Raw genomic sequence first — 144,179 nt, forward strand, 5'->3', positions numbered from 1 at the left:
CTCAGTCTGAACAGCCCCTCTGTCAGACTGAAACGTCCCCTCTCTCTCAGACTGAACCGAACCCTCTCTCAGATTGAACCGCCCACTCTCTCAGACTGAACTGTCCCCTCTCTCAGACTGAACCGTCCCCTCTCTCAGACTGAACCGCCCCCTCTCTCAGACCGAACCATCCCTCTCTCAGACTGAACCGCCCCCTCTCTCAGACAGAACCGTCCCCTCTCTCAGACTGAACCATCCCCTCTCTCAGACTGAACCATCCCCTCTCTCAGACTGAACCATCCCCTCTCTCAGACTGAACCGTCCCTCTCTCAGACTGAACCACCCCCTCTCTCAGACTGAACCGCCCCCTCTCTCAGACTGAACCGTCCCCTCTCTCAGACTGAACCGTCCCCTCTCTCAGACTGAACCATCCCCTCTCTCAGACTGAACCGTCCCCTCTCTCAGACTGAATTGCCCCCTCACTCAGACGGAACCGCCCCCTCTCTCAGACTGAACCATCCCCTCTCTCAGACTGAATTGCCCCCTCTCTCAGTCTGAACCGCCCCCTCTCTCAGACTGAACCATCCCCTCTCTCAGACTGAACCCCGCCTCTCTCAGACTGAACCGTCCCCTCTCTGTCAGACTGAACCGCCCCTCCCTCAGACTGAACCGCCCCTCTCTCAGACTGAACCACCCCTCTCTCAGACTGAACCGCCCGTCTCTCAGACTGAACCGTCCCCTCTCTCAAACTGAACCGCCCCCTCTCTCAGACTGAATCCCCCCTCAGACTGAACCGCCCCCTCTCTCAGACTGAACCGCCCCCTCTCTCAGGCTGAACAGCCCCTCTCTCAGACTGAACTGCCCTCTCTGTCAGACTGAACCCCCAATCACAGACTGAACCCCCCCTCTCTCTGACTGAAGCCCCAATCACAGACTGAACCCTCCAATCACAAACTGAACACCCCTCTCTCAGACTGAACCCCCCCTCTCTCAGACTGAACCCCCAATCACAGACTGAACCCCCCCTCTCTCAGACTGAACCGCCCCCTCTCTCAGACTGAACCGCCCCCTCTCTCAGACTGAACCATCCGCTCTCTCAGACTGAACTGTCCCCTCTCTCAGACTGAACCGCCCCCTCTCTCCAACTGAACCACCCCCTCTCTCAGACTGAACCGTCCCCTCTCTCAGACTGAACCGCCCCATCTCTCAGATTGAACCGTCCCCTCTCTCAGACTGAACCGTCCCCTGTCTCAGACTGAACCGCACCCTCTCTCAGACTGAACCGCCCCTCTCTCAGACTGAACCGTCCACTGTCTCAGACTGAACCGCCCCCTCTCTCAGACTGAACCGCCCCTCTCTCAGACTGAACCACCCCTCTCTCAGCCTGAACCGCCCCTCCCTCAGACTGAACACCCCCTCTCTCAGACTGAACCGCCCGTCTCTCAGACTGAACCGTCCCCTCTCTCAAACTGAACCGCCCCCTCTCTCAGACTGAATCCCCCCTCAGACTGAACCGCCCCCTCTCTCAGACTGAACCGCCCCCTCTCTCAGGCTGAACAGCCCCTCTCTCAGACTGAACTGCCCTCTCTGTCAGACTGAACCCCCAATCACAGACTGAACCCCCCCTCTCTCTGACTGAAGCCCCAATCACAGACTGAACCCTCCAATCACAAACTGAACACCCCTCTCTCAGACTGAACCCCCCCTCTCTCAGACTGAACCCCCAATCACAGACTGAACCCCCCCTCTCTCAGACTGAACCGCCCCCTCTCTCAGACTGAACCATCCGCTCTCTCAGACTGAACTGTCCCCTCTCTCAGACTGAACCGCCCCCTCTCTCCAACTGAACAGCCCCCTCTCTCAAACTGAACCACCCCCTCTCTCAGACTGAACCGTCCCCTCTCTCAGACTGAACCGTCCCCTGTCTCAGACTGAACCGCACCCTCTCTCAGACTGAACCGTCCCCTGTCTCAGACTGAACCGCACCCTCTCTCAGACTGAACCGCCCCTCTCTCAGACTGAACTGTCCCCTCTCTCAGACTGAACCATCCCCTCTCTCAGACTGAACCGCCACTCTCTCCAACTGAACCGCCCCCTCTCTCAGACAGAACAGCCCCCTCTCTCAGACTGAACCGTCCCCGCTCTCAGACTGAACCCCCCCCCTCAGACTGAACCGTCGCCTCTCTCGGACTGAACCGTCCCCTGTCTCAGGCTGAACCGACCCCTCTCTCAGACTGAACCCCCCCCTCTCGGACAGAACCGTCCCCTCTCTCAGACTGAACAGCCCCTCTGTCAGACTGAAACGTCCCCTCTCTCTCAGACTGAACCGACCCCTCTCTCAGATTGAACCGCCCACTCTCCCAGACTGAACTGTCCCCTCTCTCAGACTGAACCGTCCCCTCTCTCAGACTGAGCCGCCCCTCCCTCAGACTGAACCGCCCCCTCTCTCAGACTGAACTGTCCCCTCTCTCAGACTGAAACCCCCCTCCCTCAGACCGAACCATCCCTCTCTCAGACTGAACCACCCCCTCTCTCAGACTGAACCGCCCCCTCTCTCAGACTGAACAGCCCCTCTCTCAGACTGAACCATCCCCTCTCTCAGACTGAACCATCCCCTCTCTCAGACTGAACCGCGCCTCTCTCCAACTGAACCGCCCCCTCTCTCAGACAGAACAGCCCCCTCTCTCAGACTGAACCGCGCCTCTCTCCAACTGAACCGCCCCCTCTCTCAGACTGAACCGCCCCCTCTCTCAGACTGAACCGCCCCCTCTCTCAGACTGAACCGTCCCCTGTCTCAGACTGAACCGACCCCTCTCTCAGACTGAACCCCCCCCTCTCAGACTGAACCGTCCCCTCTCTCAGACTGAACCGTCCCCTGTCTCAGACTGAACCGACCCCTCTCTCAGACTGAACCCCCCCCTCTCAGACAGAACCGTCCCCTCTCTCAGACTGAACCGTCCCCTGTCTCAGACTGAACCGACCCCTCTCTCAGACTGAACCCCCCTCTCTCAGACAGAACCGTCCCCTCTCTCAGACTGAACCGTCCCCTGTCTCAGACTGAACCGACCCCTCTCTCAGACCGAACCGTCCCCTCTCTCAGACTGAAACGTCCCCTCTCTCTCAGACTGAACCGAACCCTCTCTCAGATTGAACCGCCCACTCTCTCAGACTGAACTGTCCCCTCTCTCAGACTGAACCGTCCCCTCTCTCAGACAGAGCCGCCCCTCCCTCAGACTGAACCGTCCCCTCTCTCAGACTGAACCGCCCCCTCTCTCAGACTGAACCGCCCCCTCTCTCAGACTGAACCGCCCCCTCTCTCAGACTGAATTGCCCCCTCTGTCAGACTGAACCGCCCCTCTCTCAGACTGAACCGTCCCCTCTCTCAGACTGAACCGCCCCCTCTCTCAGACTGAACCGCCCCCTCTCTCAGACTGAACTGCCCCCTCTCTCAGACTGAACCGTCCCCTCTCTCAGACTGAACCGCCCAATCACAGACTGAACCACCCCCTCTCTCAGACTGATCCCCCAATCACAGACTGAACCCCCCTCTCTCAGACTGAACCACCCCCTCTCTCAGACTGAACCGCCCCATCTCTCAGACTGAACCGTCCCCTCTCTCAGACTGAACTGTCCCCTCTCTCAGACTGAACCGTCCCCTGTCTCAGACTGAACCGCGCCTCTCTCCAACTGAACCGCCCCCTCTCTCAGACTGAACCGTCCCCTCTCTCAGACTGAACCGCCCCCTCTCTCAGACTGAACCGTCCCCTGTCTCAGACTGAACCGACCCCTCTCTCAGACTGAACCGTCCCCTCTCTCAGACTGAACCGTCCCCTGTCTCAGACTGAACCGACCCCTCTCTCAGACTGAACACCCCCCTCTCAGACCGAACCGTCCCCTCTCTCAGTCTGAACAGCCCCTCTGTCAGACTGAAACGTCCCCTCTCTCTCAGACTGAACCGAACCCTCTCTCAGATTGAACCGCCCACTCTCTCAGACTGAACTGTCCCCTCTCTCAGACTGAACCGTCCCCTCTCTCAGACTGAACTGTCCCCTCTCTCAGACTGAACCACCCCTCCCTCAGACTGAACACCCACTCTCTCAGACTGAACCGTCCTCTCTCTCAGACTGAATCCCCCCTCTCAAACTAAAACCCCCCCCTCAGACTGAACCGCCCCCTCTCTCAGACTGAACCGCCCCCTCTCTCAGGCTGAACAGCCCCTCTGTCAGACTGAACCGCCCCCTCTCTCAGACTGAACCGCCCCCTCTCTCAGACTGAAACCCCCTATCACAGACTGAACCCCCCTCTCTCAGACTGAACCCCCCCTCTCTCTGACTGAAGCCCCAATCACAGACTGAACCCCCCCTCTCTCAGACTGAACCACCCAATCACAGACTGAACCGCCCCCTCTCTCAGACTGAACTGCCCCCTCTCTCAGACTGAAACCCCCTATCACAGACTGAACCCCCCTCTCTCAGACTGAACCGCCCCCTCTCTCAGACTGAACCCCCCCTCTCTCAGACTGAACCCCCCCTCTCGAAGACTGATCCCCCAATCACAGACTGAACCGTCCCCTCACTCAGACTGAACCGCCTCTCTCTCAGACAGAACCGTCCCCTCTCTCCAACTGAACAGCCCCCTCTCTCAGACTGAACCGCCCCATCTCTCAGATTGAACTGCCCCCTCTCTCAGACTGAACCGCCCCCTCTCTCAGACTGAACCGCCCCCTCTCTCCAACTGAACCGCCCCCTCTCTCAGACAGAACCGCCCCCTCTCTCAGACTGAACCGTCCCCTCTCTCAGACTGAACCGTCCCCTCTCTCAGACTGAACCGTCCCCTCTCTCAGACTGAACCGTCCCCTCTCTCAGACTGAACCGTCCCCTCTCAGACTGAACCGTCCCCTCTCTCAGACTGAACCGTCCCCTCTCTCAGACTGAACCGTCCCCTCTCTCAGACTGAACCGTCCCCTCTCTCAGACTGAACCGTCCCCTCTCAGACTGAACCGACCCCTCTCTCAGACTGAACCGTCCCCTCTCTCAGACTGAACCGTCCCCTCTCTCAGACTGAACCGTCCCCTCTCTCAGACTGAACCGTCCCCTCTCTCAGACTGAACCGTCCCCTGTCTCAGACAGAACCGTCCCCTCTCTCAGACTGAACCGTCCCCTCTCTCAGACTGAACCGTCCCCTCTCTCAGACTGAACCCCCCCCTCTCAGACAGAACCGTCCCCTCTCTCAGACTGAACAGCCCCTCTGTCAGACTGAAACGTCCCCTCTCTCTCAGACTGAACCATCCCCTCTCTCAGATTGAACCGACCCCTCTCTCAGATTGAACCGCCCCCTCTCTCAGACTGAACCGCCCCCCTCTCAGACTGAACCGCCCCTCTCTCAGACTGAACTGTCCCCTCTCTCAGACTGAAACCCCCCTCCCTCAGACTGAACCGTCCCCTCTCTCAGACTGAACCGCATCCTCTCTCAGACTGAACCGTCCCCTCTCTCAGACTGAACTGTCCCCTCTCTCTCAGACTGAACCGACCCCTCTCTCAGACTGAACCGTCCCCTCTCTCAGACTGAACCACCCACTCTCTCAGACTGAACTGTCCCCTCTCTCTCAGACTGAACCGTCCCCTCTCTCAGACTGAACCACCCACTCTCTCAGACTGAACCGCCCCCTCTCTCAGACTGAACCACCCACTCTCTCAGACTGAACTGTCCCCTCTCTCTCAGACTGAACCGACCCCTCTCTCAGACTGAACCGTCCCCTCTCTCAGACTGAACTGTCCCCTCTCTCAGACTGAACCACCCCCTCTCTCAGACTGAACTGTCCCCTCTCTCAGACTGAACCGACCCCTCTCTCAGACTGAACCGTCCCCTCTCTCAGACTGAACCGACCCCTCTCTCAGACTGAACCGTCCCCTCTCTCAGACTGAACCGTCCCCTGTCTCAGACTGAACCGTCCCCACTCTCAGACTGAACCGTCCCCTCTCTCAGACTGAACCGCCCCCTCTCTCAGACTGAACCGACCCCTCTCTCAGACTGAACCGTCCCCTCTCTCAGACTGAACCGCCCCCTCTCTCAGACTGAACCGTCCCCTCTCTCAGACTGAACCGCCCCCTCTCTCAGACTGAACTGTCCCCTCTCTCTCAGACTGAACCGACCCCTCTCTCAGACTGAACCGTCCCCTCTCTCAGACTGAACTGTCCCCTCTCTCAGACTGAACCGTCCCCTCTCTCAGACTGAACCGTCCCCTCTCTCAGACTGAACCACCCCCTCTCTCAGACTGAACCGTCCCCTCTCTCAGACTGAACTGTCCCCTCTGTCAGACTGAAACGTCCCCTCTCTCTCAGACTGAACCGACCCCTCTCTCAGACTGAACCACCCCCTCTCTCAGACTGAACCACCCCCTCTCTCAGACTGAACCGTCCCCTCTCTCAGACTGAACCGTCCCCTCTGTCAGACTGAAACGTCCCCTCTCTCTCAGACTGAACCGACCCCTCTCTCAGACTGAACCGTCCCCTCTCTCAGACTGAACTGTCCCCTCTCTCAGACTGAACCACCCCCTCTCTCAGACTGAACCGCCCCCTCTCTCAGACTGAACCACCCCCTCTCTCAGACTGAACCACCCCCTCTCTCAGACTGAACCACCCCCTCTCTCAGACTGAACCGTCCCCTCTCTCAGACTGAACCGTCCCCTGTCTCAGACTGAACCGTCCCCTCTCTCAGACTGAACCGCCCCCTCTCTCAGACTGAACCATCCCCATCTCAGATGAACCGCCCCCTCTCTCAGACTGAACCGTCCCCTCTCTCAGACTGAACCGCCCCCACTCTCAGACTGAACCGCCCCTCTCTCAGACTGAACCGCCCCCACTCTCAGACTGAACCGCCCCTCTCTCAGACTGAACCGCCCCCACTCTCAGACTGAACCGTCCCCTCTCTCAGACTGAACCACCCCCTCTCTCAGACTGAACCGCCCCCTCTCTCAGACTGAACCGCCCCCACTCTCAGACTGAACCGTCCCCTCTCTCAGACTGAACCGTCCCCTCTCTCAGACTGAACCGCCCCTCTCTCAGACTGAACCGCCCCCACTCTCAGACTGAACCGTCCCCTCTCTCAGATGAACCGCCCCCTCTCTCAGACTGAACCGTCCCCTCTCTCAGACTGAACCGTCCCCTCTCTCAGACTGAACCGCCCCTCTCTCAGACTGAACCGCCCCCACTCTCAGACTGAACCGTCCCCTCTCTCAGACTGAACCGTCCCCACTCTCAGACTGAACCGCCCCTCTCTCAGACTGAACCGCCCTCTCTCTCAGACTGAACCGCCCCTCTCTCAGACTGAATCGTCGTCTCTCTCAGACTGAACCGCCCCCACTCTCAGACTGAACCGTCCCCTCTCTCAGACTGAACCGTCCCCTCTCTCAGACTGAACCGCCCCCTCTCTCAGACTGAACCGCCCCCACTCTCAGACTGAACCGCCCCCACTCTCAGACTGAACCGCCCCCACTCTCAGACTGAACCGCCCCCACTCTCAGATGAACCGCCCCCTCTCTCAGACTGAACAGCCCCTCTCTCAGACTGAACCGTCCCCTCTCTGTCAGACTGAAACGTCCAGTCTCAGACTGAACCGCCCCTCCCTCAGACTGAACCGCCCCTGTCTCAGACTGAACTGCCCCCTCTCTCGGACTGAACCACTCCCTCTCTCAGACTGAACGGCCCCACTCTCAGACTGAACCGCCCCCTCTCTCAAACTGAAAAGCCCCCTCTCTGAGACTGAACCTCCCCTCTCTCAGACTGAAGCGTCCCCTCTCTCAGACATGAATCCCCCTCTCTCAAACTGAGCCGTCCTCTCTCTCAGACTGAATCCCCCTTCTCAAACTGAAACCCCCCCCACAGACTGAACCGCCCCCTCTCTCAGACTAAACAGCCCCCTCTCCCAGATTGGACCATCCCCTCTCTCAGACTGAACTGCCCCCTCTCTCAGACTGAACTGCCCCCTCTCTCAGACTGAACCGCCCCTCTCTCAGACTGAACCGTGCCTCTCAGACTGAACCCCCCACTCTCAGACTGAACCGCCCCCTCTCTCAGACTGAACGGCCCCCTCTATCAGACTGAACTGCCCCCTCTCTCAAACTGAAACACTCCCTCTCTCAGACTGAACCACTCCCTCTCTCGGACTGAACCGCCCCTCCCTCAGACTGAACGCCCACTCTTTCACACTGAACCGCCACTCCCTCAGACTGAACCGCCGCTCCCTCAGACTGAACACCCCCTTTCTCAGACTGAACCCTCCCCTCTCTCATACTGAACCACCCCCTCCCTCAACTGAACCGCCCCCGCTCTTAAACTCAACCACCCCTCTCATTCAGACTGAGCCGCCCCTCTATCAGACTGAACCCTCCCCTCTCTCAGAATGAACCGCCCCTCTCTGGGACTGAACTCCCCCTATCTCAGACTGAAGACCCCCTCTCTCAGACTGAGCCGTCCCTTCTCTCAGACTGAACCACCCCCTCCCTCAACTGAACTGCCCCCTCCCTCAACTGAACCGCCCCCTCTCTCAGACTGGACCTCCCCTCTCTCAGACTGAACCGCCCCTCTCTCAGACTGAACCGCCCCTCTCTCAGACTGAACCACCCGTCTCTGGGACTGATCCGTCCCCTCTCTCAGACTGAACACCCCCTCTCTCAGACTGAACAGTCCCCTCTCTCGGACTGAACCCCCCTCTCTCAGACTGAACCATCCCCTCTCTCAGACTGAACCCCCCTCTCTCAGACGGAACCGTCCCCTCTCTCAGACTGAACCTCCTCTCTCAAACTGAATCGTCCCCTCTCTCAGACTGCACCGCCCCTCTCTCAGACTGAACCACCCCTCCCTCAGACTGAACCGCCCCTCTCTCAGACTGAAGCCCCCTCTCTCAGACTGAACTGTCCCTCTCTCAAACTGAACCATCCCTCTCTCAGACCAAACCGTCCCTCTCTCAGACTGAACCGTCCCTCTCTCAGACTGAACAGCTCCCCTCTCAGACTGAACCGTCCCCTCTCTCAGACTGAACCGTCCCCTCTCTCAGACTGAACCGTCCCCTCTCTCAGACTGAACCGTCCCCTCTCTCAGACTGAACCGTCCCCACTCTCAGACTGAACCCCCCTCTCTCAGACTGAGCTGCCTCTCTCTCAGACTGAACCGCCCCTCCCTCAGACTGAACCACCCCTCTCTCAGACTGAAGCCCCCTCTCTCAGACTGAACTGTCCCTCTCTCAGACTGAACCACCCCTCTCTCAGACCGAACCGCCCCCCTCTCAGACTGAACCGTCCCCTCTCTCAGACTGAACCGCCCCCTCTCTCAGACTGAACCCCCCTCTCTCAGACTGAACCGCCCCTCTCTCAGACTGAACCCCTATCTCTCAGACTGAACCGCCCCTGCTTCTTCATTGTCTCTGAACAACAACATGAATTTCTGCAGTTATTTAATGTAGTAAAACACCCCGAGTTCCTTTACAGTGCGTAATCTGAGAAAACATTGAGACCAAGTCACCTTAGGCGATATTAGAACAGGTGACCAAAAGTTTTTTCACAGAGGTAGGTTTTAAAGAATCTTAAAGCAGGACGCAGTGGGAATTCCTGAGCTTAGTTCCTGGGCAGCTGAAGGCCAATGGAGGGATGAAGGAAATCGGGATGTACAAGAGGCCAGAATTGGAGGAGCGAAGAGATCTCGGAGGGTTGTAGGGCTGCAGGAGGTTACAGAGATAGGGAGGAGCGAGGCCATGGATGAGAACTTTAAAATCGAGATGTTGCTGGACCGGGAGCCAATGTCAGTCAGTGAGCACAGGGGCGATGGGTGAACAGGGAGCGGCACTGAATACCATCCACACACATGAGAGAAGTGACCATGGAGACACCATTTCCTCCCCATTCAAGGACACCTTCACTCAGCAGTTAATTGGTTAATGTGTTGGCCCTGCGAGGCGGCTCGCCCTCCCCGCACTAAAACACCAGACACTGGCTCTGAGGTGTTGGTCTGAAAGTTCAAACATCAGGGAATCCGTGGAACGGTTCATAAAGTCCCAGATAGAGGCGTTACAATTCATTCCCAGAGCTGGGTCTTTTTTATTGGGATAATAATAATACTTCACAAAGAATTGTTTCTAACTAACTTTGTTCATCGTTAAACAAGTTGTCAAACCGGTTTGGTTAGTATTTTGAAACAGCAGCTTCCAGCCAGAGGGCGGAGATTGGCTCAAATCTCAAATAACAAGGATCAGCTCCAATTACCAAACTGTGATTGGCAGGAAGAAAACCAGGTAGAGCCGCCTGATTGGTGGCAATGAGTTTACAAAGACAGAACTGGCAGGCTGCACACGGAAATGGAGAATCTGTGGGCCCAGGTAAGGTTCATCTCTGCAGCTTCTGTCCAGTGTCTCACTTTAATCTCCCTGTTTAAAGCCGGTGTCTCCCGGTGAGATGATGTTCCACGGGCCCTCTCCCCGCGGCTCCAGCCATTCTCTCAGTGTGAGCCCGGACAGTGACCGAGGATGATCTGTTCAACACTGGGACCCTCGGCTGAACCTGCTCCCGTTCCCCACCATCCCTCTCATTGATAAGAGGGGTAGAGTGAGAGTGACCCGGAATATGGACTCCACAGTGTCCGCCAAACCTAGGCTGGTCAGACAAACAGTTTAATCAGAGAAAAATGACAACAAAGAAGGAAGCCATTCGACCCATCGTGTCCGTGCCGGTTGGAAAAGAGCTACCCAGCCTAATCCCACCTTCTAACACTTGGTCTGTAGCCCTGTAGGTTGCGGCTCTTCAACTGCACATCCAAGTACTTTTTAACTGTGATGGGTGTTTCTGCCTCTACCACCCTTTCGGCTGGTGAGTTCCTGACCCCCAGCACCCTCTAGGTGATTTTTTTCCCCTCATCTCCCCTCTAATCCTTCGACCAACTGCTTTAAATCTATGCCCCCTGGTTCTTGACCCCTTGGCTAAGGGAAATAGTTCCTTCCTATGCACTCTATCTAGGCCCCTCATAATTGTAGACATCTGAATTAAATCTCCCCTCAGCCTCCTCTGTTCCAAGGAAAACAACTCCAGCCTATCCAATTTTTCCTCATAGCTAAAGTTTTCCATTCCTGGCAACATCCTCATTACTCTCTGCAGCCTCTCTAGTGCAATCACATCCTTCCTGTAATGTGGTGTCCAGAACTGCATGCAGTACGCAAGCTGTGGCCTAACCAATGTTGTATACAGTTCTAGCATAACTTCCCTATGCCTTTTTAACTAGTTTATCGACCTGCCCTGCTACCTTTAAGGATCTGTGGACATTCACTCCAAGATTCCTCTGTTCCTCCACACCTCTCGGTATCCTCCCATTAATTGTGTATTCCCTTGTTGCCCCGCCCCAAATGCATTACCTCACATTCTTCCGGATTGAATTCCATTTGCCACTTTTCTGCCCGAAAGACTGTCAACCACACGGTCATTTTTTGTATAATCTGCAGATTTCTTTATTATGCCCTCTACATTTAATGTAACACAATGTGGGACGATACACTCTGGATTGAAGAGTTACAGACTGGAATACAGCGTGACTAGGGAATGACTGGGAGAGGGTCACACAGAGTTCGCTCCAGATACAGAAATCACTAAACCTTGGATTCAAGCTCTAAATAATATTCCAGGTCACTGCAGTTGTTAAGTGAGCTGGAACTCGGTGTGTTGAGCTTGGGACGCCTGTCCCAGGAAGGACAGATTGGCTCTGGAGGGAGTCCGGCTGTTATTGTTCAGGGTGAGAGCTGAGATGAAGGGACTGAGCTGTGATGAGAGACTCGGTTACTTTAGTGATATTTCCAGGGATAAGTCGGTGGTCTAATTTAATATCCCCCCCCTTGTTCTGATTTACCCAGAGTGACAATTCTTCCTCTGTAATATCCTACCAATTCCCTTCATTGTGATAAACGCGGGCTGGTAAATAATCTTCACTCTGTTCGGGCAAACCAGGAAAAGGGGACGGAAATTAAAATGCTGATAAACCCAGTTAAAAGCCGATGATAAGACTTTGTTCCTGTTATAAAGGATTGTGGAACTACAGCCCGCCCGGTGATACATGACGGATTAATTGTGGTGTTACAAAGCTGGAGTTGTTGGTCACGGAGTACAAGGGGAGGGAGAGAACAGTTCAGCAAAGACCATTGTAACTTTTAGTGACAATTGGATAAACATTTGAAGATACGGATCGATGGGAGAGCGTGTGACGGTGAGATTAGTTTAGCTTTGTTCTAGTAAAGAGCCGGATGCAGCTTTGTTCAAGTAAAGAGCTGGATGCAGCCACGGTGGCCTGATGCTTGCATTCTGTGCTGTAAACATCCATGTCAGTAAAGGGGAATTTATATATCGGGCACTGCTGGAATGGGCCCTCAACAGCAGGGGCTCTGTTGACCACTGGCAGTCTGATTTTCCTCACAGTGAAATCAGTGAAGGTAAAATCGCGGGTTGAGAGAACGCAGTTTCCGACAGGTGATCCCGGCCGGCACGAGGGGCTCTGAAGTGGAAAAAGCTCCAGCTAAATGTTAAAGTGCTGTCCTGGGTAATAAAATGCCAGAACAGGCTGTGTGGGATAAATCACTCGGGTCTGTTCCTATATTCCAGTGACAGTTTCTTGATAGCAAACTTAGTTAAAATCCAGAATTTCCTGTTCAGGAGATTGAAACTGTGATGGAGTGAAGCAGCCTCGAATGGTATAACAGAAACCTCCCCTGTCTCTGGGCGGTTCGGTTCCTACCCTGAAATTCGGTGCAGCGTTCTCAGCCTAGTTCTCAGAGCAACTTGGACAGAATTCCAGCGAGGTCCCCCGAACTCCCTCTTAGCTTCAGCGGGAGATCAGGGGAATCTTTCATTTTTGAAGTAGAGGGGACCAGGTTCATGAACATCAATTGTTTGATGTGCAATAAGAGGAGCCAGCTCAAGGATCCCAGAATGACTTATTATTGTGGATGATCATCGCCATCATGGCCTTGACGGGGGCCTGGCTGAGGGGTGATGACACCTTTCCCCTCAATGAAGCTTCCCCGCCTGGCGATACCTTCCACCATTCGGCCTGCTCAATCCGCTGGAGTGGTGGTTTAGCCCTTATCTCTAAATCTCACCATGGGCTGGTTGTCTACTCCTCTGGCAATTTCTCCTATGGACATCTGGCCCTCTTCCACCCCTCTTGCCTCTCATTCACGCCCAGCACCGTTACCCCTGGAATCACCAAGGATCTATCCTGGGCTCCCTCCTATTTCTCAGCTGCATGCTATAATATGTCAGGATCCACATGTACACTGACAACATCCAGCTCTACTGAACCACCACCCTCTCCCTCGACCCAGTGCCTCCGTGTTATCAGACTGCTTGTCGAACATTTAATCCTGGATGAGACACAATTTCCTCCAATTAAACATTGTCTTCACCCCATCCCCCACCCGCCACAAACTCCACACCCACGTCATGGATTCCAGCCCCTCCCTGGCCTCTGTCTCGTGCTGAATTAGACTGACCGCATCCTCGCCGTCCTACTTGACTCTGAGTTGAGCTTTCCACCCTACATCTCTGTGATATTGCCCGCCTCTGCCTCAGCTATTCTGCTGCTGATACCATCACCTCCCTGTTACCTCCGGTCCCAATATTCTCCTGGCCGGACTCCCATCTTCCACTTTCCATAAACAGAAGCTCATCCAAGACTCTGCCGGCTGTACCACAACCCGCACCAAGATTGGTCCACCTGCCCCACTGAGAGAAACACTCCATTAGCCTTTTTAACTGCTTTTTATCTGTGTACTGGCTTTTAATCATTTATATACTTGGACTCTCAAATCTCTTTGCTCCTTCGACAGTTTCTATTTTCTCACCATTTAGAAAATACTCCGATTTACCTTTCCTGGTTCCAAATCTGAGACTTGCCCACATTTAACTCCATTTGCCGCAGTGTTTCCACTCAATTACTCTATCTATGTCCCTTTACAGCCCCGTGCTCCAGTCCGCACTACTTGCTGTCCCCTGAACGGAGGGTCTTCTGTGAGTTTGGATATAAAACTCTCTTCCTTCATCGCAGACATTAATAAATATGTTGAAAAGTTGAGGCCCCAGAACGGAACCCCAGGGAACATCAGATGTCACTTCAATGGTAATACACATTGGGAGTGATGTAAAACAGGCTGCCGACTCACTATCACCTGTTTTACACAATCGCATGAAGCCAAAATCTACCCCCTTGTTAAATAATAGCAAATGAGCAACAAATACATCGCCCGGGGTGTAAAATCAGTGCCAATTCGCTACCTCCTGTTTTTCACCGGGTGCCTAAAGTTTTCCTACATTACAACAGTGACTACACTTCAAAAGTACTTCATTGGCTGTAAAGCGCTTTTCAATGCCCTGAGGTCATGAAAGATGCGATAGAAATGCAATTCTTTCTTTCTAAAATTACCCCCGTGTCTAACATTGATTTAAAAAAAAAAACACTGAGGACATTAACAATGTTTTCCATTTCACCAACACCATGTCCTGACTGTCCTGAGCCTATTTTTGCTGTAATCTTTCCTCAGAATCAGTGACCATTCAGTATCAATTCATGAATTGAACCGTCCACGACTATTTACAATTCTATCCACAGCTCCAAATGCCACAATCATTGATATACTCTGAAGGTGGGATGATGACCAGCTCTACAAAATGGTGAAATTCTCCCGGGACAGACTGGAACAGGTGATGAAGAAGGGTTGGCCACTGTCATGGTGGGGTTAATCTAAGAGGAAGAAGTCAGTGGATTAAAACATTGGGTAAGTGGCAGAAACAGAGTGAGTTTGTTTGGTTTCAGTAACACGCCAGCAGCAGGAAGCTGCAGCCCAGAAATTGCTGATAATTAAGTTAGAGGATAAACACATCGCACCTTACTATGAGATGCCTCTCGGTGCCATTTTAGCTCAAGGTTTATTCCCTTCGAATAAGAAAATTGCAGAGCAAGGTGATCCAAATGTGTGAAATGCTCATCCACGAATATCGCCAATGGCAATTGCTGCCTCGTGGTTTTCCTGTCACCTGCCATGAAATCGTTTAACTCTGATCAACTGTTAAACATGATGGGGTTAATTTTCGGCGGATGATTTCGAAAGTGTGATTCAGGTGTGCGGCTCGGTCAGCGAAGGCGTGGGGCTGGGTCGGCGGGGGTGTGGGGCTGTGTCGGTGGGTGTGTCGGGGCGGTGTCGGTGGGGGTGCCGGGGCTGTGTTGGTGGGGGTGCCAGAGCTGGGCCGATGGGTGTGCCAGAGCTGGGCCGGTGGGGCACGGGGGGCTGTGTTTGCGGGGTGCAATGGGGGGCTGTGTCGGCGGGGCGCAACGTGGTGTCAGCGGGTTGCGGGCCAGGGCCAGTGGTGTATGTAGCTTCAAAGCCCTGCTCACTCATCATCCCTATGCTTGAGAACCTACATTGTCTCCTGGTTTCCCGAGCGTCTCCAATTTAAAAGTCCCATCGTTGTTTCAGTCCCTTCCTGTTTCTAAACTTCTCCAACCCCACAATCCCCACCACCAAGATCTCTCTATTCCTGTGACTCTGTCCTCTTGTGGCATTTCACCTTCTCCTCCCCCCATCTATGTCGGCTGTGCCTTCGGCTGTCCCGGCTCAATGCTCATCAATTCCCCACCTAAACTTCTCCAGCTTCCTCCTCCTTTAGAACCCTCCATAACTCACTGCTGTGACCAACAATCTGACCATGCCTCCTTCTACCTCCTTTAGTCTGAGCCCATCTTTTGTCGTAATAACAACAGAAAATGCTGGAAAAACTCAGCAGGTCAGGCAACATCCGTGGAGAGAAATTTGAGTTGACGTTTCGGGATGAACCCTTCTACAAAACTGGAAAGAAAAGAAGATAGATCGGAGGCAGGGCTGCGATCGGACAAAAGAATAAAAGAAACAAAAGAAGTAAAAGAGACAATGAAAGTATTAGAAGCTAGACGAGATGGTAATAGGCTGAGATTAGGTGTAAAGTGTACTGGCAGGGCAAGAGGTAGCTGCCAGGTGTGAGTGAGAAACAAAAGGAAAGGGGGGGGGAAAGGAGTGGAAAAATTACAAGAAAAAATGAAATAGGGGCCGAGGTTATGATCTGAAATTGTTAAACTCGATATTGAGTCTGGAAGGCTGCAGAGTGCCTAATCGGAAGATGAGGTGCTGTTCCTCGAGTTTACGTTGAGCTTCCGTGGAACAAAACAAGAGGCCGAGGACGGTGAGGTCCGAGTGGGAATGGAGCCGTGAATTAAAATGACAGGCGACCGGAAGCTCGACTTACAGACTGAACAGAGGTGTTCCGCAAAGTGGTCACCCAATCTGCGTTTGGTCTCCCCAATGTAGAGGAGACCGCATCGTGAGCAGTGAATACAGTATACTAGATTGCGAGAAGTACAAGTAAATTGCTGTTTTACCTGGAAGGGGTGTTTGGGGCCCTGGACAGTGGGAAGGGGGGAGGTATAGGGGCAGGTGTTACATCTCCGCTTGCACGGGAAGGTGCCAGGCGAAGGGGAAGGGCTGTTTGGGGTGATGGAGGAGTGGACTAGGGTGTCTCAGAGTGAGCGGTCCCTGTGGAATGCTGAAAGGGGAGGGGAAGATACGTTTGATGTTGGGATCACTTTGGAGGTAGCGGAAATGCCGGAGGGTGACCCATAGAATGTGGAGTCTGGTCGGGTGAAAGGTGAGGACAAGGGGAACCCTATCGTGGTTCCGGGAGGGTGGGGCAGGGGTGAGGGCAGAAGTGCGGGAGTTGTCATCTTTGACAAAAGCCATCTTTTGTCATACTTGGCATCTGTAAAGCACCTTGCGATGTGTTTCAATGGAAATGCAAGTTGTTGTTGTGTGTTTATTATACCAGTGTCAGCGTGAGTGACACAGCAGATAATTGAATCTTACAAGATCTCAAACTTATTTATAATTTAATGCTGGAGAAAAACTTCAACTATAGTTTGCAGAAATTACTGATCCGAGACTGAATCACTTTTACATTTCCCCAGTGGGGAAAGGAATGAATGCTGACTGAGAGTTTGATTGGACGCACGTTCGAGGGCCCACACAGCGAGACACGCGCACAACTGGAGAATAATTACTAAAACAGCAGGCAAATCTACCACTTGTATATTTATGGCCATTCCTGAGATTGATAAAATCTGTGAAAATGTTCCACAAATCAATGCTTGCCATCACCTCACTATTTAAAGTTACATGATTCATAACATTCTATATTATTATTAGTGAAACAACAGTAAATATTCTCACCTACAGTGCTCATTAGTCAGGTTCTGACACCGTGAGATGTGGTCAATATATTCAAATAGAAACAACAACCAGGACACTTCTCCATGAACACACGGACAATGTCACTGCCCATCGAGACCAGAGGATCACACCCAGCTATATATTGTGTGTGGATAGAAATCATCATATACATAAAGTACCAGAATTTAATATCAAAACTCGAATCAAAATTATTAAATACAAATATGCGAATAAAAAATACAATAGCGCCAGACTGTGTAAAACCGAGTGAAGGATCATTTAATCCATCAATGATCGCCCCACTCCATATTTCCCTGCAGAATATTCTCAGGGCCCTCCCAGTGCGGAGTCTCGGCCGACGGGAGCCCGTCTGGAACTGGGTAGTGGAGATCAGCGGGATTCACTGGATTTCACTGGGCAGCTGTCTGTAACACTCGGGAAATGCTCGATCCCGGAGCTAACAGCTGGTGTACTGATGGGGGAGGAGGGACTTGATATCATGTTTAACAAGGCAACGCTCTCCTTCTCATTTTAATATTTCTATCTAACCATCCTATTAATATTATATTTATTACAGAGCATCAAAATCTAGGAACGCCTGTCACCACCATGGCTGAAGGTGCAACCAGAGGAGAAGATCCAACATCGTCAAGAATGAGAATGGATACAGGTAAGAACACAGAATATTATCTATCTATCTTCTATCTTCTATCTCTATCTATCTATCTATCTTCTATATATGTAAAAGGGTCTGTCTGTCTGTACACTCTAAAGTTATAGAGCGTACCTACACGTGCGTTACATCAAAAGAAAGCTTACAATTCCGGAACGGTCATAAGCGTATTAACGTTTTGGCGAGACAAAAATTGCACCCGCGGTATCCAAAAAACGTTCAAAATTCTGCTCATTATCCACTCATTAGCATCGAGTGACGTTGACGTCGACCAATCATACAGTCGAGCGATCCGACAGTCGAACAATCGCTGTGTCGTGGGGGCGGGTTTGTCGCGCGTACAGGTGGGCCCTCCTAGAGGCGAGTGACAGGACGATTGACCAATCCTACGCTGCGGTGACATGACGGCGTGTGTGGGCGGGCATTATCGTTCTGAACCGAGGTGAGTGGCCACCATCTTGATTCCAAACTGTTCGTTTCTTTTTCCCACTTTCTGCATGTTTCTTTTCAAATCTACATTTCCAGCAAAAAAAAAGTTGCTTTTAAAACACATTGGGCTAGATTTTCAGTAGCTTGCGCCAGCAGTTAGCGCCTTAAGAGAAGTGATTTCCGGGCGCTATGCGTGTAGCGCCCGGGCGCAGCGCAGTTTGCGCTCCGCCCCAAATTAAGTTGCCCGTTAGCGCCGGCGCAAAGTTTAGCGCCCGCCCGGATGCGCGCGCAGAAAATGACGTCACATCCTCGTGCAACGCCCTTTGGCCGCCCCGATTGCAAACTTCAGTCGGACCGCCCCATTGTGCGGCGGGCGGCCGGAGCGTTTGGAAAAAGGAACGCAACACAACCAGCGCGGGCCCCGGGGGCGCTAATTAAAGGGAACGTCCTCTCCAGTATAAAGGCCATCCTTTTTTCAGAAAACAGTCCTGTGCAACGCATTTCTGGAGACACAACAAGGAGGATAGCTAACTGGTTTCAAGCAGCAAGAGGCAGGTATTTTTGGACTCAGGCAATAGCGCTGCAAGTGGCCATTTGGAAATTAGACTGTTTGCCAGGATTTGATGGGGGCTGCATGGGGTGCCAACGCGCAGCTGCAGCGCCATATCCGTAGGGCTCGCAGACGCATTGTGAGAGGGGCAGCCCTGGCTAGAGGCAGAGGGGGCTAAAGGCGTCGGCCACGTAGGCCTTACCCAGTCAGGCTATACCGCCAGCAGCGCTCCTACCTAAACATGAGTGCCGCGCGATGTGTTAGAAGGCTCCGATTCCGAAAGGAGGTGATTGCAGAGATCTGCCACCTGCTTCGCCGAGATCTGCGGCCAAAGCTCAGGTGCAGGACGTCTCTGTCGGTGGAAGTGAAGGTGACGGTGGCATTGAACTTCTATGCCACCGGCTCCTTCCAATACGCTGCTGGGGACATAGCAAACATCTCCCAGTATGGCGCGCATCGCTGCATCCGCCACGTGACCGAAGCACTGTTCAGAAGGAGAAGCCAATTCATCTCCTTCCCCATGGCCCTCGAGAGCCAGCATCAGCGCGCATTGGGATTTGCCAGACTCGGGGAATTCCCCTTGGTGCAGGGCGCCATTGACTGTACGCATGTGGCTTTGCGGGCCCCTCTGGAGCATGGCGAGCAGTATCGCAACAGGAAGGGCTACCATTCTCTGAATGTGCAGCTGGTATGTGACCACAAGCAGCGCATCATGGCAGTCAATGTCAGCTTCCCAGGCAGCAGCCACGATGCCTTTATCCTGCGGCAGAGTACTGTGCATGACATGTTCCAGGCACAGCCTTCCCCAAGAGGATGGCTCATTGGGGACAAAGGCTATCCTTTGTGCACCTGGCTCATGACCCCGCTTCGCGCGCCCAGGACCGCTGCTGAAGAGGCCTACAATGAGAGCCATCAAACCACCCGCAACATCATCGAGCTAACTATTGGGGTCCTCAAGCAGCGGTTCCGCTGCCTTGATCGCTCCGGAGGAGCTCTCCAGTATTCGCCGGACCGGGTCTCCCAATTTGTGGTGGTTTGCTGCATGCTACACAACCTGGCTATCCGCAGGACTCAGGCACTGCCACCTGATGTTGGACCAGCACCTCAGGAGGAGGAGGAGCAGGAGGAGCATGAGGAGGAGGAGGAGGAGCAGGAGTACGTTCCCAGGAGGGAGCGACCAGGGCCAAGGGCCGCACGACGCCACCTTATTACACGGTACTTCTAAGCCCCCTGTCAGGGAATGGCCAGGGGCCATGAGGGAAGATGAATGCAGCCGCTCCGCAAGCCCTCAGCCGGCGAAGCCAACAAACACTAAGAACAACAACCATGGAGACTGCATGAATAAAGATAATTTTTTATTGCACAAAAATGAAAAGCCCTTCCCACATGAATCCCCAAAAACAATAAACGGGCCCCACAAAAAGCCCAACAAATGACTCACTCCCACAAACTGGGGAGGAGCCACTCCACCTTTATTGAAACCGGGCCTCAACGTCGGCCTAACGCAAAAAATAAGCCCTCCAAAAGCACAACCATGGGCAAAATAAAGATGGCCACCGCCATATTAAAGGAAAGCTGGCCACACCCTCTACTGAGTGGCCCGCGAGGGCGAGACCTTGGCCAGCATTTTGCCTCCCCTGCCCTGCCTGCTGCTCCTTCGCAAGCTCTGCCCAGTGGCTGCTGCGAGGCTGGGGGAAGGCGCCTGAGGCTCAGATGCCCTTCCGCCAGATGCCGCTGGGGGGCGGCCTACACGGCGTTTGGGCCTCGAGGGGTCGTCTGCTGAGTGGCGCACCTGAGCCTGGCCACCATCAGCTGCAGCCGCTTGCCGTCGACGCCCCAGAGGGGGAATGGCGGCGACGGATGCCGCAATGTGGGCCAGCGGGCGTCTGGGATGCGCTGGCTGGTGCTGTGGTGCGGTGGCACTCGGCCGGGCCCGCACTGCAGGATCCGCAGCAATCAGCCGACGGGCGGCTTGCTGGGATGGTCCAGCGCGGCGCCTGCCCTGGCGATGCCTGCCTGAGACAGCGCGTGTGGCAGCAGTGAGTGGCCCTGTGGTCCTGGTGTGCGCGCGCATCACATCCGCCAGGGTCTTGACGGCATCAGTCAGCATGCGCCCAGTCGCGGCAGTTGCTGCCCCGAACTCGCGCACACTGGTCGCCAGCGACTCGATGGCCTCAGGCATGCACCCCACCACGCTCATGAGCTCCGTGTGGCGCCGGTCCAAGTCGTCGGCCATCTGATCCAGCTTCCGCACCTCCTCCGAAGTGAAGGTGTCCGGACTGGAGTCGCGACTCTCCCGCTGGGGAGGAAGGGGCCGAACTAGGGGACCCTTGCCGCGTTGGTGACGGCGAGTGTGCCGAGCAGCAGCACTCCCCTCTGATCCTTCCCCCCTTTGGGGGGAAGGCCGCGGGCCACGCGCACGGCTGCTGGGTGGCTGGACGCCACTGGTCCCAGAAGCTGCATTGCCCTGCGACAGTTCCTCCAGGCACTCGTCCAGTGAGGAGGTGTCAAGCATTTCCTCCTCTCCTGCGGGACGTGACTGTTCCCCCGAAGGTCCGGCTTGCTCCTCCTCCTCCTTCTGGTCGGAGGTGCTGTCACTGGCAGCCTCAGGGTCCTGGTCGTCACCAGCTGAAAGCAGGAATGCACAAGAGTAGCTTCAGAGTGAGGAGACGGCGTCAGCGAGGGAGTTAGGACTGGTGGGATTCAGCGCATTGGTGGGACAGTGGCAAAGGAGGTAGCTCGGATGGGCCAGTGCGACGCGAGAGGGCCAAAAGGCGAGGTCCTTACCATTGCCGGGCAGTGGAGGGTCGGATACTCCGCACGCTGTGGGGACGATCACACGGGCTCCCATGAGCACACACACGCGCTCCTCCAGCCGAGTGAGCTTCTGCAGCTTGGCGCGGCCACCCCTGGCACGGGCCTGGCGATTAAACGCTACTTTAGCCTGCAAGAGAAAGGACGGGCTGTAAGTGCGCAGTGAAGCCCTGATGTAGTGTGCACTGCCTCCCATGGTGGAATAGCTTGGACAGAGTGAAGCCCTGATGTAGTGTGCACTGCCTCCCATGGTGGAATAGCTTGGACAGAGTGAAGCCCTGATGTACTGTGCACTGCCTCCCATGGTGGAATAGCTTGGACAGAGTGAAGCCCTGATGTACTGTGCACTGCCTCCCATGGTGGAATAGCTTGGACAGAGTGAAGCCCTGATGTACTGTGCACTGCCTCCCATGGTGGAATAGCTTGGACAGAGTGAAGCCCTGATGTAGTGTGCACTGCTTCCCATGGTGGAATAGCTTGGACAGAGTGAAGCCCTGATGTAGTGTGCACTGCCTCCCATGGTGGAATAGCTTGGACAGAGTGAAGCCCTGATGTACTGTCCACTGCCTCCCATGGTGGAATAGCTTGGCCAAAGTGTAGAGTGCCGAATGGCCATTTGATGCTCATGACTGTCCCAATGCTGCTGGCTGAGGGCTGGCCAATAGGACTTTCAGGTCCCTTTGCCCATCATGTCAGGTGTACATGCAAGAATGAGGAGGAGACTGGAAAGGCTACTCACCCTCACAATCCTGGTCAGATCGTTGTATTTCTTACGGCATTGTTTGTGGGTCCTGGGGGCCTCGCCGGTGAACGTCACCCTCTGGGCAATCTGCTTCCAGGCTTTGGTGTAGTCATGGTGGGTTGGATTCCTCCCACTCTCTGGAAACAAGATCTTGCGCCTCACCTCCAGAGCTGTGACCATTATGTCCAGATCACCCTCTGAGAAGCGCGGGGCACGCTGACGGGCCTTCTCTGGCGTTGCCATGACTCCCTGGGGCTGAGCAGTAGTGTTGAGGCCTCTTTGCAAGGCTGCAGTGTGCAGGGCGTGGCAGCAGACCAATTCGTCCCTACCCCCTTTAAGAGCTGGTCGGCACCACGGGGTCTGCTGTCAGTGCAAAAATGACCGCACCCGTGCTGCGCCCCACCTGGGCGCTATCCCTCTGGACCGCCGGCTTAGCGCCTAAAGGTAGGAGTGCAACGCCTCTTTTAGCGCTCCACCACTCTCTTAGGGCGAAGCCACTGAATTTCCGGCAACGGGGCGCTACTTTGGGGCGGGCGCTAACTTCGGGCGGGCGCTAAGGTTAGCGCCCCAAAACTGTCTATACTGAAAATCTAGCCCCACGTTTTTAAAAAAAAGTTAATTAATTTGTAAATCTTTTCCCTAACCTTTATAATTTTCCTACCTTTCACCGTTTTTCCAGGCCCGGGGCCTAGGCTTCTCCAACTGCCAGCAGCGCAATTCCAGTCCCAGGCTCCCGGCCTAGACAGGGACCAACACTGGCAGAGGGGAGAGGATGTGCTGCCTCCGCTCCATTCCCGGGGTCGATAGGTGGGGAGGCTTCATAAGCAACTGGGGTAGGTCGCAAGTCCCGAATAATAATCTGAAGATCCTGTGTTTGCAGCTGAGGGAATTTCTTCTGCTGATAGCCCCAGGTTAACGGCAGCCATCTTTGTCAAGGAGGGCAAAAAGTTTCAGTGCAACGCCATTTTGATTCAGTGTGTAACAGAGTGCATGCGCGGCCACCTTAGTACAGGAACATAGAGTGGGTGGGGCTTCAGTGCTCCCAATCGGGTCCTGGTGACCGGGACAGACAATCGACTGTGTGGGCGGGGCCTAATCTTTCCAACTGAAAAGCAAGCGGCGGCCATTGTTTGTGATACAACACACTGACAGGTGAGGACCCCTATTTTAATAAAAGGATTGGTGAGGTTGTAAAGTGTATGTTAGAAAGATTTACCAAAAATGTTTTATAAATACTTTAAGTTTCATGTTTCAAGGTATTAAAAGGTAGGCTGGGCCATGTCAGTGCAGGGGCCCGAGGCCGAGGCCTAGCCTTCTCCAATGGCCAGCAGCGCAACTCCAGTCCCAGGCTTCTTGCCCAGACATGGACCAACACTGGCAGAGGGGAGAGGGTCTGCTGGCTGCCGCCCTTTCCCCCACTCCTTCTCACCCCCTCCCTTTCCACCCCCTCAACCCCCTTAACCTTCCCCTTCCCCCCCACCTTCCTTCCCCTTCCCCCAACCTCTCCTCAACCCCCCGTTCCTCTCCCCCGCCACCCCTTCCACCTTCCACCTTCCCCTTCCACCCCCTTCCTTCCCCTTCCCCCCACCTTCCATCCCCTTACTTTCCCCTCCCTTTCCACCCCCTCAACTCCCTTCTACTTCTCCTTACACCCAGCCCCCTTGCGCCCCCTTCCAGCCCCCCCTCGTCCCCCAGGCGCCCCTCGCCCCCCAGCCCCCCCTTGACACCCAGCCCCCCCAGCCACCCCTCGCCACCCCAGCCCGCCCTTGCCCCTCCAGCACCGCCTCGCCCCCCTAGCACCACCTCGCCCCCCAGCCGCCCCTCGCCCCCAGCACCCCCTCGCCTCCCAGCCCCCCTCGCCCACCGTTGGCCCCCCCAGCCCCCCGTCGCCGCCACAGCCCCCCCTCGCCCTCCCAGCCCCCCTCGCCCCCACAGCCCCCCTCGCATCCCCCTCACCCCCCAGCCGCCCCTCGCCCCCCCAACACCCCCTCGCCCCCCAGCCCACCTTGGCCGCCCCGCCCCCCTTCCACCTTCCCCTTCCCCCCACCTTCCTTCCCCTTTCCACCCCCAGTTCCCCATCACCCCCCCTTCCACTCCTCCGCCCCCCCTTTCCCCGCCACCCCTTCCCCCTTCCACCTTCCCCTTCCGCCACCACCTTCCTTCCCCCACCCCCCCACCTTCCTTCCCCTTACCTTCCCCCTCCCTTTCCACCCCCTCAACTCCCTTCCACCTTCCCCTTACCTTCCCCCTCCCTTTCCACCCCCTCAACTCCCTTCCACCTTCCCCTACCCCCCAAACGTCCTTCCCCTTCCAACCCCCTCACCCCCCAGACGCCCCTCGCCCCCCAGACCCCCCTCCCGTCCCCCAGACCCCCCTCCCATCCCCCTTCGTGACTTTAAGGAGAACTTTGAAGCGAAGGTGTTCCCATGCACTTGGTGCCCTTGTCCTTCTAGGTGGTGGATATCATGGGTATGGGAGGCGCTGTCGAAGATGCATTGCTGACTTACTGGTGGGCATCCTGTAGACAGCAATCTGCAACCACAGTAAGCCAATGGTGGAGGGAGTCAATGTTTAACCCAATGGATGGGGTGCTGATCAAGCATAATGCTTTGTCCTGGATGGTGTTGAGCATCTTCAGTGTTGTTGCAACTGCACTCGTCCAGACAAATGGAAAGTGTTCCATCACTCTCCTGACGTGTGTTGTAGGTGGGGGGAGAATTTGGGGAGCCACGAGGTGAGCCACTCGCCACAGAATACCCAGCCTCTGACCTGCTCCAATAGACACTGGGATATGTGTGGCTGGTCCAGTTTGGTTGATGTGGGGGACATGTTGATGGTAATGTCATTGACGGTCATGGCATAAGACTATGGTATCTCTCATTGGAGATGGTCATTGCCTGGCATTGGGTACAGTAGCGTAGTGGTAATATCACCGGGCTAGTAATCCAGAGGCCTGGACTAATAATTCAGAGCCGTGGGTACAAATCCCACCACGGCAGCTGGGGACTTAAATAAATCTGGAATAAAAAGCTGGTATCAGTAATGGTAACCATGAAACTATCGGATTATCATTAAAAATCCATCTGGTTCACTAATGTCATTTTAGGGAAGGAAATCTGCCATCCTTATCTGCTCTGGCCTATATGTGACTCCAGACCCACAGCAATGTGGTTGACTCTTAACTGCCCTCTGAAATGGCCTAGCAAGTCACTCAGTTGCAGCTAACCGCTATGTAAAAAAATACCATCACCACATGGACTGCAGCGGTTCAAGAAGGTGGCTCACCACCACCTTCTCAAGGGAAACTAGGGATGGGTAATAAATGCTGGCCTTGCCAGCGACGCCCAGATCCCATAAAACAAATTAAAATAAAAACTTGTCTGGTTCGAATATTATTTGCGACATATCAGGCCAAAACCGGATGTTATCCACGTATTGTTGCAATCAGGCATGGATTACTTCATTATTGGAGGAATTGCCAATGGAGCCGAACAAACTGCAACCATCAGCGAGCAGCCCCACTTCTAACCTTATGATGGAGCGAAGGTCACTGATGAAGCAGCTGGGAATAGTTGAGTCTAGGACGCTGGCCTGGTTTGAGGGCTGTATTGAGGGAATTTAAAGTCAGGGTTTATGAAAAGTAAAGTAATAACTCAAGGTTCTATCACTGGAGATGAAGGGGGAATCCAGTTGTGGCGGATGATGTTTTGAGGAGGTATCAAATATTTCCAATAGTTTCTAAAAATGATGGTGTTAGTGCGAGAAGGTGGACTAGAGGAGGACGTGGGATCATAGTTGGAGTTGAATGCAGAGAAGGATTTGGAGCTGAAAAAATAGTCAAGATGGGTAAGTGACTGGGCCCAGAGATAACGCACGCCAGGCTGTTAAATCAAATCACAGAGGAGGGAGGACAGACTCTCCACAATTGTTCAATCAGTTTTAGGTACAAACAATACACTGGAGCACTGAAGGAGCCCAAGTAACATCTCTGTTCAACAGTGGAGGAGAGTGGATAAATCGGGTAACTAGACCAGTCTACGGCAGTTATGGGCAGAATGCTCGACTCCGGAATTTAAGGTTGAATTAGTCAATGTTGAGATACAGGGGGTGATAAGGGAAGGCTAGAATGGACTAGCTGTAGGCAAGATATGTCTGACAAATTTTCAAGCTTATTTTAATGAATGTACTCTATAGATCGATGGGATGCAGCATCTGCAGTGTATATGTGGTTTGAGAAGGTGTTTGATAATGCGGCTCACAGGAGGTTTCAGCTGTCTGGTATAAGAGGCAATGTTGCAGCTTGAATATAAAGTGGATAATGAGTTTAGTTTTCTCCATTTGAGTTCACAGATCCAAACTCTGCAATCACTGAGATCTTGACAAAGTGTGGCGATTACCAGCTGTTCCAGTTGACGAAATTCTACCGGGACAGACTGGAACAGGCGATTGAAGGAGGGGTGGACGGAGTCAGCTCCTTGTTAACATACGAGAGGCATTTTAGTGGACAAGAACATTGGGTGAGTGGGAGGGACACAGAATAAGTTTGGATTATTTAAACATCACAGAACTGATAGGATATCAGATCTTAGAATCATAGAATGTTACAGAAGAAAAACAGGCTGTATAGGAAAGAAAGGGTTAAAGCTGTTAATATTTTAAATCTGAAACAACAACACAAATGTGAAAATACCCACTGGATCCATCAGTCTATGTAGAAAGGAGAGGGTAACGGGTACGTTATTATAATTTGTGGGCTGAAGTCAAAGGGAACACAGAATTTTAGTCGGTTCTCACAAAGAGAGACAAGAGAAAAGTGGCTGGAGTTTGAGGAAAGTTATGAGTTGAATGTCCTACAAATATATAAAGTAAATTGAGGAACAGTGAGATGATCTTAAAAAATCAGCTGCGGGTTAAAGGAAAGATTTTTTACAAAATGCTAAACCAGTGAACAAGTATTGGACCCAAACAGCCCCAAAAAACCTATGGGGAGTGTCCGATCAACCGACTAGAATGATCCCAATTATATTGATTCAGACACCAGCGAAAAACCAACTTGTTGGTTCTATGAAAATCCTCAGGATGTTCAAGCAAATTATACAGCTGTAGTTAGTAGAATCACAGAAACTTACTGCGCAGAAGGAGGGCACATCGTGCCTACGGTGGCTCTTTGACAGAGCAGCCGAGCTCAGTCCCACATCCCCACTATTTGTTCGTAACCCTGTAAGTTCCTCATCCACAAGTGCCTGTCTAACTCCCTTTAAAACGAATTATGGCATCAGCTTAGAACACCTTTTCAGGTCGAGCGTTCCAGATCCTGACATCACGCTGAGTGAAAACAATTCTCCTCAACCTCCCTCTAGATCTTTTGCCATGATTTTAAATCTATGACCTCTGGTTATTGACCCACTCGCCAGACGGAATAGTTTTTTCTCTATCTGTATCAAAACTTCTTATCATCTTGAAAGCCTCTATTAGGTCACCTGTTAACCTTCTCTGTTCCAAAGAGAACAGTCCAACTTTTCCGATCTAGTAATAGTATATCCTTCAAGTCTGTGAATACTAACCAATCCTGGCATGTTCTCAGTGTGGGATACCAAAGAATTACTGAACGTGACCCTATTTATACACCTAGATCAGCGGTGTCAAACAGACTGTCCGCACAGCAGTTCCATCAGCCCATGTAACTAAAGTCCCTCATCCCTGGTACTATTTTAGTGAATCTCCTCTGCACCCTGACCAAGGCCTTGACCACGTATAACGTGTGGTGCCCAGAATTAGACACAATACTCCAGCTGAGGACTAACCACTGATTTATAAATGTTTAGCATAATGTCCTTTCTTTTGTACTCTATGTCTCTATTTATAAAACCAGGAATCCCGTCTGTGTTTTAACAGCCTTCTCAACTGATTCTGCCAACTTCAAATAATTCTCTGCATAAATCCTGAGGTCCCTGTTCCTTCAACCATTTTAAAATTGTACAGTTTAGTTTGTATTGCCTCCCCTCATTCTTTCTTCCAAACAGAGTCATAGAGTTATACAGCACAGAAAGAGGCCCTTCGGCCCATCGTGTCTGCGCCGGCCATCAAACCCTATGGCCTAGAAATTCAGTTGCGTTTGCGCCCACTTATTGGCTATAAAGTGGTTTGCGCCTGAAGTTTTTTATCGCCCGAAATTCAGATGGACCCTAACATCGGTATTAGCCGGTAGCGCCGCGCCGGCACCGATGACGTCATCGGTGTGCGCAGCGCCCCGGTTGCAATGCTATTCCGGCCTGATGGCCAAATTCAGTTGCAGCCGCCTCGCCCGTGGCAGCCGCAAACAGCGTTTGTGAAACGGGGTCTTGCAGCTCCGAAAGGCCGGCGCATAAAGGTGGAGCGGCGGCCGGCCACTTTCCCGGCGGCCGCCTGCCCGCACCTCCCTCCCCGGACTCCTGCACCACCCCCCCGCGGCATTGATGTCTGAGTCCCGCGAGCCCGGCACTTCTCCGTGGTGCCGGGCTCATTTGCCGGGGGAATCCACCGGCGATCTGACGGCTGCAGGCAGCTCCTCCTTAAGAGAAGGAGGAGGCCTGCAGTACCCCAGCCTGCCGCACCGCATCGGGTGCCGCAGCGGGAGCTGGACGCCTGAAAGTGACATTCATCGCCCCTAGCGAGGCGGCCAAAACCTGCAATAGCGCCCGCCGCCGTCTTGGCCCATCGCAACTGAATTTTAGGCGGGCGCTACGGGAATCCTGGCAAGCGCAAAATTTCGGGCGCAAAAGACCTGGCGGGGCCATACCGAATTTCTAGGCCTATCTATTCTAACCCCATTTTCCCGAACTTGGCCCAATGCTACAGCGTTTCAAGTGCTCATTTAAATGCTTCTTGAGTGTTGTGAGGGTTCCTGCCTCTACCACCCTTTCAGGCAGTGAGTTCCAGATTCCAACCACCCTCTTGGTGAAAAAGTTTTTCCTCGAATTCCCTATAAACCTCCTGCCCCTTACCTTGAAACTATGCCCCCTGGTTATTGACACCTCTACTAAGGGGAAAAGTTCCTTTCTATCTACCCTATCTATGCCCCTCATAATTTTGTACACCTCAGGTCCCTCCTCCGCCTTCTCTACTCTAAGGAAAACAACCCCAGCCTGTCCAGTCTATCTTCATAGCTGAAACGCTCCAGCCCAGGTAACATCCTGGTGAATCCCCTCTGCACCCTCTCTAATGCAATCACATCATTTCTATATTGTGGTGACCAGACCTGCACACAGTATTCCAGCTGTGGCCTAACTAGCGTTTTGTACAGCTGCATCATAACCTCCCTGCTCTTGCCTTCATTAGCCGAGGCATAGAATATAAGCATCCCATATGCCTTTTTAACCACCTTATCTACCTGTCCTGCTGCCTTCAGGGATCTATGTACATGCACACCAATTCCCTCTGATCCTCTGTCCTTCCTAGGGTCCTACCATTCATTGTGTATTCCCTTGCCTTGTTAGTCCTCCCAAAATGCATCACCTCACACTTTTAGAGTTCAATTCCATTTGCCACTGTTCTGCCCATCTAACCATCCCATCTGTATCGTCCTGTAGCCTGAGGCTTCCCTCCTCGCTATTTACCACTCCACCAATTTTCATGTCATCTGCGAACTTACTGATCATAGCTCCTACATTCATATCTAAATCATTAATGTATGCTGCAAATAGCAACAGACCCATCACCAATCCCTGTGGTACACCGCTGGACACAGGCTTCCAGTCACAAAAGGAACTTTCGACCATCACCCTCTGTCTTCTGCCACTAAGCCAATTTTGGATCCAATGTGCCAACTTGGCCTGAATCCCATGGGTTCTTACCTTCTTGACCAGTCTCCCATGTGAGACCTTGTCGAATGCCTTTCTGAAGTCCATGTAGACTACATCAACTGCACTACCCTCATCCACACACCTAGTCATCTCCTCGAAAAATTCAATCAAATTGTTTAGACATCATCTCCCCCTGACAAAGCCATGCTGACTATCCTTGATTAATCCTTGCCTCTCCAAGTGGAGACTAATTCTGTCCCTCAAAATTTTTTCCAATAATTTCGCTACCACTGATGTTAGGCTCACTGGCCTGCAATTCAGTGGTTCATCCCTACTATCCATCTTGAATAATGGTACTGCATTAACTGTCCTCTGGCACCTCCCCTCTGGCCAGAGAGGTTCTGAAAATTTGTGTCAGAGCCCCTGCAATCTCCTCCTTTGCCTCACACAGTAGCCTGGGATACATCTTGTCTGAACCTGGGGATTTATCCACTTTTATGTCCGCTAAAACCGCTAATACCTCCTCCCCCTCGATGCTAATTTGTTCAAGTATATCACAATCCCCCTGCCCGATTACTATGCCTACATCGTCCTTCTCCATAGTGAACGCAGACGCAAAATATTCATTTAAAACCTCACCTACATCTTCCGGCTCTACACACAGATTTCCACTTTGGTCCCTAATGGGCCCTACTCTTTCCCTGGTTTTCCTCTTGCCCTTAATATACTTATGAAACACCTTGGGATTTTACGTTATTTTGCCCGCTAGAGTTTTTTCATGCTCCTTCCTCGCTCTCCTAATTTCTTTTTTAAGTAACCCCCCTGCAATTTCTATACTCCTCTAGGGCTTCCACTGTTTTTAGTCCTTTGTATCTGCCAAAAGCCTCCCTTTTTTTCCTAATCCATTCATGAATATCCCTTGTCATCCAGGGTTGCCTGGACTTGTTCCCACCCTTGATCTTTATGGGAACATGTTGCCATTGTACTCTCTATTTCCTTTCTGAAAGACCCCCACTGGTCTGATATGGATTTTCCTACAAGTAGCTGATCCCAGTCCACTTTGGTCAGATCCTGCCTTATATTAAAATCGGCCTTCCCCCAATTTAGAACATTTATCTATCTTTGTCCTTTTCCATGACTACCTTAAATCTCACCGAATTATGGTCCCTGTCACCAAAATGCTCTCCTACTGACACTTCTACCACTTGCCCAGCTACATTCCCTAGAATTAGGTCCAGTACCGCCCCCTCTCTTGTAGGACTTTCTACATGCTGGCTCAAAAAGCTCTCCTGGATGCACTGTAAGAATTCTGCTCCCTCTAAGCCTTTCACACTCTGACTATCCCAGTTAATATTGGGGAAGTTGAAATCCCCTACTATTATTAGTATATCAATTCACACTTCTCTGCCATGTGTCTGCCCATTTCACAAGTCTGTCTCTGCCCTCCTGAAGTCTGCTATTACCTTCCTCATTATTTACTACCTTTCTGAGTTTCGCGCAATCTGCAATTTTTTAAATTATGCTCTGTATCCCCCAAGTGCAGGTCATTAACATATATCGAAAAGAGCCGTCGTCCTAATACTGAGCCCTGTGGGAAAACACTGCACTCTTACCACTAGTCTGAAAAACAGCCGTTCACTACTGCACTCTGTTTCCTTTCCCTTAGACAATGTTATATCAACGCTGCCACTGCCCATTTAATCCCATGGGCTTCTAATTTGCTAACATGTCTATTACGTGGTACTTGGTCAAACGCCTTTTGAAAGTCCACATACACAACATCAACCGCGCAATCCTTGTCAACTGTTAATTCATTAAACAACTCAATCAATTTATTCAACCCTGATATGCCTTTAATAAATCCATGCTGGCTGCAATTTATTAACCTATGTTTTTCCAAGTGAATATTATGTCCTGGATTATTGTCTAAAAGTTTCTCCACGGTCGATGTTAGGCTGACTGACCTGTAGTTTCTGGGTTCATACCTCTCCCCTTTATTGAACAGGGGTGTAACATTTGCACCTCTGCTGGCACCACTCGCAAGTCCAAGGAGCATTGGAAGAATTTGGCTCGAGCCGCCTCAGAGTAGCTGCAGTTCCTGAGAAGCAGTAAATGTTTTGTCTGTGAATATTAATATCTGGTTCTGCAAAACTTCTGCTGACCAGCATCATTCATCGGGAGGGAAGAACATAATTCACCCATTTCAAACAAACTAGCGAAGTTCGTGTCAAAAGGATAACCAACTGTTCACGAATATTCACTTAAAGTAAGTTAAATCCCCTGATCCTGCTGTTGAGCGGAATCGGCAGCATTGAATTCAATAAACTGGCCGAATATGGGCTGACATTGATCTTCGCCAGTATCGTGAAATGGGCTCATAGCGAATCAGCACCCAATTTACATCGTGTCCGATTTTCCCTCCTGTTGCAGAGTCAGTGTCAGACTGAACTCAGCAGCAACAAGCAAAGTGCCTGTGTTCAAATTGCTGAGGATGGTCGGTGATTCTACACATTGCTCTGAATTTAGTGACAGATATTTGAAATAAAGCAGCGCACCATTGTGCCAGAGACAGGTGTGGGAGGGGGAGTATTGAGAGTGCACGGGACCAAAAGCAGCTCTGTACCCGGTGGGAAACCAACACCGCCTTGTTTTCCTCCTCCTGCTCCACCCAGGCAGTCCTCTCGCCCAAGTCCTGTAAGAGGACAATCCGCCCCAGTTCACTTTCACTGCAGGCCCGTCACTCCACTCATCAATACATTCATTATTATTCTCTACAGAAAGTCACTGAGCTGGTGGAGCAGGGAAACCGGGCAGACAGTTCCAAACTTCTCCTTAATCTGGTGATGGAGAAAGGCTCTTGGGCCCGAAGGACAATGTGGGAATCCTTTGTGAAAATGCGCCATGGGGTACCAAAGTTGGACAAAATACTGAAAGAAATACAAGAACTTGGTACGGTAAAATCACACTGAATTCAATTTCACATCTAAAATTACATATTTTACTAAAGTAGTGCACAGATTTGCTTTCATGAAAACTAATTTATTTAAACAGGTTTCTTTCGATTTAATGACATGAAAGCCACAGAATGTTTATCCGAAGTTCCCAGTCAGCTGAAAGGTAGGTGATGGGGTGAAGATTTCAAACAGATTATTTCCGTTCTGATTATCAGAGGCTTTAACTTTGATCATTGGTTTCGAGATTTCTAAAATCTGGGGTGAAAAGGTCAAGAGCTGGGTAAACAGAATTCAACTTCATTTTCACTTGTCATTGATTCTGAAATGTGTCCTTGAAATGTGTGGGATGAAGTTACCATTAACACCAGGTGTGGGATTATCTGTAAATATCCATTGCAAACTGTCGGCGCGACATCGGCTGTCTCCATTTTCTCTGCTCCCCTCACTCTTTCCAACCTACCTCCCTCTGAACATGCAGCATTCCGTTCTCTCAGATCCAACCCTGACATTGTCATTAAACCTGCTGATAAGGGTGGTGCTGTTGTTGCTTGTTGAACTGACCTCTAACGTGCGGAAGCTGAATGCCAACTCTCCGACACCTCCTCCTGCCCCCGCCTGGACCATGACCCCACTACAAAACATCAAGCCATCGTTTTCAAGACTGTCGCTGACAGTAACTAGTGGTGTTCCGCAGGGGTCAGAGCTGGGTCCACAACTCTTTACAATCTATATTAACGATTTGGAGGAGGGGACCGAGTGTAACATATCAAAGTTTGCAGATGATACTAAGATGGGACATAAAAAACCTGCAAGGGGACATAGATAGGCTAAGTAAGTGGGCAGAGATTTGGCAGATGGAATACAATACTGGAAAGTGTGAGGTTATGCACTTTGGCAGGAAAAATCGTAGAGCAAGTTATTATCTTAATGGCAAGAAACTGGAAACTACTGAAGTACAAAGGGATATGGGGGTCCTTGTGCACGAAACTCAAAAGGTTAGTATGCAGGTGCAGCAAGTGATTAAGAAGGCCAATGGAATGTTGGCTTTTATTGCTAGGGGGATAGAATATAAAAATAGGGAGGTATTGCTTCAGTTGTACAAGATATTGGTGAGTTCGCACCTGGAATACTGCATACAGTTCTGGTGTCCATACTTAAGAAAAGACATACTTGCTCTCGAGTCAGTACAAAGAAGGTTCACTCGGTTAATCCCAGGGATGAGGGGATGGACATATGAGGAGAGATTGGGACTCTACTCATTGGAGTTCAGAAGAATGAGAGGCGATCTTATTGAAACATATAAGATTGTGAAGGGGTTGGATTGGGTGGTTGCGGGGCAGATGTTCCCGATGATGGGTGAAACTAGAATTAGGGGGTATAGTCTTAGAATAAGGGGCTGCTCTTTCCAAACTGAGATGAGGAGGAACTACTTCACTCAGAGGGTGGTAGGTCCATGGAATATGCTGCCCCAAAAACCTGTAGAAGCTGCATCATTACATAAATTTAAAACAGAAATAGACAGTTTCCTAGAAGTAAAGGGAATTAAGGGTTACGGGGAGCGGGCAGGAATTTGGACATGAGTCTAGGTTCGGATCGGTCATGGCCATGTGGGTAGCGGAGCGGGCCCAGGGGCCGTGTAGCCTGATCCTGTTCCTATTTTGTTTCTCTAATTCTGTTAGTTTCAGGAGATAGTTCTGTGATAGAGATTGGCGGTTAGGATCAGATCAGCCATGATCTTATTGAATGGCGAAGCAGGCTCAAGGGGCCGATTGGCCTACTCCTGCTCCTATTTCTTATGTTCTTATGTTCTTATCTCCTCTGGAGATCTTCCCTCCATGGCCGCCAACCTCATAGTTTCCCAACCCCGCACAACCCGCTTCTACCTCCTCCCCATGATCCACAAACCGGACTGCACTGGTAGACCCATCGTTTCAGCCTGAACTTGCCCCACGAAACTTATTTCTTCCTATCTCGACTCTAGTTTTCTCACCTTGTCCAGTCTCTTCCCACCTACATCCGCGACACTTCCAACGCCCTCCACCACTTTAACAGTTTCCTGGCCCCAACAGTCTCCTTTTCACTGGGCATCCAATCCCTCTGAACCTCCATCCCCCACCAGGATGGCCTGGGGGTGCTCTGCTTCTTCCTTGAACAAGGGCCCAACCAGTCCCCGTCCACCACCACCCTCGTTTGCCTGGCTGAACTTGTTCTCACATTGAACAACTTCTCCTTTGACTCCAATAACTTCTTCCAAATTAAAGGTGTTTCTTTGAGAACCCACATGGGTCCAAGCTTTGCCTGCCTTTTTGTGGGATATGTGGAACATTCTATGTTCCAGTCCTACTCAGGTCCCCTCCCTCACCTCTTTTTCCAGTACACTGATAACTGTATCGGTGCCATTTCCTGCTCTCGCCCTGAACTAGAAAATTTAATTCACTTTGCTTCCAATTTCCACAGTTCCCTCACCTTCACATGGTCCATCTTCGATTCTTACCTTCCCTTCCTCGACTTCTCTACTGCATCTCTGGGGATAGGCTATTGACAAACATTCACTTTATGCCCACTGACTCCCATAACTACCTGGACTGCACTTCCTGACAACCCGCTTCCTGTAAAGACTCTATTCCATTCTCCCAGTTTCTCTGTCTCCACCGCATCTGCTCTGACGATGCCTCCTTCCATACTAGTGCTCCTGACATGTCTTCCTTTTTCCTCAACCGAGGATTCCCCTCTACCGTGGTTGACACGGCCCTTGACCATGTCCGTTCCATCTCCCGCACTTCTGCCCTCACCCCTTCCCCTCCCTCCCGGAACCAAGATTGAGTTCCCCTTGTCCTCACCTTTCTCCCCACCAGCTTCTACATTCAACAGATAATTTTCCGCCACCTCCAGCATGATCCCAGCACCAAACGCATCTCCTCCTCACCTCCCCTTTCAGCATTCTGAAGGGACTGCTGCCTCCACGACACCCTGGTCCACTCCTCTCTCATCCCCAGCATACCTTCAGCTTCCCACGGCACCTTCCCATGCAAGCGCAGGAGATGCATCACCTGACCTTTTACCTCCACCCTTCCCACTGTGCAGGGCCCCAAACACTCCTACCAGGTGAAACAGCGATTCACTTGTTGGACTTGCAATCTAGTATACTGTATTCGCTGCTCATGATGTGGTCTCCTCTACGTTGTGGAGACCAAACGCAGAGTGGGTGACTGCTTTGCGGAACACCTCTGTTCAGCCCATACGGGTGACCCTGAGCTTCAGGATGCCTGTCATTTTAATTCTCCGCTCCAGTCCCACTCTGACCTCTTTGTCCTCAGCCTCTTATGCTGTTGCTATGAAGCTCAACGTAAGCTCGAGGAACAGCACCTCATCTTTCGATTGGGCACTATACAGCCTTCTGGACTCAACATCGAGTTCAACAATTTCAGCCATGGTGTGGGGATGCTGGTGTTGGACTGGGGCGGACAAATGTGAGAAGTCACACAACACCAGGTTATAGTCCAACAGTTTTATTTGAAATCACAAGCTTTTGGAGCGCTGCTACTTCGTCAGGTGAAGTGGAGAGATGCATAAAGACACAGCTTATATAGTCAGAGAATAATGCCAGATGTTTACAGGTAATCTTTCTATCTGCCATTTATCGCACCTCGGCAGAGAGATAATCACAGCAATCAAAGGTGTGAATGGTGTCCAAACAGGTTAGTCAGGAAAACATGACATCAAAGAACAATGAGGTGGGGTCACAAGGGGTTAAATGTTGCAGATGCTGGGGTCTGTATGAAAAACAAAAAAGGCAAAAAACACTTTCTTTTGCTGGAAATCACAGCAGGTCCGGTCGCACCTGTGCAGAGAGAACAAGCCAACGACAACTCAAGTCTGGATGACCCTACGTCAGGTGGGGTTACATGCAGCGTGACAGGAACCCATGATCCCGGTTGAGGCCGTCCTCATGAGTGCGGAACTTGGCTATCAGTTTCTGCTCTACAATTTTGCGTTGTCGTGTCTCGAATGCCGCCTTGGAGAATGCTTACCCAAAAATCGGAGGCTGAATGTCCTTGTCTGCTGAAGTGTTTCCCGACTGGGAGGGAACACTCCTGCCTGGCGCTTGTTGCACGGTATCCATACATCCGTTGTCGCAGTGTCTGCATGGTCTCGCCGATGTACCATGCTCCAGGGCATCCTTTCCTGCAATGTATGAGGTAGACAACATTGGCCGAGTCACATGAGTATGTACCATGTACCTGGTGGGTGGTGTCCTCACGTGTGATGATGGTATCTGTGTTGATGATCTGGCATGTCTTGCAGAGGTTGCCGTGGCAGGGTTGTGTGGTGTCATGGTCGCTGTTCTCCTGAAAGCTGGGTAATTTGCTGTGAATGATGGTCTGTTCGAGGTTAGGCGGCTGTTTGAAGGCGAGTAGTGGAGGCATGGGGATGGCCTTAGCAAGCTGTTAGTCATCATCGATGACATGTTGAAGGCTGCGAAGAACATGGCATAGTTTCTCTACTCCGGGGAAGTACTGGACGATGAAGGGTACTCTGTTGGTTGTGTCCTGTGTTTCTCTTCTGAGGAGGTCTATGCGATTTTTTGTTGTAGCTCGTTGGTACTGTCGATCGACGAGCCGAGCGTCATATCCCGTTCTTACGAGGGCGTCTTTCAGCGTCTGTAGGTGTCCATCGCGTTCCTCCTCATCTGAGAAGATCCTGTGTATTCGCAGGGCTTGTCCATAGGGGATGGCTTCTTTAACGTAGTTAGGGTGGAAGCTGGAGAAGTGGAGCATCCTGAGGTTGTCCGTGGGCTTGCGGTAGAGTGAAGTGCTGAGGTGTCCGTCTTTGATGGCGATTCATGTGTCCAAGAATGAAAACGGTTCTCAGGAGTAGTCCATGGTGAGTTTGATGGTGGGATGGTACTTGTTGATGTTATCATGTAGTCTTTTCAGTGATTCTTTGCCGTGGGTCCATAGGAAGAAAATGTCATCTATGTATCTGGTGTATAGCATTGGTTGGAGGTCCTGTGCAGCGAAGAAGTCTTACTTCAATTTGTGCATGAAGATGTTGGCGTATGAAGATGATGGAGCGGAGAAACTATGCCATGTTCTACGCAGCCTTCAACATGTCATCGATGACGATGAACACCTCACTAAGGCCATCCCCACACCTCCACTACTCGCCTTCAAACAGCCGCCTAAGCTCAAACAGACCATCGTTCGCAGTAAATTACCCAGCTTTCAGGAGAACAGCGATCATGACACCACACAACCCTGCCACGGCAACCTATGCAAGACATGCAAGATCATCAACACAGATACCATCATCACACGTGAGGACACCACCCACCAGGTAAATGGTACATACTCGTGTAACTCTGCCAACGTTGTCTACCTCATACGTTGCAGGAAAGGATGCCCCGGAGCATGGCACATCAGCGAGACCATGCAGACACTGCGACAACGGATGTACGGACACCGCGCAACAAGCGCCAGGCAGGAGTTTTCCCTCCCAATCGGGAAACACTTCAGCAGTCAATGACATTCAGCCTCCGATCTTCGGGTAAGCATTCTCCAAGGAGGCCTTCGAGACACGACAACGCAAAATCGTAGAGCAGAAGCTGATAGCCAAGTTCCGCACTCATGAGGACGGCATCAACCGGGATCATGGGTTCATGTCATGCTACATGTAACCCCACCTGACGTAGGGTCATCCAGACTTGAGCTGTCATTGGCTTGTTCTCTCTACACAGATGCGGCCGGACCTGCTGTGATTACCAGCAAAAAAAAATGTTTTTTTGCCTGTTTCTTTGTTTTTTATACAGACCCCAGCATCTGCAACATTTGACCCCTTGTGACCCCAACTCATTGTTCTTTGATGTCATGTTTTCCTGACTAACCTGTTTGGACACCATTCACACCTTTGATTGCTGTGATTATCTCTCTGCCGAATTGTGATAAATGGCAGTTAGAAAGATTACCTGTAATCATCTGGCGTTATTCTCTGACTATATAAGCTGTGTCTTTATGCATCTCTCCACTTCACCTGACGAAGGAGCAGCACTCCGAAAGCTTGTGATTTCAAATAAAACTGTTGGACCATAACCTGGTGTTGTGTGACTTCTTACATATTGTCCACCCCAGTCCAACACCGGCATCTCCACACCATGGCTACTATCGACACCACAAACTGCCGGCTCAAAGTGGAGAGGATCTCCGAGAAGATCGTGCTTATCGACATGGACATCAAGTTTCTACAGCGATGCAAGAAAGCAGACAAGATCCCAAAAGCGCTACAGATCACGAACCCACTCAAGTCGACCTACAACACAGACTACGCTGAGAGACTCTGCCGTCGTACCTCTCGCACACTCCTCAACCATCTCGTACACCAGCTCTACAGCAGACGCCACAACCTCAAAACCGAGATAGAGCCCATGTTCTCAGCCTGTGCTCAGGACACAGCAGATCAGCGACGAGACACCGCCAAACAGACGAGGCAACGGAACTACACTGCCTGCATGCACACCAAGAACAGGAAGCTTGAGAAACTCTGCATCACCACCAGCAGCAACCAAGCCTACCACAGGGAAGTCCATCGTCAACTTGTCCAACCACACCCTTCAACCAGATGAAATTGAAGTTCTTAGCCGAGGGCTCAATTTCTGCCCCACCACCCAAATGGACCCCATCGGTCTCACGGTAGACACAGAGGAATTCATCAGGAGAATGAGGCTCTGGGAATTCTTCCACAAATCCCAAGATGTCAGCAGCAAACCCAATGAGACAACAAATGATCCGGACCAGCAGACAGAGAGATCCGCAGTACAGCAACCGAAAAGAGTCAAATTGGACCCCTCCGGAGGGTCGCTGCCCTAAGCTTGACGTGTGCTCAAGCTGCCAGGAGATGCATCAATGCCAGATTCTTCAGCCGCACGCGAGACAGTCCAGAATGTCACCCGAGCACAACGCAACGCCATCCACGCTCTCCAGACCAACCGCAACATCGTCCTCAAACCAGCAGACAAAGGAGGAGCCATCATCTTACAGAAAAGAACGTACTATTGCAAAGAAGCATACCAAAAACTGGACAACCAGGAACAGTACAGACAGTTACCCGCAGATCCGACCAAAGAACACACCCGCCAACTCAACAGACTGATCAAGAGCTTCGATCCAGACCTTCAAAGCATCCTACGTGCTCTCATTCCACGTACTCCCCACATGGGAGACTTCTACTGCCTCCCAAAGATACACAAAGCCAACACACCCGGACGTCCTATCGTATCAGGCAAAGGAACCCTGTGTGAGAACCTCTCTGGATACGTTGAGGGCATCCTGAAACCCATCGTACGGGGAACCCCCAGCTTCTGTCGCGACACTACAGACTTCTTACAGAAACTCAGCACCCACGGACCAGTTGAACCAGGAACACTCCTTGCCACGATGGACGTCTCGGCACTCTACACCAGTATCCCCCACGATGACTGCATCGCTGCGACAGCCTCAGTACTGAACACCAACAACAGCCAATCTCCAGACGCCATCCTACAACTCATCCGCTTCATCCTTGACCACAATGTCTTCACCTTCGACAACCAGTTCTTTACCCAAACACACGGAACAGCCATGGGGACCAAATTCGCACACCCCAATACGCCAACATCTTCATGCACAAGTTCAAGCAAGACTTCTTCGCTGCACAGGACGTCCAACCAACGCTATACACCAGATACTTCGACGACATTTTCTTCCTATGGACCCACGGTGATGAATCACTGAAAATACTACACGATAACATCAACAAGTTCCATCCCACCATCAAACTCACCATGGACTACTCTTCAGAATCGGTTTCATTCTTGGACACACGAATCTCCATCAAAGACAGACACCTCAGCACTTCACTCTACCGCAAGCCCATGGACAACATCAGGAGGCTCCAATTCTCCAGCTTCCACCCTAACCTCGTTAAAGAAGCCATCCCCTATGGACAAGCCCTGTGAATACACAGGATCTGCTCAGATGAGGAGGAACGCAATGGACGCTGAAAGACGCCCTCGTAAGAACGGGATATGACGCTCGACTTTTCGATCGACAGTTCCGACGGGCCACAGCAAAAAAACACATAGACCTCCTCAGAAGACAAACACGGGACACAACCAACAAGGCACCCTTCATCGTCCAGTACTTCCCCGGAACGGAGAATCTATGCCATGTTCTTCGCAGCCTTCAACATGTCATCGATGACAACTAACACCTCATTAATGCCATCCCCACGCCTCCACTACTCGCCTTCAAACAGCCGCCTAACCTCAAACAGACCATCGTTCGCAGCAAATTACCCAGCTTTCAGGAGAACAGCGACCATGACACCACACAACCCTGCCACGGCAATCTCTGCAAGACATGCCAGATCATCAACACAGATACCATCATCACACGTGAGGACACCACCCACCTGGTACATACTCATGTGACTTGGCCAACGTTGTCTACCTCATACGTTGCAGGAAAGGATGCCCCGGAGCATGGTACATCTGCGAGACCATGCAGACACTGCGACAACGGATGAACGGACACTACACAACAATCGCCAGGCAGGAGTCTTGCTCCCAGTCCGGGAACACTTCAGCAGGCAAGGACCTCCAGAAGACCTCCGATCTTCGGGTAAGCAATCTCCAAGGCGGCCTTCGAGACACACGACGACGCAAAACCGTAGAGCAGAAACTGATAGCCAAGTTCCGCACTCATGAGGACGGCTTCAACCGGGATCTTGGGTTCATGTCACGCAACTTGTACCCCCACCTGACGTAGGGTCAACCAGACTCGAGTCATTGTTGGCTTGTTCTCTCTACATAGATGCGGCCGGACCTGCTGTGATTTCCAGCAAAAGAAAGTGCTTTTTGTCTTTTTTGCTTTTCATACAGACCCCAGCATCTGCAACATTTGACCCCTTGTGACCCCACCTCATTGTTCTTTGATGTAATGTTTTCCTGACTGACCTGTTTGGACAGCATTCACACCTTTTGATAGCTGTGATTATCTCTCTGCCGAGGTGAGATAAATGGCTGTTAGAAAGATTACCTGTAATCATCTGGCATTATCCTCTTACTATATAACCTGTGTCTTTATGCATCTCTCCACTTCACCTGATGAAGGAGCAGCACTCCGAAAGCTTGTGATTTCAAAGAAAACTGTTGGACTATAACCTGGTGTTGTGTGACTTCTTACAACAATTTCAGACCATAACCTCTGCCCCATCATTTTTTTCTCTCTTTAACATGACAGCGGTGGATGATTCTGCCATTGCCATTTACACTTCATCTAGCATCATCTTTGTTTCTTAACTTGTAACAATGCCATCTTTTTGCCTTGCACCATCATCCCTTTTGTCTGTTAATCTCTCCTGCCATCCATCCTATCACTGACCTTCCCTTTTGTTCTTTCCTCCCCTCCCCCCACTCCCTGCCTCTGCACTTGTTTAAAAACCTGTTACATCTCCAACTTTTTCCAGTTCTGACGAAGGGTCATTGACCTGAAACGTTAACTGTTTCTCTCTCCGCAGATTCTGTCTGACCCGCTGAGTATTTCCAGCCTTTTCTGTTTTTATTTTAAATATGCAGATGTTGACATTTCTCCAGTGGTTTATCCAGCTGGTCATGTGAGTGGCCTTTGCTGCCAGTGCACGTCACTGACCGGGATAAAACATCAAACACCCAGTGGTCAGTCTGTCTAACACACCGATTAATCAGCAGAGAAAATTACTTTATTGCAGCTTTACTGGCTGACTCAAATGGATGATGTACCAGTGAGTGCAGTGTTTAGCCATAGGCCTAGATATTCAATTGTGCACTGCCGGTTATTCAGCCACTTATCGAACTCCTGCAGCCAATATTGTGGGCAGGAAGCGCACTTGCATTTCCAGCCTGAATTGTGGATCAGGCATTGCTCTGCCGGCGGGAGTTCTCGCCAGTATAATTTAAGAGTGAAAATATTATGTAAATGAGGGTCCAGTGCTTCCTGCTGGACCCTTTCCCGCTTTGGGTATGCCGCACCATCTCATACCACGTGCTGAATCTGCCCAGCAACACCTGGCGCAAACCGACAGGAAGGAGCCCTGACCAGCACTGTTGAGAGGGATCATCGGGAACTTACAGTTTGGTAACTGACTTGTCGTTTCAGGCAGCTGCTTAACTTCTGGGCGTTTCTTGCTGTGTTCTATCATTCTGGAAATTTTGCTTTGTTTAAAAAGAGCAAGATGCTGCTGATCTTGCACTGATGTTGACTCTCACACATAGATAGTTTGAGTGCAGTCATGAATGGTGTCATAGGACTGCCTTTGGGACTGAAGGAGCGGGAGCAGCGGGGACTGGGGCAGGAGCAGTGGGGAAGGGAGCGGGCGCATAGAGTTTTACAGCACAGAAGGAGGCCCTTCGGCCCATGTCTGCGACGGCCATCAAGCCCTGTCTAATCTAATCCCATTTTCCAGCACTTGGCCCATAGCCTTGTATGCTATGGCATTTCAAGTGCTCATCCAAATGCTTCTTGAATGTTGTGAGGGTTCCTGCCTCTACCACCCTTTCAGGCAGTGAGTTCCAGATTCCAACAACCCTCTGGGTGAAAAAGTTCTTCCTCAAATCCCCTCTAAACTTCCTGCCCCTTACCTTGAACCTGTGCCCCTGTAGGAATGGCGGTTCCTAACGCAAAGTCTGAGTTCGACTCAGGCAATCAAAATAATGAACTTTAATGGAACAAAACAGGTTTTAACTGGAAACTGCTGGAATACATCGAATACAGGTCTGCTCTCTTTGGAGGCTCCACGAGGACTGCTCCTCTGGTATGAAAGCTGACGTCATGACGTCATCACGTTCTTCCCGCCATTGGGGGATCATGTGACAAACGGCATGAAGTCATCACATTGAAACCGCGCTTTAAATGTACCTAGACATAGTAAGTTAAACAGTGTAATTAAAGGTACAGACACAGGCTGTAACTACATTGCTGTTAAAGGAATTATGGACAACCACTCTGTGTCCTTTGGTGGCTCCGCCACTTGCACCCCCCAGAATTATCTTTAACAGAAAAAGTGAGACGAGGAGGAGGTCCGACAAGTCTGTCTGATCAACTTTGATAACCTGGGAGAAGAAGTTGATGACCGGTGGTCGAGCTGGCAGGCGATTGTGGTTGAGCTGGTGCGAGCGAGCATGGTCAAATAGGCGGGCGGATTTGGTTGATCTGGCATGGCGGCTGCGGGTGGTCAGCCACGTTTTGATGGTTGAGCGGCGATGATTGGGCGGTCCAGGTCCAGGTGAGCCAGCTTCAATCGGTCCTCCGAAATGTGATCCGGCTTTCCTCCGATGTCAACCGAAAAGGATTTGTCTCCTGGTTCGATGACGCGCGAAGGACTAGTGTAAGGGGGCTTGAGCGGATCCCGGTGAGCATCGTGGCGGATCAATACATACTCAGCATTCTTCAGTTCTGCTGGCATGTGGGAGTTCTGTAAGCCGTGATTTGATGTAGGCACCGGAGCGAAGCATCTGGCCGCTTCCTGGTGGCTAACAAGTTGCTGGGAGGCGGACCATGGCTCTGTGGGAGAAGGGAGGAAATCCCCTGGTACTCAGAGGCTGGCTGTAGACGAATTCAGCTGAGGACGATTGCAGGTCTTCTTTGGGCGCCGTACGAAGACCCAAAAGGTCCCATGGAAGTCTGTCCACCCATCCTGCACCTTGAAGACTGGATGGAAGGGCAGCTTTAAGCAACCTGTGGAATTGCTCGCAAAGGCCGTTTACCTGTGGATGATAGGCGGTGGTGCGATGAAGTTTGGGGCCGAGCCCCTGAGCTACAGCATTCCAAAGCTCCGAGGAAAATTGTGGCCCACGGTCGGAAGAGATGTCCGCCGGTACCCCGAAACTGGCAATCCAACATGAGATGAAAACTCTAGTGACATCTGCCGAAGTGGTGGAAACCAAAGGAATTGCCTCTGGCCACGTAGTGGTGTGGTCCACCATGGTGAGGAGATGCGTATAACCATGAGAAGGTGGAAGTGGGCCCATAAGATCAACATGCACGTGGTGGAAATGATGCTCCGGAACAGCGAACGTAGCCACTGGAGCTTTAACATGACGCTGGACCTTGGCCTTCTGGCAGACTATGCAGGTATTAGCCCAGTCACAGACATCGAGGTGCATACCTTTCCAGACGAACTTCGCCGACATAAGCCGTTGTGAAGCCTTCATCCCAGGGTGCGGCAACCCGTGTATGGCATCAAACACCTTCCGGCGCCATGCGACTGGCATGATAGGTCGGGGAACGCCCATGGAGACGTCGCAAATGAGCGTGGTGCCTGCGGCCTGGAAAGTGACGTCGGTCGCTTGGAAACTAGAGGGGCCAGTTCTGTATGAGTGGACCTCAGAGTCCGAGGCCTGATCTGCAGCCATGAGGGCGTAGTCAATCCCCAGGTGAACCGCGTGGACCGTCGCATGGAAGAGGCAATCCGCCACCAGGTTGTCCTTACCAGACACTTGTTGAATGTCTGTGGTAAATTCAAAAATAAACGTCAGGTGACGTTGTTGACGAGCGGACCACTGTTCGGCGGCCTTGACCATGGCGAACGTTAGAGGATTGTGGTCGACAAAAGCCGTGAAGGCACGTCCTTCCAATAAGAACTGGAAATGGCGAATGGCTCGGAAAAGGGCCAGTAACTCCCGATCGAAGGTGCCGTATTTTTTTTCATTTTTCCGTAGTTGACGGCTGAAAAACGCCAGCGGTTGCCACGTGCCATTGACCCGCTGCTCTTGCACTGTGCCGATGGTGTAGCCTGACGCGTCCATGGTAAGGCACGTGGTAGTGGGTGCGCCAGCATGCTTGCGTTGGCCAAGGCGCTCTTGGAGTTGACGAACGCCTGGTCCATCTCGGCTGTCCAGCTGATTGGATCCTTACTGGACTTGCCCTTGAGGGGTCCGTACAAGGGTTGCATAAGCTGAGCCGCCTTAGGGGCGAATTGGTGATAGAAGTTGACCATCCCCAGGAACTCTTGCAGGGCCTTGACGGTTGGCGAGCGCGGGAAAGAGATAACCGCTTCCACCTTCGTCATTAAGGGGACGGCGCTGTCCGATGTTATGCGGTGTCCCAAGAAATCGATCTGCTGCAGGCCGAACTGGCACTTGGCCGGGTTGATGATTAAACCGTGCTGGCTGAGGCGTGTAAAGAGGGTACGCAAATGGGAGATGTGCTCTTCCTTGCTAGCACTGGCGATGAGAATGTCATCAAGGTAGACGAAAATGAAGCTTGGGTCTCGGAGCACGGAGTCCATTAAGCGCTGGAAAGCCTGTGCCGTGTTCTTCAAGCCAAACGGCATCCACAGGCACTCAAAGGGGAGATGACTGCAGTTTTTGGGACATCTTGCGGGTGCACGGGAACCTGGTGATACCCCCGGATGAGGTCGACTTTAGAAAAGATAGAAATTCCCGTCAAATGGGCCGAGAAATCCTGAGTATGCAGAATCGGATACCGATCAGCAGTGGTGGCATTGTTCAGGCATCAGTAGTCACCACATGGCCGCTAGCCACCACCCGGTTTCAGAACAATGTGGAGAGGCGAAGACCAGGGACTATTGGATCGGTGAATGATTTCGAGCTGCTCCATCGTGTCGAACTCCACTTTCACAGCCGTGAGCTTGCCAGGTTCGAGCCTTTTAGCCCGCGCATAAACCGGGGAGCCAGTCATGGTGATATGATGTTCAACACCATGCTTCGTGGCCGAGGAGGAGAAGGTGGGCCTTGTCAGCTCCGGAAACACTCTGAGGAGCCGAGTGAAGTCATCCGGAGGAGGGAAAGCGCATGCAATAGAGCGCGCCACAGTGGTACCATGGTAGCATGGAATCGAGTGGAAGGTGGCAGCATTGATCAACCGGCGGTGCCGGACATCGACAAGGAGGCCGTTGGCACACACAACATCTGCCCCTAGGATGGCCTGTGAGACTGTGGCCGTGACGAATTCCCAACAGAAGCGCTGACCGCCGAAACAGACTTGGACCCGCCGCTTTTGGAAAGTTCGAATTGCTGCGCCATTAGCCGCCATGAGGGAAAAACCGTGGTTCCCAGCTTGCATATCGAGATTCGATGCAGGTAGAATGCTACACTGTGTAAAGTCTGTGGGTTGTACGGTTAATAATGACACAGACTTCAGGAGTAACAAACAAACAGGTCTTTACTATTCGAAAGTCAGGGCGAATCTGCCCCAGCAATCCTGTCACAACACTTATATACTGGTGTGGTCACTATCGGTATTACAGTATACAGAAGCCAAACAAATAGTGCCACACCTAAAGTAGTTCTCTTAAAGGTGAACGGTTACATTCAATAGTTCCCTTAAAGGTAGACGGGTACATAAACTACAATCCTCCCTTTTTAGCTTATTACTTACAGAGTCCCCGTTAAACATACATATCTTCAACTTCCTATAAAACAAATTACAGATATAATCTCGGTGGAGTCAATGTCATATAAAACAATTTACAGATATAATCTTGGTGGGAACAGTTCACTGGTTCAGTCTCTGCGGAAACAGTTCATAGATTCAGTCTCTGATCTTGACTCGTTCCAAACAACATCTCTTTGGTGTAGCCGGTTCACATGGCTAGCGTGACTCCTCCATAGCCTTTTTCTTGACGTAACAGCTTGAACTTTCATCCTGTTGAACCAGCAGTGCGGACTTTTACAACCAACTGGCTGTCTTGATATTTTCCAGTTTTTCAACTAATTTAGTTCCTTTCGTAGTGTCCCGCCTGAGATGGTAGAAGTGCTAATATTTTAGACAGTTATTATCTTCTGCTTCTTCTTTTTCTTTTCTGCCTTTTTGACACTCTCGGAGCTCCTTTCTCGGCTGCCAGCTGTAGCGCCACCAACTCTCTATGTTCCTTAGACCTTAAGTGCTTCATCCGGATTTCAGCACTTTGGGAGTTTTCATCACAAACTGAGCAGACCAGATCCTCGTAATATTCAGTGTCACTCAACAGGTCATGGTAATATTCGGGGTCGTCCTGAGTTAGGCCAGTGAGAGGCCCTTCTACTTCCTTCTTATCCATCTGGACGTTAGCCGACGGTGGTTCCTTCCCTAACCATCTTTCTTGAAAAGACTTCTTCAAACATTCATATTCATTCCGCTCTTCCGGGGATGTCTGCCATTCCTTCACTACTGGCCTCATTTGTGAGTTTGATACCTTCCCTTCCATCGGGGATTTCGTTGTCAGGCTATTTCATCCTTCTACTGGAGTATCTGTTTCCACCCCCTTCTGTTCCCCTTGCCGCAATTCAGCGTACTTTTGGCATCCTTGTAAAAGCTGTGTTGACACCTCAGCTATCTCCGTGACTTTTGGAAGCTCCGAATTCTTTCCCTTTGAACCCTGAAACTCGTGTTCCCATTTTGGAGTCTTGTCCCTCAGCGTGTGTAAGAGTTGGCTGGCCGTTAACTCTTCTATGGGGACACTGTGGATTAGAGTCTTCTCCATTTCATCCACCTTTCCCTCCAATGTTTTCACCTTCCTTTCCTCCGGTACTTTGGTTTTAAGCGCTCAAAGAAGTTGCGCCTTGATGTTCTCTAACTCCTGTTCAGGGGCCATTCCTACAGTCTCTGTGATCCTTCCAGTTGCCTTTCCTTCCACTGCCCGGATTCCTAGTTGAATATGTTCTTCAAGTTGTTGAACCTCGGCCATTGCCGCCTCATATTTGTCCTGGGTTGCCTTCAATAATTTAATGAGTTCTTGGACATCTTGAATTTCATGTTCTGCTATGTCTTCCACCTCTAATTTTTCATCGATGGATGGAATCTCTACCGATGAGTCTGTCTTGGCCTGGAGCTCATCAAACATTTCCTGCAACCTTTGTAATTCTCGCTCATGTTCAACCTTTAGCTGTTCAGATGCTTTCACTAAAACTAGCTTTTCGGAGGTTGACGAGTTAACCCCTTCCAGGATTGTAGTCTGGGCCTGTTCATACTGTTCTTTCAACTTGTTACACTCTGCTTGCAACGAGTCGTAGAGATGAACTGGGATAAAATCCTGGCTTCCTGAAGATTCCTCTTCCTTTAGTTCGTTCTGTAAATATTCTAGTTCCTGAACAGCATCAGGGGAATGTGATTGGTATTTGGCCACGATGGCTCTATGGTCGCTCTCTGCTTGAGCTAGCTGTCTCTGTTGTCTTTCCAGGTTCTCCCATTCGGTGTCCCAGAACTTTTCCATATTTTTCATCTCTTGTACGAGATGGTCGCTCAACTGTTCTAATTGTTGTCATACTTTGACATAAGTTTGAGTGCGAACTCGGTGTTCTTCCGTCGTGGATGAATCCTTTGCTTGAACAGGCTCAGAATTCTCTGTCAACCTGGAGTTCTGCTCTGCAGCTTTATTCTTCTTGGTAACATACGTCCTTCTGCATGTCTTCGTTTCCTTCCCCATCGTCGGCAAGTCCCTTTTAGCCTTGTCTTCCATATTTGAATTGGTCTTATCGTCATCCATTTCAGAATCTGAGCTGATAGCTTGCACTGAGTCCTCCCTCATTATGGCTTTTAGGTAGTGCCATTCCATATCTATTTTCTTAATCCACTCCCGTCCTAGAAGTGGTGGTCCTCCTTCAGGTAATACGTACAAGTTCATTCTTGGGTGTTCTTTACCCCTATCTCTCACCTTGACTCTTATTTTCCCCATGGGGTATACGTTATGCCCCGCGTATGTCTGTAATACGAACTTGGTATTTCTTAAAGGTATGTGAGAGAATAGCCGGTGGTAGTCCCTTCGGTTGATGACTGATATAGCTGATCCAGTGTCCAGCTCCATCCTTACTTGGACTCCAGCTATTTTTAGTATGACCCAGATGGTTTGTAGATCCGTTTCTTTACCCACATTGTGGATTCTCAGACTACCCAGCTCCTGGTTGTTTGGGTCTGAGTCTGATTTCTGTTCGTCTGAACTCTTCTCAGCCACCTTGTGTACCTTGTTGTACTTTTCTTGTGGTGGCTTCCTTTGATTGTTGGTCTTCTTCCCTGACCGGCATACCTTCGCGATGTGACCCAGTTTGCCACATATCCTACACTCTTGGTTCTTAAACCAGCATTGATTCTGGTCATGCGTTGTCTTCCCACAACGGTAGCATTTTGTTGTGCTTGAAGTAAGTTGGTCCACCCCGAGTGCCGCCGCCTTTAGTTGCATTTCCGCCGTTCCTTTTGCTGCGGCTTCGTGCGATGCAGCTATAAGGACAGCCCTGTCCAGTGTGAGGTCGTTCTCTTCCAGTAGTCGCTTCTGCGTCCCTTCTTTGGACAATCCGCATACGAACTTGTCCCGCACTGCTTCTGTCAGATTCCCTCTGAACTGGCAGTGTTTCGCTAGCCTACGCAGTTCGACCAAGTACTCCGCATTGCTTTCGTCTTTCCTCTGCGTTCTTGCGTAGAATTTGAATCGTTCAGCCAGCATCAACGGTGTGGTGTTCAAGTGGTCCTTCAGCACAGCCACAATCTCTTCGAAGGTCTGATCCGCTGGTTTATCTGGTGCTATTAGATGCTTCAAGAGCCCGTATGTTTTTGCCCCCATCGAGTTTAGCAATGTTATCGCCTTGTCATCTTCCTCTATTTTGTTGGCTTCGCAATAGATCTCAATGCATTCCACGTACGTGGCCCAGTCTTCTATTTCAGAATTAAAGTCATTAATATTCCCTCGCTTAGGCATCTTTCTTCCCTTGGGAGCAGCACCAGTATTTCTTTAAGTATTCTTATTTATTTGTTTATTTCTAAGATGGCGGTTTTCCCACGAAATCGGCGGTTTCCCGCTCTTCCTTTCTCTCCCCGCCCACTTCAATGGCGGTATGTCAGTTAAGATGGCGGTTTTCCCGCGAAAATGGCGGTTTCCCGCTCTTCCTTTCTCTCCCCGCCCACTGCAATGGTGGTTTCCCGCTTCTGTCGTCTCCTCCGCCTAATGGCGGCTTCCCGCGTTTCTTCCTGGTGGAAGGAGTACGCTTTCCCCACAGCGGACATGTTCAGCTGCTGGGCTGGCTCTCGCACAGCTCCCCTTACTCGGCTCTGTCTTTTCCTCCCGCCCGCACGGCTCTACCGGCGCTGGGTACACCCCGTTAACGGAGGACAGTTCAGCCGCTGGACTGGCTCTCGCGCAGTCTCTCTCTCCGCACCCGGCTCTGTCGCTCTCTCTCCCGCACGTTCGGTTCTACCGGCGCTGGGTACCCCGTTGGTGGAGAACAGTTCAGCCGCTGGACTGGCTCTCGCACAGTCTCTCTCCCCTTGCTCGGCTCTGTCTCTCTCTCCCACCCGCACGGTTCCTGTTCACCTCCCAGCCCTCTCGCAGACCGGTGTTTCCCTCCCCGGCTGCAGCTGGGTTTCTCTTCCCGCGCCTACTCCCAGTCTCAGCGCTTCGTGGCTGCGGTCGCTGCCCAGCTTTTCCCGCCGATCGAGGTCCGACTGTCTCCCGACACTGTTGGACCCGACTTTCTGACCGGCTCCGTTCCCCCTCGACCGTGGTCGAGTGCACAGCCCTTATCTTCCGGATATTCTTTACACTTTCCCCTACTCACAGTCTCCGCGGCCGTCTTGTTTCCAGCTGATCGGCTCACTCCGCACCGTGGTAGAAGGGTAGTCAGTGCCTGTTGCTAATGGAAGCTTTTATTGCTAAAGTCTTCCTCCTTCCTCCTGCTGCAGCCTCGTGTTTTCTTTCAGCAGCACGACGAGGGCGGTTGCCTATCTTCGACGCTCTTCTTTGCTTTGGTAGTCTTGCCGCAGGGTACGATCGGACTCGTCGCCACTGTAAAGTCTGTGGGTTGTACGGATAATAACGACACAGACTTCAGGAGTAACAAACAAACAGGTCTTTACTATTCGAAGGTCAGGGCGAATCTGCCCCAGCAATCCTGCCACAACACTTATATACTGGTGTGGTCACTATCCGTATTACAGTATACAGAAGCCAAACAAATAGTGCCACACCTAAAGTAGTTCTCTTAAATGTGAACGGTTACATTCAATAGTTCCCTTAAAGGTAGACGGATACATACACTACACACTGCGCCCCGGTGTCACAAAGGAAACGTTGACCCGATAGGGAATCGATGATATAAAGAAGTTTCCCCATAGATCCGACAGCCATCGCAACCACGGAGCGCCTGTTAGACCCGATCCTCCTTCGCCAGGAATGCTGCAGGAGCTTTGTTTTTTTTGGGGGGGCGAAAAACTGCAGGGGGAGCGTCAGCGCCGTGCTTTTGTGCTAAAACGGGTGTGGTAGGAGCACCAGCCCGCTGCAGGAGGAGCTGGAACTGCATCTGTGGGGGATGGGCGCCTCGTGGCCGCTCAGCACCGCTGGGTTACAGTGAAAATCTTATCGGATTTGGCAGCAAGCTCAGTGCAGCCTGTACCTGCTCCAGCATTTGGTGGAGGAAAAGCTCAAGAAGAGGAAGCATTCCAGTTCGGCACCCAAGAGCGTGAGCATTTGGCTCATGAGCTCGGACGGTTTAGAGTCCCTGAGGCCAGGCATCGTGACAAGCCGGCGAGCGCGCTCTGACTTCGAGCGCCCGAAGACCAGTAGCAACCGCGCCTTTATCATATCATGCTGTCAGAAGGAGGACTAACGAGGAGGCTGACAATCCGTGAGTCAGTTGCGCTGTCGAGGGCGGAGCCCACGTAGTAATAACGGGTCTGATCTGTGACTATGTTCCTGATGGCAAACTGGGCTTCAGCCTGGATAAACCACGTGGCTGGTTGTTGCTCCCAGAACTGTGGCAGTTTCAGAGTCACGACGTTCGTGTCCATGCTGAAGATCTCCGGCCAAAACTGGTCACGAAAGTCGGGGTCACCAATGTAGGAACGGAGGTTCCTAACGAAAAGACTGAGTTCGAATCAGGCAATCAAATTAACGAACTTTAATGGAACAAAACAGGTTTTAACTGGAAACTGCTGGAATACATCGAATACAGGTCTGCTCTCTTTGGAGGCTCCACGAGGACTGCTCCTCTGGTCTGAAAGCTGACGTCATGATGTCCTCACGTTCCTCCCGCCATTGGGGGGATCACGTGACAAATGACATGTCATCACATTGAAACCACGCTGTAAAGGTAACTAGACATTGTACAGTTAAACAGTGTAATTAAAGGTACAGAAACAGGCTGTAACTATATGGCTGTTAAATGAATTATGTACAACCGCTCTGAGTCCTTAGGTGGCTCCACCACACCCCCTTGTTATTGACCCCTCTGCTAAGGGGAAAAGTTCCTATCTATCCACCCTATCTATGCCCCTCATAATTTTGTACACCTCAATCAGGTCCCCCCTCACCCTTCTCTGCTCCAAGGAAAACAACCCCAGCTTGTCCAGTCTTTCTTCATAGCTGAAGCGCTCCAGCCCAGGTAACATCCTGGTGAATCTCCTCTGCACCCTCTCCAAAGCAATCACATCCTTCCTATAGTGTGGTGAACAGAACTGCACAAACCATTCCAGCTGTGGCCTAACCAGCGTTTTGAACAGCTCCATCATAACGTCCCTGCTCTTATATTCTATGCCTCGGCTAATGAAGGCAAGTATCCCATATCCCTTTTTAACCACCTTATCCACCTGTTCTGCTGCCTTCAAGGATCTATGTACATGCACACCAAGGTCCCTCTGATCCTCTGTCTTTCCTAGGGTCTTACCATTCATTGTGTATTCCCTTGCCTTGTTAGTCCCTCCAAAATGCATCACCTCACACTTTTCAGGGTTAAATTCCATTAGCCACTGTTCCGCCCATCTGACCAACCAATCTATATCGTCCTGCAGACTGAGGCTACCCTCCTCGCTATTTACCACCCCACCAATTTTCGTGTCATCTGCGAACTCACTGATCATACCTTTTACATTAACATCCAAATCATTAATGTAGACCACAAACAGCAAGGGACCCAACACCGATCCCTGTGTTACCCCACTGGACACAGGCTTCCAGTCACAAAAACAACCTTCGACCATCACCCTCTGCCTTCTGCCACTAAGCCAGTTTTGGATCCAATGTGCCAAGGCACCCTGGATCCCATGGGCTCTTACCTTCTTGACCAGTCTCCTGTGCGGGACTTTATCAAAAGCCTTACTGAAATCCATGTATACCACATCCACTGCACTACCCTCATCCACACACCTAGTCACCCCCTCTCAAAATTCAATCAAATTGGTCAGACATGATCTTCCCTTGACAAAGCCATGCTGGCTATCCCTGATTAATCCTTGCCTCTCCAAGGGGAGACTAATTCTGTCCCTCAGAATTTTTTCCAATAATTTCCCTACCACTGATGTTAGGCTCACTGGTCTGTAATTCCCTGGTTTATCCCTACTACCCTTCATGAATAATGTTACTACGTTAGCTGTTCTCCAGTCCTCTGGCACATCCCCTGTGGCCAGAGAGTTTTTGAAAATTTGTGTCAGAGCCCCTGCAATCTCCTCCTTTGCCTCACACAGCAGCCTGGGATACATCTCGTCGGGGCCTAGGGATTTATCCACTTTTAAACCTGCTGAAACCGCTAGTACCTCCTCCCTCTCGATGCTAATATGTTCAAGTATATCACAGTCACCCAGCCCGATTTCTATGTCTACATCGTCCTTCTCCATAGTGTACAGAGTGGGCTCCATGCCTGCACAAAGCCTTGACACAAGTTGGAGCTCACTGGCAGGCTGCCCAGTGCACCGAGCATTTTCTGATATATGTCCATCAGCTTTCTTCGGTAGGCGGGTCCCTCGACGTCAGTATCTTGAGTCCACTGCAGCAAACCTAGAATGTGATCTCGCCCTCCAGTGAGCACGTGCCCAATCCTCCATCCCGATCTCCTGCATATTCACCACGTGAATATCCCTTATCTAGCCTAGCCTCTAAAGTACATGTGCCAGTATCTGAGCTGCTGCTTGTGATGGTTAGCTCGAGTAATGTTACTTCTGCAGGAAGACTGGCCTCCTGTTCTTCTACTGGCAGAAGGATGTCAACCTCTTCAGCAGCTGAACTGAATGAGACGGCCAATTGTTATATTTTAGATTAAAGTTGGAACACAGTTTCTGGTGAAATAGAAGTAAGAAGCGAAATATAGGAAAAGGTGAGAAAATCTGCAACGTTTCCTCCAGTGATGCCAATCGCCACAGACATGGCTCTGTCCCTGCCGGTGATGGTCTGTACATATTCTCGGCGATGGGAGAGTGTGTGCAGACAGGCGCGGCTTCATCTGGTGATCGTTTCCAGTCTCATGTTCACTTGAACTTCTGCAAGAAGGGAATGTGTTCGTAACATTCTTGAGGTGTTTGAAAATACACACATGTTAGAAAAGCTGGTATGCAGCATGTGCGATGTTAGATTTGGGGTGCGTGACTTTGAGGAGGAGGGTATATAGTGAAGTGTGGTGCAGTGTTTGTAGGGAAGTAGGTAGGGGAATATTACGAGTGTAGTGAGGCTGGAGATGGGGAAGGTGTTATCAGAGAGTAAGAAAGCTGTGTTCTTACCTTGACGACTCCAATGGGGTCATTGCGGAACTGCAGCCATGTCCTGGGAGCTAAGTCTCCAGCACTGCTAAAATTATTCAGGGAGGTTTATAAAAGTGTGACGGGCCTAGATATTGTGGATATGAAGCACCTGTTTCGCTAGAAGAGAGGTCAGTGACCAGGGGCAGAGATTTATATCAATTGGTAGAAGGATTAGAGGGGAATTAAGTACTTTTTCACCCAGAGGGTGCTGGGGGTCTGGAACTCAGAACCTGAAAGGGTGGTAGAGGCAGAAACCCTCATTGCATTTAAAAAGTTCTTGGATGTGCACTTGATGTGCCATGAACTGCAAGGCTACGGACCAAGAGCTTGAAAGTGGGATTAGGCCAGATAGCTCTTTATCGACCAGCACAGGGACGATGTGCCGTAAACTTCTATTATTCTCTGATTCCTTGACTTGCTCAGCCGCCTCTTCCCATTGTTGATGGAGTTGATGACTGGAGGGTTTCTTGCCCACTAGGGGACAGAGTATGTCCCTCCCCTTGTCCACTGTCCCTACCAGGGCCTCTAGTGCATTAAGGGTACAATCTAAGAACATAAGAAATGGGAACAAGAGTAGGCCATTTGGTCCTTTGAGCCTGTTCCACCATTCAATACGATCATGGCTGATCTTCTACCTCATCTCCACTTTCCTGCACTATCCCCACATCCCTTGATTCCCTTAATCCAAAAATCTGCCGATCCCTGTCGTGAATTTACTCAATGACTGACCCTCGAGAGCTTTCCATGGTAGAGAATTCCGAAGCTTCACTACCCTGAGTGAAGAAATTTCTCCTCATCTCGCTCCTATATAAGAACATAAGAAATAGGAGCAGGAGTAGTCCATTTGGCCCTTCAAGCCTGCTCTGCCATTCAATGAGATCATGGCTGATCTTCTACCTCAACTCCATTCACCGGCCCTATCGCCATATCCCTTGATGCCCTTACTAGTCAGAAATCTATTGAATTCTATTTTTAATATACCCAATGCCTGAGCCTCTACAGCCATCTGGGGTGAAGAATTCCAAAGATTCACCACCCTCTGTTGAAGAAATGTCTTCTCATCTCAGTCCTGAATGGCCTACCCTTTATCCTGAGGCTGTGGCCCCTGGTTCTAGACTCCCCAGCCAAGGGAAACATTCTCCCAGCATCCAGACTATCAAGCCCTGTAATAACTTTGTATGCTTCAATGAGAACCCCTCTCATTCTTCTGAATTCAAGAGAACACAGGCCTAGTTTACTCGATCTCTTCTCATATGAAATTCCCGCCATCCCAGGAATCAATCTCATGAACCTTCGTTGCACTCCCGATATGGCAAGTATATCCTTCCTTAGAATAAGGAGATCAAAATTGTACACAGTACTCCAAGTGTGGTCTCACCAAGGCCCTATATAATTGGAATAAGACTTATTTACTCCTGTACTCAAATCCTCTTGTAATGAAGGCCAGCATACTATTTGTCTTCCTAATGGCTTGCTGCACCTGCACCTTCACTTTCAGTGACTCATGTACAAGGACACCTAGGTTCCTTTTAGCATCTGCATCCCCAATCTTTCACACTTTAGGAAATATTCTGCCTTTCTGTTTTGTCTACCAAAGTTGATAACTTCACATTTTTCCACATTATATTCCATCTGCCATGTTCTCGCCCACTCATTGAGCCAGTTGAGAGCCTGTTGAAGCCGCTTCACATCCTCTTCAAAACTAACACTGTCACCTAGCTTTGTGTCATCAACAAATTTGGAAATGTTGCATTTAATCCCCTCATTGATAGATATAGATTGTGAATAGCTGGGGCCCAAGCACCGATCCTTTTGGTACCCAACTAGTCACAGACTGCCATCCTGAAAAAGACCCGTTTATCGCTACTTTTTGTTTTCTGTCTGTTAACCAATTCTCAGTACATGCTAGTATATTACCCCCAATTCCATGTGCCCTAATTTTGTTCACCAACCTCTTGTGCGGGACCTTATCGAAGGCCTTCTGAAAATCCAAATACACCAAATCTACCGGTTCCCCTTTGTTTACTCCACTAGTTACATCCTCAAAGAACTCAAATAGGTTTGACAAACAGGATTTCCCTTTCATAAATCCATGTTGACTCTGCCCAATCTTACTATTAGTTTTAAGTGCCCAGTTATTGCATCCTTTATAATAGATTCCAGCATTTTCCCAACTACTGATGTGAGGCTAACAGATCTGTAGTTCCCCGTTTTCTCTCTCCCTCCTTTCTTAAATAGCGGGGTTAAATTTGCTTTCCTGCAATCTGCAGGAGCCGTTCCAGAAACTTTCAAATTTTGAAAGATGCCAACCAATGCATCCACTACCCCAAAGGCCACCTCTTTCAAAACCCTAGGATGTAGGTCATCCGGTCCTTGGGATTTATCGACTTTTAGTCCCATTAATTTTGCTAGTACTGTTTTTTACTACTAATAATTTCTCTAAGATCCTCATTCTCGTCACACCCTTGGTTTTCTCGTATTTCTGGGAGGCTTTTCGTCTCTTCCTCCGTGAAGAGAGAAACAAAGAATTTGTTTAATTTCTGTGCCATTTCCTCATTCCCCATTATACATTCTCCCAGCTCTGACTGTAAAGGACCTACATTTACCTTCGCCAGGCTTTTGCTTTTCACATACCTATAGAAGCTTTTACAATCTGTTTTTATATTTTTCGCTAGTTTGTGCTCATATTCCATTTTCCCTTTCTTTATCAAGTTTTTGGTCCCACTTTGCTGATTTCTAAAAGGATCCCAATCCTCAGGCTGACCGCTTTTTCTGGCAACATTATAAGCTTCCTCCTTTGACTTAATACCAGCTTTAAATTCTTTTGTTAGCCATTGTTGGATCACTTTTCCTTTTGGGTTTTTATGAACTAGAGGAATATATGTTTGTTGCAAATGGCCGACCCCTTATTCTGAGACAGTGCCCCCTGGTTCTAGACTGCCCAGCCAGGGGGAAAATCCTCCCCGCATCTACCCTGTCGAGCTCTGTAAGAATTTTGTATGTTTCAATGAGATCATCTCTCATTCTTCTAAACTCTAGAGAATATAAGCCTAGTCTATTTAATCTCTCCTCATAGGAAAATCCTCCCATCCCAGCAGCAGCCTGGTGAACCTTCGGTGCACTCCCTCTATGGCAAGTATATCCTTCGTTAGGTGAGGGTACCAAAAGTGTACACAATACTCCCAGTGTGGTCTCACCAGGGCCCTACATACAGTAATTGCAGCAAGACGTCTTTACTCTTATACTCAAAACCTCTTGGTAATAAAAGCGAACATATAATTTGCTTTCCTAATTGCTTGCTGCTTTCTGTAGCTCTAGCAGCCATTTGACCAATTCACAATTGTCTCCCTATTATCTGTATGCAGAGAGCACGTTTACAAGGTGTTGGTTACCTTTTAAGTCACGTCAGGGATACCCGATATCTAGCACCCACTCCTGGACAAAGGAAAGCACAGGTGCATAGCCAGTGTCTAGTACAGGTAGCGCTAACTGCACCACTAGCTCATTACAATCAGAACAAATAATACCTGCTGCCTGAGTCAGCGCTAAGATGGTGCAATGCACGCTCTATCACTGCAGTCCCGTTTTCAGGCCTAATCAAAGTCTAGGCCATGCAGTCTGTATGTGCAACACCACTCAAACATTGTTAGCATTTTCTGAAATAAAATTACAGCAGGAAGATTCTGAGAAGCAGAATAAATCCACTTGACCCAAACAAGTCTGTCTCTGTATTACTCTTCTTCTTAGGCAGCCCATCGGAACGGAGGCTGACTTGCTTCCACATTAAAAATCAGTTCTCGGGTGACTGATCCGAGTCCAATGCGGGACCTACAGTCTCTGTCACAGGTGGGGCAGACGGTGGTTGAAGGGGCGGGTGGGTGAGGTGCTTGGATTGACTTGCGCTTGCTCCCAGCGAAGAGACCCGAGGTGTTTGGCGCCTTCCCGGATGCTTCTCCTCCACTTTGTGCGGTCTTGGGCCAGGGATTCCCAGGTGTCAGTGAGGATGTTGCACTTTTTCAAGGAGGCTTTGAGAGTGTCCTTCAAGCATTTCCTCTGCCCACCTGGGGCTCTCTTTCCATGTAGGAGCTCCGACTAGAGCGCTTGTTTTGGGAGTCTCGTATCGGGCATGCGGACGATGTGGCCTGTCCACCGGGGCTGATCGAGCATGGTGAAAGCTTCGATGCTGGGGATGTTGGCCTGAGTGAGAACACTGACGTTGGTGCACCTATCCTGCCAATGGATTTGCAGAATCTTGCGGAGGCAGCGTTGGTGGTACCTGTCCAGTGCTTTGAGGTGCCTGTTGTACATGGTCCATGTCTCTGAGGCATACAGCAGGGCGGCTATCGCTGCTGCTCTATAGACCATGAGCTTAGTGCCGTATTTGAGGTCCTGGTTTCAAACACTCTCTTCCTCAGGCGACCGAAGGCTGCACTGGCATACTGAAGGTGGTGTTGGACTCTAACAGTGAAGATCTCACCTGCCCATCTGTTCAGTGTCTGCACAAACTCATCTAATTGTCTCTCGGTCCCATTTACATTGCCCCAAATGCCCTTCCCTGGTAACTTGATCCCCTATTCTATTAACCTTTCAGTGAAATAATTGAAACTCAATTCCATTTTAATCCTTACCTCCTAATTGGAACTTTCTGTTAGTACCTGATTCTCTTCTCAGTGAGCCTGTTCCTGCAGCGATGTTGTTAATTCCATTAAAAATCAGACAACATCAATTACAAGACCCTGACGTCGCTTCAGTAAAAGAAACTAATCCCATTTCCTCATCTAAAATTCCTGATGCCCTTAATCATCTTTCTTAATTCCATTCCATTCCTAGTCTATTAAATAGAAGAATGGCAGGGCAGCTCAGTCCTGTGGAGTTCACATCCTGTGCCATGTGGGATGTCCTGGACACTTCACGTAGCCTGGATGACCATGTGTGCAGGAAGGATGACCAGCTACGGCAGCTTGGGATCCATGTTTCAGAGCTTGAGCGGCAGCTGGAGTCACTGCGGTGCATCCGCAAGGCTCAAAGTTATGTGGATAGCACATTTCTGGAGGTTGTCACCCCACAGCTTAAGAGTGTGCAGGCAGCGCGGGAATGGGTGACCACCAGACAGAAGAGGAGAACCAAGCATGTAGTGCAGGAGTCGCCAGAGTGCATCTCGCTCTCCAACCAGTATTCTGTTCTGCGTACGGGTGAGTGCGATGGTTCCTCTGCGGAGAGCAGCCAGAGTCAGGTCGACGGCACCACAGGTGGTTCAGCTGCTCGGGGTGGGAGGGAGGAAAAAGAGCGGCAGAGCAATAGTGGTAGGGGATTTGATAGTTAGGGGAGCAGACAGGCGTTTCTGCGGCCGTAGAAGTGACTCCAGGATGGTATGTTGCGCCCCTGGTGCCGGGATCAAGGATGTCACTGAGCGGCTGCAGGACACTCTGAAGGGGGAGGGTGAACAGCCAGGGGTCGTTGTCCATATCGGTAACAACGACATAGGCAGAAAGAGGGATGAGGTCCTGCAGGCAGAGTTTAGGGAACTAGGAGAGAGATTAAACGCGGGACCTCAAAGGTGGTAATCTCCGGATCACTCCCGGTGTCACAGGCCAGTGAGTACAGAAATAGGAGGGTAGAACAGATGAATGCGTGGCTGGAAAAATGATGCAGGAGGGAGGGCTTTAGATTCCTGAGGCATTGGGAGCGTTTCTGGGGAAGATGGGACCTGTACAAGCCAGGCGGGTTAAATTTCATGGGCACCAGCACCAGCTTAAGGGAGTAGAAAAGAGGAATAATGTGCATGAAAGAGTGAGTGTGTTGCATAGTACTAGTGAAGAAAGTAGTACTGGAGGCGGCAGTCAAACCATATTAGATATATGCAGACCAAGAAAGACTGCGAAAAATTCAAAAATGGGTTTAGAATGCATGAACATAACCGCACAAAGTGAGATGAATAAGGTTGGTGAGCTACAAGCACAATTAGCCATCCGGCAATATGATTTTCTGTCAATAACGGAAACGTGGCATAAAAACGGTGAGGACTAGTCATTAATATTCAAGGGTACATAAAAGGTAGGGAAGGAAAAAAGGGTGGCAGTGCTGATTAAGGAAGACATTGTAGTGTTGGAAAGGGAGGATGTTCTTGAGGGTTCAAGGACAGAATCCATTTGGTTAAAGTTGAGGAGCAAAAAGGGTATGATCACGCTATTGGGGGTTTTACATAGGCCTCCAAATAGTGAGAGAGAGGTAGAGGAGATTATCTGCAGAACATCGCAGAGATATGCAAGAGCTATAGTGTGGTGATATTGGGGGACTTTAATTACCCAAATATCGATTGGGATAATGCTACGGTAAAGGGAAAGAAGTGGAAGGAATTTCTGAAATATTTTCATTCGAAATTCCTTGACCAGTATGCTTTTGGCCCAACTAGGGAGGAGGCGTTGCTAGATCTGTTGCTGGGGAATGAGGTGGGCCGCGTCGACCAAGTGTCTGTGGGAGAGCAATTGGGTACGAGTGATCATCGTATCATATGTTTTAGATTAGCAATGGAGAGGAGCAAGGAACAGTCTGGAGTGGAACTTATAAACTGCAATAGGGCTAACTTCAATGGGATGTGAAAGGATCTAGCTAGAGTAAAATGGAATCAAAGACTGACAGGAAAAACTGTAATGGAACAATGGGTGATGTTTAAGGAGGAGTTGTTCCAAGTGCAGGCTAGGTACATTCCAAGAAGAGGGAAGCGTAAAGGAACCAAAGCAAGGGCTTCTTGGATGGCGAAGGAGGCAGAGGAGATGACGAAACCAAAAAAGAGGTTGTATGGCGCATGTCAGGTGAATTTTTCAAGGGAGAACCAGACCAAATTCAATAACTTGAGAGGGGAGGTGAAGATGAAAATAAGATTGTTAAAGGGAGAATATGAAAGTAGAATGGCGGATAACATAAAACGGAACCCAAAAATCCTATGGGTTGCAGGAGTGCTTGAACTCCTAACGAAAGTACTGAGACTGAAACTAGCAGTTAACCAAACGTGGTTCAATGCACTAGTAAATGTTACAAACAAAAACGCAGGAGAAATTCTATACAGGTCTGTATACCAACAGGTTCCATGAGGACTGAGGGGGAACGCCGCTCCCCTCTGACGTCATGACGTCATCACATTTCCCGCCGTTGGGAACGTCACGTGACCTGCGTGATGACGTCATCGCGCTGGAACGCCATTTGACCGAACCCGCGCTGTTTATACAGAGCAAACACTTAAAGGTAACAAGCCCCTGTTAAAGGCAATTATATACATTACTGCAAGAGTCTCTTGGTGGCTTTGCCACATACGCCCCCCCAGAATTGTCTTTAATAAGGAAAGTCAATCGCAGAGGAGGTCAGACAAGCCTTTTTGAACGACTCCTAAATTCCCGGAGAGGCAAACGCTGAGCAGCTGGTGAGCTGGAGGGGATAGCGGCCTGGTCAGGTGCGGCAGCAGCCGGCGGTCGACCCCTACGTGGTGGCTGAGCGGGCTCAACTGGCTGTTCAAGGTCCAAGTGTGCGGGCTTGAGGCGATCGATGGAGATGTGGTCCGGCCTGCCCCCGAGGTCGACCAAAAAAGTCTTAGCACCTGTCTGTAAAGCACGGAAAGGACCCGTATACGGAGGCTGGAGCGGGCTGCGATGGGTGTCTTGATGAATGAACACGAATTTGGCCTTCATCAACTCCACTGGAATGTGGGAGGCAGGAAATCCGTGTTGCGACATCGGAACTGTCCGGAAGCACTGGGCCACTTCGCGGTGGGCTTCCCGCTGAGTGGTTGCGGACCACGGCTGTGTAGGGGACGGCAGGAATTCGCCTGGTACCCGGAGCAGCTGGCCGTAAACCATTTCCACGGCCGAAGCCTGCAGGTCCTCCTTTGGCACCGTGCACAAACCTAGCTTCGACCCATGCTGCATCCCGGAGGCTGGCCCTAAGCGACGCCTTCAATGAACGATGAAAACGCTCACACAGCCCATTCGCCTGCGGGTGGTAGGCCGTGGTGCGATGGAGTTTGGTGCCTAAGGCTGAGGCCACTGTGTTCCAAAGCTCAGATGAGAATTGTGGACCGCGGTTGGACGAAATATCCATCGGAACCCCAAAGCGTGCTACCCATGACGAGATAAAGGCTCGAGTGATATCCGCAGAGGTGGTAGACGTCAGAGGAACCACCTCTGGCCATCTTGTGGTGCGATCTACCATCGTCAGAAGGTGTGTGAAACCCCGCGATGGCGGGAATGGACCCACAAGGTCGACGTGGACGTGTTCGAACCGATGTTCCGGTACCTCGAAGGTGGCCAAGGGGGCCCTGACGTGTCGTTGTGCTTTGGCTCGTTGACAAACCACACATGTTCGCCCAGTCGCGGGTGTCCTTGCGCATCCTTCTCCAGATGAATTTGGATGCTAGCAACTTCTGCGATGCCCTCACACCAGGATGCGAAAGTCCGTGTATGGCGTCGAAAACTTTCCGACGCCAGGTGGACAGAACAATAGGACGGGGGTCTCCCAAGGAGACGTCAGAGTAAAGTGGCGCCCGCCGAATGGAACGGCACATCCTTCGGTTGAAGGCTGGTGGAGTCAGGACGAAAGGCTGAGTGTCTGGGTCGGCAGCTTGGTCGGCCGCCATTCTCGCATAATCGATGCTCAACTGCACGGCTTGGACAGTGGCGCGGGAAAGGCACTCCGCTACCACGTTGTCCTTGCCGGCCACGTGCCGGATGTCAGTGGTAAATTTAGAAATAAATGTAAGCTGTCGCTGCTGTCGAGCCGACCACGGTTCGGCAGTCTTGGCCATCGCGAATGTCAGCAGTTTGTGGTCGACAAACGCAGTGAAGTGGCGCCCTTCAAGCAGAAAACAAAAATGGCGAATGGCCAAAAACAATGCCAACAGCTCCCTGTCAAAGGTACTGTACTGGCGTTCGTGCCGTGGCAGCTGGCGGCTAAAAAACACCAGTGGTTGCCATGTGCCGTCGACCCATTGCTCTTGGACGGCCCCTATGGTGTAGTCCGACACATCAGTCGTGCGAGCGATGGTGGCTCCTGACAGGGCGTGTGCCAACATTGTCGCATTTGCGAGGGTGGTCTTCGTGTCCCCGAAAGCGCGGTCCATTTCCGGCATCCAAACTACGGGCTCCTTTCACGGCTTCCCTCCGAGGGCCTCGTAGAGTGGCCGCATGAGCTGTGCAGCCCTGGAAACAAAACGATGGTAAAAATTTACCATACCCAGGAACTCCTGGAGTGCCTTCACGGACTACGGCCACGGGAATGTGGCGAAATCCTCCACCTTAGCCCGAAGCGGCATTGCCCCCTCTGAAGTGATGCGGTGGCCTAAGAAGTCGATTTGCTGCAGGCCGAACTGACATGTGGCCGGGTTGACAATGAGGCCGTGCTGCTGAAGGCGACGAAAGACAATGCGCATATGCTTGAGATGGTCCTCCTTTGTGGCGCTGGTGATCAGTATGTCATCCAGATAGATGAACAAAAATTTGAGATCCCGGAACACCGAATCCATTAGGCGTTGGAATGCCTGCGCCACGTTTTTAAGTCCGAAAGGCTTGCGGAGGAACTCAAACAGGCCAAAAGGGGTGATGACCACTGTCTTTTGGACGTCCTGGGGATGCACCGGTACCTGATGGTACCCACGGACGAGGTCGACCTTGGAGAAGATCGAATTCCCCGCCAAATGTGTGGTGCTAAATCAGGCGCTGCACGCGACTCTTAAGGCGCTAACGCGGAGGAGCTACCCAATATCGCTGCGGCGGGGCACAGCGCAGGTGCTTTCAATAATCACTTTCCCTGAGACACACTGGCGCTGGCCAGCTCTTAAAGGGGCAGGTCAATTGGCATCACCAGACACACTCACTGCCTTGTTGGCCTTCAAAGCGGTGGGAGCCTACCTGTGGTGCACCAGCCTAGCAAGAACTGGAAAGCGTGAGGCAGAGGGCGGAACGCCTCACTGATGGGGCATTGGATGCTTTGGTTGGCGCAGTGGAATCAAGGCCAAGGAAGATGGTCGGAATGTGATTTATGTTTTGGACAGTCACCCGGGTGTGAGGGTCAGTTATGTGTCAATGTATTAGTTTTGCTTTCTGTTGCCATAGCTTTCTCATGTTTGAAGGAACCACATTTTGTGTAATGAAACACTTTCTTCATTTACAATGGCCATGCCTGCTATTTACATGCATCTTGCCCTTCACAGGCTTGGGGGTATCAGACCGGCTGCAGATCTGGCTGAAGCAGCTGGTACAGCTCAGTCACCACCTCCTTTCTAAATCGCAGCCTTCTGACACATTGCTCCTCCGGCATGTTCATGCAGGAAAACAGCTGTCGGAAAACCCTGCCAGCGTAAGGTCTGCTGTGGCGACGTCTGTTGGCCCTCCTCCGTCTGGCCATGCCCGACCCTCTCTCCCAGCATCTCAGTGCCCTTTCCAGATGATTCAGCAGCAGGACGTTCCCCTCCAATGCAGGCCCCATAATTAGTGCCCACAGGAAGGTTCCCCGTTGTCAAGGCTCACCAACAGCAAGGCGATGGTCAGAAGGCTGCAGTTCCTCTGCCAGCGTGGGCCCAGTGGTCAAATGGCTCTCAGTGTGCAGGTCAGCAACTCTTTGTAGCTCTCGAGGAAGTTGTGCACCAGAAATGTGTGCCGTTTTTAAACCACACCAGTCCCCTTTAAATAACGCTCCTCCAGCCCGAAAGCGACTTGGTAAGGCCCAGGAAAACTGTCACTAATAGCGCCAGGTGCTACGGAGGGGGGCGCCACTGAATTTCCCGTCTGGGGCACCGAAAAGGCGTTGCACACTCAGATGACATCATAATTAGCCTGCGCCCATGAGCAGGCGCTAAGCGTTAGCGCCGGCGCTAAATGCATACTCAATATGGGGCGAGGCGCTAAACGCCTTGCGCCCCACCGGAATTTGGCTATCGCCCCAGTTATTGCCCTCTTTAGGCGCTAATCCCTGGTGCAACCAACCGAATTTCTAGGCCTATGACTATGATTCATTCAATCGTAGAATGAGAATCGAATCTCCTGCACTTACTCCTCTACCTGCTCCCGCACTGTTACCTCTGGTATCCCCAAGGATATATCCTTGACCCCCTCCTAATTATGATCTACAGTCTACCCCTTGGCGACATTATCTGAAAGCACAATGTCAGATTGCACTGAAGGGACTCAGTTCTCCCGCACCACCATCTCTCTCAGGCCTTGCACTGTCTCTGATGCGTCATGCAGCTTGTCCGACATCCAGTATTAGCTGAGCAAACACTTCCTCCTATTAAATATTGGACAGACCAAAGCCATTATCTTTGGTCGTGGCCACAAACTCCATTCCCTGGCCACAGACTCCATCCCTCTCCCTGGCAACTGTGTGAGGCTGAACCAGAATGTTTGTAACCAATGCATCCTATTAGATCCTGAGCTGGCCTTTCGCTCCCATACACTCTCCATCAACAAGACCACCTACTTCCAACTCCGTAACATTCTCTGTCTGCGCCCCTGCCTCAGCCCATCTAATGCTGAAATTCTCATCTATTCCTTTGTTATCTCCAGTCTCAATTATTCCAACATGCTAAGGCTTGCCAATGTTCCGTCTTCTGTAAATTTGAGCTTATCCCGAACTCTACTGCACCTATCGGAACTTGCACCAAGACCCGGTCACTCATCACCCATGGGCTCGCTGACCTACTTTGGCTCCCTGTCTGGCAAAGTCTTGATTTTGAAATTATCATCCTTATCTCCCATCCCTCCTTGGCCTCAGCCATCCCTAACTCTGCAGGCCCACAACCCTCCGAGATCTCTGCACTCCTCAATTTTGAACTTTGTTCATCCTGATTTTCACCTCTCCACTATTGGCGGCTGTGTTCTCAGCAGCCTCGACCCTGAACTCTGGAATTCCCCCTCCAACCCTATCCGCCTCTACTTATCGCCTGTTCACTCTTAAAATTAAAATTCCACCTCTTAGACCACGCTTTTGGTCCCCCGTTCTAATATCACTTTATTTGGTTCGGTGTTTCATTTTATCTGATTACGCCCCTGCTGAGTCTCTCGGGACGTTATTACTGAGTTAAAGGGGCTATGTCAATTCAAGTTGTTGTTGTTGTTATCCCCTTTTTACCTTCACAATAACATAAACATTTTCCTGTGACATGTTAACCGGAAATGTATAGAATTTCCCAAGAGCTCACAGAAGAACTGATCAAATAATTGGGGAACATCAGTACATTGTGAGCCTGTCCCTCTCTCAGTGCTGCCCAATCAGTAGATTGTGAGTCTGTCCCTCTCTCAGTGCTGCCCAATCAGTACATTGTGAGCCTGTCCCTCTCTCAGTGCTGCCCAATTCCTGATTTGCTATTGGAACAAAAGCTCGGATCTGCTGGGTGTGGTGTTTAATCATTGTTCCATTATAACCACTACAGCCATATAACCAGAATCACCTGGGGATTTGTAATGAGATGTCTGCAGCACATTGTGCGACTGATAGTATTCACCATCAGAGGGAACACTTCACCTTCACCCAGCTCGCCATGTTAACTAAATATTAGTGTCCCATGTAGATTTGAAACATCTCTCAGAAATTTCCTGTTAACCAAGATTCACATGAACTGTTTTGGTTTTCTAAATGTATATGATTAAGATTTTAAAATAGTTCGTGTTACACTGCTCTGCTTTTCAGTAAAATGTATCCGTGCTTTCTTTGACAATATAACTAACACTGAGACCACTTTCTGTCTGTTCTAATTGAAGATCTTCAACAGAAACACTAGGAAACACTCCGGATACAAACTGAAACACTGAGAGTGAACACTATATATCCTAATAAAGGAGAAGGTTCAGGTTTTCCAGTTGGTTGATCGATACGCTGAGCTAACTGTCATTTTTACTGTTCGAGATCGGACACTTGTAGAACATGAGCTGCTGGCAAGAGGCCGAGACCATGAAGAGTGGAGAGAGAAACATCTCCGGAGAAAGCTGGAAAAAATCCGAACTGATCAATTGTTCCAAAGCAGTTTTTCCCGGACAAAATCTAATTCTGGGAGTTCAGCAGCAGTGAGTGGAGTCCCAGGGATTGGAAAAACAACTATGGTACAAAAGACTGTTCATGAATGGGCCATTGGGAAAATATTCCCACACTTTCAATTTGTTTTCAGCTTCAAATTCCGCGATTTGAACGCTATTAACTGTAGAATAAACCTGAGGAATCTGATTCAGGATCTGTATCCTTACTTTGGGAATATTCTGGGAGACCTCTGGAAGAACCCAGAGAGATTGCTGTTTATATTCGCTGGTTTAAATGAATTCAAAGACAGGATCGATTTTGCTGACAATCGGAGAGATACAGAACCTCAGCACATGTGCACAGATCCCGAAGGCTGGTGTGAAGTGTCTGACATTGTGTACAGTTTAATACAGCACAAGCTGCTCCCAGGATGTTCAGTGCTGGTGACCAGCTGCCCCACTGCATTACATTTATTGGAAAAGGCTGAAATCAGTGACTGGGCTGAAATCCTGGGATTTGTTGGTGACGAACGGAAGGAATATTTCAACAAGTTTTTTGAAGATCAGAAGGTGGCAGCAGCTGTTTTCGAACATGTGGAAGAGAACGAGATCCTGCACACCATGTGCTACAACCCTTCCTACTGTTGGATCCTCGGGCTCTCAGTGGGCCCCTTCTTTACACAAAGAGACAGAGAACAGCAGCGAGTTCCCAAGACCACCACCCAACTATATTCCTACTATATTTACAACATTCTGAAAAACCATGGCCGAGAGATTGATAGCCCCCGTGATGTATTACTGAAGCTTGGTGAGATGGCCTTCACAGGCGTCTCCGAGAAGAAGATTGTGTTTAGTAATGGAGATTTGATCAAGTACAATCTGCAACCTTCCCAGTTCCTGTCTGGGTTCATGATGGAACTTTTGGAGAGAGATGATTCTGCTCAGAGCATGGTGTACACATTCCCGCACCTCAGCATCGAAGAGTTTGTAGCCGCACTCGCACAATTCCTGACTCCAGATCCCGGTGACATCCTGAAACTCCTCAGAGAAGCCCACAGCAATGAAGATGGGCGATTTGAGATATTTCTCCGTTATGTTGCTGGTCTCTCCTCCCCACAGTCAGCTCGGCCCCTGGAGGAGTTTCTGGATCCATTTCTTCATCAAACCACCTGCCGAGTGATTGATTGGGTGAAGGAGAAGGTTGAAGGACAGACTAGAAACACAGAGAGTGAAACTGGTAAAAGGAACCTCCTGAACACATTCCACTACCTGTTTGAGTCTCAGAATAAAGCAGTGGCTCGGGCCACAGTGGGATCTGTGAAATCACTCACATTTAGTGAACTGGCATTGACCCCGATTGACTGTGCAGTCCTGTCTCATGTCTTTGGACTCTGTGCTACTGTAAAACACCTCGATCTACGGGACTGCTCCATTCAGTGTGAAGGACTCCAGCGGCTGCACAAATGCCAGATGTTGAGGTAACTATTTGTCTCTAACATTTGGATGAATTGTAGAACAGTCACGGATTGTGTTGTTCCGTAATGAAGGGAAATAAACAGTTCAGTTAAACCAGAGAGAAGCAGATTCAACACAAATATGACCAATAATAAGAGGATCAGTTAGTAATTCCCTAAGTACTGGAGAATCTAAAATGGATCCTGGTGAACAAGTAGGGATTTTACAGCCTTTATCATCAGCTGCACAAGGGGGGTGGAGTAAGAGTGGAAGGACAATAGTGGTAGGAGACTCAATAGTGAGGGGTGCATACAGGCGTTTCTGCGGCCGCAGACGTGACTCTAGGATGGTATGTTGCCTCCCTGGTGCCAGGGTCAAGGATGTCACTTAATGGCTGCAGGGCATTCTGAAGGGGGAGGGTGAACAGTCAGAGTTCGTGGTTCGCATTAGTACCAACGACATAGGTAGAATGGGGGATGAGGTCCTGCAACAAGAATTTAGGGAGTTAGGTAGCAGATTAAAAAGCGGGACCTCAAAGGTAGTAATCTCTGGATTACTCCCGGTGCCACGTGCTAGTGAGTATAGGTATAGGAGGATAGAGCAGATGAATGCGTAGCTAAAGAGTTGATGCAGGAGGGAGGGCTTTAGTTTCCCGGATCACTGGGTCTGTTTCTTGGGAAGGTGGGACTTGTACAAGTCAAATGGCTTGCACCTGAACTGAAATGGGACCAACATCCTTGCGGGGCGGTTTGCTAGTGCAGTTGAGGGGGGTTTAAACTAACTTGGCAGGGGGATGGGATACGGAGTGGAGCTATAGTAGGGGGTGATGCAAAGCCAAATATAGAAGAAAAACAAGTCTGCCTGGAAGGCAGAGCAAATATGTAACAGCACAAGGGAGTAAGGCAAGGCCAGATGGCATTTATTTTAATGCAAGGAGTCTTACGAGTAAGGCAGACTAATTGAAGGTGTTGAACACATGGGAATAAGATATTGTTGCTATCACAGAGACATGGTTGAGGGAGGGGCAGAACTGGCAGCTCAATATTCCGGGGTATAGAATCTTCAGGCGAGACAGAGGAGGGAGCAAAAGAGGAGCGGGTGTCGCAATATTAATCAAGGAGTCAATTACTGCAATAAGGAGGGATGATATCTTAACAGGTTCCTCTAATGAGGCTGTTGTAGGAAAAATGATTCCTCGGAAACTAGACTTTCAGTAAGAGAGACAACTTTATTAAATGACCGAGCTCTGGGAGAAGAGTCTGCAACCACGCGGTCTGCGAGAGCACCTTCTCCCTGATTGTAGTACGTGCCGAGCTTATATACAATTCCAAGAAGTTGGTTTTAGATCATTTACATTCATCCAATCAATTTGTTTATTAGCGCATATCGTTATTTTCCTCCAGTCAGGAGTTTACACACTTGTGTTGCCAATTCTGCCTCTTCAGGTCTTCTTTCCGTCTTGTTCCCCGGCGGAATGTGATTAGTTCGATAATAGGATACAAGTGATTAGTTCGATGATAGGATACCAGTGAACCTTGTTAGTCCTCAGTGATTCAATTAGTCCCAGTCAGGACACGAGATGAACTTTGTTCCAGCCATGCATAAGCGTGGCATGTCTCACTGTGCAGTGATTCAATTAGTCCCAGTCAGCGAATTTGTTGTTTGTGTCTTTTCCAGCAAAATCTTGTCCAGCAATCTTGTCCAGCAAAATTTTATTCTAACAATCCCTCCTCTTGGTCCTGGAGCACGATTCATTTGCTCCCAGATGACCATCCTCGGTCCCCCTTTCGTCGGTGCTTACAGTCATTGGCTTATGTCCGGGGTTTCGGTTGTTCCTTTGACAGTGTCGTATTGGTGTTCTTCATCCCTTGGTAGCAGGTTGGTGTGTTCCTCCTCAATAGAGGCGATCAGCATTACGGTTTTCATAGCAGTTTGGCAACACAACTTTATAAGGCTCAGCGCACAACACATCAACATACAAATTACAACTATTATTATTATCCCTTGCATCATCCACGCTCCCCACCCGGTTTTCCCTAGCAACCAATCAAGCCACCCTGTGCTTGTGGGTTGATGGAGCTTCTTTATTTCTTCTTGGATATGATTTGCTAGGCTCGTGATATTCTCGGAGCTATCTGGGACATATGTACAGCAGTCTGTCCCGATCAGGGCACAGGTGCCTCCTTGCGCCGCCAACAGATAATCTAGGGCTATCCTATTCTGTAAGGTGGTGGTCCGGATCGCCACCATTTCGGCACTCATTTCTCTCAGGGACTCAGCCGTATCGTTGGCTATTTGTTCGAGCACTGCTGCCATGTTTATGGATTCCCTTGCTATTTTTCCTGTTCCGTACCAGGGGAATGCTTTAGCCCAGAATCTTTCGGTTTCCGTAATAGCTCTCTTAACACGCTTGGCTGGTGGCCATAACGACTGGTACCCGTAGTGGTGGGTTAGGGAGGATAAATAATGGATGTATGGTACTACGTATCCTATATAGCATGACCCAGTCCAGGTTCGTGGAAGCCATGGATACGCCTTATATCCACAAATGAAATAGGTATTATTATAGCCCTCAAATTTGTTCCAAAGTTTGTACATGATCCCAGGTATTCCCCTCCAGGGTAGATTGCTAGTCAGGTTTAGCACTTCGGATAAATTAAACGTTCCCACGTAGGGCCATTCTAGGGCACCTGGTGGTTTAGTACTGGTTTTGGTTAAAGTGCAATTAAACTTGCACTTACTCCATCCAACCACTAACCCTGTCTCGTCATAGTTTACCAAGCAGACTTCCCCCTCTGCATTGTTCAGTTTTCCCCCTGTGCTGACTAATAGCGCTTCTGGATACCTTCGATTATCGTACTGGGGATGAAACCATCCTTTAAAGTTCGTGGGGTTATACCCTGCCTGTTTCCACTCATGTTCCAGCTGATCTGGATTCAAGCTATTTTGGGTTTGTATGGTATCCTCCTTATTCCAGGTGGTATTAGAGTATAATAACCATCCTACCATCTCCTCTACCTTAAAGGGGATAGGCCTCAATGGGATTCCTCCCCCCGTATGGGTGGGCACATGGGCGCACACCCAGCTTTGGCCCATTTTTTTTGCATAGGCATATGACATATACAGAAAGGTATTTACATGCAATCCTCTCTCTTTACATAAATGGGGTAACCGCACTTCCTGTGACAATATGAAATAATGCCATTACCCATAATACTCTAAACATGATTAATATATCACTACAGTCCAGTCTTTACAGGAATTTTATGACAAAGGGTATGCAGATCACCTGTCAAACAGATTCAGAAAGTAGCCAGTCAGTTGTCTTTATATACTTTCAATTGTGTCCAATGCTTCCATACTCCTTTACCCCTTATGTCTAGACAGGCACAGGTATCCCCACTGATTATGATTTCATATGGCCCACTCCATTTTGGGGCGAACCCTGGTTTGCTGGGCAGAGTTTTCACCGTGACTTTACTACCCGCTGAGGGAACAAAAGCCGTCATTGTGAGCTCTTGTGCCTGATCCTTGTCCTCCTGATTATCGCGGACATTCTTTCGCATCTCCTTTAATTGAGTGCTAAGTTCCGTATCGTATTAGTCTATCTTTTAAAGGGCCTACATCGGCCCCACCTGTTATGATGCCTTCTGGCAATTGCATCGCCCTTCCTGTCATCAATTCATAAGGGGTCAAGCCTGTCGTTCGGTTTTCAGTGGCTCGCAGCTTCATTAGGATAATTGGGCAATACTTCAGTCCAGGTTTTCCCTGACGTCTGCATTGCCTTTGCCAATGCATTTTTAAGGGTTCGGTTCATTTGTTCCACCATGCCCGAACTTTGAGGGTGGTATGGGATGTGGAATTTTTGTTTAATTCCCATTAATTGGCATACCGTAAAGTGGGTACCTTGATCAGAGTCCATTTGAATTGCTATTCCCCACCTGGGGATTACTTCTTCAGCTAAGACTCTGGCAACCGTCAAAGCGGTGCAATTTCACGTGGGGAAAGCCTCTACCCAGTGGGTGAATTGGTCTATGACCACGAGGCAGTATGTTTTGCCGTGTGACGGTGGAAGGGGACCTGTGAAGTTTATTTGTATATGCTCCCAGGGCCCTCGTGGCCTTGGTTGATGTCCCATTTTGACCTTTATGGGTCACCCGGGGTTATACTGCGCACAGGTGATACATCGATGGCAGTATCTCGCGATATCTCTTCCCATCCCCTTCCACCACCATTCCTTGCTGAGGCTTCCCATCATCGCTTCTCTCCCTGAGTGTACAAGCCCATGGTGGAGTTCTAATAGCGTATTTTGAATGCACTTGGGGGCCATTACCCTGTTATCCTTTCGCCAGACATTATCGCTTCCCCGCTTTGCGCCTTGTTCTTCCCACGTACCTTTTTCGACGTCGGGGGTGTCGTCATGGAGTTCGTCAATACTTATCTCATCCTCGGAGCTGCTCACAGTGGCTATTGGTACTTCTTCGATCCTTTCTTGCTCTAGCGCCCTTTGTGCTGCTTGGTCCGCAGCCTGGTTCCCCTGGTGATTTAACCAGTCCGGGCTAGTCCAGTCCGGTTCCCTCTGATGTGCCTTAATCTTAATTACTGCTACCTGTTGGGGTTTGTCGCTAGCTTCTAGGAGGGTTTCTATCCTCAGCTGGTGTTTTATGGATTGCCTCCCGTAGTAATGAATCCCCTCCTACCCCATGCAGTCATATAATCGTGGACCACCCCAACGGCATACCTACTATCTGTGTAAATGTTCACGATTTTATTCTCTGACAACTCTAGTGCCCTGGTGAGAGCCACTAGCTCTGCTACTTGGGCCGATAGGCCTCCATCAATCTGTCCTGACTCTACGGTTTTAAATTCGCCATTAACCACCGCCCGCCCCGTTCGGGGCAGCCCATCCATATACTTGTGTGAACCATCTACGTACGTACAACGTCTCTTCTGCTGTCACTAAACGGGTGTCTTTTATCCTATCTTCTTCCAGGTTCATATCTACGTCCCCACAGTTGTGGGGCTCCCCAGTTCCCGGTATTCCTTCTGCCGGGTTCTCCCCTGTGTCTCTAACAATGGTTACTGCTTTACTCGGAGGGAGGAGGACGGCCTCCCACTTGGCACGTCTCATGTTTGAGACGGATCTTAATTTCCCGGTATTCAGCATCTCTACCAGAGTGTGTTTAGTGTGCAATATAATGTTTCCTGTCATTACTATCGGCTCACTAACCTTTACTGCCCAAGCCGCACAATCCAATGCAGCTATGCACCGGGAGAGCCCTGTGACTACTGGTCCCTCCGCTGTGGAATAGTAGGCGACCGGCCGTCTTTTATCCCCATGATCCAGTGTAACTACTGCTGTGTAAAACCCTTCTTCATTGTTGCAATGTATGTGGAAGTCCTTACTCATATCTTGCAGTCCTAGCCCTGGGGCTGATACTAGCTCAGACTTTAGTTGAGTATAAGCTTCCTCTTGTTCCGGTCCCCAATCTATCAGTTCCAACGCGGGTTTACCCCCTTTCACTAATCTTTGTATAGGTCCTGCTAATTTAGCGAACGCCAGGATAAAATTTCTACTGTAATTAAAGAGCCCCAGTACCTTCCTGACTCTGCGTACTGTTATGGGTCTCGGCATGCCCTGGACAGCGTGTTTCCTGTCCTGTGGCATTTCTTTAAGTCCTTGGGAGATTAGATGTCCCAGGTATAGGACCTGAGTTTTTCCTATCTGTGCTTTTTTACGGCTTACCTTGAGGCCAGCCGTCTCTAGGGCCCTTAGTACTAAATATAGGGTTCCCAGATGGTCTGCCTTTGTTTCCGAGGCTATTAGTACGTCGTCGACGTACTGCAAAATAGTGCTTCCTTTAGGTACTTCTATCTGTTTTAGGATATCACTCATGACGCGGTGAAAAATAGCTGGGCTATTATGGAATCCCTGTGGCAATCGGGTCCACGTATATTGTTTATCCCCTACTGTGAATGCAAATTTCTCTTGTGATTCCGGATCTAATGGGAGTGCCCAGAATCCGTTAGCTATGTCTAAAACGGTGAATATCTTCTGTTCAGGGGATAGCCCATTCAAAATTGTTGAGGGGCTGGCAACGATGGGGTGTAATTTAAGAGTGACCCTGTTGAGGGCCGTATAGTCTATAGTCAACCTATAGCTCCCATCAGGTTTCTCTACTGGCCATGTGGGGGAATTAGTAGTACTTGTGGTTTCCCTCAGGATACCCCTTTCTACTAGCCCCTTCACTATGTCCACGACTGCCTTCCTGGCCTCCGCCTTTATTGGGTACTGGCGGTGGGATTAGCCAATGCCCCGCCCCGACTCACAGGAGCCATCTCGACTATTTCAACGTCCCCCTCCCCTGCAGGGGCTGTTGGTTCTGCACTGTAATATGGGGGAAGGGAGGTGGTGACTGGACAGGTCCCCATTCACCCCCCCTCATATACCTTACACTCTAATTCCTTTATAACCTTTGCTTGACATTTCGCCTTTGTCTCTAGTTCCATAACCATCTGTACTTTGTCTTGTGCAACTTTCTTTATTACGTTTAGTTGTTCAATGAGTCATGCTAGTTGGTGTACTAATAACATTCCTTCCTTCTTGGTTTTATCCTTTGTCTGTTTAGTCAACCAGCTTCTCTGGAGTTCTAAAGTCTGTGACACATCCCACCCGTCTTTCTGCATCTTCTTAATTAACGACTGTCGGTTTGTCATATAAGAATATATGAGGGAGCCCGAAGGTCCCCTCTTAACTTCCTCACCTGACATCACCACTGCTTCACTGATCGTTCCTTCGTTTCTGGAGATCTGTTCCTTAGAGAGCCCCCCTATTCTTTCCTTCCGAGAATACCCGAGCTTCTTGTCGCACTCTATGCCAGCGTTCTCAGAGGTCCGGGTTTGTCTTTCTCTCAAAACTGCCTGGACGTTTAACGCTTGCTTGTTGGACGGGGTTTCTAACCCTCTCCAGTGTCTGTTTACCTGATCAGGGTCCTACAACACCGACACTAATAATCTCCTAGTTCACTTAGCAACATGATATAATGCAGAAAAATGTTAACCGTACACGACTAGTATCACGACTTTAGAACACCTTGGAGCCTCGAGTCTCGGCACCTACTTCATGGTCCTGGCCTTTGCGTGGGGCATTTGCCCTCTTAACAACCGGCCTGAGGCTAGGTGTCTGAGACAAGTGTCCTCCTGATCCGAGGTTTTTCTTAGTTACTTAGTTACTATTACACAAATACAAATACACACATACAAATCAAGTAGTGTCGCTTACCCACTCAGTCTGTGTCCCAGATTCGTTTTGGTGCCGCTTCGCTGTTCAGTCGCCTTGTCGAGTGTTTCTGATTTATGGGCAGTCAAAAACCTGATTACTCACCCTGGTCACTGATTCGAACGACTGTTCAGCTCCGTGGCACCCTGCTCGCAGTGCCAATTTGTTGTAGGAAAAATGATTCCTCGGAAACTAGACTTTGAGTAAGAGAGACAACTTTATTAAATGACAGAGCTCTGGGAGAAGAGTCTGCAACCATGTGGTCTGCGAGAGCACCTTCTCCCCGATTGTAGTACATGCCGATCTTATATACAATTCCAAGAAGTTGGTTTTAGATCATTTACATTCATCCAATCAATTTGTTTATTAGCGCATATCGTTATTTTCCTCCAGTCAGGAGTTTACACACTTGTGTTGCCAATTCTGCCTCTTCAGGTCTTCGTTCCATCTTGTTCCCCGGCGGAATGTGATTAGTTCGATAATAGGATACAAGTGATTAGTTCGATGATAGGATACCAGTGAACCTTGTTAGTCCTCAGTGATTCAATTAGTCCCAGTCAGGATAGGAGATGAACTTTGTTCCAGCCATGCGTAAGCGTGGCATGTCTCACTGTGCAGTGATTCAATTAGTCCCAGTCAGCGAATTTGTTGTTTGTGTCTTTTCCAGCGAAATCTTGTCCAGCAATCTTGTCCAGCAAAATTTTATTCTAACAAGGCCTATTTGGTAGAACTTAAAAACAGAAAGGGAGCAAGCTCTTTGCTGGGAGTGTACTATAGGCTCCCAAACTGTCAGGGGGAGATAGAAGAACAGATATGTAGGCAAATCTCAGAGGTGTAGAAAAATAGGGTAATAATAGTAGGGGATTTTAATTCCCCAATATTAGCTGGGATAGTCGGAGTGTGAAAGGTTTAGACGGGCAAGAGGATTACCAGGGAAAGAGTAGGGCCCATTAGGGACAAAGTAGCATCTGTGTGTAGAGCCAGAAGATATAGGTGAGGTTTTAAATGAATATGTTAAATCTATGTTCACTATGGAGAAGGACAACGTAGGTATAGAAATCAGGCCGGGGGATTGTGATATACTTGAACAAATTAGCATCGAGAGGGAGGAGGTATTAGTGGTTTTAGCGGGCTTAAAATTGGAAAAATCCCCACGCCCAGACGAGATGTATCCCAGACTGCTGTGTGAGGCAAGGGAGGCGATTGATGGGGCTCTGACACAAATTTTCAGATCCTCTCTGGCCACAGGGGAGGTGCCTGAAGATTGGAGGACAGCTAATGTAGGGTAGTAGGGATAAACCAGGGAATTACAGGCCAGTGAGCCTAACATCAGTGGTAGGGAAATTATTGGAAAAAATTCTGAGGGACAGAATTAGTCTCCGCTTGGAGAGGCAAGGATTAATCAAGGTTAGTCGGCATGGCTTTGTCAGGGGGAGATCATGTCTAACCAATTTGATTGAATTTTTCGAGTAGGTGACTAGGTATGTGGATGAGGGTAGTGCAGTTGATGTAGTCTACATGGACTTCAGTAAGGCTTTTGACAAAGTCCCACATGGGAAGCTGCTCAAGAAGGTAAGAGCCCATGGGATCCAGGGCAATTTGGCACATTGGATCCAAAATTGGCTTAGTGGCAGGAGGCAGAGAGTGATAGTCGAAGGTTGCTTTTGTGACTGGAAGCTTGTGTCCACTGGTGTACCGCTGGGATTGGTGCTGGGTCCCTTGCTGTTTGTAGTGTACATTAATGATTTAGATATGAATGTAGGAGGTATGATCAGTAAGTTCGCAGATAACACGAAAATTGGCAGTGGTAAATAGCGAGGAGGGAAGCCTCAGGCTACAGGACGATATAGACGGGTTGGTCAGATGGGCAGAACAGTGACAAATGGAAATTAACCCTGAAAAGTGTGAGGTGATGCATTTTGGGACGACTAACAAGGCAAGGTAATACACATTGAATCGGAGGACCCTAGGAAGGACAGAGGATCAGTGGGACCTTGGCGCGCATGTACATAGATCCATAAAGGCAGAAGGACAGGTAGATAAGGTGGTTAAGAAGGCATATGGGATACTTGCCTTCATTAGTCGAGGCCTAGAATAGAAGAGCAGGGAGGTTATGATGGAGCTGTACATAATGCTAGTTAGGCCGCAGCTGGAATACTGTGTGCAGTTCTGGTCGCCACTGTAGTGTCCGAGGATCAATAATACTCAGACTGCAGGAGAACAATAAAACAGGTATTTACTGAACAGAGAGTAATTCAAGACTGAAGTACAGAAGCCTGCTATGGCTTTATATACAGGGGTGGTCACTGCCGGTACTGCAGTATAGAATCAGTTCCTCTCATAAAGGTACATACACAACAGCCACACTATAGGAAGGATGTGCTTTCATTAGAGAGGGTGCAGAGGAGATTCACCAGGATGTTACCTGGGCTGGAGCGTTTCAGCTATGAAGAGAGACTGGATAGGCTGGGGTTGTTTTCCTTAGAACAGAGAAGGCTGTGGGGGGACCTCGACTTGTTGGTCCCTCCCTTGACCTTTATGGGAACATGTTGGCGCTGTACTCTCTCTTTCCTTTCTGAAATACTCCCACTGCTCTGATGTGGATTTTCCTACAAGTAGCTGATTCCAGTCCACTTTCGCCAGATCTTGCCTTATCATATTAAATTCGACCATCCCCCAATTGAAAACCTTTTTTCCGGTCCATTTTTGTCCATTTCCAAGACTACCTTAAATCTCACCGAATTATGATCACTGTCACCAAAATGCTCTCCTATTGACATTTCTACCATTTGCCCGGCCACATTCCCTAGAATTAAGTCCAGTACCGCCCCCTCTCTTGTAGGACTTTCTACATGCTGGCTGAAAAAGCTCTCCTGGATGCACTTTAAGAATTCCACACCCTCTAAGCATTTCACACTCTGACTATCCCCTACCATTATTATCCTATTATTTCTACGCTTCTCTGAGATTTGCCTACATATCTGTTCCTCTATCTCCCCCTGACAGTTTGGGCGCCTATAGTACACTCCCAGCAAAGTGCTTGCCTCCTTTTTGTTTTTAAGTTCTGCACATATGGCCTCATAGAGGAACCTGCTAAGGTATCATCCCTCCTTACAGCAGTAATTGATTCCTTGATTAATATTGCGACACCCCCACCTCTTTTACACCCTCCTCTGTCTCGCCTGAAGATTCTATACCCAGGAATATTGAGCTGCCAGTCCTGCCCCTCCCTCAACCATGCCTCTGTGATAGTAACAATATCACACTCCCATGTGTTCATCAACACCTTCAATTCACCTGTTATCCGTCCGACTTGTACAGGTCCCACCTTCCCCAGAAGAAGACCCAGTGATCCAGGAAATTAAAGCCCTCCCTCCTGCAAAAACTCTGAAGCCACGCATTCATCTGCTCTCTCTTCCTATACCTACTAGCACGTGGCACCGGGTATAATCCAGAGATTACAACCTTTGAGGTACTGCTTTATAATCTGCTACCTAGCTCCCTAAATTCTTGTTGCAGGACCTCATCCCTCTTTCTACCTATGTCGTTGGTACCAATGTGAACCACGACCTCTGACTCTTCGCCCTCCCCCTTCAGAATGCCCTGCCGCCGTTCAGTGACATCCTTGACCCTGGCAGCATACCATCCTGGAGTCACATCTGTGGCCACAGAAACGTCTCTGTTCCCCTTATGATAGAATCCCCTATCACTACAGGTCTCTCACTCTTTTTCCTCCCCTCCTGTGCAGCTGAGCCACCTGTAGTGCCACGAACTTGGCTCTTGCTCCATTCCCCTGAGAAACCATCTCCCTCATCAGTATCCAAAACGGAAAATCTGTTGGGGAGGGAGATGGACCCAGGGGTCTACCTTCCTAGTTCTTTTACTCTGTCTGGTGGTCACCCATTCCCTGTCTGCCTGTGCACTCTTTATCTGTGGTGTGACCACCTCGTTAAACATGCTATCCACGAAGATCTAAGCTTCGCAGATGCTCCCGTGACTCAAGCTGCAGCTCCAGCTCCAAAACGCAGATTTCGAGTAGCTGCAGCTGGAGACTCTTCCTGCACATGTGTTCGCCCTGGACACTGAAAGTGTCCCTGACTTCCCACATAGCACAGGAGGAGCATTCCACGCAGCCAAGCTGTCCTGCCATGTCCTACCCTTAATTTACTCCCTTTACTTCCTTTAAATTAAAGAATATTAAATAAACTAGGGACCTTACATCCATTTAAAAACTACTTACGTTAAACTAGAGGCATTACTTTTACTTTAACGACTGGACTGCAGAAATACTCACCAGGCCCTACTTACCAACCAGCTCCTTCCCTGGTTGTGCCGACACTTTAGCAGTTTCGCAGTTGTTGTTGTTTGAATCTCCCGCTCTCGGACTGTTTCCTTGGTGCAAAGTAAGAACCAATTCCCAACTCGCAGCACTCTGTTTAAACCGCACTCAGGGCTCCACCTAGGGGCCGCTCTCACTGCTGCCGGTGAGTCTGGGCCACTCTCTCACTCCCCCGTTCTTTAAATCCTCGGTCTCTGCGCTCAGTCTCCCCCCAGGGCCGCTCTCGCTGCTGCTGGTGTGTCTGGGCCACACTCTCTCTCTCTCCCCCGCTTTTTAAATCCTCAGTCACCACCCAGGGCCGCTCTCGCTGCTGCTGACGATGTACAAGTTTATGAAGGGCATAGATAGGATAGATAGAAAGGAACTTTTCCCCTTCCAGAGGGGTCAATAACTTGAGTTTAAGGGAAGAGGCAGGGGGTTTAGAGGAGATTTGAGGAAAATCTTTTTCACCCAGAGGGTGGTTGGAATCTGGAACTCGCTGCCTGAAAGGGTGCTAGAGGCAGGAACCCTCACAACATTCAAGAAGCATTTAGATGAGCACTTGAAACACCATAGCATACAAGGCTACGGACCAAGTGCTGGAAAATGGGATTAGAATAGACAGAGATTGAAAGCCGGCATGGACACAATGGGCCGAAGGGCCTCTTTCTGTGCTGTATAACTCTCTGGGTGAAAAAGTTTTTCCTCAAATCCCCTCTAAACCTCCTGACCCTTGCCTTGAAACTACAAGCCACTGAGAGTCTGATAATTTAATTACAATAAATCATATTTAATATGGCTGGACAGTGGAATGTAAACATCAAATGTAATCCAGCAGTAAAGATAAAATTAATTTAAAATATTTTCCACACCCACCATTTCAACTGGAAACAGGAGAAAAACCCGAGATTAAATCACTAACTTTTTGATATTTACTCCAATACCGTGCAGGCTGTGTCTTGTCCAGGGGGAAGTTTCCTGGTTTGTGAATATTGGGGAATAGGAAATTCTTTGAACAGAAAATGTTTATGTTGAGTCTGTGTTTTCAAATGCAGTTATACTGAATAACAGGACACAGACTACAGAAGTGAGTAAACAGGTCTTTAGTGATTGAGGGTCCTCTTTTTGTTTGGACCCAAAATAAAACAATTGGACTGTAAAGAAACAAAAGTTGAACTAAAACTTAATAAATCAAATCAAAATTTGGTTTACCGGGTTGATAATGCACTCCAGTCCCCACGGCACCCACCGGTCGTGGAAATACTCAAGCGCGCCGGCGGACACCGCGTGCTCCATCTCCAGGGCCACCCGGGCGCAAGCATGGCCAAGGAAGAGAGGCAGGCAATCAGGCTGGACGACCCCCTCGACCGCCCGCTGCCTGGACCAATTGATGGCTTTTTTAGCCAGGCCCAGGATGGCCGCGACGATGGCTGAGGGGCTGACAACCCCAGCCATGGCTTTAACGCAGGCCTCAATGGTCATAGTGGGGTGAGTGTAGCTCTTCACCCCAAGCTTTTTTGATATTAATGTGAATGGTGACGGGGCAGCAGAAGCTGCGGGGGCAGCAGAAGCTGCGGGAGCAGCTGTGGCTCTGGCTGCCACTCCCGCATAATCCTGGCTTGCCCCGCCACCGGCGAAGATGCAGTCGCCATTCTGGGGTGCTTTTATAAGGGCTGCACTCACCCCAAGTCACAGGCCTGAAGGTTTTAATGGCCTCAGGTATTTATTTTGTCCTCTATTGAGCAGAGGGAGCTGATTAAAATGAAGACACACCTCTCCCCTTATTGATTGAAATTGGGAGAGGGGTCTTCTCCCCTCTGCTCAATAGGCAATTAATAATGAGATGAAAAATGAGGTGCCTCAGAGAAATAGGCAGAGAGAGACAAAGAGAGAGAGAGAGGGGTTTGGGAAGGAGGGAGGCCGCAAGGGCAGTGTTGCCACTCAGGATGGTGGGTGGGTGTTGGCAGGGGTGCACTCTCCAATGGGATCTAAAAAGTCTTTGGTGGTGGTGGTCTTCTGGCAGTGGGAGAAGATGTCTTCACCTGAGAAAGCTGGAGATGCCCAGGCTCAGTCCTGCAGCAGGTTTTAACGATGCAATTAATAAAATTAAAGACTTCACCTAGGCAGCTCCAGCTGTCCCAGGCCAGGCAATAGAAGGGGTGCTTATTAGTGGTGTGCGTGGCCTAGCTTTTAACAAGAGCCACACACACACACTCTACACCCCTTGATGATCCGGCCTTGTTTCTTCTTTTCTCCCCCTACCTAAAATACAAAGTCTTTGGGAGAGTGCTCCAAATAACACCCACCTGTAGATGTTCAGAAGAGATGATTTTGTTCTTCCCTATTTCCACACAGTTGGTGGTTGTTGGTTGTTTCTCTCCCCTCTCTCCCTCTCCTGAAGTGGAGGCCAATTTGGGGAGGAAGTAATGGAAAGGCCTCTCCCCTGGTTGGTGTTGTTGCTGGCCTCCTTTCTCCTTCTCCTCCTCTGTCCTATCTCTCCAGGCACCTCAGTTGCTGTGATGATGGTGGAGGAGGTGGAGGTGGTGGCCTATCGTTCTCCTCCTCTTCCTGGTCAGGAGGCCACCACTTTCCACTCTCCACTCTCTTGGTTTGGCTGCTCCTTCTCCTCCTGCTGACTGAGGCAGCTGCACAGCCAGAAATGCTGGAACAGAGGTTCACTGAAGATTCTTATTGATTGAGGGTCCTCTTTTTATTTGAGTCCAAAAAAAACCCAAATCGACTGTAAAAAAACAAAAGTTCAACTAAATCTTAACAAATCAAATTAAAATTTGCTGTTCTGAATTGATGATGCACTCCAGTCCCCGCGGCACCCACTGGTCGCGGAAATACTCAAGCGTACCGGCGTACACCACGTGCTCCATCTCCAGGGCCTCCCGGGCGCGAACATGGCCGCGGAAGAGAGGCAGGCAATCCGGCAGGACGACCCCCTCGACCGCCCGCTGCCTGGACCAATTGATTGCTCTTTTAGCCAGGCCCAGGAGCAGGCTCACAAGGAAGTCCTCCAGCCTGTCCGCTCCCCTCCGCACTGGGTGACCGTAGATCAAGAGCATGGGAATGAAGTGCAACCAAAAATCGAGCAGCAGCCCCTTCAAGTAGCGAAAGAGGGGCTGCAACCTCTCACACTCCATATAAACGTGAAACACGGACTCCTCCAGGCCGCAAAAAATGCAGGCAGCCTGGGAGTCCGTGAACCTACTTATAACCTTATTGCATGGGACCGCTCCATGCAACACCCTCCAGGCCAAGACCCCGATGGAACAAGGGAGGACTCCCGTGTAGAGAGCCCTCCACTGGGGACCTCCACCACCGCCAGTCGGCAAGATGCCATGCCAAGGCGTGTCAGGACGGCAGACGAAGATGGCAAAGTGGAGAGTGTGCAGGAGCAGCCTATACAGGAAAACCCTCCGCGCGGAATGAAAAGGCACGGAGGGTATTTCCTCAAGATGGCTCAAGTAGTGAGGCGCCGGCTCCCGAGGGGAGTTTCGGGGCCGGGCGCCGATGAGGAATTCCATCCGGACGGGGATAAACTCGGACGGGATCGCCCCACGTGCCTGAGCCGCCTCGACACACCTAGTGGAGTCGGGGCACAGTGCCACTTTCACCGATTCGATGGCTTCGGCCGCGAGCCGGACATTGTCCCAGGACAGGCGCCACGCCAGCTCCTCCTGCGCCATCCAGCTCGCTCCTCCGACATCGAGCAGGTCCCCGACTCTGGTCACATTGCCAGGCACAGCCCTGCCCTCCGCCAGCCGCCCGAACCCGCGTTCGTGGAGGTGCGGATTCCTGAGCAGTGGCTCCCGAAGGAGAGCTGCTGCTCCTGATGGGGGAGAGCTCCGCCTGGAAACGACGTAGTTCCAAACCCATACTAGTTCCTGGTAGAAGACAGGCAGCTGCTGCAGGTCGGCACGCCTACCGCCCACTTTCAGAAACAGGAGCTGCGTGTCGTAATTGAGGCCGTGCAGCTGGCGGAAGAAAAGCGTCGCCAGCGCACACCATCTCGGAGGAATCTCAACGTACAGGTATCTCTGCAGCATCTGAAGACGGAAAGTCACAGCCTGGGTGCGAAGGCACACCAGCGCCTGACCGCCCTCCCTAAGCGGGAGACACAGAACCGCGGCAGAGACCCAGTGCTTCCTTTTGTCCCAGAAGAAGTCGATGAGCTTCTTCTGCATCTTGGCAACAAACGCAGGGGGAGGGATCAAACTGACCAACCGGTACCACAACATGGCGGCCACCAGCTGGTTTATGACCAGCGCTCGACCCCTGTAGGACAACACTCGGAGCAGTCATGTCCAGCGTCCTAGGCGAGCGGTGACTTTGGTCTCCAGCTCTTGCCAGTTCGCCGGCCAGGCGTCCTCGGCAGGGCTGAGGTAGACTCCCAAATAGAGGAGGTGCGTGGTGCTCCAGGCGAAGGGCCTGAACTCCTCCAGCAGGGAGTCCAACCGCCACTGACCCACCAGGAGTCCGGAACATTTCTCCCAGTTGATCTTGGCGGAGGATGCGTCCGAGTAAATCTACTTACATTCCCGCATCCTCCGCAAGTCAGCGGGATCCGTGACCATGAGGAGCACGTCATCAGTGTAAGCCAAGAGGACCACCTCCTCGCCCGGCCCTTGCAGAGCCAATCCCGTCAACCTCTTCCGCAAGAGGCGCAGGAATGGCTCCACGCAAATGGTGTATAACTGACCGGACATGGGGCATCCCTGACGCACCCCACTCCCGAAGCGAAGGGGCGCCGTCAAGGACCCATTAACTTTAATCAGACACTCTGCGGCGGCGTACAGAAATCAGAACCGGGCGACGAAATGCGTCCCGAACCCGAAAGCGCGCAGCGTCCCGAAGAGATACTCCTGATCCACCCTGTCGAACGCCTTCTCCTGATCCAGGGAGAGGAAGGCGACAGAAAGACCAGCCCTCTGGCAGTGGTGGACCAGGTCCCTGACCAGATGGATGTTATCGTGGATGGTCCGGCCCGGGACCGTGTAGGACTGGTCGGGGTGGATCATGTGGGCCAGCACGTTGCCAAGGCGAGCAGACATGGCCCTGGCAAAGATTTTATAGTCCGTGCTGAGGAGGGAGACCGGGCGCCAGTTCTTAAGGAGGCGGAGATCGCCCTTCTTAGGCAGCAGGACAATGACTGCCCTGCGCCAAGAGAGGGGCATCTCCCCGGTCACCAAACTTTCCCCCAGGACCCGCGCGTAGTCGCCCCCCAAGACGTCCCAGAACGTCCTGTGGAACTCCACGGTCAGCCCGTCCAGCCCCGGGGACTTTCCCCTAGAGACCTGGTGGAGGGCGCCGGTCAGCTCCGCCAGGCTTAGCGGAGCGTCCAATTTTTCAGCACCCTCCGGACTGACCTTCGGCAGGTCCTCCCACAAAACTCTGTGCGCATCCTTGTTGGACGGATCCGGAGAGAACAGAGCACCGTAGTAGGCATGGGTCTCCGTGCTGATTCCTTCCGGATCCAAGACCAGAGATCCGTCGTTGGCCAGCAGCCCCAAGAGCTGCTTACGGACCCCCCCGTCTTTTTTCCAGCGAGTAGAACAAGGGGGAGCCGTGGACCAGGTCCCGCAGGAGCTGGATCCGCGACCTCACGTACGCGCCTCGGGACCCGACGAGCTGCAGGTCCTTCAGCGCTCCCTTCTTCTCTTCGTACACCTTCCGCAGGGCCGAGTCCCCGACGACTTGACCGAGACGGGACTCCAGGTCGAGCACCTCCTTCTCCAACCGCCCGACCCGAGCCTCACGCCTCTTGGTCGACCCCTTCGCGTACTCCTGACAGAAGAGATGGATGTGAGCCTTGCCCACGTCCCACCACAGCCTCAAGGAGGGGAAGCCCGCCTGCTTCCTTCTCCAGTCGGCCCAGAAATGACAAAACGAATCCTGGAACCGCGCATCCTCCAGCAGCAGGTTGTTAAAGTGCCAGTACGCAGACCCCCCCTCCGTGCGCGCAGCGGAATGAGCTCCGCCCACACCAGGTGGTGGTCCATGCACGGCACCGGCCGCATGGAAGCCGCCGGAACGCAGGAGACGTATGCCCGGGAAATGTAGAGGCGGTCGATTCTGGACCCTCCTCCTCCAGACTTCACGCTAGTGAAGGCGCTGGAGTCGGGATGAAGATTTCGCCAGACGTCCACCAAGTCGAAGGACCCGACCAGGTCCCTCAACTTCTCTATCGCCGGCGGGCATCGCGGGGGACCCGGACGGTCCCTCGCTTCGAGGGTGCAGTTAAAATCTCCCCCGAGGATGACACACTTGCCCACGTCGATGGAGGCCAGAAGAGCGGACACTTCTTCAAAGAAGCACACTTGCTGCGCACCGGCCTGAGGGGCATACACGTTCACTAGATGGAGCGGCATGCCCCGCAGGCGAACAGTGACCTGAGCAAGCGGCCCGGCACGTGCTCCTTGACCCCCAAGATCTCCGGCTGAAAATGCGGGGCCATCAAGATAGCCACTCCGCTGGAATTATTGGAGAGGTGACTCATGGTGACTCCTCCTTGCCACTCCAGTAGCCACGTGGCTTCGTCTCCCGGAACGGTGTGCGTTTCTTGCAGGAAGCACACCACATACTTCCCGTCCCGAAGGACCGAGAAGTTATTGAATCTGCGGCGCGCCTCCCTGCTGCCGTTGATGTTGAGGCTGGCTATGGTTATCTTCATGTCAGAAGCATAGTGCAACCTCTACCTACACCTAACGGGGGGAGGAAGCGCAGCCGCTAGTCAGCCTCCACTTCCTCAGCAGCCCAGTGAGAAACGTTCTGAGCCGACGCAGCTCAAGCGGGTTCACACCCTCGTCCGCGCCCATGATCTTAACGGTGGCGCAGATGGATATGATGAGCAGCGCCAGCTCCGACCACCTGTCGAGGGCCAGCCGGACCTTCTTGCGCCGACCCAGGCACGTGGCCATAAAATCCCTGAGTTCCCTTACGGGAATGAGGGGAGACTCGGCAAGGGGCACGAGGTCGTCCATCGCCTCGTCGGCGCTGGAGTCCGAATCGTCCTCCATGCCCATCACCGAGTCCCCATCCTCCTCCAGGGGGTCATCACCAGCGGCCGACCCATCCACCGCGCAATGCGCTGCGAACGGCCCGGCCGCACCAGCCAGCCCCGCCTCCGCCCGGATCCCAGCTCCAGGATCGGCGGCAGAGGATTTCTCCCTGGGCTCCTCTAGGGGTGCTGGGCCAGAAGACGGCGGCGGTTCAGAGCCCCCCTCCGCCCCAGACGGCGGAACGACCGGAGAAACCGGGGAGAGAACAATTCCCAGCTCCTCCAGTACGTCCGGCACCAGAGGCGTAGCCAGGGGGCCATCCTCCTCCCCGTCACCAACCTCCGACCCAGCGGATGGGGTGTTCTGAATAAAATCCTCAACCAGGTCGAGCAGCCCCTGGGAGATGTCCGGGTCGCATTGGGCGAGCTCATTATCCCCGAGCTCACCTGACCCAGACCCCAGGCCGCCCGACCCGGCAAGGGGTATCGGCACCGATAGAACATCAATTTCGTTTTCCGCCGCGGGTTGTTCCGCGACCCCCCCACGGGCAGGGTCTCGTCCCCATCCATGGGAAGCATGCGCCGGACAGACACATCTGCCTCAGCCTCCCAAGGGAAAGGCGACCCCTGCCGATCGCTGGTGATGACGACAGCGGGGGGGGGCGCAGTACCTGCGGTGGGCGACGACTCCCCCTGCTCGGAGGGACCTTCCTTCTCCCGGTCCTCCTCCTCTTCAAGGGGGTTGCGCCTTCTTTTTAGCACGGAGGGAGCGAGGGAGACCTCCATGCCTGCAAAGGCCTCCTCCTCAGCTCCCTCCGGCTGAGCAGGTTTGTCGGGTTCCTCGGGCCAGAGCCCGGCCGCAGGTATTGGCGTTACTGCTGCGGCGGTTGCGGCCACAGGCTCGGGCACGAGGCCCCTCCCGCTCGCGTCTGCCCCGATCAACTCCGCGAGGAGCGCGGGTGTAAGGGGCTCAAGGGGCAAGGGCTGGCCATCCATGGGGGACCCGCCCTAAGGTGTTTCTTTATTCCCCGCGCCATCCTTCCGGCCGGACACGCTCCCTCCCCCCCGCCGGTGGCCTTGGTGGCATCAGCCCCCGACGTCAACCGTGCATCAGATGTTCTTGACGCGCGGGCAGACCCGGGGGGAGGAGCGGCGGCGGCGCCAGCCTCGGCCACACTAGATGATCCGGTGGCCTTGGAGGTGGGGCAGTTCTTCCTGATATGCCCCACCTCCTTGCAGGCGTGGCACCGCACACCGTCCGACGTCCAAAAGACGCGATAGGCGGTCCCCTCGTGGAGGATGACGAACGCCCCATCAGTGTCCTCCTCCCGCGCCAGCTGGATAAACAGCTGGCGCCGGAAGGAGAAGACGTGGCAAAGGCTTGCCTCCCGGAAGCCGAGCGGGATGGGTGTGATCCCCGACCTCACCTCCCCAAGTTGACGGAAATGGGGAAGGAGGAGCTCACCAGGAACATAGGGTGGGACGTTGGAAATGACGATCCTCTGCGCGGTAGCCTCGAGAGGATCCACCGGCAGGAAGGTCCCGCCCACGGTGAGCCCCTTGGTGACAGCCAGGGACACCGCCCGCTTCAACCCCAGGAAGAATACAGCCTTCCCATACATTTTCGAGGCCGCGACGATGGCTGAGGGGCCGACAACCCCAGCCATGGCTTTGACGCAGGCCTCAATAGTCATAGTGGGGTGAGTGTAGCTCTTCACCCCAAGCTTTTTTGTTATTAATCTAAATGGTGACGGGGCAGCAGAAACAGCGGGAGCAGCTGTGGCTGTGGCTGCCACTCCTGCATAGGTCCTGGCTGGCCCCGCCACCGGCGAAAATGCAGTCGCCATTCTGGGGTGCTTTTATAAGGGCTACACTCAATACAATACAATACAATACAAATCGCTTTATTGGCATGATAAGGTACATCTTATGTTGCCAAAGCATCAAAATGCATTTATGGTTGAACACATAAACGCGGTTCCATTCATACAGTGTATAAACAGGTATATCCCTGAGTTTATAAATATACATTCGCCTTGTTTATATATACTCTTGTCTTAGTTTACTGGTTGTCCCTCTGTTCATGGCAAGCTGTAACATAGTGTGCCGCCAGTGTTACACAGCTTCTCTCCTCCCCCAGTAGGAATGGGAGTTTTTGGTTGTCAGTCAGATTTCTGAATTCAGGGCATATTTGTGAGAATTTTTGGTAGAAATTCTCTCTGATGCCCTGATATTTTCCACAGGCTGTGAGGAAGTGCATCTCTGTCTCAACTACTCCCTGACTGCAGTGAGAGCATATCCTGTCTTCTCTTGGCAGCCTGGTCTGCCTGTGTCTGCCTTTTTCGATCGCTAGGCTATGTTCGCTAAGTCTGTACCTTGTCAAGGTTCTTCTCAGTTTGTTATCCTTTACCATGGTCAGGTAATCAGCTATGTTGTATTGTCTGTTTAGGGCCAAGTAGCAATTGAGTTTGCTTTGGGTTTTTGTTGTTTCTGCCCAATATGACAGATATTTTTCCTTTTGCTTAGCGACGATTGTGTTGGGTCGAATTCTTTGTGTTACCCTGTCACTGTCCTGGGACTGGTTATTGTTAGTATTGTTATTAGTTACTTTATTGAGTCCCAGGACTAGTTGACTGAGGGTATTCTTCTTTATGGTCAGCTCTTGGCATTTCAGGGCATCGTAGTGATAGCATTGGGGGTTGCTCATTTGTAGGTGATTCCAAAATTTGGTGGCTCTTTTTTGGATAGTGATTATTAATGGGTATTGGCCTAGTTCCGCCCTGCATGCGTTGTTTACTGCTTTCCTTTGAGTCCGGAGGATACTTTTACAGAATTCCGCATGTAGGATCTCAATTGGGTGTTTGTCCCATTTTGCAAAATCTTGTTGTGTTAGTGATCCCCAGACCTCACTGCCATAGAGTGCAATTGGTTCAATTACTGATTTGAAAATTTTGAGCCAAATGCTAATTGGGATTTCTATTTGGATTGATTTTTTGATGGCATAGAAAGCCCTTCTTGCTTTCTCTTTCAGTTCATTCACAGCCAGTTTGAAGTTTCCCGTAGAACTGATTTTTAAGCCCAAGTATGTGTAGTGAGTGGTTTGTTCAATTTTGGTTGTTCCTACTGTGAAATTTATTGTGGGTCCATGTTGTTTGGATCTTTGCTGGAACAAAAGGATTTTGGTTTTTTGGGGATTTATTGTCAGGGCCCAAGTCTGGCAGTACGACTCCAGCAGGTCCAGGTTCTGCTGTAGACCCTCCTTATTTGGTGACAGCAGAACCAGGTCGTCGGCATAGAGGAGGAATTTAACCTTGGATTCATATAGGGTGAGGCCGGGTGCTGTAGATTGTTCAAGTAGTTTTGCCAATCCATTAATGTAAATATTAAAGAGTGTCGGTGAGATTGGCGAGCCCTGCGTCACCCCCCGCCCCTGTGGGAAGTATTTTGTTTGTTTGTCTCCAATTTTAACTGCACATTTATTGTTTGTATACATTGATTTAATTACATCATATGTTTTCCCTCCTACCCCGCTTTCGATAAGTTTCAGGAATAAACCGTCATGCCAGATGGAGTCGAAAGCCTTCTGGAAATCTACAAAGCATGCATAGATTTTGCTTTTGTTATGGTGAACGTGTTTGTCAATTAGGGTCTGTCGGGTGAAGATATGATCGGATGTTCTATAGTTTGGCAGGAATCCAATTTGGCTTTTGCTCAAGACATTGTGCTCTTCAAGGACGTTTATAAGTCTTTTGTTTATGATGCTACAGAATACCTTCCCCAGGTTACTGTTTACACAGATGCCTCGATAGTTGTTTGGGTCGATTTTGTCCCCACTTTTGTATATGGGTGTTATGAGTCCTTTGTTCCAGATGTCAGGGAAATAACCGACACTCAGAACCAAGTTGAAGAGTTTTAGGATAGCCAGTTTCAGTTTGTCGTCTGCGTGTTTAATCATCTCGTTTAGTATGCCGTTTGTCCCGCAAGCTTTTCCTGGTCGCAGGTCCTTGAGTTTTTCAAGAAGTTCTTTTTCTGTTATTGTGGCGTCTAGCGGGTTTTGGTTATCTTTTATGGCCATTTCAAGCTTTTCTAGTTTTTTGCGTATTTGGTGTTGCTCTGGTCTTAGTGTGTTTTTCTGATATAATTTTTCAAAGTGGTTTACCCATGTGTCCCCATTTTGAATGGACAAATCGTCGTGTTGTTTTTTGTGTAGTGTTTTCAAGTTGTCCCAGAAACAATTCGACTCAATGGATTCCTCCATGGAGCTGAGTGTATTCTTAATAAATTGCTCTTTTTTGGTCCTGAGTGTGTTTCTGTATTGTGTGAGCATCTGACAATAAGTAAGGCGTAATTCCTTATTTTCTGGATGTCTGTGTTTTTGGTTTGATAGTTTTCTAAGTTTTTTCCTCATGTTATGGCAATCATGGTCAAACCATTTTTCATAGTTTTTTGTTTTGGGTTTGTTCTTGCGAGCTTTCAAGTTTGCATTTGTTGCCAAATTATCAAAAATATTGTTTAGTTTACTAACTGCCCGGTTTACGCCTTCTTTATTGTGAGTGTATATGTTACCCAGAAAGGTGTCTAAGAGAGCTTGAGTTGATGCATTGCTAATTGTTTTCTGGTATTTTTCCTTGTCATTTTTGGCCCATCTGTACGATTTTTTGGTGTTGTACAGTTTACTGGGTTGTGTTTCTATGTTGTTTGTTTCTGTCTTTTTGAGAAACATAGTAATTTGGCTGTGATCTGACAGTGTTGTTTGTGGTTTGACTGTGAATGCTCTGAAAGAGGATGGGTCCAAGTCGGTAATCATATAGTCTACTGTGCTGCAGCCAAGAGGTGAGCAGTAGGTCGATCTTCCTAGGAGGTCTCCTATGAACCTACCATTGACAATGTACAGACCCAGGTTTCGACAGAGCTGTAGTAGCTGTTTACCGTTGGTATTTGACTGCTTGTCGCAGTTATGCCTGTATGGAAGGGAAGGGATGTCAAAGTGGTTATTCCCGAATACGTAATTGTTTCCCTGATTATTGGTGAAGTCTGGTTCTTCGCCCGTTCTTGAATTGAGGTCCCCACAGATCAACACGTTCCCCTGGGCCTGGTATTGGATAATTTCCCCCTCCATGTTGGAGAAGGTGTCCTCTTTGTAGTACGGGGAATCGATTGGAGGGATATAAAGTGAGCAAATGTAAACATCTTGGTTGTTTGAGATAATCTCCCTCTCAAGTTTGAGCCACATATGGTTTTCGCCCTTTTTTATAAATTTGATGTAATTCTTAAGTTCTGTTTTAAACCAGATCAGTATGCCTCCGGAGTCTCTGCCTTGGGTTACACTTGGTAATTTATTGGAGGGGACCACTAGCTCAGTGTACCCTTGGGGACAGCCGGTGTGTCCTTTTCCTTTATACCAAGTTTCCTGTAAAATGATAATATCTAGATCTTTAGTTTCCTCTATGAACTCTGGGGTCCTACTCTTCACTTCTCGCACTGAAGAGCGTAGACCTTGGATATTCCAGGTCGAAATATATAAGGATTTCATGTTAAGTTTTATCTTTTTCTATGATAGGTTAAAGAGTGGTACGTGTTTGTCGTGTCTAAGTGTGGGGAAAAAAAAGATCACCCCAGTTGCCTACAAAAGTTAATACAATTTGGTTACAGTTCTTTCTATTAATTAGTCCTTGATCCATAAGGCGGAAGTAGATGCTGCTGCACATCTGCTTATTGTCTCTTAATGGATTGTTTCTGTCTGAGGTATTGCGTACGTCCTGTGCATCTCTCCCTCTGTCTGGCTGGTAGCGGTCCTATTCCCCTGTGGGACAGGAGTGGTGCAGGTCTGATAAAGTTGTTTTGCATGGGGATCCTCTCCGGTCTCGGTTGGTGTGGTGGTGGTCTTTGTAGTGTTCCTGATATGTACCCCGCTGATCTCTGGTGGTCGGGGGGGGGTCCACTTGGAGTCTGGGTATGGACCCGGTTAAAAGCGACGTCCTTCAGGGCTTTAGCAAAGATCGATATTTTTTGCCTTTGGATGTGGACGTGGTCGTAAAGACATTCTTCATCGAGGGTGGGGTGTTGGGCCAGGTATACGTTGTGGTTTGATTCGCATTCTGTTGCTATGCTGGCATTTATCTCATGAATTGTGTTGTTGTTGAAGTCTGTTCTCGGCAATATTGTGGAAACAGTGATTCTAGTGTTTGGAAATGTACTGCTTGCCTTCCTAATCATTGCTCTGAGCGATGTTGCTACCTCTTTCTGTTTGGCCTTTAGGTCATTTGTGCCCGTGTGTATTATTATGTGTTGGGGGGAGCCTAATCTGGCTTTGGTCAGCCATCCCATGGCTCTGTCTGTTGTTGGGCACCAAATCTTTTCTACTTTACTTCTAGGGAAGAGCTTTTTCTCCCATAGAAATTTCCCATTTGAGTCTATGAGTATTACGACGTCAGCCTTGTTTGTGTTTACTGTCTGGTGGCTTTCGCCTGGACTCATAGTGTGTGTGCTGGGCTGCGGTGTCTGGTGTGTGCGTACCTCTTGTGAGCGGCTCGCTTGTGGTTCCATGGTGGTGGGGGAAGATTGCGAGTCAGTATGCTGGTCGGTCTGTGTGGCACCCCTTGTATTGTGTGTCTGTTGCTTTTGTTCCGTGTGGGAGTGCAGCCGTTCCGTCTGGCTCTGCCTTGTCTTATCTCTAGTCTCTGGTTGCTGGTCTAATGGTGTTTTCTCTCCTCTATGGCTCTCTTCTTTTTCCTGCAGCTCTTTCACCTGATTCTTAAGTAGATTCACCTGGTTATCAAGTCTATTCAGCTCTCTCTTGTGTCTCTCCCTCTCCTGCTTTTGTTTGTCATTCAATTTGAGGACCTCCTCTCTAAGTTTAACCATCTCTATCTCTAATTGATTAAATGTATCTTTTGGTTGTATCTGGCTGTGTGATCCCGGGGTATGTGTCTGGTCGGCCCTGGAAGGCTCACTCACTTCCTGGCTATGCTGCTCTTCTCTTGGTGGGCTGGGAATGGTAGGGGAACTATGTGTGGCTTCCTCCGTGGTAGTTATGCTGGGGTTTGTCAGTTGTATCGTGTGGCTGTGGTTCCCCGGGGTTAGTGTCTGGTTTGAACTGTGTGGCTCGTTCATCCCTTGACCATGCAGATTTTCTCCTGGTAAGTTGTCAATGTTGGGGGGAGTGCGGGCCACTCTGGGGCTGTTCATTCCCCTCGTAGTTGATCTTTTCAGTGTCCTGAAGACCGTTGCAAATTTGTCGAGGTTGCCTTGCACTAATATTGTTCCGGTATTGTACGCGTTGACAGTCGTGATTGAACTGTCTCCTGGTGTGTTAATTTTCATTATGGACCCATTTGCGGTATTTTTTAGCTTAACACTGGTATAGTGTGATTTTATTGCTCTGATCCAAGCCGCTGGCTGATCTGAGTAGAATATGAGGTTACTTTTGTCCCATTATTGTAACAGTCAGTAAAGAGAGTTTCTGGTTTTTCTCTCATCTGAGCATGCTTGATCGTTTTTATAACTTTTTTTGTGGTGTTGGGGGGAATCTGTTGTGGATCTTCTGATTCGCTCATTTTTGGTAAAGTATTGTTGATCTTAGAATAAGCTTTTCTGGGGCCCCGGGTTTGGTGTTACCCTCTCCCTGTTCGCGAACTTTCCCGGTCCCCCTCTCCGACCCCGTGGTCCCTGGGCCTCGGCTCCTGGGTTCACCCTTCTCAGGTCTGAGTCTGTGAGCCGCTGTTTCCCGGTGCCTTCGGGCTGTTCCCCTCCCCCTCAGAGGTCTCTGGGCCTCTGTTTTGGCCTGGCTCCTCGGGCCTTTCCCTGGGCCTCCCTCCCTGGGCCCTGTACTCACGGTCTTGGTTGCGAGCCTTCTGGTTGCTCTCCTTCTCCTCAGAGGTCTCTGTGCCTGCTGGCCTGGCTCCTCGGGCCTTTCCCGTGCTGGATTGTTGGGCTGCGGCCCGAGTCCCCTCGGCTGTGCCGATTGCTGGATTTCCGGGCTGCGTTCCGAATCTCCTCGGCTGTGCCGATTTCTGGGATGCGGCCCGAGTCCTCTCCGCTGTGCCGATTGCCGGGCTGCGTTCCGGATCTCCTCGGCTGTGCCGATTTCTGGGATGCGGCCCGAGTCCTCTCCGCTGTGCCCGTTGCCGGGCTGCGTTCCAATTTCTGGGATGCGGCCCGAGTCCCCTCGGCTGTGCCGGTTGCTGGACCGCTGGGCTGCAGCCCAAGTCACCTCGCCTCCTCGAACTCGGTCCCGATGCCGCTGACTCAACCACTGCTGCTGAAGCCCTGTGTGGCTGCCGTTCACTGGTTTGTGTAGTTCTTCTCTTGTTTCTTTTTTTTTTGCTTTGGCTTTTTTTTCCCTCTATTTTCCTCTGGGTTTTTTTTTCTTTGGTAGTCTTTCTGGCGGTCTTTTCCTTCTCTACTTTGTCTAGACTAATCTAAACTTAAACTCAACTAAACTAAACTAACTTAACTAGAACTAAATTTAATTTTAAAACCTTTTAAAAATTGAAATGATATGAAACTTTTTTTCCCCACTTTAGACAGTAAAAACACTAAAATCTCAGCAGCCCATCTTCAGCGTGTGTATTCACTCCGTCTGCAATTCCGCACACTCACCCCAAGTCACAGGCCTGAAGGTGTTAATGGCCTCGTGTAATTTTTTTTGTCCTCTATTGAGCAGAGTGAGCTGATTAAAATGAAGACACACCTCTCCCTTTACTGATTGAAATTGGGAGAGGGGCCTTCTCCCCTCTGCTCAATAGGCAATTAATAATAAAGAGATGGAACTGAGGGCCTTAGAGAAACAGGCAGAGAGAGACAAAGAGAGAGAGAGAGAGGGGGTTGGGAAGGAGGGAGCCCGCAAGGGCAGTGTTGCCACTCAGGATGATGGGTGGGTGTTGGCAGGGGTGCACTCTCCGATGGGATTTAAAAATCTTTGGTGGTGGTGGTCTTCTGGCACGGGGAGAAGATGTCTTCACCTGGGAAAGCTGGAGATGCCCAGGCTCAGTCCAGCAGCAGGTTTTAACGATGCAATTAATAAAATTAAAGACTTCACCTAGGCAGCTCCAGCTGTCCCAGGCCAGGCAATAGAAGAGGTGCTTATTAGTGGTGTGCGTGGCCTAGCTTTTAACAAGAGCCACACACACACACACTACACCCCTTGATGATCCGGCCTTGTTTCTTCTTTTCTCCCCCCACCTAAAATACAAAGTCTTTTGGAGAGTGCCCCAAATAACACCCACCTGTAGATGTTCAGAAGAGGTGATTATGTTCTTCCCTCCTTCCAAACAGTTGGTGGTTGTTGGTTGTTTCTCTCCCCTCTCTCCCTCTCCTGAAGTGGAGGCCAATTTGGGGAGGCAGTAATGGAAAGGCCTCTCCCCTGGTTGGTGTTGTTGCTGGCCTCCTTTCTTCTTCTCCTCCTCTGTCCTATCTCTCCAGGCACCTCAGTTGCTGTGATGATGGTGGAGGAGGTGGAGGTGGTGGTCTATCGTTCTCCTCCTCTTCCTGGTCAGGAGGCCACCACTTTCCACTCTCCACTCTCTTGGTTTGGCTGCTCCTTCTCCTCCTGCTGACTGGGGCAGCTCCACAGCCAGAAATGCTGGAACAGAGGGTCACTGAAGACTCTTATTGATTGAGGGTCAGGGCTGAACTGAGATACACTTTGCTCCGCAGGGTTTATATACCGGTGTGGTCACCACCGGTACTACAATGTACAGGAGCCATCAAAAAGTAATCCATCACCTTAAGGTATCCTCTTAAGGTAGTACAGGTTACATACACTACAATTCCTCCCCTTTTAGCTTAACAGTGTACACCCCAAATTAAAACATTACATGGATAACATATATACAAATTACACACAAGATCTGTTCAAAGATTCAGTCTCTGAGGAGGCCTCCTGATCCGGTCCAGATAATGCCTTTCAGGGGTCTCTGGTTCTCGTTGCTGGGGTGACTCATCCACTTGATCTCCTATGGATTTAACATCATCCAATACGTTCGAGTCTGAGGTAGATGCTACAGTCTCAATAAGTTCTTCAACTGGTGTCTCTGCCGCAGACATGGGGTCGACCCTTGTTCTCGATTCCACAAGTTGGTCAGCATGACGTCGTATTACGTTCTCTCCAACGTCGACCGTGTACATCAAGAGTCCTTGTCATGCACGAATTGTTCCAGGTTGCCATTTATCATTCCTATAGTCCCTGGCCAACACTGTTTGCCCTATTTCAAAATTATGAGTGGCCTTGTTATTTACATGCTGGAATTGCTTGTTTTCGACTTCCCGTCGCACATTGGGTTTTAACAAATCCAACCGGGACCGCAACCTTCTGTTATAGAACATTATGGCAGGGCTTTGATTTGTCACTGCATGCGTGGCGTTTCAATACGCCATCAGGAAATTGTCCACCTTGTGTTGTAGTGGAATATGGTCTTCACTCATGGCCTTTATCGCCTTTTTGAACGTTTGTACAAAACTCTCGGCCAACCCATTTGTAGCCGGATGATATGGGGCAGATGTATAGTGTTTCACCCCATTCTTTTTCATGAATTTCTGGAATTCTTCTGACACGAACTGTGGTCCGTTGTCTGAACATATTTGCTCCGGCAACCCATTCCTTGCAAATATGGTTCTTAGAACTGTGATCATCTTCTCAGAGGTAGTGGTCGACATCTTAATCACTTCTGGCCATTTAGAATGTGCGTCTACTGCTATCAAAAACATGGAATCCATGAATGGACCTGCAAAGTCGATATGCACACGTTGTCATGGGGCTGAAGGCCATTACCACGGATGCAGCGGTGCAATTGGAGGTGCATTTTGAACTTTTTGGCACCCTAAGCAGCTTTTAGTCAGATCCTCTATTTGTTTGTCGATACCTGGCCACCACACATAAGCCCTAGCAAGGCTTTTCATCTTGACTCCCCCCAGATGACCTTCGTGCAATTCTTTCAGAACTCTCTCCCTTTATTTAGGAGGAATAATCACCCTTGTTCCATACATCAATGTTCCTTGACATACGGACAGCTGATCTCGTCTGGCTGAGAATGCTGGTAACAGTGGTTCGCCATGTGCTGGCCATCCCTTCACTGTCAAGTCATAGACCCGAGACAGTGTCGGGTCATTTCGGGTCTCTCTCTCAATACCCGCATTGGTGACTGGTAAGCATTCGATGATGGTCGAGTGAAATATCTCGACAGGGTCAACTGTCGGTTCCTCTTCCGCTGTAGGTAGTGGCAGGCGCGACAGCCCATCAGCATTACCATGTTGCTTTGTACCTTTGAATTCAATATCATATTGATGTGCCCCTAGGAAAAGGGACCATCTCTGAAGCCTCTGCGCCGTCATTACCGGAACACCCTTCTTAGGGTTGAAAATGGAAACCAACTGCTGGTGATCTGTCAGCAGCGTAAACTTTTGGCCTTGCAGGTAATGGTTAAATTTCTTAACTCCCCACACGAGGCTGAGAGCCTCCCTATCTATCTGAGCATAGTTCCGCTCAGCGGAGGTCAATGATCTGGATGCGAAAGCGACTGGCCTTTCCGAGCCATCTGGAAACTTATGTGAGAGCACTGCCCCAGTACCATATGGAGAAGCATCACAAGCTAAGTGAATAGGCAGCGTTGGGTTAAAGTGAGCCAACACTTCCTTAGAGGTGATCAGTGCCTTGCTCTTTTGAAAAGCCCACTTACAATCATCGCTCCACTTCCATGGTATTCCCATTTGCAGAAGAGTGTTTAGCGGGTGTAACACTGTGGATAAATTTGGAAGAAACTTGTGGTAATAGTTAGCAAACCCAAGGAACGACCTCAACTGGGATACATTTTCCGTTGCAGGAGCTTTTACAACAGCTTCGATCTTGTCAGGTGACTTATGGAGCCCCTCCTGGTCAATGACGTGGCCACAGTATGAGATTCGCTTTTGAAAGAACTCGCATTCCTGGCGATTAACTCTGAGCCCATATTCTTTCAATCTGATGAGCACCTGCTCCAAATTCGCGAGGTGATCCTTATCGTTTTCTCCTGTAATCAGGATGTCATCCAGGTAGCATTGTGTGCCTGGGATTCCCTGCAATACCTGCTCCATGGCCCTTTGCCAAATCGCTGGAGCCGATGCCACTCCAAAAACCAGTCTATTATACCAATATAAGCCCTTATGTGTGTTGATCATGAGATACTGACGTGACGCTTCATCAACCTCCATCTGTAGGTACACCTGCACCAGGTCTATCTTGGTGAAGTGTTTCCCGCCAGACAGTGAAGCGAAGATATCTTCAATCCGCGGAAGCGGATATTGCACCATGTGAAGAACCAGATTAACAGTGATCTTGAAATCGCCACAGATGCGAACCTTCCCAGGTTCCCCCGGCTTGTTGCTCAACAAACGCTTCATGACAGGAACAATGGGTGTAGCCCATTCGCTCCAGTCCACCTTGGACAGTATCCCTGAATGTTCTAGCCCTCCCAGCTCTGCTTCCACAGCAGGTCGTATCGCATAAGGCTTTGAAAAATTTTGGGTTTGCATTTTCTTCAATCTTGATGGTTGCCGTAATTTCTTTCAGTGTTCCAAGTCCCTGTTGGAACACCTCCTTAGCATCGTCTAAGATTTTGGACAGTCATTTAGGTTTGACGTCGTCCTCCTTACAGGCATCTACAGTCAGTGCTTGTATGGAATGCCAGTCCACACTTATTCTCCGGATCCATTCCCGTCCCAGTCGTGGCGGACCTCCATCAGGTAACACATACAAGTACATTTTCTGACTTTCTTTACCGTTGTAGACCACATTTACTTTTATCTTTCCTTTGGGGTATACTATTTGCCCCGTGTATGTTTTCAATACAATCTCCGTGTCCCTCAGGGGAATGTGCGAGAATAACCTTTTGTAATCATGCTTATTCATGACCATTAATGCTGACCCAGTGTCCAATTCCATCTTCACTTGGACTCCTGCTATCCGAAGCATAACCCAGATAGTTTGATGGTCTGCTGTGTTACCCACATTATGTGTTTTCAGACAACCCAGTTCCTTACTGCTGGAGTCTGAATCCGTCTTCTGTTCCTCCGAACTGTTCTCTGTCACCTTGTGTACTTTTTTGTACTTCTCCTGCGGTGACTTATTGCTGCTGGTCTTCTTTCCTGACCGGCATAATCTCGCCATGTGACCAAGTTTGCCACATTGCCTGCATTCTTTGTCTTTGAACCAGCACTGGTTCTGGTCATGCATTGTCCTTCCGCAACGATAGCACTTTACTGCGCCGAATGCCATTTCATTGGTGCTGAATTCCAATGGCCTATTCCTGTATCTCTGCAGCGCCCCGTGCTGCTGCCTCGTGGGATGCTGCAATGCTGAAAGCTTTGTCCAGCGTAAGGTCCTTTTCCTCCAGCAGTCGCTTCTGGGATCCTTCCCTTAGGAGCCCACACACAAACTTACCTCTCAGTGCGTCTGCTAGTCCTGTTCCGAACTGGCAGTACTTTGATAACTTGCGCAGTTCTGTTAGGAATTCAGCATTGCTATCTTCTTTAACTTGAACTATTTTGTAGAATTTAAATCGTTCCGCTATCAGCAGCGGCGTGGGGTTCAAATGCTCTTGCTGGATAGTAATAATATCCGCGAAACACTTCCCTACCGGTTTGTCTGTGGTTACAAGATTCCTTAATAACCCGTACGTCTTCGCACCCATCGAGTTTAATAGGGTTAGTGCTTTCTTATCATCCGGTACCTCATTCGTTGTACAGTAAACTTCGATGCGTTCCAAATAATTGGCCCAATCTTCCACATCATTATCAAAAGCAGTGATGTTACCCATTTTTGGCATCCTTGCTGAGTTTCTCCTTTCCCTTCGGATATTATTATATATACTTTTTAAATTTTATTTAAGATGGCGGCTTTTCCCGCGCTTGTCTTCTTCCCCCGCCGACTCAAAATGGTGACTCCCACGCTGTTGCCGTCCACGCCTCCCAGTGGTCCTTTATTTTCCCCTGTGCTGCTGCTCTTGTTCCCCACTGCTCCCGCGGTCCTTGTGGCCATAAACGCTTTTCTGGCTGCTGCGCGTCTCTGCCCCGATTGCAGTCCGGCCCCTGACACCGGCTGCGGTCATGTTCTCCGCCCTTTTCATCATTTTCCCTCCCCTTCTCCCGCTGACAACTTGGCCGACATCCCCCCCGTGCCGCTCGATCGGGCTTACTCGCCGCTGTCGTCGAAGGGATGCTCACTGATGTTTGACTTCGTGGGCAGAAACCAACCCAGTTTCCCGATGGCCTCCCGTGCGATGCAGCGCTCAGCAGGATGTTGAGGGTGGATGCCCTTGTTCGACGCCCATTTCTGAGGATGAAGCTTCCTTTGATGCAAAACTGCTGCTAGGTAAGCTCAGACTCATCGCCACTGTTGAGTCTGTGTTTTCAAATGCAGTTATACTGAATAACAGGACACAGATTACAGAAGTAAGTAAACAGGTCTTTAGTGATTGAGGGTCAGGGCTGAACTGAGATACACTTTGCTCCGCAGGGTTTATATACCGGTGTGGTCACCACCGGTACTACAATGTACAGGAGCCATCAAAAAGTAGTCCATCACCTTAAGGTATCACCTTAAGGTAGTACAGGTTACATACACTACAGTTTACAATTATACACAGCCTTGAACATTGAGTAAAGATTGATATTCAGAATCTTAAATCTGCCGGTAAAAAGGTTCCAATCTAATGTATTGTGAGGTATTAGCCCGGAGTACAGACTCACACTGGCCAGCGGTTGGGCCTCGCACACAGCGGGTGGCTCCTGGGTAAACGGGGGCACTGAACCCTGGAATTCCCCATAATCTGCCCCCTTTGTGTGAGGCCCGCTCGTAGAGGGAACTTCCAAAAATTCACCAAAAACTGACGGGTCAGTTACACCTGATATAAATGTAGAGCCAGTTTAACGAGGAATAAAGTGAGAGACTCTCCACTCCTATAAACTAGGAGCACAGGGACATTTAAAACTTGTAACTGGACAGAAAAAAACTCTATTGCTGCTATTGACAAAGATTCACTATACGCCCTCTGACTCCCACAGCTACCTGGAATACACTTCCTCCCACCTCGCTTCCTGTAAGGACGCTGGTCCATTCTCCCAGTTTTTCTGTCTCTGCCACATCAGCTCTAACAATGCCACGTTCCATACTAATGCTTCCGACATGTCTTCCTTATTCCTCAACCAAAGATTCTCCTCCACCGTGGTTGACACGGCTCTTGACTGGGTCCGTTCTATCTCCCGCGCTCCTGCTCTCACCCCTGCCCCTACCTCCCGGAACCACGATATGGATCCCCTTCTCACCTTTCACCCCACCATTCTCCACATTCAACGGATCATCCTCCGCCATTTCCATCACCTCCAATGTGATCCCACCACCAAATACATCTTCCCCTCCCCTCCCCTTTCAGCATTCCGTAGGAACTGCTCCCTCTGAGACATCCTGGTCCACTCCTCAATCACCCCCAACACCCCTTGCCTTCCCATCGCACCTTCCCATGCAAGCGCAGGAGATGCAACACCTGCCCTTTTACCTCTTCCCTTCCCACTGTCCAGAGCCCCAAACACTCCTTCCAGGTAAAGCAGCGATCTACTTGTACTTCTTGCAATCTAGTATACTGTATTCGCTGCTCACGATGTGGTCTCCTCTACATTGAGGAGGCCAAACGCAGGTTGGGTGCCCGCTTTATGGAACACCTCCGCCCGAGCTTCAGGTTGCCTGTCATTTTAATTCACCGTTCCATTCCCACTCAGACCTCACCGTCTGTGGCCTCTTGCATTGTTCCACGGAAGCTCACTGTAAACTCGAGGAACAGCACCTCATCTTCCGATTAGGCACTTTACAGCCTTCTGGACTCACTATCGAGTTCAACAATTTCAGATCTTAACCTCGACCCCTATTATTTTTATATTTTTTATCCACGCTTTTGGTTTGTGCCTTTTCCTTTTCTTTCTCTCTCTCTCCCACATGGCAACTGTCCTTCACTCTGCCGGCGCATTTCACAATTCATCTAGAGCCATTGTTTGTTTCTTTACCTGTCCTATTACTATCTCGTCTCACCTTGAATATCTCTTAATGTCTCTTCTTTCATCCCCTCCCCCATTTCCCAGCCCCCAAACTGCCTTTTAATCTCTTTCATTTCCTGCCTTTTTTCTCAGTTGTGTCGAAGGGTTTTGACCCGAAATGTTGACTCTGTTTCTCTCTCCACGGATGTTGCCTGGCCTGCTGAGTTTTTCCAGAATTTTCTATTGTTATTGCAGATTGCAAGTGTTTGGTGCAAACTCTCTATCCAGTGTCCCCTCAATGGAACAACCTTTCTGACCATTGACAGATTGCTTCTGTCATCTCAAGTTCACCTGCCATTTATTACATCAGCATGGGTATGGTTTATACTGTCTCACCTTGGGCCTCAGAGTCCCACCACGATCAGCCCCAACACCAGCAGCATCAAGAACAACAACAACCTGTTCCGCAACTCCTGATGCTGCACAGCACAGAGGGCATCAACACCAGAACACATTGCTGACCAGGACGCCAGGGATGGCCTCACCATGGCCAGATTTTCTTCGCTTGATGCTGCACATCCTGGATGCCACATGATGCGCCAGGTTGGCACCATCTCACACCAACAACATAAAGCATCCCTACAATGCCCAAACCATTCCTGTCACACTCATCAGCTTTGCGGGGGGAACCGTTATGTCTCACCATTCACTGCAACTCACTAAGCCACATCCAAAGGTGCACACAAAAATGTCGAAGAATGGAAAGCTTTGAAAATAAAGGGTTCAATGTTTGACACCACATTAACAGAAACTTCATGTGAACATTGGCTAAAACACACAATTGCCTACCCTTATATGTTGTTAGTTGGTATGATTGGACAAGGATGAGGGTGAGTGTGAGGGGTGGGTAGTGTGATAGGGATGTGATAATATAGATAGAGAGGGATGGGTGGAGGTGCAAGGTAAGTTGGTGTGAGTTTGAATGTGCAGTAATAGGGCAGGGAAGGCAGAGTGATGGGGATGTGATGAGTGGTCCAGCAGGATGAGGTTGAGGGTGGCTTTGCAGTAACGTTTCGCGATCTACTGAGATCATTGAAAGGTTTGCAGCACTGCAGCCTTGTCCTGACGACATTCCTGCTTGAGCCACACTGTGCAAAGTGCAACCAGGCTGTGTTGGTCTCTTCCTCCCATTGGAAGGGAAGGCAACCTCCCTGCGTGCTGTGGCTCCCTCCATATGCTTATGGAGGGAGTTTTGGGCAAGCCTGGGTGCAGCCGTGCTCCTCTATGCAGAGGTTGTCAATGTTTGCAGCACCTCAATACTGTAGATCACTGACATCACAATTGTCAAACTCAATGTGCGCGTCATCAAATGACCTCATCAAACCCGCTTCCACCAATTCACCAGAGCGAGGCCGCGACCCGACCCCGGCCGCACCCGACCTGCCACCGACCCTGGCCCCACCCAACCCCAGCCACACCCGACCCGCTGAGGTGGGAAATCGTGGGGGGAAACCGGGTTATTAATTTCCTGAAGTACTTTCAGTGATTGCTGTAATATCCGAGAAAGAAAAATATATCAGATCCGGGTTTTGACTCAGTTTGTTTCTCTCTCTGTTTTTGTTTGGACTGAATCAAAATAACCTGGGAGATTCAGGAGTGAAACTAATGTCTGTGGCTCTGAGGAACCTGGACTGTGAAATACAGAAACTGTGGTAAACACCAGACTCTGAGATTGTGTTTATAATAACTGGATGTCTGACACTGAACATTATTATTAGTATTAGTAATATTCTTATTAATAAACATTGGAGATTTAAGAACATAAGAAATAGGAGCAGGAGTGGGCCATTCGACCCTTCGAGCCTGCTCCGCCATTCAATGAGATCATGGCTTATCTTCTGCCTCAACTCCATTCACCAGCCCTATCGCCATATCCGTTCATGCCCTTACTAGTCAGAAATATATCGACTTCTGTTTTGAATATACCCAATCACTGAGCCTCCACAGCTCTCTGCGGTACAGAATTCCAAAGATTCACCACCCTCTGTGTGAAGAAATGTCTTCTCATCTCAGTCCTGAATGGCCCACCCTGCCCTTGGTTCCAGACTCCCCAGCTAAGGGAAACATTCTCCCAGCATCCATCCTATCAAGCCCTTTAATAATTTTGTATGCTTCAATGAGGTCGCCTCTCATTCTTCTGAATTCCGGAGAATACAGGTCTAGAATACTGTCTCTTTTCATACAACAGTCCCGCCATCCCAGGAATCAATCTCGTGAACCTTCATTGCACTCCTTCTATGGCAAGTATATCCTTTCTTAGGTAAGGTGACCAAAATTGTACACAGTATTCCAGGTGTGGTCTCATCAAGGTTCTATATAATTGGAGTAAGACGTCTTTACTCCTGTACTCAAATCCTCTTGTAATGAAGGCCAGCATACCATTTGTCTTCCTAATGGCTTGCTGCACCTGAACATTCACTTTCAGTGACTCATGTACAAGGACAACCAGGTCCCTTTGAGCTTCCTCATTCCCCAATCTTTCACCATTCGGAAATACTCTGCCTTTCTGTTTTTTCTACCGAAGTGGATAACTTCACATTTATCCACATTATATTCCATCTGCCATGTTCTCACCCACTCTCTGACCCTGTCGAGATCCCCTTGAAGCCTCTTCACATCCTCTTCACAACTGATACTGCCACCTAGCTTTGTATCATCAGCAAATTTGGAAATGTTACATTTAGTCCCCTCATCCAAATCATTGATATAGATTGTGAATAGCTGGGGCCCAAGCATCGATCCTTGTGGTACCCCACTAGTCACAGCCTGCCATCCTGAAAAAGATCCGTTTATCGCGGCACTTTGTTTTCCGACTGTTAACCAATTCTTAATCCATGCTAGTATATTACCCCCAATTCTATGCACCCTGATTTTGTTCACCAACCTCTTGTGTGGGACTGTATCAAAGGCCTGCTGAAAATCCAGATACACCACATCAACCGGTTCCCCTTTGTCTACTCCACTAGTTACATCCTCAAAGAACTCCAATAGGTGTGTCAAACAGGATTTCCCTTTCATAAATCCATGTTGACTGCCCATTTTTAATATTAGTTTCAAAGTGCCCATTTATTGCATCCTTTATAATAGATTCCAGCATTTTCCCAACTAGTGATGTGAGGCTAACAGGTCTGTAGTTCCCCGTTTTCTCTCTCCCTCCTTTCTTAAATAGCGGGTTCACATTTGCTATCCTCCAATCTGCAGGAACCATTCCAGAAGCTATAGAATTTTGGAAGATGACAACCAATGCGTCCACTATTCCAATGGCCACCTCTTTGAAAACCCTAGGATGTAGGACATCCGGTCCTTGAGATTTATCGACTTTTAGCCCCATTAATTTTGCTAGTACTGTTTTTTTACTACTGATAATTTCTTTAAGTTCCTCATTCTCGCCACACCCTTGGTTTTCTCGTATTTCTGGGAAGTTTTTTGTGTCTTCCTCCGTGAAGACAGAAACAAAGTTTTTATTTAATTTATCTGGCATTTCCTCATTCCCCATTATAAATTCTCCCACCTGTGACTGTAAAGGACCTACATTTACCTTCGCCAGTCTTTTCCTTTTCACATACCTATAGAAGCTTTTAAAATCCCTGTTTATATTTTTCGCTAGTTTGTGCAAATATTCCATTTTCGCTTTGTTTATCAACTTCTTGGTCCCCCTTTGCTGATTTCTAAAAAGATCCCAATCCTCAGGCTGACTGCTTTTTCTGGCAACTTTATCAGCTTCCTCCTTTGACTTAATAATAGCTTTAATTTATTTTGTTAGCCATGGTTGGATCACTTTTCCATTTGGGTTTTTATGCCCCAGAGGAATATATGTTTGTTGCAAATTGTGCATTATTTCCTTGAATGTTAGCCATTGTGTCCCCACCTGTGTTGTCTCCCAATCTAACATGGCCATCTTGCCCCTCATACCCTTGCATTTCCCTCTGTTTAGATTGAAAAATTTAGTTTCAGATTGGACTACATCACTCTCAAACTTAATATAAAATTCAATCATATTATGGTCACTTGTCCGTAAGGGCCCCTTTACCACAAGATTGTTGATTAGCCCTTTCTCATTACACAGTACCAGATCCAGAATAACCTGTTCCCTGGTTGTTTCCTCCACATACTGGTTCAGGAAACCATCTCACATGCATTCCAAGAATTCGTCCTCCACACCCTTAGTCGTAATTTGATGTGCCCAGTCAATATGTAGATTAAAGTCCCCCATGATTACTGTATTGCCCTTGTTACATGCAGTTCTAATCTCTTGATTGATACTGCGTCCTACCTTACCACTACTGTTTGGTGAGCTATACACAACTCCCACCAATGTTTTCCGCCCTTTACTGTTTCTTAGCTCCTCCCAAACTGATTCCAGTTCTACATCACGATCTGCAAAGCCAAGATCTTTTATCTCTACCATACCGATCTCATCCCTTTTTAACAGCGCTACGCCACCTCCTTTTCCTTTTGGTCTGCCCTACCTAAATGTTGAGTACCTTGGAACATTCAGTTCCCAGCATTGGTTACCCTGCAAACATGTCTCTGTAATGGTAATTACGTCAGACCCATTTACTTCTATTCGTGCCATTAATTCATCCACCTTGTTTCGAATGCTACGTGCATTTAGATAAAGTGCCTTCAACTTTGCCTGTTCAATATTTTTCTGCACATTGACCCTCTTTACTGTTGGCCTTTCTTTCTGCTCCCTACTAGTTTTGCTGACTACTTTTCTAACTTGCACTTCCAGCTTTGTTTCTCTCTGTTCTGGGCCCACACTTAGGTTCTGATTCCTGTTATTCCTCTCTGATCCTCAGGCTGTATGATGTTGGTCTCACAGGTTCTTGTGCTGGGGATCTCGCCTCCGCTCTCAGTACAAACCAGTCACTGATGGTTCTGACCCTGGGTAAAAATAATCTGGGAGATTCAGGAATGAAGCTACTGTCGGCCCCTCTGAGGAACCCGGACTGTAAAATACAGAAACTGGGGTAAGTACCAGACTGTGTGAGATTGTGTTTATAATAACTGGATGTCTGACACTGCATTATTATCAGTATCAGTAATAGAGTTATTAATAAACACCAGGGATTTACTCTGATTCCTGTTATTTATCTCTCTCTGATCTGCAGGTTGGCTGGTGTCGGTCTCACAGATTCTTGTGCTGAGGATCTCGCCTCCACTCTCAGTACAAACCAGTCACTGACGGATCCGAACCTGGGTTATAATAAACTGGGAGATTCAGGTGTGAAACTACTGTCTGCGGCTCTGAGGAACCCGGACTGTAAAATACAGGAATTTGTGTAAGTACCAGGCTGTGTGAGATTGTGTTTAAAATAATTGGATGTTTGACACTGAACATTATTACTAGTATCAGTAATAGTGTTATTAATAAACTCTACGGATTTACTCTGCTTCCTGGTTTTTCTCTGGCTCTGATCACCAGGCTGGATAATGTCGGTCTCACAGATTCTTGTGCCAAGGATCTCGCCTCTGCTCTCAGTACAAATCGGTCACTGACGGATCTGAACCTGGAATTAAACTCCTTCAAAGATGAATCTGTTCCCGCTCTCTGCCGCCTCATCCTGACCTGTAGGAGTCTGGAGTGGATCCGGTGAGTGTTTGTGTTAATGTTTAATGTAATAAATAAAATATCAATGGCATTCAGTCACTTTATTGGGTAATATTTGCCTGTAATTATTATTGAAATATTAGCCCCACTCTCCCTGTTATTTACACTGTTGTTCAATCTGTTTATTTCCTGTTTAATCTTTAATCTGTTTCAGGCTGGGCAGGAATCAGTTCAGTTCAGCCGGAGAGAGACAGCTGAGGCCTCTTCGGGGAACAAGACCTATACTGAGAGTGGTTATTAATTTAACAGATTAATTTAAGTAATTTAATTAATTTAAGCTGAGCGAGCGTCATCTCCCATTCAGAGGCCCAGCCACATGGTCACGAGACTCAGCCACCCAGCCCCACAGTGCTGCTACTGCAGGATATCCGGGGCTGAATGTTTCCCAATGGGGCACTGGGGAAATGCACAGACAGGAAGGGCCCAGGGTGGGGCTCAGTCTGGGCTGCAGTGGGACACTGACAATTGCACTCAGTACACCTGGCTGTCTCCCCCAGTGAGGAGTCAGGCCCTTTAACAAGTGTCCCTGTGTACAGTGTGTGTCTCTCCCAGTGAGGAGTCAGACTCTGTAACAAGTGTCCCTGTGTACAGTGTGTGTCTCTCCCAGTGAGGAGTCAGACTCTGTAACAAGTGTCCCTGTGTACACTGCATGTCTCTCCCAGTGAGGAGTCAGGCTCTGTAACAAGTGCCCCTGTGTACAGTGTGTGTCTCTCCCAGTGAGGAGTCAGACTCTGTAACAAGTGTCCCTGTGTACAGTGTGTGTCTCTCCCAGTGAGGAGTCAGACTCTGTAACAAGTGTCCCTGTGTACAGTGTGTGTCTCTCCCAGTGAGGAGTCAGACTCTGTAACAAGTGTCCCTGTGTACAGTGTGTGTCTCTCCCAGTGAGGAGTCAGACTCTGTAACAAGTGTCCCTGTGTACAGTGTGTGTCTCTCCCAGTGAGGAGTCTGACTCTGTAACAAGTGCCCCTGTGTACAGTGTGTGTCTCTCCCAGTGAGGAGTCAGACTCTGTAACAAGTGTCCCTGTGTACAATGTGTGTGTCTCTCCCAGTGAGGAGTCAGACTCTGTAACAAGTGTCCCTGTGTACAGTGTGTGTCTCTCCCAGTGAGGAGTCAGACTCTGTAACAAGTGTCCCTGTGTACAGTGTGTGTCTCTCCCAGTGAGGAGTCAGACTCTGTAACAAGTGTCCCTGTGTACAGTGTGTGTCTCTCCCAGTGAGGAGTCTGACTCTGTAACAAGTGCCCCTGTGTACAGTGTGTGTCTCTCCCAGTGAGGAGTCAGACTCTGTAACAAGTGTCCCTGTGTACAGTGTGTGTCTCTCCCAGTGAGGAGTCAGACTCTGTAACAAGTGCCCCTGTGTACACTGTGTGTCTCTCCCAGTGAGGAGTCAGACTCTGTAACAAGTGTCCCTGTGTACAGTGTGTGTCTCTCCCAGTGAGGAGTCTGACTCTGTAACAAGTGCCCCTGTGTACAGTGTGTGTCTCTCCCAGTGAGGAGTCAGACTCTGTAACAAGTGTCCCTGTGTACAGTGTGTGTCTCTCCCAGTGAGGAGTCAGACTCTGTAACAAGTGTCCCTGTGTACAATGTGTGTGTCTCTCCCAGTGAGGAGTCAGACTCTGTAACAAGTGTCCCTGTGTACAGTGTGTGTCTCTCCCAGTGAGGAGTCAGACTCTGTAACAAGTGTCCCTGTGTACAGTGTGTGTCTCTCCCAGTGAGGAGTCTGACTCTGTAACAAGTGCCCCTGTGTACAGTGTGTGTCTCTCCCAGTGAGGAGTCAGACTCTGTAACAAGTGTCCCTGTGTACAGTGTGTGTCTCTCCCAGTGAGGAGTCAGACTCTGTAACAAGTGCCCCTGTGTACACTGTGTGTCTCTCCCAGTGAGGAGTCAGACTCTGTAACAAGTGTCCCTGTGTACAGTGTGTGTCTCTCCCAGTGAGGAGTCGGACTCTGTAACAAGTGCCCCTGTGTACAGTGTGTGTCTCTCCCAGTGAGGAGTCTGACTCTGTAACAAGTGCCCCTGTGTACAGTGTGCATCTCTCCCAGTGAGGAGTCAGACTCTGTAACAAGTGTCCCTGTGTACAGTGTGTGTCTCTCCCAGTGAGGAGTCAGACTCTGTAACAAGTGTCCCTGTGTACAGTGTGTGTCTCTCCCAGTGAGGAGTCAGACTCTGTAACAAGTGCCCCTGTGTACAGTGTGTGTCTCTCCCAGTGAGGAGTCAGACTCTGTAACAAGTGTCCCTGTGTACAGTGTGTGTCTCTCCCAGTGAGGAGTCGGAATCTGTAACAAGTGCCCCTGTGTACACTGTGTGTCTCTCCCAGTGAGGAGTCAGGCCCTTTAACAAGTGTCCCTGTGTACAGTGTGTGTCTCTCCCAGTGAGGAGTCGGACTCTGTAACAAGTGCCCCTGTGTACAGTGTATGTCTCTCCCAGTGAGGAGTCAGACTCTGTAACAAGTGCCCCTGTGTACAGTGTATGTCTCTCCCAGTGAGGAGTCGGACTCTGTAACAAGTGCCCCTGTGTACAGTGTATGTCTCTCCCAGTGAGGAGTCAGACTCTGTAACAAGTGTCCCTGTGTACAGTGTATGTCTCTCCCAGTGAGGAGTCGGACTCTGTAACAAGTGCCCCTGTGTACAGTGTATGTCTCTCCCAGTGAGTCGGAATCTGTAACAAGTGTCCCTACAACCCTCCGAGATCTCGCCACTCCTCTGACCTGTTGCTCTTCCTCGATTTTTGTTGCTCTGCATTAGCGCCATGACTTCAGCTGCCAATCCCCTATACTCTGGAATTCCCTCCCTAAAACTCTTCGCAGCTCTATCTCTCTCTCTTCCTCCTTTAAACGCTTTCTAAAACCTACCAGTTTTGCCTAGCTTTGGGCCATCTCTCCTAAAATCTCTATGTGGCTCTGTGTCAAATATTTTCTGCTAATTGCTGTGTGTCGTCTCATTACATTAAAGCTGCTATATAAATGCAATTTATTGTTGTCCGTGTGTTGTGTTAATAAAACTCCACCGCTTACTTCAGCTCACGCCTGGTCTCCTCGACATTTTCAATAACTGGCTTCGTTGGATTAATATATTAAATAAAGGTTTCTCTAAAGTACTTCCCACCTTTTCCCCTCTGGACGAGGCCTCGGTCGGTCCCCTCTGGAGGAGGTCTGACAGTAAAAGCTGCTGTTGGATCTTTGCATTTTTCTAATTCCCCTCCACTCAAATCAGGACAAGACAGGCAGCGAGAGAGACACATGAAATCCAGACAACATGCAGGTCAGGCAGCATCTGTGGACAGAGAAGCAGAGTTGATGTTTCAGGTCGATGACCTTTCGTCAGAACCTTGACAGAATCTGATGAAAGGTAATCGAGATGAAACGTTAACACTGTTTCTCTCTCTCTCTCCACAGATGCTGCCTGACCTGCTGAGTATTTCCAGCATTTTCTGTTTTGATTCCCATTTCCAGCATCAGCAGTATTTTGCTTCTGATGCAGAATAGAAAGCCTGTATCTGTAGGCCACAAAATGAAAAGATAAGTTACTGAAAAGTGTCTTTATGCTTTTTAACTGCCAAACACCACAGAGCAATGAGAGAAATCAACTTTCTTTCATTGCTGACAGTGATGTGTGGCAATTTTGCAGGCTGGCCTGTGTGTGTGTGTGTGTGTTTGTGTGTGAGAGAGAGGGAGACAGCAAAAGCTGGTGTGTATGCAGGGCTAGACTGAGTTCAAGTTACCTGCTGTGTGCATTGGTACTGCATGTCATGTCTGAAAACAGAAAGTATACACCATTAGATCATGCTGATTTAATTCCAGACTGCAATACTCTGGGATCTTACTTTGCCTTTTTTCAAGACTAATAAAAAAACAAAGCTACAGATATACATCAATCCAATTGATTTTTTCTGGACCGGACTTATTCGAGGAATGTTTGTGGTGTGTTCCAAAGTATATCCTGTGGTGGGAGCTTGCTCTACCATTATGCCCAACCCAACCAAACCAAGTCCAGACTTTTGTAAAAACAAGTATATAATATATTTTTTTTTTTAAATTCAGAATTATCCATTTAATGTTTTTCGGGACTGGCCTTTATTGGGGAATGTGCTTGGGGTGTACTCAGAGCAAAAGCTGCTGTGAAATAATTCTATTCATTTTATTCCATTCCACGCATATTACAGACAGGCAGACATTTAGTTAACTGAAGTATAATAGATATATTATTATTTTTCCCTGATTGTATTTCCGTCTTTTCACCCTCCCGGTCTTTCATTTCCTCATGGGGACCCGGATTTCTGTGGCCTCGGCTTCATTTCTTCCTGTTGGATTCTCCTCATCAAACATAGCCACACAGCCAGGAAGGGACACCATCAAAAATAGCCACTCCCTGGCTGCACCCCTTTCAAAATGGGTAGGTTTGTGTGTGAGTTTCTGCAAATTGCAGAGTCTGTGTGAGTGTGTCTGTATGTGCGGGGCTGTCTGTGTGTCTGCAATTACAGAGTCTTTGTGAGTGTGTCTGTATGTGCGTGAGTGTCTGTGTGCCTGCAAATTGCAGAGTCTGTGTGTCATGTTACTGTAAATTTTAGTTAAATGTGTGTAGGAGGGAGACTGGGAGGGACAGACAGACAGTCAGTGAGAGCGAGAGAGACATGAAATCAAAAGGCAAGTTGCAGAATAGAAAGCCTGTTTCTATAGGCCACAAAGTGAAAAGATACTGAGAAGTCTCTTTTTGGTTTTAATCTTCCAACACGACAGTCATCCCCCTGCAGGCTGGCCTGGCTGTGAGTATGTGTGTGAGAGAGAGAGAGTGGGAAAAAGCAGGTTTGTCTGAGATGTGGTCTGCTGTCTTATTACCTGCTGTTGTTGTACTAAACCCTATTGATTTCATTCTGGCTGATTCACATGTAATGCTGTTGTGTATTACTTTATTGCACTTTATTTAATTTCACATCATTTCAAGACAGACAGTCAATCAGTGAGATACGGAAAAATGTCTTTGTGGACTGTCTGATAATAAAAGCTGCTCTGGGATCTTCGCATTCTTTTTATTCCACTCCACTCAAATCAAGACAAGGCTGGCAGGCAGTGAGAGAGACAGATGACATCAAGAAAACATGTAGAATAGAAATAAAAACAGAAAATGCTGGACATAGTATGTTAGGCAACATCAGTGGAGATACAGAGAAACAGAGTTAATGATTCAGCTTGATGACCTTTCATCAGAACCTTGCCAGAATCTGACAAAAGGTAATCGAGCTGAAACAATAACTCTGTTTCTCTCTCTCTCCACAGATGCTGCCTTACCGGCTGAGTATTTCCATCATTTTCTGTCTTTATTTCAGATTTCCCACATCCACAGCATCTGCTTTTGATGCAGAATAGAAAGCCTGTTTCTATAGCCCGCAAAATGAAAAGATAAAATAATGAAAACCGTCTGTTTGCTTTTAAACTGCCAAACAGAGCAGAGCAATGAAAGAAATCAACATTATTTCATTGCTGACAGTGATTTGTGGCAATTTTGCAGGCTGGTCTGTGTGTGTATGAGAGAGACAGACAGCAAAAGCTGGTGTGTATGCAGGGCTTGTCTGTGTTCAAGTAAGCTGACGTGCACTGGTACTGCATCTCATGTCTGGAAAAAAAGCAAAGTATACAACATTAGATCATACTGATTTCATTCCACAGAGCGCTGCAGTGGCATCTTACATTTCGTTTCTTTCAAGAATTTTGTGAAAAGCAAGACTACAGATACACATCAAACAATTTGATATTTTTCTGGACTGGACTTTATCGGGGAATTTTGTGAAGTGTTTCATGGCATACCCTGCTGTGGGATCCTACTCTCCCCTTCATCCCAAACCAAACAAGACAAGACTTTTGTAAAAACAAAGTGTATATATGTTATATATTTTTAGATTATTTTCAGAATAATCCATTTGATATTTTCTGGACTGGGCTTTATTGGGGAATGTGCTTCGGAAGTTTTCAGAGCAATAGCTCCTTTGGCATCTTTCCATTCATTTTATTCCACTCCATGCAAATCACAGACAGACAGACATTTAGTTAACAAAAGTAAAGTATATATATTATTTATTCCTGATTGTATTTACTTCTTTTCATTCTCCCGGGCTTTCATTTCCTCTCCGGGGCCCAGATTTCTGGGGCCTCGGCTTCACTACTTCCTGTTGGATTGCCCTCATCAAACATGGCTGCACAGTCAGGAAGGGACATCATCAAAAATAGACACTCCCAGGCTGCACCCCTTTCAAAGTGGATGTGTGTGTGTGAATGTGAGTTTCTGCAAATTGCAGGGTCTGTGTGTCATGTTACTGTAAATTTACATTCAATGTGGGTGGGAGGGAAACTGTGAGTGAGAGAGTCAGACAGTCAGTGAGAGAGACATGAAATCAAAAGGCAAGTTGCAGAATAGAAAGCCTGTTTCTGTAGGCCACAAAGTGAAAAGATAACATACTGAAAAGTGTCTTTTTGGTTTTACTCTTCCAAAACGGCAATCATCCCTCTGCAGGCTGGCCAGGGTGTCTGTTTGCGAGAGTGAGTGCAAAAGCTGGTGTTTGTGTGAGATGTGGTCTGCTGTCTTATTACCTGCTGTTGTTGTATTAAACCTTATTGATTTCATTCTGGCCTGGTCCGCATGTAATGCTGTTGTGTGTCACTTTATTGCACTTTATTTAATTTCACTTCAATTCAAGACAGACAGTCAGTAAGATGCTGAAAAATGACTTTGTAGACTGGCTGACAGTAGAAGCTGCTCTGCGATCTTTGCATTATTTTTATTCCACTCTACTCAAATCAAGGCAGGCAGGCAGTGAGAGAGACGCATGAAATCAAGACAACATGCAGAATAGAAATAAAAATAGAAAATGCTGGAAATACTCAGTATGTTAGGCAGCATCTGTGGAGAGAGAGTGAAACAGAGTTAACGTTTCAGCAGGATGATCATTCATCAGAACCTTGCCAGAATCTGACGAAAGGTCATTGTGCTGAAACGTTGGCCCCGATTTTCTCCCAGCCGTCGGGCGGGTTTGCAGGCGGGCGGGGGCAGAAAATCGCAGAAATAGGGGGTCGCGTCCCCCCGCCCAATTCCCCGCCCCGCCCGACTTTCACCCCTGTGATTCAGCGCGACCCGAATCAGTCCCGCCAGCCGCAGGCGGGAATGGTCGGCGGGAGCCTAATGATCAATTATTGGCATGTTTAATCCTATTTTCAAGGGCCCTTGCAATTTTCAGCCTTTCCCCACGTAAAACACGCCTGGTGGGAACACCGCTGATGAAACCTGGCGTGAACAGTGTTGGCTTGCTTGCTTTCAGTTGCATGTCAATCAGGATTGAAGAGATTTAAACAGACAGCATTTGCAGGCTGCAGGACCTTGTTGCTGAAGGCTTGGGGCAACTTGTTGAAGGCTTAGGCACAGTTGTGGAAGGTTGGAGCCTCACACACTTCTCCAGTGTGAGCTGCCGGGAAGGCCCTCTCACCACCCTAACCTCAGCGCCTCCTCAATGGAGGCATCTGCCAGAAGAATGGGAGGCCTTTTGTTCCTTCTCTTCCTGGCAATAGAGGATCTCCAACAGCAGAGGATGCTGGAGCAACTCCAGCAACATCAGCACCAGCAACAACAGCAGCACCAGCAGGAGCGGCAGGCTGCAGCTCAGCCACCTGGGGCAGAAGGGGCCAGCGCATGGAAGGCCGTCGGCGCAGGAGATACCCCCCAAACAATGTCTACAGACACAGGGGCAGCTACCTCAACATGACTGAGCAGCAGTGCCAGAGGTGGCTCCGACTTTCGCGAGAGGTTGTGACTGACATCTGCACAATCCTGCAGCAAGACCTGGAGCCCAGAGCACCAGGCCCACACTACCTACGAGTGGCCATCAAAGTCACCACCGCACTCAACTTTTATGCCTCAGGCTCCTTCCAGGGATCAGCAGCAGACATCAGCGGAATCTCCCAGGCGGCCGTACACACTTGCAACACTCAGGTAACCGATGCCCTCTTTGCCCTCACGCACAATCACATCCATTTCAGCAGGGATCGCGTAAGTGTGAGGGCGCGAGCACTTGGATTAGCGTAGCTGGCAGACTTTCCAAGGGTGCAGGGCGTCATTGACTGCACACATGTGGCCCTTAGGGCAACCCACCGCAATCCAGGAGTTTTTGTCAACCGCAACGGCTTCCTAAGGCTTAATAAGAAGGTGATTCTGCATGTTTGTGCCAGGTACCCTGGCAGCTGCCATGACTCCTTCATACTGTGCCAGTCTACTGTGCCTCCGCTATTCAGTCCGCCAAGCAAACTTCAAGGATGGCTACTTGGAGACAAGGGATATCCCCTGCGCTCTTGGCTAATGACGCCATTGAGGAGACCAGCAAGCGAAGCTGAGGAGCGCGACAACTCCAGCCACATTACCACCAGATGCATTATCGAGCAAACCGTCAGATTGCTGAAGATGCATTTCAGATGCCTCGATAGATCAGGTGGAGCCCTACAGTACTCATCAGTCAGGGTCTCCAAGATTGTTGTGGTATGCTATGTGCTTCACATCATGGCACAGCGTCATGGCTTGCTGATTCCACAGGACCAAGAGGCTCCTCACAGAGCCGCCTCGGATGAGGATGACGCTGAGGAGGAGGAGGAGGATGGAAATGAGCATCCTGCAGAGGCCCGCCAACCAGTGGCACCAGTGCATGAGAACATTGCTGGGTGGAATGTGAGGAACGCACTCATCCTGGGCAGATTTGCGTAGCCTGGTACATCAAACACTGCAGCCTCACTGCTTCTTAACTGACCATCGACAGTGGCCCATGCCTGCACATTCCTACCTATTTGACCAGTTTGCTGACATGTGCAAGTTATAATAAGGTCTCTATGTGATATCACCATTCGCCAAATGACAGACGCCATAACTGCAGCAGTTGCCACCAGATTTTTTATGTACAGGAAAATGATGGCATTAAAACTATTTACAAGACTTTTCACCCAAGTGACTACCCTTGTGATTAGTGGTGCTTTATTTTTCTCTTACGCGTGTTCCTACGTAGTGGAATCCCTGTGGCTTCAGCAGATGTGGAGTCCACTTGCTCAGTTTCCTGCTGCACCTGTCTCATCACCATTGGCGGGCATCCTCTGGGGTGGCGAGCCTGTGATGGCTCGCGCGCAGTCTGCTGCCCCTGCGGCTGTGCAGGGCTTCAGAGTCCTATCTCACTGGGGTGTGGACTGCGGCGGGCCAATGACCGAGGGCTCTGAAGTGGCATGGAAGTGTGAGCATGTGGAGAGAAGCCCCCACTTCCTTGAGGTGTGCCAACAACCTCCCTCTCATGGGTCAGCTCCCCCTCAGCGCCTGCAAGTGGCTGGAGAGCACCTTGCTGCACATCAGGGGGGCCATGGGGACCCGTCTCAGCACTGGAAGTCCTGCTCAGAGGGACTTCCATGAAGGTCTGGTTTTGGTGCTCAATAGATGCCCATCGCTCCTCAAGAGATGCCATTCTATTCAGAGCAATCACCATGTTTTCGACACCCTGGTGACTAAGCTCCTCCATGGCCGCAGCCCTCCTCTCCTCAGCTGCAGCCCTCCTCTCCTTGGCTGCAGCCCTCCTCTCTTCAGCTGCAGCCAGCATTGCCACGGTGGTAGCCATCCTTTCCGTGGTAATGCTTTGATGCGCCAATGACTCCAATAAGGCTCTGCTCATGCTCGCCAGGGACTCCTCCATTCGCTCCAAACTCGCAGCAACCCTGGAGACAAAACCACCCAGAGACTCCTGCATCTGTGCATGGAGATCCATCACCTCCTCTCTTGCGGATGGACCCAGAGGCATAGCTGGCAGAGCCCTGTGCCCTCCGATGAGGACTCTCCACTGCTGTCTCTGTCTCCACACTCTGCTGATGCTCACTTGTGAGCTGTGATACACCAGGTGACAACTCTACTCTATGTCCCGAAGGTCCCACCGAGGTGTGAGTGTCTGCACTGGTGCTGGGTGCGCTTCTGCTGACGCTGCCCCCTCAGAGGCTGGAGCTTCCTCTGAGGAGTCTGGCTGCAAAGCCTCTTCCTCCTCGGCAGTGGCGACGGGGGCCCCGGATGGTCCTGTGGGGGAGCAAAGGAAAGAGTTAGAGATGTGATGCCAAGGCTACTTGCACATTGGATTTGGCATATGCTCATAGGTCCAAATGATGTGGCTTCAGAATCATATCAGCAACTCACGCTATGTCAATGAGAGAGATGGGGAACTATTCTGTCACCAGCTTGCGGGCTTGCTCCTGTCTCTGCTGCCCCAGCATCCACAGGCACGTCAGCCCCAGCAATCTCGATTGCAGCTTCCTCCCAGGGGGTCAGGTGGGCGACTGAGGGTGGTCCTGCTCCAGTCCTCGCACGCTCTTGTCTATTGTGAGCTCTCTTTTCCTGCAATGAGAGAGACAAGTGGAGTTTGAGTGAGAGTGCAGGAGTGAGTGTAGAGATTGCATAGCATAGATGCTTAGAAGGAGACAAAGATGGTGTGAGGCTGCAAGACCAAGGGCCCTCCCTGTGTGTTGTCAGTTGTGTTCCAAGCATCAGAGTGAGAGGCAGTGTGAGGGCTGCATGGTGGAATAGTGATGTGAATGCGAGCATAGAGAGATACGGAATGGGTAAGGGTGCATGGATGTGACTGTGAGGTGGGATGTGGATGAAGAGATTGCTGAAGCTGAGTGCTGTTGGGGAAAGGCAATGGGGATCAGGTTGAGGGTGATGGTCATGGAAGCGCTTCCTGCACTGCATCCAGGTGCGATGGGTGACTCCCAGAGTGTTGACCTCTGCAGTCACCTCCATCCAGGCAGCCCTGGTCTCTTTGGGAGGCCTCTTCCTCCCTGAGCGAGGGTAGAGGACCTCCCTGTCGGCCCTTACCCCATCCACCAAGGTCTGCAGTGACGTCTCATTGAATTTGGCAGCAGCTCGGCCTCTGCCACTGGTAGCAGCTGGTGCAGGCTTCTCTGCAATTCTGCAAGAGTGGTTGAGAAGCCTGCAGAGATTGAGAAGCTGGCTGGACACTTTAAAAGCACCACGAATGATGACATCATACTGTGGGGCTTCCTGACTGGAAATGGACAATTAGCAAGGCTGCCCAGATGCTGGAACTTAATTGGCCACTTGAGGGAAAATTGCGTGCAGCTGGCTGACCCATTTTTTTTCGGGTCGGAACCCGACATTCGGGGAACCCGAAAATTTCCCGCACGATCCAGAAAATCGGGCCCCTTATCTCTGTTTCTCTCTCTCTCCACAGATGCTGCCTGACCTGCTGAGTATTCCCAGCATTTTCTTATATTATTTCAGATTTCCCACATCCACAGCCTTTGCTTTTGATGCAGAATAGAAAGCTCGTTTCTGTAGGCCGTGAAATGAAAAGATAAGATACTGAACAGTGTCAGTTCGCTTTTAAACTGCCGAACATAGCAGAGCAATGAGAGAATTCAACATTATTTCATGGCTGACAGTGATTTGTGGCAATTTTGTGTGTGTGTGTGTGTGTGTGTGTGTGTGTGTGTGTGTGTTTCAAGAATTTTGAAATAAGCAAGGCAACATATGTACATCAAGCCTTTTGATATTTTTCTGGACTGGACTTTATCGGGGAATGTTTGTGAAGTGTTTCATGGCATATCTGTTAAGTATGTGTATTGTATTGAACAATTAACACAAAGACTTAAACGTATAACTCAAACAGGTCTTTACTGGTTGGAGGTAGGGACTATACGTAGGTCTTTACTTCATGCCCACAGGCGGGAACTGAGGGGAGATCAGTACCCACAGTACTATTTATACCCCTATGGCCAGGAGTGGTACTGCGTATCACTACGCCCTACAAGTAGTGCAGTCCTGTCCATAGGTTCAAAGTAGCACACATATTACATACACAACAATATCCTGCTGTGGGATTTTACTCTCCCCTTCAGATCAACCCAAACAAGACAAGAATTTTGCAAAAACAAATTATATATATTGGGCTCAATTTTAACTCAGCCATCAGGTGGGCTTTGAGGCATGTGGGTGGTTAAAAATCACAGAACCTGGGGGTCGGGTCCCCCCCGCCTGGTTCCAGACACCTAGCCATTTTAACCCAGGCGTGTCTGCTGGTCCCGAAAGACTGGTCTTTAGGGCCCTTAAACAGCACTAATTGGCCAATATAATCCCATTGTAACAGGCCTGTTTAACCCTTTTCCCACATAAAACATGCCTGCTGCGGATCACGCCTGTGAAAACTGGTGTGAGCACTATTGTCTTGCTGACTATCAGCTGCAGGTCAACCATTAAAGAGGAGATTTGATCAGTCATCATTTTCAGGTGGCAGGACTTTGTTGTCCTTTTTACAGCTCTGTTATATAGTCTGACGATGTACCTTTAAATGTATCTGTTACTGCACTCAGGCTTCATTCCTGTACTCTGCGTGATGTCGTCATGACGTCAGAGCTCGGAACCCTCTAGCAGTTCCAGACAGTTGGGGAGAGGATCATAGCTCGGAACATTCTAGCAGTTCCAGGCAGTTGGAGAAAGGTTTCCAAGCAGACCAGACACGTTTCCAGTTCATCCTGTAGTTGTTAACTTGCTTCATTTGCTCATTAAAGTTTATTGTTTTGACTTCGTGAGTCGAACTCCATCTTTTGGTAAGGAACAGAGGTTTCTACAGTACAGTACTTACGTTTCCAGTGCGATGAAGGTCATGGAATCTTTCCCTGCACTGCATCCAGGTACGCCGTGTGAACCCCAAGGAGTTGACTTCCCCAGCCATCTGTAGCCACACAGCCTTGGTCTGACTGGGAGGCATTTTCCTCTCTGAAGAAGGGAATAGGACCTCCCTGTGGGCCCTAGCACCATCCAGCAATGCCTGGAGTGAAGCCTCATGAAATTTTGGGGCAGCTCTTACCCTCCCACTGGCCGTTGCTCCAGCAGGCTCCGGTGCCATCTTAATGGTAAAGTTTGGAAGCCTGCAGAAGAAGCGAGGCTTGCTGTGGACTTTAAAAGCAGCAGCAATGATGACGTCATATTCTGCGACTTTCTGACTGGAAATACTCAATTGCCAAGGGTTCCACACGTTGGAAATCAATTGGCCCATTGAGTTAATATTGCATCAATCTCACAGACCCATTTAGATTCATGTGGGAAACACTAAATTCAGGGAACCTGACAGTTCCCTGCACCTGAGTTAAAATTGACCCCATTATATTTTTAAATTATTTTCAGTATAATCCATTTGATTTTTTTCTGGACTGGGCTTCATTGGGGAATGTGCTCGGGGTGTTTTCAGAGTAAAAGCTCCGTTGGGATCTTTCCATTCATTTTATCCCACTTCATGCAAATCACAGACTGACAGACATTTAGTTAACAAAAGTAAAGTATATATATTATTTATTCCTGATTGCATTTACTTCTTTTCACTCTCCTGGGCTTTCATTTCCTCTCCGGGGCCCGGATTTCTGGGGCCTCGGCTTCACTTCTTCCTATTGGATTGCCCTCATCAAACATGGCCACACAGCCAGGAAGAGACATCATCAAAAATTGGCACTCCCAGGCTGCACCCCTTTCAAAGTGGATGTGTGTGTGTGATTTTGAGTTTCTGCTAATTGCAGAGTCTGTGTAAGTGTGTCTGTATGTGCGCGGGTGTCTGTGTTTCTGCAAATTTCAGAGTCTGTATGCCATGCCACTGTAAATTTTAGTTCAATGTGGGTTGGAGGGAGAGTGTGTGAGTGAGAGACAGATAGAGAGTCAGTCAGTGAGAGAGAGAGACATGAAATCAAAGGCAAGATGCAGAATAGAAAGCCTGTTTCTGTAGGCCACATACTGAAAAGATAAGATACTGAAAAGTGTCATTTTGGTTTTAAATTTCCAACACGGCAGTCATCCGTCTGCAGGCTGGCCAGGGTGTGTGTGTGTGTGAGAGAGTGAGAGCAAAAGCACGTGTTTGTGTGAGATGTGGTCTGCTGTTTTAATACCTTCTGTTGTTGTAATAAACTCTATTCATTTCACTCTGGCCTGGTCCACATGTAACGCTGCTGTTGTTCACTTTATTGCAGTTTTTTTCACTTCACTTCAATCAGACAGTCAGTCAGTGAAATTCTGCAAAATGTCTTTGTGGACTGTCTGACAGTAAAAGCTGCTCTGGGACTTTACATTCTTTTTATTCCACTCCACTCAAATCGAGACAAGTCAGGCAGGTAGGCAGCGAGAGAGACACATGAAATCAAGACAACCTGCAGATTAGAAACAGAAGCAGAAAATACTGGAAATACTCAGCAGGTCATCAGGCAGCATCTGTGGAGCGAGAGAGAAGCAGAGTTAAAGTTTCAGGTCGACGACCTTTCGTCAGAACCTTTCCAGAATCTGATGAAAGGTCATCGAGATGAAACTCTGTTTCTCTCTTTCTCCACAGATGCTGCCTGAACTGCTGAGTATTTCCAGCATGTTCTGTTTTTATTTCAGACTTCCAGCATCCACTGTATTTTGGTTTTGATGCAGAATAGAAAGCCTGTTTCTGTAGGCCGCAAAATGAAATGATCAGATACTGAAAAGTATCTTTGTTGTTTTAATTCTGCCAAGCACAGCAGGGCAATAAGAGAAATCACCTTTCTTTCATTGCTGACAGTGTTTTGTGGCAATTTTGCAGGCTGGCCTGTGCGTATGTGTGTGTGTGTGTGTGTGTGTGTGTGTTTAGGAGAGAGAGAGAGACAGCAGGCCATGTCTGAGATCAAGTTACCTGCTGTCATAAATCGCAATTTCTACAAGAAGTAACTCAGGAAGTACTACTGAACGGCCAGCTAAGGGCGCCGTCCGAGGAGTATAAATACTAGGGTGTGGGCCCAGCTTGGCCAGAGACAGTCTGGAAACAGGAAGCTAGTGGCTACTAACTAGACCTCCATGTTTTGTTACAAGTTGATTAAAGCCTTGCTTTATGGATAACCAAGTGCGTAGTGAGTCTTTATTACGTCAATTTAATCGACTTGTTATCATCTCCATGCCTTGTGTGATTCGGAACAACCAGCTGCAACTCGAACCGCAGAAACGAACCTGGGCAAGAAACTGATCCATCATGGAAAAGCTCCTTAGACCCACTCATCTCGACCTGGACCTGAATGCACCTGCGGCAGCGAAGGTATGGAAGCATTGGTTTCGTACCTTTAGCAACTTTCTTGAAAAATATGGGGCGGGGGCCTCTAATAAGTTATGAATGCTTATTAACTACGTATCCCCTCATGTGTATGATTATATTGAAGACTGTATAGACTACGACGCTGCTATCGAAATTTTACAGCAGCTATTTGTCAAGTCCCCGAATGACATCTTTGCTCGACACCTACTGGCCACAAGTCGGCAGCAGCCTGGGGAATCACTCGATGAATTCCTCCAGAAACTTCACAGGCTCAGCAAAGATTGTAACCTTAAAGCGGTTACAGTATCAAGAGGAACTAATCCATGATTCCTTTATCAATGGGATTGCATCCCCTTTTAAACGTCAGCGCCTGCTGGAAAATAAAACCCTCAATTTATGGGCTGCTTATGACCAGGCGTGTTCCCTGGACTTGGTCAAGATGAATGCAGACACTTATCTCCCACCACATGCACGGGTGGCGGCTATCACCCTTAATAAGTCTTTCGATAGGTCTCGGGTGGATGCCCCCGCTGATGATGACTCTACTCTAATGGACGACGACCCTACCCTAGAGGCCTTTGCTGATGACGACCCCACCCTAGCAGCATCCTGGCAATCAGGAAGAAAGTGTTTCTTTTGAGGAGGTATGTTCCATTACAGAAAATTTTCCCCGGCTCGTAATGCGATCTGCAATCATTGCAGCAAGAAAGGACACTTTTCCAAGGTATGCCAGTCACGGGTCTCTGCTAATGAGAAAGGCCGCTCCTCTAAAGTATACCGGTCGAGAGCTCCTGTTAGCTTCACAGCTGCTATCTTTGGAGCTGCTCCTCCCCCAAGAACCACTGCTATGGCTACAGCTGCCGAAGGAAAAATTACCCCTCCTCCCATCATAGCTGTTTTTCCCCAAAGTTTGTCCCATGCAGCTTCGAAGGTTTCAGTAAATGGGCACACTCTAAGCATGCTAATTGACTCCTGCAGCTCTGACGGCTTCATTAGTAAGTGGGCTGTCAGCAGGTTAAAACTGCGCATTTAACCCTCAGACAGGGAGATTGCAATGGCTCTGACGACTCTGACCACCAATTCTTCTGGCTTCTGTCTTGTCAACCTCATCCTCAATGGCCACGCTTATCTCTCCACCCGGCTCGGAGTACTCAAAAACTTATGTAGCGATGTGCTTCTGGGACAGGACTTCCAGAAGCAGCACAAAAGACTCACTTTTGAGTTTGGAGGGTTGAAGCCGGAGCTTACCATTTCTAAGGTGCTGTTGTGTGCACTCTCTGCGGCCTCCCTGTTTGCCAATCTCTCCCCCCGCTGTAAACCCATAGCCACCAAATCGCGGTGCTTTAGCCAAGGTGACCGAGCATTTATCGAGGCAGAAATCTCTCGCCTTTTAGCTGACGGTATTATCGAGCCGTGTTCATCCCCCTGGCGGGCTCAAGTTATCATTGTGAAAATCCCTTTAAAACAACAAAAGAAACGTCTGTGTATTGATTATTCACAGACTATTAATCAATATACCGATCTGGATGCCTACCCACTACCACGCATAGATGACATGGTCAACAACCTTGCCAAATACTAGGTATTTTCAACCTTCGATTTAAAGAGCGCGTACCATCAGGTACTGCTGAAAGACTCGAACAAAAAGTATACGGCCTTTGAGGCCAATGGTCGGCTTTATCAGTTTCGTCGCTTTCCATTTGTGGTCACCAATGGGGTGGCCATCTTCCAATGGGTAATGGACAGCCTAGTCCGGCAAGCGAACTTGACGGATACCTTTCCGTATTTAGACATTGCCGGCCATGATCAAAAGGAGCATGATGCTAATATTAAGAGATTTTTTGACGTTCTCTGTCGCCGCCACTTAACGTTAAACGAATCCAACTCAATGAAATCGGTGCCATCAGTGAACATTCTAGGCTACTGGGTGGGCAACAGTAATATTAAACTGGACCCAGAGCGTCTTCGTCCACTTCAGAAGCTCCCTCCCCCTACAAATCTCGGCTCTCTTCGTCGGGCACTTGGCATGTTTGCTTATTACGCAAAGTGGCTACTTCACTTCTCTGATAAAATACAGCCCCTGCTTCATGCGAAGTCTTTTCCATTAGAAGCAATGGCTAGTTCTGCCTTCAACCTCCTCAAATGACAGCTGGAGAAAGCCACGCTTCGCTCCATTGACGAAAACCTTCCTTTTGTGGTCGAATGCGATGCATCAGAGGTGGCGATCTCGGCTACCTTAAATCAAGGTGATCGGCCGTGGCATTCCTATCCAGAACCTTACAGGGAAGCGAGCTCCATTACTCCCCCCATCAAGAAGGAGGCTACAGCCATCATCGAGGCTGTATGCCAATGGAGTCATTTGCTTGCTCCCGTCATTTCACGCTCATAACTGACCAGCGCTCCGTGGCCTTCATCTTGGATAACCGGAAGCGCACGAAAATCAAAAATAATAAATTCAACTCTGGAGGATGGAGCTGGCTGCCTTTGGATATACAATCCGTTACCGACCCGGCAAACAGAATATGGCCCCAGATACCTTCACACGGGCATTTTGCTCTTCAATGTCAAACGTCGACTCTGGCAGATCTGCATATGGACTTATGCCATCCTGGCGTTACCCATATGTTGCACTTTGTGCGCTCCAAAAATCTACCATTCTCAACGGAGGACATGAAGAAAACATGCTCCTCCTGTAGGATTTGTGCAGAATTGAAACCACAATTCTTCCGCCCATCAGATGACTTACTCATACATGCAATGCAGCCTATGCTGAGGCTCAGCATAGAGTTTAAAGGGCCATTGCCTCCATCGACACGGAACACCTGCCTACTTACGATGGTAGACGAGTATTCACGCTTTCCCTTTGCCTTCCCCTGTCCTAATATGCTTACCTCTACGGTAATTAAATGCCTCGATCAGGTCTTTTCCCTCTGCGGGACGGCCAATTTTATCCACACAGATCGGGGTCCCTCCTTTATGTCGAGTGAGCTTAAAAGTTATCTCTCCCAACGGGGAATCGCCTCGAGTAAGACAACACCATATCACCCAATCGGCAATGGACAGGTTGAACGATACAATGCCATCATCTGGAACGCTGTCCGTCTGGCACTGAGGTCACGCAGCCTACCAGACCAGCAGTGGGAAACTGTGCTCCCCGAAGTGTTACACTCTATCAGGTCTCTTCTCTCCACATCCACTAATGTCACACCTCATGAGCGATTCTTCAAGTTCCAGCATCGCTCTACACATGGGACATCTCTACCCTCATGGTTGGTGGCTCCAGGCCCTGTGCTACTCCGGAGGTTCATCTGGTTGGCCAAGAATGACCCTCTCATTGATGAGGTGGAGTTAACGGAGGTAAACCCCTTGTATGCGCACGTGCAGTACCCCGACAGCCGGGAGTCCAATGTCTCGCTCAGAGATCTGGCACCCTGCCCAACTGGTCACACGGGCCCAAATGATGTAGGATCCCACGATGATGATGTCAACACTCCGCACCCCTATGAAGATGACGCCATACCTGGGCCATCAAGGGATCTGCATGCAGTGCTACCAGATCGTCTCAGGGAGCGGAACGCTCCCCGTAGGATGTCCGCCCGAAATCAGGACGCCGGACAGTCTCCGGCTACAACCCAGCATGAGGCCAGCTGTGCACCTGTGGGGACCCGCACCTGGAGCCATGATATTCCCAGGCCTCCACAGGGTGATCAAGATGACGCGGACTCTACCGACTTACCGGTACGGGCCAAGCGACCCAGGGACCAGGACACGGTCTGGGGAGATGTGCCTTCCGGTCACAAGCAGAAAGCTAAATGACTGCGGCTATTTTTGGTCCGCCTAGTCCGTTAAAGGAAGACTGGACTTCCAAACCTTTTAGGGAGGAAGAATGTCGTAAATTGCAACTTCTACAAGAAGTACTGCTGAACGGCCAGCTGACAGCGCCGCCCGAGGAGTATAAATACTTGGGCTTGGTCCCACCTTGGCCAGAGACATTCTGGAAACAGGAAGCTAGTGACTCCATGTTTTGTTACAAGTCGATTAAAGCCTTGCTTTATGTACAACCAAGTGCATAGTGAGTCTTTATTACATCAAATACGTGGCTAGAGGAATGGTGCAGGAGGAGCGATATTAATTCCTGGGACATTGTAACCTGTTCTGGTGGAGGTGGGAACAGTACAAACTGGATGGTTTGCACCTGGGCAGGACCAGGAACAATGTCCTAGGGGGAGTGTTAGCTAGTGCTGTTGGCAGGGGTTTGGAACCTGTGCAGGGAGACAGAGAAAAGGGAAACAAGAATAGAAGCAAAAGATAGGAAGAAGAAAAGCAAAAGTGGAAGGCAGTGAAAAAAAGGATGTAAATCAAACAGGGACACAGGAAAAAATAATTGTAAATGGACTAAGAGTGTTAAAAAAACAAGCCTGAAAGCTTTGTGTCTTAAAAAAAGGAGCATTCGTAATAAGGTGCATAAATTAGATGCGCAAATAGATGTGAATGGATATGATATAATTGGGATTACAGAGACATGGCTCCAGGGTGACGACAACCTGTAAGTCAACATCCAGGGGTATTCAATATTCAGGAAGGATGGGCAATATGTAAAAGGAGGTGGGTTAGCGTTGCTGGTTAGAGAGGAGGTTAACACAATAGTAAAGAAGGAAATTAGCTCGGATGATGTGGGATCTGTATGGGAAGAGCAGCGAAATACCATGGGGCAAAAAATGTTACTGGGAGTTATATGCAGACCCCCAATCAGTAGTGGTGAGGTTGGGGATGGCAATAAACAGGAAATTAGAGATGCGTGCAATAAGGGCACAGCAGTTATCATGGGTGACTTTAATCTGCATATAGCTTGGGCTAACCAAAATAGTAACAAGACTGTGGAGGAGGAATTCCTAGAGTGTATATGGGATCGTTTCCTGGACCAATATTGCGAGGAAGCAACTAGGGATGAGGCCATCTTCGACTGGGTATTACGTAATGAGAAAGGATTAATTAGCAATCGTGTTGTGCGAGGTCCCTTGGGGAAGAGTGATCATAATATGATAGAATTCTTCAATAAGATGGAGAGTGACGTAGTTGACTCAGAGACTAGGGTCTTGAATGTTATAAAGGGAAACTATGATGGTATGAGGCGCGAGTTGGCTAAGGTGGATTGGGGAACATTACTTAAAGGGTTGATGGTGGATAGGCAATGGTAAATATTTAAAGATCGCATGGATGAACTTAAATAATTTTTTCATCCCTGTCTGGCATAACAATAAAAGATGAAAGGTGGCTCAACGGTCATAGAGTCATAGAGTATTACAGCATGGATAGAGGCCCTTCGGCCCATCGTGTCCGCGCCGGCCATCAAGCCCTGTCTAATCTAATCCCATATTCCAGCATTTGGCCCGTAGCCTTGTATGCTATGGCATTTCAAGTGCACATCCAAATGCTTCTTAAATGTTGTGTGTTTCTGCCTCCACAACCCTTTCAGGCAGTGAGTTCCAGACTCCAACCACCCTCTGGGTGAAAAAGTTCTTTCTCAAATCCCCTCTAAGCCTCCCGCCCTTTACCTTGAATCTATGCCCCCTAGTTATTGACCCCTCTACTAAGGGAAAAAGCTCCTCAGCATCCATCCTATCTATGCCCCTCATAATTTTGTACACCCCAATCATGTCCCCCCTCAGCCTCCTCTGCTCCAAGGAAAACAAACCCAATCTGCCCAGTCTCTCTTCATAGCTGAAGCGCTCCAGCCATGGTAACATCCTGGTGAACCTCCTCTGCGCCCTCTCTAACGCGATCACATCCTTCCTGTAGTGTGGCGACCAGAACTGCACACAGTATTCCAGCTGTGGCCTAACCAGTGTTTTATACAGCTCCATCATAACCTCCTTGCTCTTATATTCAATGCCTCGGCTAATGAAGGCAAGTATCCCATATGCCTTTTTTACCACCTTATCAACCTGTTCCACCGCCTTCAGGGATCTGTGTACTTGCACACCCAGATCCCTCTGACCCTCCGTCTTGCCTAGGGTCTTTCCATTCATTGTGTATTCCTTTGCCTTGTTAGTCCCCCCAAAGTGCATCACCTCACACTTTTCCGGGTTAAATTCCATTTGCCACTGTTCCGCCCATCTGACCAACCCATCTATATCGTCCTGCAGACTGAGGCTACCCTCCTCGCTATTTACCACCCTACCAATTTTTGTATCATCCGTGAACTTACTAATCATACCCTTTGCATTCATATCCAAGTCATTAATGTAGACCACAAACAGCAAGGGATCCAGCACCGATCCCTGTGGTACCCCACTGGCCACAGGCTTCCAGTCACAAAAACAACCTTCGACCATCACCCTCTGACTTCTGCCACTAAGCCAGTTTTGTATCCAATGTGCCAAGGCACCCTGGATTCCATGGGCTCTTACCTTCTTGACCAGTCTCCTGTGCGGGACTTTATCGAAGGCCTTACTGAAATCCATGTATACCACATCCACTGCGTTACCCTCATCCACACACCTAGTCACCCCCTCAAAAAATTCAATCAAATTAGTCAGACATGATCTTCCCTTGACAAAGCCATGTTGACTATCCCTGATTAATCCTTGCCTCTCCAAGTGGAGACAAATTTTGTCCCTCAGGATTTTTTCCAATAATTTTCCTACCACTGATGTTAGGCTCACTGGCCTGTAGTTCCCCGGTTTTTCCCTACTACCCTTCTTGAATAATGGTACTACATTAGCGGTTCTCCAGTCCTCTGGCACATCCCCTGTGGCCAGAGAGGTCCTGAATATATGTGTTAGAGCCCCCGCAATCTCCTCCTTTGCCTCATACAGCAGCCTGGGATACATTTCATCCGGGCCTGGGGATTTATCCATTTTTAGGCCAGCTAAAACCGCCAATACCTCCTCCCTCTCGATGTTAATATGTTCGAGCATATCACAGTCCCCCCGCCCTATTTCTATGTCTACATCGTCCTTCTCCATAGTGAAAACAGATGCAAAAAATTCATTTAGAACCCCTCCTACATCTTCCTGCTCCACACACGGTGCCTAACAAGGGAAATTAGCGATAGCATAAGATCCAAGGAGCAGACATATAAATTGTCCAGAAAAAGCAGCATACCTGAGGAGTGGGAGCAGTTTAGGATTCTGCAAAGGAGGACAAAGGGATTAATTAAGTGGTGGAAAACAGAAAATGAGTGTAAGCTTGCAGGGAAGATAAAAGCTGACTGTAAAAGCTTCTATAAATATGTGAAGTAAAAAAGACTGGTGAAGTCAAGCGTACATCTCTTGCAGTCAGAATCAGGGGGATTTGTAATGGGGAACAAAGAAATGGCTGACCAATTGAATACATACTTTGGTAATGTCTTCACAAGGGAGGACAAAAATAACCTGCCAGAGAGGCTGGGGAACATAGGGTTTAATGAGAGGGAGGAACTGAATTAAATCAGTATTTGTAGGGAAATGGTGTTAGGGAAATTGACGGGATTGAAGGCCGATAAATCCCCAGGGCCTGATGATCTACAGCCCAGGGTACATTTTCAAGTGGCCCTAGAAGTAGTAGATGCATTGCTGGTCATCTTCCAAATATCTATATATTCTGGAACAGTTCCCATGGATTGCGGTGTAGCTAATTTAGCCCTACTATTTAGCAAAGTTGGTAGAGAGAAAAGGATAATTATAGGCCGGTTAGCCTGACATCGGTAGTGGGAAAAACGCTAGAGTCCATTATAAAAGATGTAATAGAAAAACACTTGGAAAACAGTGACAGGATCGGACAAAGTCAACATGGAGTTACAAAAGTTAAATCAAGCTTGACAAATCTACTGGAATTTTTTGATGATGTAACTGGTAGATTTGATAAGGGAGAACCAGTTGATGTGGTGTATTTGGACTTTCAGAAGGCTTCCGACAAGGTCCCGCATAAGAGATTAGCATGCAAGTTAAAGGGCATGGAATTGGGGGTAAGGTAATGACTTGGATAGAGAACTTTTGGCAGACAGAAATCAAAAGGTTGGAATAAACGGGTCTTTTTTGAGTGGCAGGCAATGACTAGTGGGGTACTGCAGGGATCGGTGCTAAGACCCCAGCTATTCACAATATATATTAATGATTTAGACGAGGGAACTAGATGTAATATCTCCAAGTTTGCAGACGACACAAAGCTGGGTGGGGGAGCGTGCTGTGAAGAGGTTGCAGAGAAAATCCAGTATGATTTGGACAGGTTGGGTGAGTGGGCAATTGCATGGCAGATGCAGTATAATGTGGATAAATGTGAGGTTATCCTCTTTGGTGGCAAAAACAGGAAGCTCGATTATTATCTGAACGGCAATTGATTGGGAAAAGGGGAGGTGCAACGAGATCTGGGTGTCGTTGTGCACCAGTCGCTGAAGGTAAGTATGCAAGTGCAGCAGAACTTTAAGAAGGCAAATGGTGTATTGGCCTTCATAACGAGAGGATTCAAGTACAGGAGTAGGGATGTCTTGTGCAGTTCTGCAGGGCCTTGGTGAGACCACACCTTGAGTATTGTGTGCAGTTTTTGTCGTCCTATCTGAGGAAGGATGTTCTTACCATGGAGGGAGTGCAGCAAAGATTCACCAGACTGATACATGGGATGGCAGGGATGACGTAAGGTGAGAGATTACATCGATTAGGCGTATACTCACAAGAGTTTAGAAGAATGAGAGGTGATCTCATTGAAACTTATAAAATTCTAACAGGACTAGACAGACTAGCCTCAGGAAGCATGTTCCCGATGGCGGGTGAGTCCAGAACCAATGGTCACAGTCTAAGGATAAGGGGTAAGCCATTTAGGACAGACATGAGGAGAACTTTCTTCACCCAGTAAGTGGAGAACCTGTGGAATTCTCTACCACAGATGGCAGTTGAGGCCAATTCATTAAATATATTCAAGATGGAGTTAGATATATTTCTTAAGGCTAAAGGGATCAAGGGATATGGGGAGAAAGCAGAGACAGGGTACTGAGTTTGGATGATCAGCCATGATCTCATTGAATGGAGGAGCAGACCTGAAGTGCCGAATGGCCTACTTCTGCTCATATCTTCTATGATTCTATGTTTCATCCTTAACTAACCTACTGGAGTTACTCAAACACATCACTGGCCTGTAGGGCAGGCGAAATGCAGCTGGAATGACCCAGTCAGATTTTAATGCCGCAAAGGACAAGGTTCCACATCTACAAAGGTTGAGAAATTATGAGATTGGGTGGAAGATCTGGCACTGCACAGAGAACTAATTACAAAATGAAATTAGGCTATTGACAAATGGAAATCATTATGGTACAGGAGACTTTTGAACCTCTGGGATCTTCCTTGGTTTCATTTTTTTAATAATATTTTGTTCAATAGAAACTCAATGGAGCTGAGGGTATCTTAGACACAAAAACAATTAAAACCATGCCAGCATAGGTAACACTACAAAACCAAAGAAATGTACTGGGCGGGTGTATGTCATTTGACCCATTCTATCTAAATGGGTTCTTTGAGACATGAATCAAAAACTATCTTCACTGTCCTCCTCTCGCCACAGAAAATTATTTGCTCTTTTTATAAATATTCATCCAACTTTTCCTTAACTACTCCCTGAGGAAAAACATTCCGTGCTCCAGCACCCCTTTGCATAACGAAGTTTCATCTAACCTCTCTGCTCATTCCCTTTGTGGCCAATTTAAGTCGAGCACTATTTACTGCTCGCTGCCCAACTAGATGGAATGTCTCCCTCTTCACGCTAACGAAATCGTTGATAATTTTTAAAATATCTATTAAATCTACTCTTGTCTTTCGCTGCTCCAGTGCAAATAGTCCCAACATCTTGTCCCTCACCAACAGTATAATTCTGATCAATGTCACCATCCTGGTGTATCTACACTGCCCGCCCTCAGTGGATTTAATGGCCTTTCCACAATGAGGGACCGACGCTGTACCTGGTGTCCTAACGGTGGCCTCACCAGTATTTTGTAAAGATTCATCATCACTTGTTTATTCTTGTGATTAATGTCCTTGTCCATAAAACAGTAATTTCTGTTGGTTTGCTCATGAACTTTCTAGGAATTGAATATTTGGATCCCGATCGCTGGCTGTCGATCTACACCCTTCAGCTCCTTCCCATTCAGAGCCTGCTCCCATTCCTGGGTGTTTCTCGCACAATCAGGCGGGAGCAGCGATTAACAATTTGTAACTGATTCAAAGTTGCTGGTATTTTTGTATTATTATTTGGAACAATGTGTAACCGCATAATAAGACTGTAATGACCAAAGATTCTTTCTGACCGTCTGCAAATGTTCATCCAAACACAGAAGACTTAATATTAGTTGTATTGTACCTGAGTTTCTGGCAGTGTTTTTAACAGATCACTTGCAACAATTGTAATAATTAATAACATTAAGAAAAGTAACTAATTTTACATTCATTTACTCCTTTGTATGGGAGACTGATTGAGACAGAATATCAATAATATTACTCATGATAATTTCATCGACAGCACAACACAAGAGTAGACTCCATCTTTGTGCTGAGTGAGAGATACAGTTAATGTACAATCGAGATTTAAAGTCAGTATCTGGGACTAAAGAGATGCAAGTTCACATCGATGAGCCGATTTCCGACTATTTCCTCCATTCGAACATTGATCACGGGACATGAGCCTGCGCCGTTTGTCAATGAGGAATGGAGTCCGCTAGAGAGACCCGCGCCTGCAATATTCAAAACCAAACCTCCAGGAAAGTTGCCATTATCGGCGATCGCAAGAGCTTTGATTGTTTCGGCATCAAATTAAACGTTATTGATGATTTTAATGTGGCGCGCCAGATCCGAGTAACGGGAACGGGAGTGTAAGGTGGATTCCTCTGTTGCTCAAAATCCACTGCTGAACCTCATCCTTATTGGGGCAGAAATTCGGGTCGGGGGCTTGCCGCGCGTGCAAGCCCCCGATCTGCACTTACCCGACGCGCCGGCCGTTGAGCTTCAGGGACGCCTGGAATTGCTGTTTTAAAATGTTGACTCACGGGCAGCGTCTGACGTCACGCCGCCCAGGAGTGCAGCCAGCGCGAAGCCTGGAGCGCGCTGTGCAAGTGAGACACGCCCCCAATGTTTCTCACAAGCTGCAAAGCATTTTTACATGTAGAGCAGCATTTTAAATAGGTTTTTGGTATTTTTAAGAAGCTTTTGGTGACTTTTATAAACTTTTAAAAACGTTTACATTATTTTGAAGAATCTGAAGTAGTTTTAAACAGAATTAAAGCGATTTAAAGACTTTTAAAAGCCCTGAAAGCATTTTTTTCATTCCATTTATTTAATTAGCAACGTCGTCGTCGTACGTGTCTTCACACTGTTCCCTTTGGGGAACTGTATGAAGTGGTGGAAGGATTTCTGGCCGTGATTAATGCTCCTTCCGTGGCCGTAACCATCTTTGTACCAGCCATTACGGTGGTTAGTCCTATGGCGGGAGGGTTTTACGGGCTCCCACAACCTATACTGGGGGGGGGGGGGCCACCCACATCCATGGACGCAAATATCCCACTGGATGTCTACCCAGAATTTAGATCCGGAGCTCCGACTCCACTTGCCAGGACTGTCTGGAGCGGGGTTAGAAACCCTACGCCGTGTGGCCCAGCGGCGGGGATGCTACTGCTATGCCAAAGGCCCACTCAGATTAGCAACGTGAAATGGCTGGAATGAGCACAATTCACGGCATTAAAAGAACTCACAATTGAACTGATGATGACCTCAGCAATCTCCTCAACGAGGTGGAGGCGCAGCGCCTGCTCATCATTGGTAATGAGAAGTCAAAGGCGCCGCAAAAAGGATGGATGATAGCTTGGTCTTTCAAGTGGCAGCATAGGGCTACAGTCACGGGGAGGGAAAAGGCGCAGGAAACGTATGGGTGTCACCTTTTGCGCGGAGTGGGCCTTTTGCGTAGTGGTAAGCATCCCCGCCGCTGGGCCAGAAGGAGTAGGGTTTCGAACCCCGCTCCAGACAGTCCCGGCAAGTGGGGCCGGAGCTCCAACTGTAAATTCTGGGTGGACATCCAGCGGGATACTTGCGTCCGCGGGTGTGGGTGGCTCCCCCCCCCTCAGATGGGTTGTGGGAGCCCGTAAAACCCTCACGCCATAGGACTAATCACCCTAATGGCTGGTATGAAGATGGTTATGGTCACGGAAGGAGCGTTAACGTGGCCAGAAATCCTTCCACCACTTCATACAGTTCCCAAAAGGGAACAGTGTGAGGATACGTACGACGATGACCTCTTGTGCAATGCACCTCCTTGGACCCTCAGTCGCAGATGCGAGGGGGTAAATCGTGCAATTGTTAAATTTTTCATTTTATTGACATGTAAAATGTTGGCCCAGTAATTCCCTTCCAAATGCGCGAGTACGGTCGGGGTACTTACGCGTCTGGCCGGAGGAAATGCCGGTTTTCAGCATGCACAGTGCATGCGGGGAAAACCGGCATTTCCTGTCCTCTGAACGAAGGGGTTCAGAGGAAGAACGCGTGCGCAGTAAAATTCGCCGCTTTCATTCATGCTTTCAGTGACGTCAAGTCCTTACAACTTACACATGAAAAAAGCATGGGTACAGTTGCTCCAGAGGCTGCGGAGGAAGATATTTCTTATCGTGGAGCTTCTGAAAGTATGTATGTCTGTATATATTCCTTTGCGTGTTATGTATATATTCCTTTACTTATGTGTATGAATGTATTATTTAATTATGACTTTCAGAGAAAGTAACTTATTGGAAAATCATAATTAAAAACATACATTCATACACATAAGTAAAGGAATATAAAACATACATACATATACGTAAAGGAATATATGCGGACATACATACATAATTACTTTTTACTGATGAAAAGTTTCTTTCTTAAAAGTGCTGGAAATGTTATATTACTCATTTTAGAACACTCATTTTCACATTCAATTCACACAGCCACAATTGCTCCTTCTACCTACCGTTCTGAAAACCAGTTTAAAAAAAAATTTAAACTTTAAAACTTACTTAAAATTTATTAAAATAACTTCCCCCCCTTTCCCAAACAAAAATATTGCCTTTCAGAAGCTCCACGATAATATATATCTTCCTCCGCAGCCTTGGAACAACTTTACACTTGCTTTTTTCAAGTGTAACTTGTAAGGACTTACCCTCACTGAATCCATGAATGAAATCGACGAAGTTCACTGCGCAAGCGCTGCCTGTGCAGTCGCACGCGCTGTGCCTATGAACCCCTTCGTTCCGAGGACTGGAAATGCCGGCGTTCCCCGCATGCGCTGTGCATGCTGAACGCCGGCATTTCCAACGGCCAGATGCGTGAGTACCCAGACCGTACTCACGCATTTGGTCACGAATTTCTGGCCCAATATATTCTTTTAAGTAATTATGCATGTATGTCTGTATATATTCCTTTGCGTATATGTATGTATATATTCCTTTACTTATGTGTATGAATGTATGTATTTAATTACGACTTTCAGAGAAAGTAACTTATTGGAAAATCATAATTAAATACATACATACATACACATAAGTAAAGGAATAAGCATGAAAAATTAAGCATTGCAGACCTCAAACGCTAACTGCAAAATGGAAGAAATGTTCACACAAGTTCTCATCACATTACCAGAAAGAAGGAAGTTCTACGGTGAAAAAGGAGTTGAAATGGAGATTTAGTCATGAGGAAGCTTTCGTTTGATTGTTTCTTTTTATTCTCATTTTCTAACTATTCTCTGAATCAGTGCCCAGGGGGATTTTACCATCATCTTCAGCTCTTCTCTGAATTTCCTCTGGGTCGCTACATAAATACACGAGTTTTGAAAGCAACTCAAAAACTTCAACATTGTTCCAGTTTCACTGGCGATATATCCAGGGCCTGTGCGGTCACCTCGATAATAGGTGCTGTTTGCCAGTCTTGTAGTTACGAAACTCACGGCATATAAAACTGCCCGATATAGTGAACAGTAAAATGATGGATTTCCTTCGACTCTCCATCTCTGGATCGCTCTGATTCTCACTTCTGTGACCCCGGAGACCCATGCGGGCTCTGCTGGCCACTAAAATACGTCTGACTGTCAAATAATTTAACAAGGCAATTAAAGTAAAAGGAAGCCAAACTAACCAGGCGCTGTGAAACCAGATGTAGGCCACACCCGGAGGTGAGGAAACAAAAGCCACACTGTTCCGGCAGCCCCACTGCACCTTGTTAATTATTTGTTCAGCTTCAAATGCAAACAAAATGGCGATGCCGCTTAAACAGATTAGGACCCTGAACGCTGTTATAACCGCGGCTGCAGTTCTCTCGATGCAATACTTTGCTTTAAACTTCTGGCAGCAGATAACAACAAATCGGTCAAATGTGAAGGAGACGGTAAACCAAACAGATAAATCGAGGGTGGCAGTAGTGATGTATAGAATGAACTTACACACGGGAGTGTGGTACAGGAATGAAAGTGGAAAGTGATAATTGAAAATCTGATACACTATTACATTGAAGATCAATACTAGTGGATCTGCTGTTGCCATGGCCACCATGTAGACAGATACACTTGGAAAGGCCGCAGTTTCTTCGGGAGAGAATCACAATTGTCACCAAATTCGCTGTAAGAAAGAGAGAGGAGAGAAATAATGTTCCATTGTCTGATTGAAACATATATGGAGATACCTGTTGAGATCATTTTATTCCATTCAGTGTGATTATCTACACGGAGCATTGTGAGAACAGGATTAGCATTGGAGCCGTTACCTGGGAAACCCACCCACACATTATAAGGAGCTTTTACAGCTCTCACTCTCCACGGGGAACAAGATGGTCCAGAAATCCGCTAAAATCCTAGTGTTAGAGCTTCAAAGTACATGGTAAGATCAGTAAGATTATCGGATTAAGTTTAATGTTGACCTCTAGAAAACTCATTGGCCCAGTAATTCGGGTCGGTGGCTTGCCGCGCGTGCAAGCCCCTGATATGCACTTACCCGACGCGCTGACATTTCACCTCCAGGGACGCCTGGAATTCGTGTTTGAAAAAGAAGAATCCCGGGCAGCGTCTGACGTCACGCCGCCCAGGAGTGCAGGCAGCGCGAAGCCTGGAGCGCGCTGTGCAAGTGAGACACGCCCCTTGAGGTCTCAGTTTAATAAGACACGCCCCCAATGTTTCTCACAAGCTGCTAAGCATTTTTACATGCAAAGCAGCATTTTCAATAGGTTTTTGGTATTTTTATGAAGCTTTTGGTAACTTCTATAAACTTTTAAAAACGTTTACATTATTTTGAAGAATCTGAAGTAGTTTTAAACAGAATTAAAGCTATTTAAAGACTTTTAAAAGCCCTAAAATAATTTTTTTTATTCCATTTATTTATTTACCAAAGTCGTCGTCATACGTGTCTTCACACTGTTCCCTTTGGCGAACTGTATAAAGTGGTGGAAGGATTTATGGCCGTGATTAACACTCATTCCGTGACCGTAACCATCTTTGAACGAGCCATTAGGGTGGTTAGTCCTATGGCGGGAGGGTTTTACGGGCTCCCACAACCTATACAAGGAGGGGGGGCCACCCACACCCACGGACGCAAATATCCCACTGGATGTCAACCCAGAATTTAGAGCCAGAGCTCCGACTCCACTTGCCAGGACTGTCTGGAGCGGGGTTCGAAATCCTACCCCGTCTGGCCCAGCGGCGGGGATCCTACCACTACGCTAAAGGCCCAATCCGATTAGCAACGTGAAATGGCTGGAATGAGCACAATTCACGGCATTAAAAGAACTCACAATTGAACTGATGATGACCTCAGCAATCTCCTCAACGAGGTGGAGGCACAGCGCCTGCTCATCATTGGTAATGAGAAGTCAAAGGCGCCGGAAAAAGGACAGATGATAGCTTGGTTTTTCAAGTGGCAGCATAGGGCTCCAGTCACGGGGAGGGAAAAGGCGCAGGAAACGTATGGGTGTCACCTTTTGCGTGGAGTGGGCCTTTTGCGTAGCGGTAAGCATCCCCGCCGCTGGGCCAGAAGGAGTAGGGTTTCAAACCCCGCTCCAGACAGTCCCGGCAAGTGGAGTCGGAGCTCCAACTATAAAGTCTGGGTGGACATCAAGCGGGATACTTGCGTCCACGGGTGTGGGTGGCCCCCCCCTCAGATGGGTTGTGGGAGCCCGTAAAACCCTCACGCCATAGGACTAACCACCCTAATGGCTGGTATGAAGATGGTTATGGTCACGGAAGGAGTGTTAACGTGGCCAGAAATCCTTCCACCACTTCATACAGTTCCCGAAAGGGAACAGTGTGAGGATACGTATGACAATGACCTGTTGTGCAATGCACCTCCTTGGACCCTCAGTCACAGGTGCGAGGGGGCAAATCGTGCAATTGTTAAATTTTTCATTTTATTGACATGTAAAATGTTGGCTGAGTAATTCCCTTCCAAACGCGCGAGTACGGTCGGGGTACTTACGTGTCTGTCCGGAGGAAATTCCGGTTTTCAGCATGCATAGCGCATGCGGGGAAAACCGGCATTTCCTGTCCTCTGAACGAAGGGGTTCAGAGGCAGAATGCGTGCGACTGTACAGGCAGCGCGTGCGCAGTAAAATTTGCCGCTTTCATTCATGCTTTCAGTAAGGTCAAGTCAATACAACTTACACATGAAAAAAGCATGAGTACAGTTGCTCCAGAGGCTGCGGTTGTTTGGGAAAGGGATTAAAGTTATTTTAAGAAATGCTGAGGTATGTTTTAAAGTTTATTTTTGTTTTTTAAAGCGGGTTTTCAGTACTGTAGGTAGAAGGATCAATTGTGGCTATGTGAATTGAATTTGCTGTGTTTATTAAATGTGAAAATGACTCCAACATTTTTAAGAAAGAAACTTTTCATCAGTAATATATTCTTTTAAGTAATTATGTATGTATGTCTGTATATATTCCTTTGCATCTATGAATATATTCCTTTACTTATGTGCATGAATGTATGTATTTAATTATGACTTTCAGAGAAAGTAACTTATTGGAAAATCATAATTAAAAACATACATTCATACACATAAGTAAAGGAATATAAAACATACATACATATACGTAAAGGAATATATGCAGACATACATACATACATAATTACTTATTACTGATGAAAAGTTTCTTTCTTAAAAGTGTTGGAAATGTTACATTACTCATTTTAGAACACTCATTCTCACATTCAATTCACACAGCCACAATTGCTCCTTCTACCTACCGTACTGAAAACCCATTTAAAAAAACAAAAATAAACTTTAAAACTAACCTCAGCATTTCTCAAAATAACTTTGCTCCCTTTCCCAAACAAAAATATTGCCTTTCAGAAGCTCCACGATAAAATATATCTTCCTCCGCAGCCTTGGACCAACTTTACACATGCTTTTTTCAAGTGTAACTTGTAAGGACTTACCCTCACTGAATCCATGAATGAAATCGACGAAGTTCACTGCGCACGCGCTGCCTGTGCAGTCGCACGCGCTGTGCCTCTGAACCCCTTCGTTCAGAGGACCGGAAATGCCGGCGTTCTCCGCATGCACGGTGTTTCCTGAACGCTGGCATTTCATCCGGCCAGATGCGCGAGTACCCAGACCGTACTCACACAATTGGACCCGAATTACTGGGCCATTAACTTATTAAAACAGGCTCTATGTACCTGAATGCAATTAATCCCGATTAACAAAAAAGAGGTTACAATAGCTCACCGGGGACACCGACGGCCGCGGTAATCGGGTAGTAAATCTCTTTGATCAGCAGTATTGTTGGTCACCCCATTTTCAGTGAGAATGGATGAATTCTGTAGGAGCTGAAAGAATCTGACTGGCGCACGGCTGGGGCAATGGAAGGGAGCTTATATTTATCCACACATCAACCCTCCAGCGAGTCAATCAGGTTAACTCATAATGAGCATTAGTTACAGTCATTTAACAAATAGACTCAGGTAAGCTGTTTTTTTTAGCTGATACATCAGATTAAGAGAAATCTGTGAAACTGTTGTTGGACAATTTCAAAAAAATGCAGATTTAAAACATTTTCTATGTGTATGAAGTGCAGTCTCCCAGTACTGGTGCTGACCCTATTCCTACATGCCTGGAGAAGGCAGCTCCCCAAGCAATAATCGTCACTCCCCTGCCCTTGATTCATTCCTAGCGCAACAATTCCTCCAGTACAGGCAGTGAAACACGTCATGCAATATTGGTGATGAACTCAGTCTGGCAGCGTTAGAGGTGACTGTGCTCCTCCTGTACTAGTGGTACCCTACATTTTAATTAGATGGACAGATCTCCTCCTGTACAACTGGCACAATACACTTACGCTAGATGTGTCTGAACTCGTCAGGCACTAGTACCATGCCTGCACTGGTGTTGAATGTGCTGCTGTGGTAATAGTGGTAACTCTAAACTAACACTACTATTGACAGTGCTCCTCCGGTACTAGTCGAATATCCCCTCATACACTAGATGTGCGTGTTCTCCAACTCTCCCAGTGTTACCTCTACACTTACACTAGATGTGACCATCCCCCTCCTGTCCCAGTGCTACCCCAACACTTACACGAGATGAGATTGTCCCCCTCCTGTCCTAGTGTGTCTCCTACACTTACACTAGATGTGACCGTGCCCGTCCTGTCCTAGTGTGTCCCCTACACTTACACTAGATGTGACCATGCCCGT

At 49.1% G+C, this 144,179-nt stretch overlaps 1 protein-coding gene and 1 pseudogene across 3 annotated transcripts; both read left to right on the forward strand.

Annotated features, from left to right (window-relative positions):
• Positions 1-26,085: 26,085 nt before the first annotated feature.
• On the forward strand, positions 26,086-111,633 carry LOC147092547 (NACHT, LRR and PYD domains-containing protein 3-like). Of its 3 annotated transcripts, XM_085975942.1 has the most exons (8): positions 26,086-26,981; positions 33,023-33,194; positions 33,297-33,362; positions 68,445-70,174; positions 109,616-109,786; positions 109,928-110,098; positions 110,242-110,409; positions 110,582-111,633. In XM_085975942.1, exons 4-8 carry the CDS (start codon positions 68,781-68,783, stop codon positions 110,679-110,681), a joined length of 2,004 nt encoding a protein of 667 aa, XP_085832068.1. In that variant the 5' UTR covers positions 26,086-26,981; positions 33,023-33,194; positions 33,297-33,362; positions 68,445-68,780; the 3' UTR covers positions 110,682-111,633. The 3 variants fall into 3 exon arrangements, with proteins under 3 accessions (XP_085832068.1, XP_085832069.1, XP_085832070.1); XM_085975944.1 differs by lacking the exons at positions 26,086-26,981; positions 33,023-33,194; positions 33,297-33,362 and adding an exon at positions 106,352-106,465 and having other exon boundaries at positions 68,507-70,174; XM_085975943.1 differs by lacking the exons at positions 26,086-26,981; positions 33,023-33,194; positions 33,297-33,362 and having other exon boundaries at positions 67,924-70,174.
• On the forward strand, positions 39,467-40,965 carry LOC147092548 (uncharacterized; annotated as a pseudogene).
• Positions 111,634-144,179: the final 32,546 nt, after the last annotated feature.

The sequence above is a fragment of the Somniosus microcephalus genome, unplaced genomic scaffold, assembly GCF_052327205.1.
Source record: "Somniosus microcephalus isolate GS21.2 unplaced genomic scaffold, FLI_Smic_1.0 unresolved_chr2, whole genome shotgun sequence".
Lineage (NCBI taxonomy): Eukaryota > Metazoa > Chordata > Chondrichthyes > Squaliformes > Somniosidae > Somniosus > Somniosus microcephalus.

What these genes read in the sequence shown, in the direction of transcription:
- LOC147092547 (XM_085975944.1), top strand. Translation starts at nt 68,781, where the DNA reads ATGGTACAAAAGACTGTTCATGAATGGGCCATTGGGAAAATATTCCCA. An exon ending in CACAAATGCCAGATGTTGAG is followed by an intron (nt 70,175 to 106,351) that starts GTAACTATTTGT and finishes GTTTTGACTCAG; the next exon opens with TTTGTTTCTCTCTCTGTTTT. An exon ending in TGTAAAATACAGAAACTGGG is followed by an intron (nt 109,787 to 109,927) that starts GTAAGTACCAGA and finishes TCTGATCTGCAG; the next exon opens with GTTGGCTGGTGTCGGTCTCA.